General features: G+C 36.3%; 1 protein-coding gene across 3 annotated transcripts; it reads left to right on the top strand.

Annotated features, from left to right (window-relative positions):
* Nucleotides 1–31,940: 31,940 nt before the first annotated feature.
* On the top strand, nt 31,941–111,187 carry CDH9 (cadherin 9). Of its 3 annotated transcripts, none has more exons than XM_074893001.1 (11): nt 31,941–32,198; nt 59,731–60,025; nt 87,071–87,190; nt 89,472–89,639; nt 93,448–93,635; nt 94,942–95,195; nt 96,530–96,666; nt 97,978–98,162; nt 107,390–107,507; nt 107,608–107,859; nt 110,700–111,187. In XM_074893001.1, exons 1-11 carry the CDS (start codon nt 31,968–31,970, stop codon nt 111,185–111,187), a joined length of 2,436 nt encoding a protein of 811 aa, XP_074749102.1. In that variant the 5' UTR covers nt 31,941–31,967. The 3 variants fall into 3 exon arrangements, with proteins under 3 accessions (XP_074749102.1, XP_074749113.1, XP_074749124.1); XM_074893012.1 differs by having other exon boundaries at nt 98,041–98,162; XM_074893023.1 differs by lacking the exon at nt 87,071–87,190 and having other exon boundaries at nt 32,130–32,198; nt 98,041–98,162.
* Nucleotides 111,188–144,179: the final 32,992 nt, after the last annotated feature.

Below are 144,179 nucleotides of genomic sequence, written 5' to 3' on the forward strand. Positions count from 1 at the left end.
GTGATTGTACTCAGAATGATTTAACATGGCAACCAGCCCAACTCCATACACTGCTGAGTGATCTTAACCTCTGTGAAATAAGGAAATTTTCAGAATTTCAACGAAGACTGGTTATGTAATCACTGCTTCCCATGGACACTAGCAGACAAATCTTTAGGAAGGTAAAGAAAGGATGAATAGGGATCAAAAAAGAGGAGACTCGATTCCAAAAAAGACTTCATAGAACATAAAACTGAAGCACAGCTTGTCTTGCAATAAAAACAATCCTGCCTTACCCTTTTGGTGCACTTTCTGCTTTTCCATATCTCTTTCCACTGCCCACTCTTTTTCAGAAGGAGCATTTTGTTTTCCTCCTCTACATGGAGTAGCCTTCTGTGTGTTAGAGCACTGCCTCAGATTTCTACCCATCTCTCCCTATTTGCTGTCACACCTACGCTTTTTCCTTTTTGGCCTACTTTTGATATATATTCCATTTACAGTGTATATTGCAAAACTTTTTACCCCCATCATGCAACACCGTTTACATTAGATGTGCCTCTTATTTGTGAAAGTATAGCATATAATTTCAGTTTTTTCCCCCTGTAGTAGTTACTGTGCCATATTTACACCACCATGAAAAATGTATGTGAGAGAGCAGGCATTATGATCTCTAATATAAATAATGTTGCTTGTTTTACTACAAACTTGAAGATGGCATCAACAGAAATGGCACCATTCTCATTTCTCTGAATATCCTCTGCCTGGTATTGAACAGATCTATGCCTGCCTTTAAAGCAGAGGCCAGTACTCCAGCTGCCACTGAATAATGCTTTCTAAAGATCAAGGAAGTATTGTGCAAAGATGATTTGTACATATTTCCAGTTTCAGGGATTTCTCTGTACCTGGATGGTCTCCTAATATTGATTAGAGTAGCCACAATGTTCCCGAAGAGCAGCCAAAAGAGTGAAAAAAAGCCAATACAGTGAAAAAAGTAGAGCCATTACTCATGTCATTTTATCATCCAGACATCTTCCTATTAAGAAAATATCTTTTAGGATCCCCAAGATTTAAGGCTGCACTGGCACCATAGTGCATCAGAGATATACACTTGTCTGTAGCTAATTTTTACTCTCCCATGTAATTACTGAGACAAAAATTATACTAAATTATTTTTTCCAGTAGTTCCACTGCTAAAGTGGATTGACTGTGGGATGAAAATACTGATTAAAACTTTGCTTTATGCATTTTAGCTGAGGTGCAGTAATTGATTTTGGTTTGGGTCTGGATTTTGCTCTGTGATTTTCAAAATATTAGACCAAATTCTGAACTCTGTTACACATATACAAATATTGTTTTAATGGATGTATAGCATTCTCAGAGAGGACTTAAGTTCATTCAGGGCTCAACTTAACTGTCACTGAAATTAATGGAAAGGGTCTGACTGATGTCTGTACGAATTGCATCAATCTCTTAATAATTTCAAATGGGATCTAACGGTGAAATGGTTCTCATTAGAAACAATGTACTGTGAATATGAGCCTCCGGAGCTCATCAAAGGTAGTATTAAAGCAATAATAAGAGCATAAAGAAAAAGGAATAGTTTACTTAGGTTTCTCAATTGACTATTTGATGTAAACATTCCTTTTGTTACTGTAAAGTTTCTCTGCCAGAATAAACAGATTCCTCCTTTCACCCCAATTGCTGAGCCCACAGCCCTAATGATATTTCATTATTAGAAACTAGCCTCATGATCTATCTTTCTAAGAGGAAATTTTGGTACTAAATTAATTATTCTACAAGCCCAGAGAACTACACTTTGCAGCATTCTATGTTATTGTATTGGTGCCCACAACAGACATCTGATGGAAGCTATCTTCAGGGTTTGTTGGTACAGAAAGTGATTGCAATGTATCAGTTCCTAGAAGTCCCATTGCAAATGTTTATCTTATGTCAGTGGCTGAAATACTCACTAGTGTCCAGAAATGCACAAAAATGAACAAATGGCAGATCCAAACCCAGAACTTACTCCAGTTTTCCCATTTTAATAGGCAACATGTTTCAGTTGAAGATGCTAGTTCAAGCAAACCACAATATTCTGTAATATTGAACATCTGGTGACATAGCAGGGACCAGTGATTACTTGCACCCAAGCAAGCTGCACCAGGAAACAGAAAATTCATTACTGTTGCTGGCAAAAGCACATATTTCTGTGAATGACTTGAACATTATTAGCCACAATTCCTGAAACATCTTTTGCAACTTTGTAATATGTCCACTTTCAGGTAAAAGCTCATCATTATCAATAGCTGTGACACTAGTGCTGTAAATATATTGAGTACAGAAGGATATCTCCCACACCTTGCCTTCTTTCAACTCAAAATCATTTGTCACTGCAGTGTTACAGGATAATTTTGCATCCTCCAATGTGTATGTGCACACAAACAGCACTGTATTGCTATAGATAATTATTTCTCGACATAATTCACAGGTTATGGGCATGCCTTTACCCTTAAAACTGAAAACAGATCAAACTCAGCTGGTAGCATCTCTCTGTATTTAAGCCTCAGTTAAATAGAGGGTCCTTAACAAAGCCCTCCTCTCTGAACCCTCCCACTGCATTCACTTGCAAATCACTGTTTGGCTGGCAAAGCCAGCCTGTCTCCCCCAGCCCCAAACCTTCTCATGTTGAGCACTGCGGCTCCATCAGCAGCAACATCTCTCTCTGCGAGGGACGCTTCTTATTAATCGGGGGCACTGAATGGAAACCAATCAGATAGAGAGTCCCTTTGGCTTCAGCTCCCTGCCTGCCTGACTTAAAAGTGATGCTGGGAGAGAGGGAGCCCTAGTTAGTTGCAAGTACACACAGCGCTGGAGATACAGTAACAGGCAGAAGGGAGGAAGCAGGTAGAGAAGCAGCACTGGAGAGACAGAGCTAGGCTTACACGGTGAGTAGATTAACTTTCTTTAGAATTGAAATTGAAATTGCTGACAGCAAAACAGCAGATGCTTTCTTAAAAAGTGTCTAAAATGTTAAAGATGACTTACAGTTACTTTTTAGGGAGTGAGGGTAGGGGGCAGGTGCAGCAGAGCGCTTTGGGGAGATTTCTTTTATACAATTCAGAAAGAAAATAATTGTACTAAATTGCTGAAATCTAAACTTGTGTTGCTGTATATATAACAACTGCTTGTGCATATTAGAAAGCTAGAAGTGTGTATGCTTTTTGGCAGTACTATTAGACATTATTCAGTTTTTACTGTAATATAGCAGTAACAATATAGCCTAACTTCTGTGCAGGATGCTTTTTCACCTGTCCAGATAGAAGCTATCTTCCTTTTCTTTCTTTCACACTTGTTTTTATTGAAAAAGTCTAAAACAAACCCAGTTAAGGAGGATGAAAAAGGAGGTCTTTTCTGCTACTAATCATGAAGTACCAATGCTTTGTTTTGTTTTTCTTTAGTGTGAGTAGCAAAATTACTTTTCTTTTTTTTTTTTTTTTTTTTTTTTTAAATGTGTGTTACAGGAGGAAGTGGCAGCTCAGGGCTCAGAAAGATTGAGAGCTGAGGGAGATGTCCCCTTGGTTATTCATAGCCATAAGTCAAAGTCAACAGGCTTAAAGTGTAAGGTTGTTTTCCAGAAGTGCTACCAAACAACCTTATCAGCCTAATATGTATAATCAGAGACTAGCACAGAAAGCGAGGCAGAAAGCATAAAAGGTCGAACCAACCACTTGATTTTGAAGTAACCAGCAGAAAACAACTGCCCAGCGAATGACATTTTGCTTTTTCTTTTCACATGCAAGAAACATGCAGTCATATCCATTCAATTTCATTGCATGAGCTTCAAAGAATGATGCATATGAACTATACATAAATTGATATCCCTTGCAGTTGTATACCAATGTGCATACAGTAGCCACTCACCTTCTCACAGATTTAAGTAGTAGGTCAGAAAATAGAATGGTATTTTCTTCTGATAATTTCCATTTTCAGTAGACAAATTTACAACCAATGTATCAGTCTTGCTCTGACGGAAGTCAGTGACAGAACTAATAGTTTACTTAAATCACAGCAAAATTATGCTTCATTGCTGAGTACTACACCAGTAGTATACCTGATAAAAAGGCAAGTGTAATAGTTGTAATAGTTTCGTTAATGGGATCAAAAGCTTTGTTTAATAAATAATATTGGTGGCAATGATAGGAAATGCTAATGACAAACCTTTAAACATCATTGTTTCCAAGTCATTTTCCATATCTAAAATGTTAATTTCTATTCTAAAAAGTGATAAGGGACTAATTAAATTTTTAGAAGTCTTATATTTTTTCTATGATTATTAAGAACTCTATAGAAGAACTGTATTAGTTTTTTAAAAAGCGTACTGTTATCTATACATAAATTTGACAGGTAAAATACATCTTCCTGTCATTTGTCATTCACTATGCAATCATATAAATTTAAGATAGAATTAAATATGTTTAAAGCTAACATGATTTTCTATTAGTAACAATATAAAACTTTTGCAAGGTGATGTTATACAATCAAAAGCCTATGAAAAATAATTCTTTTTTTTTTTTTTTTAAGATAAACAAGAATATTTTTAAATGAGGAAATGTAGCTGTATCAGTACTGCATACTAAACTTGCACCTAAATAGTTGTCCAATCTTTTTAAACTTGACGGAATGATTTCAACACTCAAAGTTTTTCATATATTTATTTGTGTGAGCAAAGTAGAGTATTTCATGTCAGAGACGGTCTTGCAGCCATTATTGTGAAAAATTACATTGCATAAGTAACCAGTATGTCTCACCTAAACACAAAAAGCAGTTTGGAGATGCAGTTTGGAGAGAAACAACTCTGCCATATGCTTTGTACAGCTCCATGGTAAAAGTGCTTCAGGCTTTCAGCATTTTCACACTTGTCTGCAGAAGTGACCATTCCGAAAAGGCTGTCTTCCCCTCCCGACAGCAGCCCATTCCCAGGGATCTGTGCTCTCCCCTCACCTGGCTATTGCTCCACAAAGATGCTGATCTCAGTGGCAGTCGCTTGGCATTGGCAGAGACGCTGTCTCATTATTGGATCAGCCAATGAGGATGATTTCACTCCCCAATTTATGTGCCAAACAAAATATAATAATCTAAATCCACTAGTTTAAATGTTATCACCCACGAAGGTGCAGAAAGAACTGTACAACTTAATTCTGACATTCGCTAATGCCCTGGCATCAGGACATGGTTTCTGAAGCTGCATGACATAGGTTGCAGGGAATCTACTGGCAGAAGCATTGAGAAGTAGAGCTAGAAAGTAATAGGACTGACAATTTTCTCTGAGGATGAGTTTGTTCAGGAGATAAAACAAAGTAGACTGATGTCTCTTGCTGATTGTCCAAAGCCTGACGATAGCATGACACATGAAGAACAATTATTACTTCAGAATTTTCATTTATTGTAGAGTAACACACATGCAGAGAATCTAACACTTATTTTCAGAGATAAACACAGAACTCTTCTTTTCTTCCTCCTCCTCCTTCTTTTCCCAATTTTGCAAACTGTTCTGGAGATACAGCAAGACCTTACTGAAAATCAAAACTCAGTAATGATCACTGTTTAAAAATTGTCCTAATTCCTGCACAAATCTTGTGCTTATAAGGAAACTGGGTAATATAGATCTGGCTATAAGACAATATAGATGCATAATTTTATTTGTTTGTTTCATACAGTCAGTGCTATTTAACTGCAGAAGGCAACTGGTGCAAAAGCCTAGACAAAAATGCATCTCCCACTCATATCAGAATGCCTTCTGAATTTCTAAGGCTTGCAGCAGGTGTTACATGCAAATGCTATCTGCGGAAGCTCAAATATTTGAACATGAATAGGGATGTCTGAGTGAAAGCTAACTGCATTCTGCATGTGAGTGAGTTTATGAAAAGTCATTTGTAGGAATACATCCAAAATTTTGCTAAAAGGGGGTGGGAGGAGAAGGAAAATAAAGCAAAGGGAAATGAACAAAAAGAATCTTTGTAAAAGCAGTTAAGCATCATTTTAATAACTTTCACCTTTTGCCTTTTAAACAAATAGGGAATTGTTGAATGGTAAAAGGCAACTTACCGTCCTGACTTCAGCAACTGATCAAGATTAAAAAAAACCCAGTGTCATTGAGGCCTACTTGCTGAGCATGACTAAACAGGAGAGACATATCATGATGATCAGATCATACTCTGTGTTTGTAGTGCAAAATCCTAGTGAAACTGGGCTTTGGTTGGTTCAAGGAAGATTGTTACTAACTTCAGGGAAAAAGGAAAAATACTGGATGTATACTGCAGCTTACAAGAAATCTCTGAAATGATTATGTTTTAGAAATAAATATTTTTTTAATGCATAGTATGTAATGTAATTATAGAAAAGATAGGAAGTGAAGTATGTTATTTATGATCTTCATTGCGCAATCTCGGAAAGATTACAAAAGGAGATAGGTGGCATTGTCTTCATCCCATACACAGAGATTATTGCACAGAGAGTTGAATTGACTTAGTCTCAGTTATGGAGCAGCGCAGTGTCAGAGCCAGGGGTAGAATGGGGCTTCCATTTTCCCAGTCCCCCAATTTCTCTATATGAATGCACCAATATTCATAAAAATAAATGTACCTTGAATACTTAAGTAACACTGTAAACAGTCACGAACCTTTCTCTGGAAATATATTTCTGAAACTGCAGAATGGAATGCCTCAAGTGATGGCCAGAGTATTTCTTTGTCAGTTAAATGCACATTTCTCTATTTAAATTTCACACCTTTTAGTAGCAAGAGTAGTAGCAACATCAAGATAACATCATATTAAAGTCAGTTTTCCCTGTGTCATACAAACGTAAGTTTCATATTAGAATCTCCTGATACAAAAATGCAAATGTCAGAGGGATTTATGCAAGTAGAAATTTTCTAAGTGTGAAATGGTGGTCAGGTTGCTTCATCCTCACAAACCCTGTTCAAGGGAAATAACCACCAGCTTCATGGAAATTCTGCCTGGAAGAATACTACAGTGTTGGGCCATGCATGTCATTGCTTAGACTACAATTTCCAAAAGATACTGAAAACATTTTCCCATTGTATATAAGTGTGTTGAGAAAGAGCTCCTAAATTACTTGTCCAAATTCAAAATATGCTCTTTCTAAATGATACCCAGGAAGAGATTCTGTGAAATAGAGAAAATTGTGGTTAATTTTTTTATGTTTGGGGATGCAAACAGCAAATCTTACCATCATTTTCAACAGCACACTTATAAGGATATCATCTCAATTTGCATATTTTTAATAGTTCGATTGTAGGTAATTAATAATGTATACAAGCTTATCTAGTAATATATACAGACATTATTGGATTTAGCTATTACTTTTTGAAAATTATGATCAATTACATTGATAATCAGTGGTGCAGAATTTGACATTTATATTTTGGCACCTCTTAAAAAATAATTCAATAAAACATCAGGTTGTATAATACTGTTCAGTAAAGGAAATTTAAAAAGTATAATGATCTAACTTCCTCAGCTCAAGATCTTACTAAAATAATTGTTCTTTATTTCCTCTGTATTCCATCATTCAATATTTGCTCCTGAGGAGATGACCAAGAGGTAAAGTGAAAAAGGTGTGATCTGGGGATAAGGGTGAAGTTAATCCCATTACTTCTGTTTTAAAGGAAAAAGTAGGCATAATACAAATGCAAATTAACATTTTAAAATCCAGCAGTTTATACATATATATGATTAGAAGGTATCAGTAAATTACTCATACATGAAAGTAACAAACCAAAATAACCCCAGTTCATGAACAGAATTCTTCATATATATACATATATATATTCATACATATATATGTATACAGACATAAACCCAAACATAATTCATGCAAATTATAAGATGATACAATATTTTAAAATGGAATAGATTAAACCGGGTTTGCTTAAGTTTGCAGTGCTACTTTCTGGCTGAATTTGTTTGCCTGTTTACTTTGTTGTTTATCACAATACTTTTATGTGAATCGCATTATTCTTTATCATAATACTTTGTACTAATGGATTAAAATATCAAGTTTTGTAGTGGGAAACAATTGTAAACAAGTTCTTTCCTCTGATTTCTAAGGCAGAGGTGCTGGTTGTGGGAAATCTCATGGAAATGATTCTGCTTGTGTAGTAACAGAAAAAATAAATCAGAAAAACATAGTTATTTCAAAAGGAAATTGTTGCAGTTGTTTAAACTATTTGTTGGGATAGCTACTTGTGCTTGTGCCACATGCTGGATGACTAACTTTTTGCAATAAGACTAGTCCCACTGAAGCCAGAGAAATTGCTTTTGTGCATTTCCCTTACGTAGAGTAAAAAATGAGTGCTGAATGTGTGTTTTTATAATTATTCCATCTGATAAAAATATATTTTTTCCTCAGAGTAAAAGTAAAAATATGTTACAGAAAATATTTTTCCATTTCTGGAAAGATTTGCAATAATCCTTACATTTGCTTCCCAAATGTAAAAGGAAATTTCACCTCTAATGAGAATTCAGACCTGTTGAAAAATGGAAATATATTTTAAAATTAATGTAGACTCATCATTCCTTGCTGTTATCTACATCCCATCGATTACCAGCAGTTGAGCCAGATCTTGCTCCTAATGGTTTTAAAATAATATGAAACATGTCCTTTTTCCTAATTAAGACATATTTCTGGATTGTATTTATATTCTTTCAAGGGGTAAGATACTAAGTAAAACCCCTTGTGTTCTAAAGAATATTAATTAATCTCTTTGTTTTCCTTCATGGAGATAGAACTTCTTTATCTATGATACTGAAGATATTGTTCTTTGTTTAGTAGTAGTAGTAGTAGTATGAAGGCTGAGAACTCACATATCACTTCCAGTAAGAGTTTTATAATGTTGTAATAGAATTTGTTACATTTTAATCAAAACCAAGCTTCTGGTGCTGCCTGCTCTTCCAGTCATAGTCCTACTGAAAAATTCTCACTACTCTTGATGGCAAAGCATTCCTACAGGAAACAGCAGGACATTCAAAACAGAAAAGTATGTCATGCATTTAATATACTTCAAACTATTTTTAAAGGCAATTAAAGGCAATTAAAATATTGTTACAGCTGCTCTCAGCTACAAGTGGCCAAAAAAACCTACTGGTTGAGAACCTTTCCCTGAAGCTTTCCTTCAGGAAAAGGGAAAATAATACTAGGGAAGTCAAAAAGGGGAGTAAGTTAGGAATTGGTTAGATGGCACCATAAATTGATTATTTTGGCAAAAAAAGAAACAAAAAGTAAAATAAAAGATGTTTATTCATACTGACATAGATCTGAAAAGGTTGAATCTAATAGATAATGGTTTAGGAAACTACCCAGTATTACACATTCAGAACCATAACTGTTAGCACTGCTGGAAGGAAAGATTTAGCACTCCTGCCAATGGTATTAATTCTAATAATTTAATTTCTGTTTGAATTTACACTCATACAATTCACATTTACATTTTAGAGCAAATTTGTCTAACAGCTCCCAACAATATAGATCCACAAAGAATGAACTTCTCAAATATACAAAGGTCCTCTGTTTTTTTTCTGTCCCAAACATATTTATATTCTTGTTCATAATACTTTCCCAAAACTAAAAGCCTACAAGTAGAATGGATATATTTTTAAACTGCTATAAGTATTATGTTTACTAAGTATTTGTTTGATTAAATAGTGAACTGCACTGCTATACACAGACATAGGACCATAGTTACATTTGATTACTCAAGAGATATACTCAGTAGTGTCAAGCAGTATATAAATGATGATTTCAAAGAAATGATACATTTGAAAATTTACTAACAATTGCATATGAGACCAGATAGTTCTTGTGTAGTTTCTGTACAGATATTTGTGTGCAACAAACTAGGAGTAGCATGTATTCACATCTTGAGTGTTGAACAGAACTAAAATATGTTTTAAGGATTAACCAGCACACAATTAAAGTTCCTGGTCTCATGACATACAGAGGATTTCACCTATTCAAAAATAATTTCCCTATTTTTTATACAAAATTTTGTACAGAAAATTGTATAAACTCAGGATAACTATTTAAGTGATATTTTTCTTACAGTGCAGGTAGTTTGTAACAGTAGCTATGTGCTGTGCAAGTCACTGGGAACTTTCTTAAGACGTACTTATGGGGGTCCTAAACAATACAAAACCAGGGCAGTAACCAAATGTAATTGTTAAACATGCCTAGACACAGTAGAAGAAACCCTGCCAAATTAGTAGAAAGAATCACTAGTTCTCTGGAGGAGGGAGGGAGGGAGGAAGGGAAGGAGGCAGGCTATCTCTCCAAAGCTTCAAGAGCGGATTCACAAAGCTGAAGTCACATAAAGATTTGTGTAAACCAGCATAAGATTCTGGATTAATTGATTTGAGCTCTTTTTAAATGTAGTATTGTGGGCAGCTACCATATAAATGGGACCAAAATGAATGTTGTAGTTTGTCTATATCCTTTCTGTGCAAATAGCATTAGAATCATTAATTTGTACAGAATGAAAGCTGAAATCTGAAAAAAATCATGCTTTTAATGAACATAAACAGAGGGACATTGTTGTAGAATGGAAAATAAATGAGTCACAATAATTTTCTGCTTCCTTCACCTCAAGTTGATTAGCACTAATTAAATTTCATGCTAGTCAGCCTGTGAGTTTAGTAGGCAATAAAAAAAATCCTGACATATCATTGCTTGTGATGAAAACACACACACACACATATATGTAGCTATATATCTGTATTGATATCACTTTAGAGATAGAGATCCAGAGATATTTATGTAAATATATCTCTATAATGATGTCAACATAGATATATGTATATATATTTTCATGTGCATAGCATCAATGTCATGAAAGCCATGCATGTACTTGCATTGTAAGGTCTCCAGTGGTATATGTTTTAACCAATATCAGGTAAGGTAAGAAAGATGCTCTAAGTTGAGGAGAACTATGTAGGCCATTTCAAGTTTCAGTTCTTTAACAGCAGGCCCAGACCAGTAAATATCAGAAGAAAACACAGCAAAACAGCTGCTCTGCCCACACCATCAATACAGAATCATAGAATGGTTTGGGTCAGAAGGGACGTTTAAAAATCATCTAGTTCAACCTCTCTGCCATGGACAGGGACACCTTCCACTAGATCAGGTTGCTCAAAGCCCCATCCAACCTGACTTTGAACAGTTCCAATGATGGAACATCCACAACTTCTCCGGGCAACTTGTTCCAGTGTCTCACCACCTTCACTGTAAAATATTTCTTCCTTATGTCCAATCTAAACCTGCCCTCTTTCAGTTTAAAGTCATTGACTCATGTCCAATTTTTCACCCTGCAGTATCCCCAAGTGCTTCTCTGCAGAGATGCTCTCAATCTCTTCATCCCTCAGTCTGTAGTAATACTACAAACCCATGTGCAGGACCTTGCACTTGGCCTTGTTGAACTTCATGAGATTTACACAAGCCCACTCCTCAAGCCTGTCAAGGTCCCTCTGGATGACATTCCTCAAGCATATCAACTGCACCACTCAGTTTGGTGTCATCTGCAAATTTGCTGGGGGTGCACTCAATCCCACTGTCTATGTCATTAATGAAGACATTAAATAGTACTTGTCCCAGTATAGACCCTTGAGAGATACGACTCGCTACTGGTTTCCAATTGGACATTGAGTCATTGACTGTAACTCTTTGGAAATAACGAACCAGCCAATTCCTTATGCATCTAACAGTCCAACCATAAAACCTATATGTTTCCAATTTAGTAGCAAGAATGTTGTGGGAGATCATATCAAAGGCCTTACAGAAGTCTGGGTGGATAACATCTGCAGGTCCTTGTCCACTGATGCAGTCAGTCCATTGCAGAAGGTCACTAAATTAGTGAGGCAGGATTTGCCCTTGGTGAAGCCATGTTGGCTGCCCCTAGTCACCTCTCTGTCTTCCATTTGTTTTGACATGTCTTCCAGGAGGATCTGTTCCATGATCATACCAGGCATAGAAGTGGAGTTGACTAGCTTGTGGTTCCCACGGTCCACAAACCAGTCAGCCTCAGTTTATTCTTTTAAGATTTTCAGGAAACAATTTCAGCTTCATTCAATAACTATGTATTGAGGCAAGAATTTCCTGAAAGAGGAACTGATTACTAAATCACTGTAATACAATTACATGACATAACTGATTAGTCTCAGTGAAGCATCTGTATTTACTCAATACCCATGCACTTTCTACCTGATTTCATGTATTGACAAAATTCCTACCTTCAGAAAATTTAAGTGACTTTCAAAATGGGGTTTTCAGCTTGTCTCTCTGTTTCTCACCTCAAGGGGCAAAGATTCAGGAAACTTGGAATCTTGTTGCTACAATGCAGTTTTCAAAATATCTTCAGCCTTACTATATTGTCATCTAAATGATCAGCCCTAAGGTAGACAAAGCAATACCTCTGATAACTTTCATTTAAATGTCCTTTCATAGTGCGAATACAAAGTTGACTTCTTATTCCTATTTTACTTAATTACTTCTGAAGTTTAGCTTTATCCTGATAATTGACAGGTCAAGTGGTGTGAGCATGCTCCTTTTAAACAGACATTTCCATCCCAGTGGCCACTATTACGTCTCTGAAGGACAGGAAGGACAAGGAATATATAGACATGTTCTCTCTCCTTTTCAAGTAGTCTGTAGTGGTTAATTCTAAGGCACACTGAATGAAGTACAAGGTTTTAAGGATTGTCACAAAGCGTCTAAAATTTCTTATCCTTTTTACAAAAAAGAGAATTGTAGATATTAAAATTTAAATAAAATGGTAGTCATAAGACAAAGCTACCACCTCCACTTACAAGCAATTGCTTTCTCAGATGCAGGTAAGAAACAATAGCACCTATCCCATTCAAAAAATTAAGAACTGTTACTTGCCTTGAAATATAATGGTGTTCATCTTTGGAGGCAGCATATATTGTAATTTATTTTTTCTTCAAGAAATTGAATGTTACTATAACTGTTGTGTCTGAGAATTGATATATCTTAATACTTTGACAGCCATATTCATTAATGCTAGGAATAGATGTTAAAACTTGCAGTTTATCTCACTGAGAATTTAATAAGAAGTATTTGTCAGTCTTCATTTGGTTTATTGTCCACAGTTCTATCAAATTACACATGAAAGAAATTTAAACATAATGAGAGTAAAAAACCTCAATATTTAGGGGAGGAACATACATATGCTTTACTTATGTATGTATATATATTTATGGGTATAAATAAGTGCAATTAAAAAGTTGGAGTTGACTTACTAGTGAAAGTCAGGTGCATCGTAATTTCACAGAGTTCATCTGCTAGTGAACAGGAATACCTCAAGATCCCAGCAGAATCTTAATTTACATGATGCCAATTACCAAAATTATTATCTGCCAGAATAAGAGTAGTATCATAACATTTCCAACATTTATCTCTTGTCATACTCTGTACATCTCCCTAGGGCCTGGCCTCACTGCCTTGTGGAGCAACTGGCCTTGTTGTGTCCTTGTTGTGGTTTGAACTGGAAGACTTGAATTTTGTGGGGTCAGAGAGACGTGTTAGTTTGAAGAGAGACAGTGAAGGGGACAGAGGTTTCTGAGTGGTCCTCCTTCTGAGAGAAGTGAGGAAAAAGAAGGTGACACCCTCCACCACAGGGTGATGTACCAGTGAAAAAGTCCTTTCCCTTTGCTCTGCAGACCAAACTGATTTAGCAAGTGGAGGAAAAGATACTTCCCCTCATTCCAAGTCTCACTGACCTCTTGTCCAAAAGAATTAATGTCACCATCATGTTCGCCTTTCCTGATTGAAATCCCACTTTCCTGATTAAAAATATTTATAGTGTCTGTAAACCATAGTAATCAAAAAGGAAACAACTTAGAACAATATTCGTCTGTTGCATTTTTAATAGATATGAGGTTTATAAAAAAAGATATGTGGCCCAAATAACCTTGTGTCCATATATGACAAATACTGTAGGCACACAAAGGGAGAGGTTGTGAAAGGACTTGAGAGTGAAGAATTTTTTATTTATACTTTGTTGTGATTTTGATATCACTAATAAATCTGAAGGACAGGAGAATAGGCAGGAAGGCACAGGTGGTGCAGTTTTAAAAATTAGAAGTTTTAACTATTCTAGTTTTAATATGAAGTTATTAACAAGTTCAGAAACTTTCACGGATATAAGTCTGCATTGCTTAAATTCAAGTTTTGCCTTTGACTTCAGCTGAGACAAGAATAACCAAATAATTTTACTACTGAAGCTGAAGTCCTGTTAAATTGCTGGTACAACAGGAGAGTATAAACAGAGTCATAGCTTACTGTTCATTAAAAAAAAATGCACTAACTCGAATAACAGGTTTTCTTATTGAGCATAGAAGAAAAGAGTGAAAGTAAATCTTGAAGAAGAAATACTAGAACCTGAGAAAATTATACAAGTATTATTAGCACATCATATGTAATGTCTTTTCAATGATGTGGTTCTATCTCACTATCACTGGACTGAAGATCAGTGTTTCATCAAAGACCAAGTAAATACGTATTCATGTGATGCCCCTCAGAAATTGCCAATTATTAGTCAGTAATTACAACAAAGTATTTCAAAGTGTTCTATGAAAACAGTTTAGTACAAGCTCCAGGTAAACAACAGAAGTGTACATAGTCCTGATGCAAAGCTCAACATGGTCTACCTGAATATTCCCATGGACATCAGTAAAATTTATGTTCAGTCTTTATAAAGGGAGGAAATACTGTCACGGTCATTAATAAGCAGAGCAGAGGACTTGAGAACTGCACAGGGACAGACGGGCAGAATTTGTTATGCAGCTGAACACCAGTTGTTCAGGAATGCCTGAAGTGCCTGACTCACACCAGAGCCTGAAGTCTGGGCAATAGCAACCAAACTAGGGGGGGAAATGGTCAACTTACGTGTAATCAGGACTAGTGTTAAATGATAAGAATTTTTTCTTTTCAGCATCTTCACACCCTTCCTCCTGCACAGGTGTTGTTGGTATGTGTGCAGAATCCACATAAATTTTTATAATGTGCATGTGAATATAATGTGAATAGAAGTTAATATTAAATGACAAAGCCAGTTTACACACAATATGTGAAAAAAATTATGTGGATAATTATTTTTTAAAAATATATTATCTTCGGCACATATGTCATCAGTATTCAAACAAATACTGGAATTAACTCCATGATCCTTGCAACGCAAATGTCAGAGGAAACAGTATTACAAAATGCCAACAAATACTGATTTCTGATACATCAGTAGATAAAGTTAGAAGATAGTCCAGATAGTGTAAAGAGGATTCATTCTTTATAGGCCGGGAGAGAAAGGGAAATTATAGCTCATTCAGCTATCAAAATGAGCTTGAAATATCATTTCAGTACAGCTTAAAATGGAATAAATAGAATACTGTGAACATATTTCTTATAAAAGTAATAAATTATTTTAATATATAAAATAGTTATACATGACTACTGCATAATTAGAATAATAGATAAACACACAGTACAGACCTTAAAATTATACACAGAGCTAAGAAATCTTTGGTTTAAACAATCAACTGCATACATTAGTAACACATGTTGAAGTCATTGCTTTAAAAAGCATTAAAATGTGTGTATTATTAAAGAATATTTCATTAAAAGGCAGAGACACTAAGTGACTAATGCCAGACAAAAAGTAGAAAAGCTACAGAAATGCAACAAAAACCTAACTGTAAGACACTGAAGTTAGCAGAACCCTTATACCGACATACGTGACTTGGAAGGAAGTTCTAAAATTTCCTGCAGAGATTAGAACAGCAAAAAGTATGAACAATATTATGCACACCTGAGCAGAGAAATTACAGTGCATGTAAGAAAGAGAAAAAAAAAAAAAAACCACACCCCTACAAAGATTAATTGCTTATTGAAATAATGTCCTGTGTAAGTGATGGAGGAAAGAATAATGGAAATAAAGAGTGCCTTACCACACTTAACTTTGAATGCATGCCAAAATAAAGGTGATACTGAAATAAACACATCAGAAAAATCTAGAATATATTGGCTTTCAGAAAGAAGAAGACAATTATAACTGTATGCATCACAGACAAATCACCAGACATTGGGAATTCTAACTATGAAGTAATTACCTAAATTCTTAAGACCACCTGTTTTAGTGTAGGTGCAGATGCAGCCTGCGTTAAAAACAAACAGAAATTAAGTGTTAATAGTAATTCACTGTATGACAGAGGACTTCTATGATTAAAACCAAACAATACATTGAAAGTATGACTGGTTTGGACTTGGTAATGGAGTATTCAAAGTAAGTCTAATGGCACCTAAAAGAACTTCAGTGAACATAATTGGAGAAAACATGATCATATTTTCAAATTCCAACAGGGAAAACAGAAAGTAAAACTATGGCTGGAGTAAGCATTTTTATTTTTAATTACATTCACAAGGCTCACATCCAGACGAGGAAAGTTTCACATGTAGTATATTTTTCAATGCATTGTCTGTTATAATTTCAACACTCACAAGCTGGTGTGAACAAATTTATATTCTTATATATTCATCGAGACCAAAAGGGAAAGCTAAAGTTCAAGAAATAGGTTTAACCTCAAGCTCATAATTTCTTTTATGATGACTTAATGGCAGCTGATAACATTTTTAAAAAATTATTTTATGAAATTAACTTCTGGGTAAAATTACCAACTTTCATTATAACATATGTGGGAGGGGGTTTCAATATGGAAATTAAGAAAAAGTATTTAATTTTGTAATAGCTAAGAAGGCCTTCAATAATTAAAATGTTTTTATCATTTCATATTACCTACTAAAGCATTCCATGTCACAACAGAAGTCGTGACATGGAAAGCTGTTTACATGTTATGAAGCAATATAATAAAAGCTCATGAAATATAGATACTAAAACTGAGAAGCATAAATTTTAAAACATACCAGCCAAAGAAGTTATCTCTTACAGGAAATTTGGAAAAATACTGGTAAAAATTTTGGAAAAATTACTGTAGTAAATTATGAAAAGTGAACAGCTCTTAAACAAATAATAATAACTTGTTGAACATAAATAGCTGTAAACAATCTTCTCTTTTTTCAAGTTTTGAGTTCAAATGTATTGTTGGAGCAAATTATCGGGAGGACAAGTCACAAGCTGTCTCCACAAGGCACATCATAGGTTGGATTGACTTTATCTGATCAAGAGATATGTAATAAGCAAAATCTGTCTAAAGAATTTCAGGGTGAAGAAGAAACTGCCTAAATGCTTTGTTCAGCTAAACTATTTTAAGGTGGAATGCTTATTCTGTCTTGCTTTATTCAGTTGTTTGCTTTTCTCAAAAAAATCTGCAGTCTGACTTGTCTACTTTGCAGTGGAGTCACTTAAAGTTTATCCTAACTCCAATAATACTGAAGTTTTCCTTAAACTTATCTATATATTATATTGCAGTAAAAACTGTTAGGTGACTTCAAATACCACTGTGATAAATACTGATTTCTTGAATGATGCTTATTCCCAGACATGGTTTCACAAAAAGTAGCAGAGGCTCTTAAAAACCATGGAAAAAGTATGACTATTACATATGTTTCCCGTGAGGAAAAGCTAGGGACAGAAAAGTTTAGTGGATCTCAAAATAGCTGAAACAATAGACCCAGTGTAACATAGGCTGTTTAGAGAGTTGGTGAGCATTTGCAAAACTATTTCAATTGCTGGTCCTGCAAATACTCAGCAGCTCGGAAAAAGTCAGATCCATGTTTCTTGAACTGAGTAACTGAAAACAGTGATTCTAATGGACAGCTAAACTTTATCTAACAAATACAGGCTATGAATGGAATGCTCACATTTAGCTTTATACACTTCTCTGAAGAATACTTATTGTCCTTTCCTGCAGCTTTTTTTTCTCAAGTATTTGTATCCTCCCTCTTCCCTTTCCTCTCCTCCTCAGTACACTTGCTCTTTCCCTTCCCTATACTTGCCTTCCTCTTTTCTTATTTGTGAAAAAAAAAAAAAAAAAAAAAAGTGAAAATCATGTAATGGTTTAGATTATATAGCATATGTAGGCTATGATGTTTAATTTTATTTAGGAATAAGAAAGAAAAATACTAGAAGCAATTAAAAAAATGACATTCCATAAAAGGGGTAACATATTTTCACATAAGTTCCATATATAATTTCATATATATTTGAGTATATGTGCTTTCAGCCACAGAATTTGTACTTGGACTTACATCTCTAGGGTTTTAACATGATCTATCTTTTCTCATTTACCAAATAGTTCTATAATATCAACATTAACATTACTTTTGCCAATTACATTGCTACCAAATAATGAGATGGTCATAGTCAAATCAGCAAGAGAGATTTTTGTAAAGCAAGAGGCAAATCAAAGTTAGTTCAAAAATGTTAGAAAGGGATTAAACAACTATCAATGCTTCTCTGATGCCAAAAATACCAAAAGTCCCTTGGCACACAGGCTTACTGGGGTGTGCTGGACTCCCCATGTGGTACACAGAACTATCAGGAAGAGACAAAGAGAATGCTCTAAAGAAACTATGAAAGTAAGGCAAGTGTTATTGATCACTCTGTGCTTTTTTATTCTACTCTTCCAGATCATATTAGTCCACTGATGTTTCAGATATGAAGGCAATCCCGTCCATGTTTTCCAAAATATGGGTAATGCCTGTGTGATTATTATGTTCCTCCAAGCAAAGGTTTCATAGAAATGGACATCTCATCAGTTATTAAGAGTGATATTTTATGCTGATCTCATTTTTTACAGAGACAAATAATCAAAGTATGTTTAGCAAATATTTCAAGCACTCTTCTTTGATAGTTATATATATATTTTCCATTTCATAAGGTGGGAAATGAACACAGAGAGATTAAACTCTTCTCAAAATTGGTAAAAAAGCATGTGGTGGAATCAAGAGCAAGAGAAATTAATCTGACTTTTTTTTTTTTAATGACAGGATGCTTTACTCTTAAGTATATTTGATTTCAGTACAAAAATTTCACTCAGCTCCAATAAGTTTAGTATGTATCATCTAGTTCTGAACTATGTTGCTTATTCATACAAAACCAAAGAAACTCAGAGCAAACATCATCTTTAAGTACAATTAAGAAAGAGGGATAAAAGAATGTATGCAGTTTCACCGTCTCATAAAGTGGAAAGATATAGTATAATGTTACGGCTCCCTCTTTTGGATAGCACGTATCTAGTATTCAATACTAAGAAAACTCATCATGTCCTTAACACCAAAAAAATAACACAAGACTCTCTGTTTCTCCCCCAGATTCTGCTCAACAGTGATAAATGCAGCTAATAAAAACAAGCTTTTTATAAGTTTCTTCCTAAATGGAATTATATTGCAGATCTCTACATTCTATAAAAATAGACATGCATTTCCCAGCTAGGACTGTAGCTAGAATATTTCTGAAATATGTTAAACATTAGTCTATCAAGTACCTATAAATACTGGAACATAAAATTCTCTTATAGATTGCTCTTTATTTTAGCAGTGCTGTTAATACAAATTGAAGGAAAAAGTAAACAGAAGATTGATGGAGAGCATGTAATCTAACTTCCTCTCTGGACAAGTGACCAGTAAGGAACAAATTTTGTTTCCACACTATTATTGCTTCATTAGGAACTGTGAGTGAAAAATAAAATAAGCAGTCATTTGAATTGCTCTTTTAAAATCGCCAGTGTAACTGACTTAGTTGAAAGTCCACAGTCTTATATGCATTGGCTTCAGGAAATTTTTAGTATATCCTTGAAGAATTAAAAGAAATATTTTTAGAAGAAAAAAATCATTCTTGTAAAATAAAATGTGTTTTATTAGATTTAGGGAAAGCTGAGGAAAGAGTAATACTGTTAAAAGGTATCAATCAACACAAAACAGTGAATCCTGAGAGATCCTAGACTCTTATGGTTTAAAATTTTTTCTAATGTAAGATTAGTAATCAAACAATGTTGGCTTTATAGATATAGTTATATTTAATTCTGAATTTGGATTTTGCTTTCCCAAATATTGGAGGCATACCACCATTCTCTATATTAATATCTAGGCATAAATCCGCATTACACAACAGGTTCCATTTTCTCCATGTCTCCATGTGTGCTGCTGTGAAACAAATAGAAATAAAATTTTTGGCAAAAAATGTTCATGAAAAATTCAATAGCACTATTCAATGACTTCAGCTGTGTCAGCTAGAAGAAAGACTTTATTTCACTCAAAAATCCTTCCTATTGCTTTCTTACTACCTTTATATAAAATATTGATGTTAGGCAGGTATATATGAATGAATTGTTCTATAGGCTTTGTTTAGCACTTTCTATTACTAAAAATAGCCATTCCTCCATATTCATTAAGATGTTAGGCTATTTATCCAATTAACTTAAAATTGTTATATCATGATGCCTGTCTTAATTACACCATTGCAGCATGGTTTCCCTTCACAGCATCCAGAATTGCAATAGGACAATTGCATTTGACTATGCTGGTTCATTATTATTTACCCTATTTATTAATAACTTTTACTACAAATGTCTATTTTAAAATCAACACCGTAGTAACAAGATGTAGAGGAAGGTACATTCTTTTCCATGAAGAACTGCCTGTAGATAGTGCATGTAATGACAGTTCTTCAGAGTTAGTAAAAAAAAAAAAGGGCAATTTAGCACGCATTACTGACAGTAGAAATGAAACTGTTTCATTAACTGATACTGTGTAGCCCCATCCATACTACTTAGAAGTGACATCAAAACTTGGCTATAATAATGATTACAGGATCACAAAGATAAAAAGAGGGAGGAAATTCACTTGTAGGAAGTATAAGTTTATTTCATTTCCTACATAAACCAAGAAAAGATCAAAAAAAAGTAACTGACATACATATCCCTATGTACAGATTAACTATGCACTTCCTTCTTTCCTGTTACGTGATTGAGTTAATTTGGTCTATATGTAGCCAGATATTTTATGACTTATCTTAGCAGTATGAAGCCCAAACACAGCTATGGTCCTTCATATATCCTTTTCCCTCTTCTTTTAGGAATGCAATAAGGAAAGGAGAGAGTCACAGGCATTTGAGTTTATGCGAGAAAGTTTTAAAGCTTGACTATGCCCTGCAATTTTGGGCAAAGCTAGACAAAAAATATTAGAGCAGAAAACATAAAACAAATACTTTGCTATATCACTTTTTTTCAGGCATATTTCTACTCCTTTTTCATTCTGAAACTGGAACTATATGCATGGTACATGCAGTTACATCTTTTGCTTCTTAGTTGTAATGAAAAGGGCAGGAAAACATAGGGGGTGTTTCAGGAATGCTATCTGAAAGGTAGTATGTGTGGTTTGAATTAATCCAAATAAATCACATTAAAATCTGCATGCTCTGGGAATTCATACTGAGATACAGAGGGTTTTAAAACTTGACATAATCAAAATTTCAATATGAAATGGAGCATAGAAGCCAAACTCTGAGCTACTGATCAGAGTTCTTGGTGGGCTTCTCTGCAGGACTGTGAAGCGCCAGAGGGAGTTTGACCACATGTGGGCTACTAGCTCTTGGGGAGACCATAAACGCTTAGGAAAAGCATAGCAGAAAGGCGCTCCACTAGAACAGCATACACACTCAGTATCCAGTGCCAAGTATCTGTGTGACACTCTTTCTGTCATTTCATCGGAGTCTTGGGAAACCTTGAATTTAACAAACTGCTATAATTAAAAACTGAAAACTTTTTTGAGAAGCTCCATGAAAACCTTTATGATGGTAAATGCTATGCTTGTGGCTACCCAGTGTTCTGTGGTTCATTTGTCACAGTTTTCAGGAGAAAACAGAAGGGGTTATAAACCCTTAAGGATTAAATACCAGATTGTTTTATTATTTTTGTTATTTATTTAACCAGGGACTCATCAGAAGATCTAATTTCAGTACAGTGGGATTTTGAGTTGTAGTAGATGGCTGTGACTTCACGCATATTATCAGAATCTTAGAAATCTCAGTGACGAAACTGCTGAAATAGTCATTACTTCCTTTAACATATCATTTCAACTTCATTCATTTCAAGGTTTCAAAGTATCAAATCCAACACCAACTTTTAAAAAACAGTTTCAGTTCTACCAGGGACAAGTCACAGGGACAAAGTCTAAGGCCCAAACCAGTGAAACTGTTAGCAAGTCTCATAAAGAATACAATTGTTGGGCACATGACATACTGGGGAAAAGTCAGTATAGTTTTGGAAAGGGAAGTTCTGCCTCACAGACCCATTGGAGTCCTCTGAAAGAGTTATCAAGCATGTGGATAGCTTTGACCTCTTTGATATGATCTAGTTGTGCTTCTAGAAGGCTTTTGACAGGGTCACTCACCAAAGGTTCTTAAGCAGCCATGAGCTAGAAATGAAGGTCCCTGTTATATATCAGTAACTGATTAAATGACAGGAACCAGCGGGAAGAGGTAAATAATGAGTTTTCACATTGCAATAAGGTCTGTTGTAGTGTTCCACAGGGATCAGTACTAGGGCCAGCACTGTTCAACATACTCATAAACCAACTGAAAACAGGTTTGAGTATTAAGGTGAAAAACTTTGCAAGTGACATTCAGCATAATAAAGCCAAGGGGCCTTTGCAAAACCTTACAAAATGATATTATGACTATGATTATACTAATATACTTCACCTGGCAAGGAAACTGTCTTTTATGATGTAATTGCCCATATTGTTTCACTGTTATTACAGTCCCTAACATCAGTTTAGGCTGTACTAACTGGCACTCTGTGGGAGATATGGGCAGTGCAGATTATCAGTGTGATTAAGGAATACCAATTTTATTGTGGTGAATCAAGCCTTTTATAATGAAGGTGAGAATCACATGATACAATCACATGGTATAATTCTTTCTGATTGGACAGTTAGCTTTGCACATGCTCCTTAAGCTCTCTTCTGATTGGATGAGAACTGCCACATTGACATTGTACAAACTCCTCCTCCGCCCAAACCCACACCCTGAAGTTGTTTAACTTCCTGGGTTCTTCCTCATTCTTTCAGGGTCATTTCCTCATCATATCCTTGCCGACGCTGAGGCTTTAGTCTTGCTCATATGCAGGATTGCTCCCATGTCCATTTTCTCGCAGGAACTCCTTCCGAATCCCCACAGCACTCCCCCAGAAAATTTCTGTCAGTGTTTGAGGACCAAGACCAAGGTCATTTCTCATAGATGATATGGACATGGTAACCCTGTTTTGGAGGGAGGCAAGGGAGAGAAGAAGAGAGTTTAACCATATGGATTGGAGCCTTGTCATGCCAACCAGTCTCTACCTTACAGTGGTTTAATAACTATAGTAGTTTGCTCTGTATACATTTGTAGTCTATGCACTACAGTGAATGGACACCAAAATGATGGATGGTGAAATTGTTATGAAATTTTGTAGTCACACACATGGTAAACCTCAGACTTTATGTTTAAAATAATAAAGTCTGACTATAGGGGAATAACACCATAATGTAACAATAGATAATAACAGGAAAACATTAGCCCAGAGCAATGCATCAGTCAAAAAAAGCAAACAATGCCATGTATCATCATGAAATTAAGTAGAGAATGTGAATAAGCTGCTGTCTATATATGCATGAAGCTCCTGCAGCTTGAATACTGCAACAAGTTATGATTGCCAATCTGAAAAGATACACCAAAAAAATACAATACATTCAGAGGAGGGCTTCAGGTGCAATCAGAAGTATGGCACAGTTTTCAGACAAGGAATGATTAAACAGACAGTCCCAGAACTTTTCATCTTGGAAAAGAGACAACTGAAAGAGAAGTTGATTTAAGTCTATGTATTAATCAGTGACAAAGAAAGTGAAGAAGGAATGACTATTTACTGTGGCTTCCAATGGCAGTAGTAGTTGCCTAATGAAGCTGTCAGTTACAATGTTCAAAAACAAAAAGAGTTTGTTCTTTTCATAAGATTGTTAAATTGTGAGTCTCCTTGCAGAATGTTGTGGCTTCTAGAGAAGCTTACATGGTTTCAGAGCAAAAGTGGAGCAAGTCATGACAGAGAATCTATTGGGGATTGCTAAATACTTAGTATTTGGTGACTGAGAAAATATACAGGAGAAAAGTCCTATATTCTTCTCCATGCTTAGACGTTATTATGAATGTGTGCTTGTTGAATACATCCTCATCTGGACTATCAGGTTACTAACAGAATAAGCAATACTTTATTACACTTATTTTGAGTTTGTTCATGTTTTGCATTTGTCTTTCATTAATGAAGTCAAATGAGATGCAAGGAAAAGGTTTTTTTGTTGTTTGGGGGGGGGTGTGTGTGTGTGTTTAAGGAAGAAATTCATACCTAGAAATAAGAAAAGGGAAAGTCATTATACATTATATTTCTGAGAACTGTATTATTCCTGAAAGTGGTGGGATTACCACTTGTAGGTATTTTAGGGTGCTTATTATGGAAATAAAAGCTGAAGCCTCAGCTGCGTCAGACTCTTTTCAGATTAACTGAGACAACAAATGCAAAAAATTATATTAAACCTATGCACTGTTTCTGTGCACAAATTCCTATGCTTACAAGGGGCCTGCTCAGCTCTGAGGATGAGTCTTTTCTTGATTTTGTGATCCCATTGGAGACAGCAGAAGGACATAAAGGGGGTTGAGCTCTGATAAATAACAGCACTCAGTTCCTTCAGGAAGGAGGCAGTGACAACAGGCTGCAATTGCTAGTCTGAATCTGATATCTACCTTTAATTGGTCAGCAACTGAGCTTTTCCAGTTCAGAGAAGTGAATGTATATTCCCTTGCAGACAGTAATTAAAATCTGATTTTCATGACATTTCTCTATAAGAACAAGATATCTAACGACTCAGACATACATGAGCAAAAAAACGCATGGGAGAGATTAATTGTTTTTAAAAATCTGGAAAAAACTAACTTGAAGATGCTTTTATTCTGAGAAATTATGGCATTTAGAACCTCTTGGGGCATTGTACAAGCTGTAGACTCAGAAAGTTTAGCAAGTTTTCATCTCAGGGGATGCTCAGGAGATATGCAGAGGTAGGAGACACCTGACATGGAATCTCAGAATGCTTCGTTAAGACCTAGCTGTGTGACCAGAGTGGACTGCTGCATAATAGAGCATCAAGAAAGAGGTGTTTGGCGAAAACATGTAGTCCCAGTTATCAGGACAACTGGTAAGTATGTCCTGTCGTTAATAGTGCTATCATAGGTGAATCTCATCTGCTTCATGCAGAAAGACTGATGAGAATCAACACATCTGGAAAATAGGGGTCTACATCTTCAGATACTGCTTGGTTTTGTATTGGGCAGATAGAGGGCTATGCTGTTTATGAAAAAAAAAAAACAAACCCAAAACCAAACACCAAACCAACACACCCCTCCCGTCCACAGAAAAAAACCCCCAACCTTTAATATTACAGGGTATCAATATCAAAGTACAGCCAATCAGTCTATGAGTGACAGAACTTGAGGCGGTCTTAAAGGGGAAGCAAAGAGAAAAAATTGACTTTGATGACAGCATTTATTATTCCTCCTGTTTCTAAGAGCTATTAGTTAAAAACCATGAATGTGATGAATGTGTTGCATTTGTAAATAAGGTGTGGTATAAAAACTTATAATGCAGCTTCATTATATGATAAGAGTGAAATGTGTTCCCTGTGGAGAAAAATCGATACTAAAGATCAAAGGAATATCTTCAAAAGACCTTGCGTTAAGGATTTACAAGTGCTGTATTTCCTAGTTCCCCTCATGTTGATGAAAAGCAGATCATGTAAAAAGGTTCATTACTGGAGAAAAAAGATCATCTTTTTTGTTTTTTATGTGAAAATACACATTTCACTTTTGTAATCCAGTGATCTGCTGCCTCAGGAGTAGATATTTAAAAGTCTCTTTTTAGCTTCATTGAATACGATTGTTAACAAGTAAGAGACCCTTATACAGGATGTGTTGGAAGTGCTGCAGGCTTCATTCACTAGCTTATGGAAGGATGGTTGGGGGAGAAAGAGTCCAGAAACAGTTTCATCTGCAGTTTGGAAGAGACTTGCTCCAGAGAAGGGCAGATGGTATTTTCACCGCCCAGGGACAGCTGCTTTAAATCACAGCTGTCTTTCTGCACGAATCTTTGACAGTGGGGATTGTCCAAACATGAATCAACACATTCTCTTGCCAGATCCACCCACCTGGGGGACTGGCATTACTCACTGTGAGTGCTATAGAGAGGGTGACTCAAGACATGTTGAGTTGAATTTGGACCAGTGTCTCCAATGTACATGCCCAAGAGGCTGTCAAAACTCTAAAATAAATGCTAACTCTCTCTTGTCACAGGAAGCTAAATATTTCTTATAATGAACATACAAGCCATAGATTCGTTTGCCTAAAGACATTAATTCAACAGACATTCCAATACAAATTGCTATTAGTTCTCATTCCCTAAAACTTTATTTCTGTTCCTGTGACTCCTTGAGTCATGTAGCTAAGGGAACCTGCACTGGTGTCCTAGACATAAAGAAGTGCCTTCAGCTGTTTCATAGCAAAAATTTCAACAGAGCTTATCTCCACTGTATATATGCTGAACAGATCAGCAACCCAATGGGCAAAAAAAGGTTCTGAAAATCTGTTCTAAAAGGTTTGCATTGGAGCTGATGAGTGGGGATGTGTTTCTTTTTTTGGTGTGGCCCATGTTTCTGTGCCTGAATGGGATCTGAGTACTTCTACTCAAAGAATGAGTGTTCACCAGTTCAAAATCTGTCCCTTAAGTTTTGGGGATCCCTCAAAGGCTACTACAGCTCTCAGAGATAATTGTAAACACCTTTCTTGATTCTCCCAAGTTCAGCACAGGATGTCAGTCAAGATACACCTTGGCTGTTTTCTTTTCATCCTTTCAATGCTACCCCCAACCCCATCTTCACCTATGAAGAGGAGAGAGGAAAGGAAAAAAAAATTGGAAGATGAAAACAAAAAGAGCTTGTTTTTTGAAAGTCAGACATCAATGATACATCCACAGTCTACATTCATGTTTGTAGGATGACTACACTCAGAGAATATTTGAGTGCTGCAGTCAAAAGGAAGCATGCGTATGCATGCCTGGGTTATTTTTAATTAGTTAAGGGACTAACAGAAGTGAACCTACAGTGGCACAGATCCAGCCTCTACCTAAGTCTTGGTATTATCAGTGGCAGTCTGCTGTTTATAGCACAGCCTTTTGCTGCTACAGCTTCACTATTCTTAGTATTCAGGCTAGGTAGATTAAAGCTACATTCAGCTATTTTGATTTCAAAAGAAACACAGCCAAAGTCAATGAGACTGCTTCCATGCATGCAGGCTACACAAGATTTATACTTGCTATATCCTGTAAAAATACATATTTTAGCTTTACAGATTGTTTGGATCATCCTGAACATCAGTGGCATCTTTCCTATTTAAAGATTGGTGAGAGCATTATGAAGCACTGCTGCTGCAGTTAACTCTGCTATTTTTAGCTAAAGTACCACAGCCTTTTTCTTTTAGAACAGAATTTTACTTTACTATTAACAAATGAAACAAATTAATGTGGGATACGTTATCAAGTTGCCGAAGGTTAGCCTTTCTTCGTGTCATGCTTGTGAGTGACTGCGTTGCACTAATTAAAAACATTGCTATGGCAATTGCTATAGAAACATTTAAATTGGCATCATTGCTAACAAATCCCTGCTATTGATCCCAGCAGGTCTTATTTCACACTACACCTGAAGAAACTAAATAGAATATTTTGCATTCCAAAGGACTTTAAAAGATCCATTTTTTTCAGTTGCTAATGTGCTCAGAACTGTGTCTTTCATACAGAGATAATTCATTTACCTGAAACTGTTGTAGGATTCTGATATCAGAGCCCTTACTGAGAGGAAAGACTGTAATGGTTCTAGGCTACCATCACAGATCCCTCAAACCCTAAGAATAAAAAACATTTATTGCTTCCACTCAGATCCTCTGATTTGCAAAGTGGGGAAAGAATGCAGGTTCTCAAAAATTTGGGGCATTAAAATGTTTAATACATGAATATATCATCTTAAAAGAAGTTTGCAATACAACTAGGAAGAAAACCATTTTCCATTGTTTGACAAGTACAGTAAATTGACCATTGTACTGACTAATGGTGGAAGCAGAAGTGAAGCAAGAGAGATTGCATATATAATTTTGACAAGTGGCTTAGAAAAAAAACCCGTTAAAATTATTCTCTCTGGTTTCAGAGTTAGGATCTTTGCTGCCCTTAGAAGAAACCAAATTAGATATTTACCATAATGTTCAGTAGATCCAGACTGATCCAGTCTAATAACTCTCTATACCTAATACGTCCAAATATTGTAAAAATCAAAAGAAGGAAATAATGGGCTTTTTTTTTTTTTTTTTTTTTTTGTCATTCCAAAAACTGAGTCTTATCCCTCTTGACATGAAGGATATTACCTTTCCTCTCAGTAGTAGTACAGTCTGTCTGTTAACTAGCAAGGAAATCAGTAGAGGGCAGCACTACACAGAAAACCACACATTTTAAACAATCTCAGATTAACTTCTGCCCTGGCTAGTACAAAATGAGGGAACCAAGATTCCTCCGAGAAAAAAAAAAAAAAAAAAAACAAAACAAAAAACCTCTGTTAGGTGTTTTCACAGAAATAATTTCTTATAGCAGGCTCAGAGCATCTGTGCACAGGGCATTGTAGTCCCTTGAACAGCTGCTCTTACTTTTCCAGCCTACACCAGAATCCTGTGTTTCAGTATTAAAATACACCTTCTGAGTCTACCAAACACAAATCCTGACCCATTTGAGCAGCTGATTACATGATAAGATGTATAAACCAATGACCACCTTGAAGTATTTCTCTGAGTACAAATAAAAGAGTAGTATAAACATCTTATGCATTTGAATGAGTATGGTAAACTGTTTGGACAGAAAGGGATAAGGGCAATTTCAGGAAATTCAAAATGTATAGTTTTGAAAAAGCAAAAGCAAAGCATTTGAAATTTGAAGTTTGAAATTTTATTTCCATTTCAAATTATTGCAAAACTGAACATGCAATCACACATCTCTAAATGTCTAAACGAAAATATATTAATGTCCCCTATCCTTCCCTGTTTCAAAAAAGAGTAAAAATAAACCAGATTAAATCATCTGAGTGTTAGATTTGTCTAAATTTTGAAATAATGACATTCTAAAGAGAAAATCTAATCTCTCTGACATTTTTGGATAACTTATTTTTCACAGCAGTCTTCCAAGGCTTAGAGGTTTTTTAAAACATATTTTTAGGAATTTTACTAGTTTCGTAGTTTCACTATGTATTAAAATTTTGACAAATATGTGTGTAGTTTTCAGGGCTTTTTGTTTGTTTGTTTTGTGGCTTGTTTTGTGGCTTGTTTTGTTTTAATGCAAAAGAGCTGACATGTTTCAAGACATTAGAGAAAGAAGTCAGTCATGACCTTAACTATATAAAAACATAAAATTTATTGGAATAGTTAAGTAGCAACACATCACTCATATACAAAGCAAAAGCAGTCAAATACAAAATTTGATCAGTATGAATATTTGAATATGTTATCATTCAGAATGTATATAAGATGAATTCTTGAACTACCGTCCAACAAAAAGTACTGTAATGCAGCTGTGAAAGAGCATTATCTGAGAACACATCAAGAAAGAGTATCTCAAGAAGAGGTAAGATACTTCAGAGCCATTGGAAAAACTTGATATTCTGTATTTTGAGTACAGTATTTTCAAAAGTAGTTCCTGTTGCTGTTTGCTCTCATTTTGCAATACTGTAACCAGGATCTACAGGATTTACAAAGTCTGAAGAGGCCCTGCAGGCTGCCTCAGATGGTGCAGTGGGCTGGATTTGAGGATATGGATGATCATGTCTTATGCTCTACATTGATAAATAGTTTTAATCAGTGATAAAAACTACTTCAGTCTATATTATACAGGGAATTAGAATCATCAAATTTAGAAATGGATAAAAGATTGGCTGAGGATTTATTTTTCTTTTGATTTGTATCCAGTAAGTTTCAATCACAAGGCAAGATCATCATGTACACAAAGTTAAAATTTACTGGTATTAAACTACCCACAGGAGAGTTCCTCTTTGCCCCTCTGCATGCAACAGGAACTTACTGAGCATTACAAGGTAGAAAACAAGGTTTTGAGTATACCTACAGAATTCAAAGAAAATACATCCACTATTTTATGCCAAGATATATGTACAATCATGACTTTATGCAAATAAAGTTAGTTTACTTTGTGCTTTGATTCTTCAATTAAATAAATAAAATAAGAGTTTTCCTAAATTATATTCATGATCTTCTACATAAATTTGACACCTATTAAATTGTTGTCTCTTTGTTTTTGAACATGATGTCAGAAAGTGATAAATATTCCAAGCCTTCACTTCTTGCTCAGCTAAAACTCTGTTTGAAGTTGTTAAAATGCTAAGACTTTGATCCTCCTTCAGGATTGCTAGTTAAGATCCTGAAACCATACAGATTATCATCATTTTAAGGAAAACTTCACACAAGGGCACAATTCTATCAATTTAATCATTAAGGCCTTTAGACTATAATTCACTGAATGTTTTCCGTTAAACAGTTTTGGTTCTCAACTTACTAATAATTTGCACAAAAAGCATCTTATTTCCAAAAAATTCTGTCTTTTTATACAGAAAAAGACTGCTTTCCTTTCCCCTAAAAAAAACAAAATGCAGGTAGCTGCTGGTAATGTTGGGTTGTGGGAGAAAGGAAGATAGGTGTGTATGCTTTTTTAAAATTTTAAAATTTAAAAATTTCAGTATTCTAAAACTTCTGGGTGTTGTGGCTTCATGCTGCTATCACTGTTCACAGACTAGGATTCACAAAGTAAACGATATTTTTGCTGCTGAATTGTTTTCTTATGCTTTCTGTAATATATAATGACAGCTTAGCTAAAGATATCCTAAAGCAAGAGCAGATTTGACAGACAATCCAGGTTATGGAAAAGACTGGGACATCAGGTACCTCAGTTGTACTGCCAAATAAAGAGTATGTGTTTAAAAAAACCTCTTTGGTTCTGACAAAATGTTGTTTACAAACTTCTACACAAAACATCAGTGCCAGTTTCAGAAAAATAATAATAAAAATAAGATTCTGTACCATGAAAATCCTCATCCATTCAGGAGGGGAAAAAATAAAAAACATTCTAAATGCAGAATTCTGTCCCAAATCCCCAGTAGGATTCCTGTGAACTGAAACTTATCTAACAAGTATTTTTTCTTTCTTGAATAAGGAATATGTTGAAGGTATCAATAATACTTTAAACTTCATGTTATATTATGAGTTCCTTTGTGCAGAAACAGAATTGGATCCTCTGGACAACTGGAGGCCAGCAAAGGGGATGCAGGAGTTGTATTAGTCATGAAGTAACAGAAATTTCAGGTTTGCAGACAGCTCTGAACAGATAGTAAGAGGGGATAGCATCAGGCTGAGCTGGAAGAGATTAGGTTGGAAGGTTTCTTACTATTTGGGCTGTTCCATTTTGTCAAGATGCTGATGGTAGCTGAAGTTTTCAGTTTAAGAAGTATTTTGCTCAGATTCTGGTTTAAATTAATGTCTATATACAGTATGAGAGTGTGAAATAGAAGAAGATGATAGAGACATTAAAGAACTCGACTTAAAACTCTCTGCATAATTTTTATGTTTATATGTAATTTCCATGGATTATTGTCATGATCACTAGGCTAATGGTATTCCTGTTTCCCTAAGGCCATGGCCTAAAGCAAATAAAGTTATTTCAACTTACTCAAATACTTTTTTCCATCCCCTAGGTCCTACTTACAAGAGGAATATAACATTTGAAAAATCTGTTCTGGTGAATTATTTAGAGGAGTGGAGGCTAACAGAATCTCTGTAAATGATGAGGACTTACTCCTTCTTGACAGTTTTGCTTTGGAGCTCTATGTTTCATGCGATTCATATGATGCCATCCCAAAAAAGGACTAATAAGCACTCACACAGTGAAAGGATAACAACATTGTCAGAGAATGAAGGAAAAACACTGCATCGCACCAAACGTGGTTGGATGTGGAATCAATTTTTCTTGCTGGAGGAGTACACAGGTCCAGATACTCAATATGTGGGAAAGGTAAGCCTTATGTTTGAAGGATTCTTTAGAGGTGATGTACCTGACACCTTTGGTATTTTCCCTTTTCCAGAGTTGTTTTGCTTTTCATACAGCAATGGTCCCAATTTCCCATTTAAGTCAAAAAAACCATGTCATGGACCACCTGAAGCTTCCACGATTGTTCAAAGTATGAGAGAAATGAAGTAGTGACAAAAAATAGGAAATGAAAATGTTCTAATTTCTTATTATATATGCCCATGCAAATTTTATTACTGAATCATTTCCAGTTTTCAACTGTTGAACATAAATATTACTTAAGGGAATATAGAATTTATGCCTTCATTCATCTACCTCATGGCATTTACAAGTATACTGGTGTTTTGCTGATTAAGGATACCAGTTAAACTCGGACACCAGAGTGAAAAGAGTAGGCATATTTTGCTGGTGATAACCAAATAATGTAACAGTGTAATACAGAAAACATGCAGTAAGAAAAGGCAGAATAGTGCACTTAAAGCAACAAACAAGAAAATACAGGGTAATGCATCAAATCATTACTACCTGAGAGAATAGTGATTAAGAAAGATCCATCACCACTTGCATATGTTACCATCATCCAGATCCGCAGTCGCTGGGGAGCCCCGGTTACAGCGAGGATTTGGAGAGCCTGTCCCGGCAAGTGGGAAATCCTACGCGGTGCGTCCACCCATAGGTGAGGCATCCAAAGTCGCTGTGAGCGGGTTCAGCCTTATATACCAGAGATCGACAAGCCAGAATACCTGGCACTTTTGTTTTGAGTGGAAAATTTCTGGTTTCATTCTCCTGTTGGATTCCACCCAAAGCCTGGCCAGGGCTCGGGGGGGGGGGAACCAAAGGAGTTTCTAACAAGGCCAAATACTTGGGTTCTCAGCCTTGAACAAGGCTAAACAAGGAAAGTTGGATACATTCTCTCCTCATTACTGATTATATTTTGTCTAAGCTGCATCTTTCACTAGTGAGTTTACATATTTTATTAATGACTACATGCTAAGTTAGCATGTTCAGCTTGGGGCTATATAACTATAACTAAGTTATAACTTATTAGTACAATACCTACTAGCACAATGGTTATCAGTTATAAAATATACAGGATTCGTCTATAGGTCAACTCTGGCTTGGGCAGTTGTCCAAGCCTTAGCACTTCAACTGGGATGTGTATTTCCTCAGATGAAGAACAGAATTCTATTTATTCATGATAAAACTTGTGTCTATTCATGAATCTAAGTATGGATAAAGTATGAAATCTAGTTTTCATAATTTCTGCAATAAACTGAAATCATTACTTAATGGCTTGACAGACTTTCCATTCTTTGAGACCTATCTACATCAGCTGTTGCTGACAACCACATCTCTGAATTCCATCTGTCTGTAGTTCCACCTTTCCTCATAACGCACAACTCAAAGCTTCCCAGATTTTTAGCCCTTTGTGGTGTGTCATCATCAACAGATCTGCCTTGTGGTCTGGTATAACTAAACAATCTTGGTAGAGACCTCGAATACACACAACAACCACACAGAATGACTTATAAATTAAGAAAATGTTTATCTTAGTATCTTTTAAGTTAATAAATGTCCATTCCAGCTTCTGTCATTCATCCATAATGCTGTTACTAATCAGATCATCAGGTAGCTCTCTCACTTGCTGGTGTCTAACTACCAAATAGATTGAGACATTTTTAATTAAAAGACCCCAAAACGGTTTTGAACATTTGTTAATATCTCTGGTTATGGGAGGCATGATCATCTGTAAAATATGAAGTCATGTCTATTAAGTAATAAATATCAAGGAAGCCAACCGTGGTAACTATGAACTTGATTCTGACCTTGTTTATACCAACACTACACCCATACGATTCTGTTTTCAGTGAAATTAGTTCTGACTTGCAGTAGGGGAAATAAGATGAAAGCCAATAATCCCATTGCTATATCTGTTTATCAGTGAAACAAGGTTTGTTGTAGGCAAAGGGATCTTCAATAAAGAGTGAACTAACTGCATGAAGAGATATCTAAAAAAAATTTGGTTGGAAGTATCTTTTAGTATTGAGTAAACTTGCAAAGAAAACATACAATAACATACACAATAATAGAGATCTCTATAGCTGTAAGTTCTACCTAGACTCACAGAAATATTTCCTTGTAAAAATAGAAAGCTGTCATAGAGGAGAAGTACGTATCAAACATAAGAGCTGATTCTAGTTTCAGTCCCACTGCTGTAGATGAATGGACTCCAAACCATCTATGTCATTCTAAACCTCAATTAAGCTTACATCAAGATTGTTATCACCATATCTGTCTCACACAAGGAATGCCTACATGGTATATTACAACAGATGCAAACTTACACTGTGCTTATTCCAAACTAAAAGCCATTGGACCTTATTACCGTAGAGCTAAGTCCAGGAAAAAAAAAAAAAAAACAAAAAACCAAAAAAAACCCCAAAACCAAAAACCAAAGGACTGTACAGCAGTTGGATTTGAAATGATTCATTTCTTATAACTCAGATAACATGTTGATATTTTTCATATTTCACTGCAAAATATTGTACAGAGGTCCTGAAAGAGAGGTCAGTATTATTGATTCTCTAAACAGATGGATATCACCCCAAATATTATCCCATTTTCCGAAGAGATGGAGTTGTATTGAAGTGATAAACTACATGTGATTGCATTAACTTTAGAACAGTTTATGACAAGACAAAATGATCAAAGTTCTGTCCTCAGTGAACCACAGTAAATACATTTGAATTAGTTCAAATTATCCTAGGTACATGTGACATAAAAAACCAAGAGGGAGCTGCTACAACAAGTCAATTAAGGAATTTTTTTTTTTTTAAAAAAAGCAACAACTTTTTTGAACATTATTATTCCGAGAAAGGCTTAAATCTCAGGTTTAGTATTCTCCTGCTCAAAGTGATGGTAATTAGTAAACTGGTATGTGTGAAGAGAGAGCACTTTTATCCCAACCCATGGGGACTAGTTCATAGCAAGTATTCTTATCCAGTCCCTCTTTAATATGGATATGCACAAGCAGATGGATTACTGGTGTAGAATAATAAATGTACTAAAATTTAAATAAACTGAATTAAGAAACCTTATCAAGAAATAGAATTCCAAGGGATCATAGCCATAATATTAAATAGTTAGTTTTTCCACCCTAGAACAATTTTCAAACAATTTTAATCTCTTAGGTCATTGTTTGTGTTTTCTTAGGAATGCTACTTTCTTGATGCTTTATTTTGTTATGAGTGCATTCTGTTATTGGCAGTGTAGTAGAAACACTTGGTATGACATAAAGGGGCATAATTTTTTTATGAAGAAGGATAGGTACATGGGATGGAGAGCTATTCTGTGACATCCACACACCTCTCACTCCCACTGCTCAGCCCTCCAGACGACTTTAGACCAGCAGCTGGGACACAGGGGAACTGGACACTTGCTTTGACCGCTGGACTGTCCAAGTTCTGGCTGGCAGTCTGGTCCTTGTGAGAACACTTCTGCATTGTGCTCAAGCCCCACTTGCTGTGAGAGGTCCCTAGAGGGAGGAGTTTCTGCCCCATATCTGAGGTGTTACCATCTTAAGTAGTGCTTTTTAAAATTAGATTGTTATCAGCCAATAGCCTCAGTATCCAAGTAGCCCCAGGAAGATCTCTTTCCCCATATCTAAGGCCAAATAGCAGTTGTTACTAGGGTTACTCTCACCTTCTGGTCTCCCTCCAAATATCTTCCAAGAATAGAAAGTGGTTAACAGCTCCATCATTCCTGATTTTTTTTGTTTCTTTTCTGTACATACCAGACTAATCTAAGCAGTTAGAGCTGGCAGATGCAATCACGGTCTCGTTTATCCAAGTGGTGCTTGTGGATAGGCTTCACCCTGTGACAAGAAGTAACTAAAAAATAGGTCTGGTGTACTTGTAAGGCAGATGAAAAACTCAGCTCCACGCAAATCTGGTGCATGGCTCCCAGACTGCTATCAGAGGTAACATGGTGTTAAAGGACACTGAACAGCTAAAACAGAGCTTATGTTCCCAATTATAGTTAGATATCTTTTAGACAAAGGCAATGATAGTGATGATAGGTGACATAAAATGGAGATCAGTAAGTGCATCTAATGCACTTAGCATAAATATAAATTATTGTTTGATAAGCAAAGGATGTTAACATTCAATAGTTGCCAAAAGGCTTGATGGCTAGAACAAATGTAGTAAGGAAATTTCTCAAACAGATCTAAATCACCAACCACCCTTTAAGGACAGGGCATATATGCAGAATAATTGTCTTGTGAATGTGATGGGAGCAAGGTAAATCCAAACAACATACAGCAGATCCAACATCTTTCTTCTCCCAATTCAGATGTCCTATCTGTCTCATGTATTAGTACGTGCATTAAAAGTGCATAGGAAGTCTATAAATTTGTTAGGTCTTATTACTCATACCTGCAACAATGCAAGAACTGCTTATGACATCCTTTGATTTCTTACCCTTTTAAATTATATTCAGGAAATGCTTAGAAAAAGCAGTGGCTCCATCACGTTAGGTGCTGTATAAAAAATACGCAGGGAGATAAACTGCTCTGGAGAGTTTGCAACTGAAATATTCAGTCAAGACACAGGTAAGGTAAGCAGTATCACAGAGTCCTGTTTAAAAATTTGGCCAAGAAAAAAAATTCAAAATTTTGAAAACATAGAAATGAACATATTCTTCCAAGATACCTGTTGCCTACTGTGAATATTGAATATCTCAGTGACATGATCAATGTGAGGAATTTTCAGAGGGTGTAGTGAGGGGAACCATAAAACTCATTCTGCCTACTAAGAATTCACAAAAAAGAAAAGGAAAAAGTGGATTACAATATAACGTTCAGAGTTAAATGTATGAGAGATTTTTCTTTAAAAAAAAAAACCAAAAACCTACTGGCAATATTTTGTGAAATATGAAGGGGTTGAGAAAATAAAACACCTGACTGTTTATCATACTGTGGCATTCCTTCGTTTCTGGATTCTCCTTTTCTTTCGCTAGGTAGGGGCCATAGATCCAACTTCTCAGCCACTACTGACTTTAAGCCTCATGCAGAACTTAAGAAATGAAATCTAAAACACTGACCTGCTATGCGAAAAGCCTATCAAATTTACTCACTTCCTAAACAAACAATCCAAAGAGATAATAATCTAAAAAAAGTACATGCAATTTAGGAAGTATTAAAATGTGGATGGGAATGATGTTCATTAATTAAAGAAAAAGCTAATAAAATGCACAGAAGGTTCTAACCAAGTAGCCAAGGGATAATTAGTTTTATTTTCCAAAGCTAATACTGATTTTATGTGTCTACACATCTAAATAACTTACCTGATACCAACTGAATGGAGATCAGTTGTGCAAAATGCCAAACATCCCATCTCTAACTCCAGTCATGAAATATCCCTAGGGATGAAGAAATAGGTCTAACCAAAATCATCAGCCATTTTGGAAAATGCAGTCCTTTATGCTTTGCAACAATATACTCAAGTGATTTCAAGAGACAAGACATTTTCCCTCCTTTAAGTCACCCAATTACATTTTCTACATGAAAGCTAGTCTCTCCCTATATCAAACAGGCACTTTGTTATTCAAAGGCTGCTAATCTTGGTGCGCAGATAATGTGTGAAGTTCCATGCAATGTATGTTAGACCCAATCATAAAGTATACAGTCAGACACCTGTCATATCCCAGAATTTAAAAACAATAAACAAACAACTACAACAAAAACATTTTTGTGCACCACCTGCAACCTTTATTTTTCATATTAAGGGTGAAAAAAATCAGTAAAAAAGAACTGGCACTGCTCAAAATTAGCTGCTTTATGAATAACTTCCCGTTTAATAACTTCCATAAAAAAAAAAAAAAAAAAAAAAAAAACCAAACTAGGCTTTGCATGTCATAAACATCATTTAAATTGGATGCAAACTGAAGAAAATCTCTGTTCTACATCCAGTTAACCACTGAGTTTGATTCATTACATTTGCCTGTGTGTCTTATTAAGAAGTATAAAGTGAAAAGAAAAATATTCAAAGAGTGGGGGTTTTGGGGGAACAGTTTGTTTTGTTTTGTTTTTAAGGGGGGTGGAGTACAACATTTATTTATATGCAACCATTTGTTTACTGTAGTTTGCACTTACAAATATTCAGACATCTATAAGTGAGGTTGCCTACCATAGCAGTCTGCCTTATAAGAAAACAGAGACAAGATCAAAAGAACTTCATATAACAATCAAGAAATCTCTCTGAATTACCAACCTCACTAGACTTGCTGCTACTTAATATAAAACTTCACTCAATTACCCCATTATACTGCATGGATTTTATTCTTATTTAATGGAGTTGGATAGTATTTCCTTGTAAATATAGACTGAAAATGTACTAATGCCTGGAAATATTATTTCACATTACCTTGCTGACTGCCTTTGGCACACCACAAAATTCCAGAGTAGGGTCCCTCTTAATATGCAAAGCAGCAGAGAAGTCAGAGAATGGGACCAGTGAAGTCCTTAATCCATTAGTTTTATCCCAGTTCATCCATGTCCCCTCAATCTGTTGCTGAGGCCTTGGCCATTCTCAGCTACCACCCTGAGCAATTTTTGAGGAAGAAGCTTATGGCCCAAATGGGTGGCCCACTGAGATGGCTCTTAACACTGCAGTGCCAAACTCTGCAGCAACTTCAGTTTCTCCATCCTGAATCATAATGTTCTCATCCACTGCAAAAATATTTTTTTATTAATTACCTAATATTGGGGGGTTTATGTACTGAATTTTATCTTAATCTTGCCTTTAGAGTATGTGAGAGAACTTACTTTTTCACTTGTGCCTTCAATCAATCCATAAGGATTTCTTTACAACATTAGTTATTTTCCCTCCACAGAGACAGTTTAAGAACCACCTATTCTTAGGATGAGAGAACATACAAGTGCACTATCCTTTCAGTGTTTCAAGTGTGCCCTCCACTTTGTTATAGATCCATCCCACTTGTCTTATTTGAAAAACTGTTGCATTCAGTACAGCACTTAAATGCTGCTAAAACCAGCATGTTTCTTTGACATCTTTTGACTTAGCAGTATGATAAGTTAAAAAAAAAACCCAACAGAATCATAAACAATCATATGTTGTTGATAAATAATAATTTAGAAATGTAATTCAGCTGGGGGAAGATTTCATCACATTCTCAACATGCTCCATCTAGCATGCACTATATCCCAAAGCCATCTTTTAAAACACAGGTTTAGAAGAAGATTTAATAATATATTTTCATTAGGATCTCTGATCTTAAAGAAAAATCAGTATTTTAAGATCAAATAAAAGAAGAAAAATTAGTTTGGACCCCTGGGTCTCCTCCTTTTGTCTTTACTTTCCTCTCTCAGATTCCAAGTTTTTCCCTGTCTTTGAATGAATACTGCAGAGATAATGATGTATCAAAACAAAAGAAAAAAAACCATAAGGACAGAAGAGATCAAAGAAATAAAAAAGAGTCTGACCAGTAGTTTAGAAAACTAGAGATGGAAAATCTATTCTATTCCAAAATTAATAAATTATCTCCACTTACATTGTATTCTTCAGCATATTTTTTCAACGAACATTTTATCTACTTTCAAGCAGCCATATCTCTAGGCAAATGGATCCCCAAAACAAAACTAAAATGGAAACAGGCAAACCATGAAAATAAAGGTTAAAAAAAATGCCACAAGTCCCTGTCTCCAGACACATGCATAACTTAACTACAAATACCACTGCAGAGCCATAGCTTTACTTGTTTAAAAATAACTTCTTTTCTGCAGACTTCCAACGTAAACCTTATTGAAAAATTGATGGAAGTAAAATTTATTTTTCTCAAAAAATAGTAAAAAAGAAGGTTTTCAATAAAATTTTATTGCTACTTTTAAAAAGAAGGCTGGAGGACCAGGGTAAAAAATGGTGAAAGACAAATGTTACATCTTCCAAAAACAATAGGACTCTTTTCTTTTGGACAAAGGAGAGCAGTTCATTTCTGACAACCTAAACACATTTTTAATTGAAGTTTCAAAAATAGTGAAGAGATCTCATCACATCATGCATAACCTAAGTATAAACTGTTTAAATGCAAAATATTTTGAATGTTACATTACAATGATAGGGCTAAGCTAGAATTTTGCAGTCAAATTTGACGTCATATTTCACAAAATAAAGAATAATTTCTGAAGACAACTTCAGTGATCAGAGACTTCAAATACATGAATAACAAGAGTGAGTTGGCATTGTTTGGTACAGATAGAGCAGCTGTCATGAGAGCTGACACCTTCTGTTTCTTCAATTGCATAAAAGACTCCTAAAAATAAATCTGAAATTCTTGTCATGTTCAGGGAAGAAGTTGGGTTCATATTGTCATAAGGTTGATTTGCATTCAACATCAGGAAAAAGTTTTTCATGGTAAATACAGTCAATACAGTGAAGTACTTCTCCCACAAGTACCTTGCTCTTGTGGGAGACTTTAACTTCCCAGACATCTGCTGGAAATACAACACAGCAGAGTGGGACCAGTTCTGGAGATTCCTGGAATGTGTGGGACACGACTTCCTGATGCAACTGGTGAGAGAACCAACCAGAGAAGGTGCCCTGTTGAACCTTCTCTTTGTGAACAGAGAAGGACTGGTGGATGATGTGGCGGTTGGAGGATGACTAGGGCACAGTGATCATGAAATAATAGAGGTCTCTATTCTTAGAGAGGCCAGGAGAGGGCTCAGCAGAACTGACATCCTGGACTTCAAAAGGGCTGACTTTGTCTTGTTTAGGCACCTGCTTGAAAGGATCCCTTGGGAGACAATCCTGAAGGGTATAGGGGTCCAGGAATGCTGGGCACTCTTCAAGAAGGAAGTGTTAATGGCTCAGGAACAGGCAGTCTCCAGGTGCTGTAAGAGAAACCAGCGACAGAGAAGACCACCCTGGCTGAACAGGGAGCTTTGGCTGGAACTCAGGGAGAAAAGGAAAGTTTACAGCCTTTGGAAGAAGGGACTAGCCACTCACAGTGATTACAAAGACGCTGTGAGGCTATGCAGGGCAGCAATCAGGAGGTCGAAAGCCCAGCTGGAAATTAATCTGGCTTCAGCAATCAAGGATAACAAGAAATATTTCTGTAAGTATGTCAGTAACAAAAGAAAGACCAGGGAGAGTATCCATCCCCTGCTAGATGCAGGAGGAAACATGGAAACAAGTGATGAGGAGAAGGCTGAAGTCCTTAATGCCTTCCTTGCCTCAGTCTTTAATAGCAAGACTAGTTGTATTGAGGGAATCCAGCCTCCTCAGCCAGAAGACAGAGACTGGGAGAACGAACCCCCCCACAATCCAGGAGATAGTCAGTGACCTACTGCATCACATAGACATACACAAGTCTATGGGACTGGATGGGATACACCCGAGGGTGCTGAAGGAGCTGGCTGGGGTGCTCGCCAAGCCGCTTTCCATCATTTACCAGCAGTCCTGGCTGACCAGGGAGGTCGCAACAGATTGAAATTGGACAATGTGACACCCATCTATAAGAAGGGTCGGAGAGATGATCCAGGAAATTACAGGCCTGTCAGCTTGACTTCGGTGCCCGGGAAGCTGATGGAGCAGCTCATCCTGAGTACCATCATACAAGACATGCGGGACAACCAGATGATCAGGCCCACTCAGCATGGGTTTATGAAAGGCAGGTCCTGCTTGACAAACCTGATCTCCTTCTACAACAGGGCGACCTGCTTATTGGATGAGGGATAGGCTGTGGATGTAGTTTACCTTGACTTCAGTAAGGCCTTTGACACCATTTCCCACAGCATTCTCCTGGCAAAACTGGCTGCTCGAGGCTTGGATGATCGCACGTTTTGCTGGGTAAAAAACTGGCTGGATGGCCGGGCCCAAAGAGTTGTGGTGAATGGAGTTAAATCCAGTTGGAGGCCAGTCACGAGTGGTGTCCCCCAGGGCTCGGTTTTGGGGCCACTCCTGTTTAACATCTTTACTGATGATCTTGACGAGGGGATTGAGTGCACCCTCAGTAAGTTTGCAGACGACACCAAGTTGGGTGGGAGTGTTGATCTGCTTGAGGGTAGGGAGGCTCTGCAGAGAGACCTGGACAGGCTGGAGCGATGGGCTAAGGCCAACTGTAGGAGTTTCAATAAGGCCAAATGTCAGGTGCTGCACTTGGGCCACAACAACCCCCAGCAGCGCTACAGGCTTGGGGAGGAGTGGCTGGAGAGCTGCCAGTCAGAGAGGGACCTGGGGGTGTTGATTGACAGCCGGCTGAACATGAGCCAGCAGTGTGCCCAGGTGGCCAAGAAGGCCAATGGCATCCTTGCTTGTATCAGAAATAGCGTGGCCAGCAGGGACAGGGAAGTGATCTTATCTCTGTACTCGGCACTGGTGAGGCCGCACCTCGATTACTGTGTTCAGTTTTGGGCCCCTCACTACAAAAAGGACATTGAATTACTCGAGCATGTCCAGAGAAGGGCAACGAAGCTGGTGAAGGGTCTGGAGCACATGTCGTATGAGGAGCGGCTGAGGGAACTGGGGTTGTTTAGTCTGGAGAAGAGGAGGCTGAGGGTAGAACTCATTGCCCTCTACAACTACCTCAAAGGAGGTTGCAGAGAGCTGGGGATGAGTCTCTTTAACCAAGTAACAAGTGATAGGACAAGAGGTAATGGCCTCAATTTCTGCCAGGGAATGTTTAGACTAGACATTAGGAAGTATTTTTTTACAGAACGGGTTGTTAGGCGTTGGAATGGGCTGCCCAGGGAGGTGGTTGAGTCCCCATCCCTGGCGGTGTTTAAGAGTAGGGTCGACATAGCGCTTAAGGATGTGGTGTAGTTGGAAACTGTCAGTGCTAGGTTAACGGTTGGACTAGATGATCTTCAAGGTCTTTTCCAACCTTGATGATTCTGTGATTCTGTGATTCTGTAGTAGGTAAAGATCACTCAGAGAGACAGGATTATCTTGATACTGGAGGTTTTCATACAAAGTAAAAACACAGGTGCCAGAAAGTCCATACTAATCTTACCTGGAGGCAGGGGGATGGCACATATTATCTCTTTTGGTCCCTGTCTGTTCTGTTTTCAAGGAATCTGTTTGTGGTTTTGAAGCTGAAATGTTAAATTAGCTAAATTGCTGTTGAAAAACAAAACTAAACCAAAATAAACCCAAAGACATAAGAAATGAGGAAATCCTCGAACAGTTATTTCCAAACTCTCACCTTCCTCATTTCCTTCCCTTTTCCCTTCCCTTTTCCTCTCTAGACTGAACATCCAGTATGCAATGATTCTCAAGTAAAAAGAAAAAAAAAGCAGAAAGCTACTAACTGTGTGCCTTTATAGACCCTTTCTGTTTAATGGAAAAAGGAGAATTTGCAAGATAATTTTTGATAATTTAGCAGGGCTAAGTGACAGCTTCATCCATAGCATAAATACAGGCATCTGAAAAATTACCCAGTTACTTTTAAAGTCAAAGCCAATACGAGATGATTCAATAAAGGCAAACCAAAACTAATTCCCCAGCTCTTTTCCGTTTTCCCTCTCTCTCTCCATGCTCTTCCTCCCAGGTGTGGAAAAATTATGCTCACCCAGTACCCAGCATAGCAGCAAGGGTACTGTGTAGAGTCTAGTTTATTGTTCACTACAATGCTTGCTCCTTGCTTAGTCACAGTTCCCCTTCCCCAGAGATCTCCAGAATGTGCTCAGACCACCCAGTGGGTGAGTCAGGACAACAGTAACGAGGCTCTAGGGCCTACATGGTGGAGGACTCCCTGTGGAGTTTGCTGGGATTGAGGGTGTTGACAAGCTAACAAAAACCAAGGCTCAGAGTAAAAACTCCTGATTTAGAGACAAAGTGGGCATGGAGAATGGAGATCTCTTCTGTCTCCAGCGGTAACTTCCCTTTGCCATTTAAAAAAACATTTTAATTTTAGTGAAAATTGACTTTTCTGAGCATAAAAACCTTGGTCTTTTCAAGCTCCTTATGCAGAAAGGCCTAAGCAGGTCCGCCTAAAAGATCTGGTTGGCTCAGAAACCTGCCACAATAGGTAATTTTTACTCAGAGAATAACCCTATCTTATTACAACTTCATAGGCTGGTATTTGTCAGCCTTGCAGCCTTAAGCCTGCAGGAAGAGAAGATTGTGGCAATCTGCAGACCTATCATTACCAGGCAATCATTTATTGTGCATGAAAAGGTGGGAGGGTGAGGAAGATGTATTTCACAAGATACTTTTTATTATGTTATATATTTATTGCATTGATTACATTATGGGAGCGATCCTGAATAAGGGAAGTGTTTGACTATATTGTGGTTTACTGGTACCTGCCAGCTTGGTGATAAAAAGAGTGAAAAACCCATCAGAGCAAATCAGTATGTGACTACTGAGAAAGGGCAATTTGACTGCATCAGAAGGTGGTATTGAGCAACAACTTGTCAGTCAGAGAAAGGTTTATGAATAGTCACCTTGAAGACAAACAGAGGAGCTGTCAACAAGTAACTGTCAAGAATAGCAAGTCCTTTCTTCCTGTATATGTCTCATACATCAAACCCTGTACATTGCAGAAATCATCACACATTTCAGCCTTCTAGAAACTGAAAAATATGTTAGTTTAGCCAATGTAATGTCAATTTGACACTATGCTGGATATCAATCAAAGAGGAATCTGTGATCTCTTATCAGTTATAGAAATACAAAACTACAGTCAAATCCTTGCTGTATGTATTTCCGTAGCATCACAAACATACTAGGATAACTTTTGCTTTCTCTTATATCATACTTTGGTCAAGCAAATCTGCTGAAACCTCTCTTTTCTGTTTTCACACAGCAGAGTGTAATAAAAAGAGTGAGAAGGCATTCCGGTCTCCATGAACATTTCAGAAGTTATAAATTCCTCCCTATCTTGCTTCACATTTCAGGGACAAGTATGCCCATTTCAGATGGGAACCATCATACCATTTTTGTCAAATTGTGAGTGTGAGGAAATGACAATCAGGCTGATAATACTAAATGAGTTTTAGCCTTAACTGAGGAGAAATATTTTTTATGTATTCTCCATTTCCATAGAGGGAATCTAAGGAGAATTACATCAATTCCTCTCTATTTAAGCTGTAGAACTCTTAAAAAAAATCTCAAAGAGGTCTTTGGAATGGTTAATTCAGCTACAAGAATAAAGTTCTAGCCCAAACACTGCCCTAAAAATAATTGGTGATGCTGGAAAAAATTATTAATAGAATTTGATTGAATGCTGTTTTATGTACATTTTACTTTATTTTTTCCATCTCTAAAATGTAATTACCAACACTTATCTAATGAAACTTTTCCTCAGAACATGTCTTTGTATAAGGTGCTTCCACAAAACATTACATATAAAGCTCTGGAGTATCATGAAAACAGCCATGAATCAGACATTTGATTAAAGCAGGGCTTGGAAGTACTGGGTTGAGTAAGATATCAGGACATACTATGAAAAGGAGGAAAAAACAGAACTAAATGTTTAATAGCTACCTACCTGGTGAACAGTGCTTGAATGCTTGAATTGTGATATAGATGATTGCTGTAACTTTTCCTAACACATAAAAATGATGAACACAGAAGTATTAAGTCAGATACTGTCATATTTTTACTCAAGCATTCATAAAACGTATTTACCTAACTTAAAATTTGTGATTGTGTTCACCACCTGTAGCCATTTTTGCCCCTGAGCTTTTAGCTGTTGCTACATATTTCTCATTAAGTGCTGAAATATACTTAGTTTCTAAATATTGAGAACAAATTGTGTTCTTTTAAAAAAGTTCTGTTTACAACTTCTATGCAGCTCGAGTGGAATTAACACTACTATATCACACTGTTAAAAATGTTGCAACTACTGATGCAAGCTTTAAAAATGATGCTTTTCTGGTAGTTCAGTCTTATGGGGATTGTGGAAGTAAGCATATTTTTCATTTTAATAAGCATTTATGATGAATAAACACTGTCAAATACCAGGAGGTAACAGAGCATTAAATATTCAAATATAACTGGGCCAGGTAACTGATTGATAGGACTGAATTAACAAATGAAAAATAAAATATAGAAAGTATTTGCTTACCTTGTCTCTCTACCACTGCAGCATTTGGATTTAAAATGCTGAAACTAAAGATCCTTTAAATCAATAATTTTTCTTAAAAAAAGGAACAAGTTACTTTATGTTCTGTGTAACACAAGTGACTAAAAGAAATAACTATATATATTTATCTTTCATTTTAAACCTATATTGATTAGATGTAAATGTTGTGGACAATAACATTAACGTAAAGCGGAATTTGGCATGGAAGCAAATATTTCTGTATATAGTGTTGCTGAAGTAAACAGAAGTGGAGTAGTTGCAAGAAAGCAAAATAAATCATTAAACTTTTTTTTAACTGTCTCTCTAAGTTTCACAGAACACAAAAATATCTGTACAGGTTAGTAATTGTGAAGTGAAAGAGGTCACAGTCTGATTCCCACCCATTCTGTTTGAAAGATTTAGAATCACGTGCAGAAAGGCATGAAGTGAGGGGCACAATATGAATCTATCCCAGAAGAAATTCTTTAGTCCTTCAAAAACACTGTTAATGGAGGGAAACAGGAATGACGCCTTCTGTTTTCATTCTATTAGAGGTATGGATATTAATTGTCTTTGTACTTCAGGTGACTAAATCTGGTCTAATTTCAAAGTGTGCAAAAGAAAAAGAAACAAGAGAAAACCCCACAGTTTAAAATCATTTTATGACTCTAAAAAGATATAAGAATGTATATATTTATATATATCCATAACATTTATTTTTGGTCAGCATAAAGTAAAGATTTATGTTGATCTCTTTGATGAGGTTGAAAGAGAAAAGTATAAATAAAACCATATAATGATGATGCTATGATTATTAATAATTTCCACTTCCATAAGTACCATTCAATAAAATACATCAAAGTATTTTATATTAAACGATCAGTACCTATGGTGAGGAAGGCAATGACATGATATCTGTTCTTCTGAGGAGAAAACTGCAGCAGAGCTGCTGAAACAGTGATTTGCGGTCACAGAGCCAGTCAATGACAACAGCTAGATGCAGAACTGAATAGCCACTGCACAGGGACAAATTCAGCATAATGGCAAGGCTTATCTATTTGAAGAGAAGCAGCAGAAAGGATAGCACACATCAAGAATGAAAACCATTTTAAAAAGAGCACTCCTGATCTCTTATTTTGAATATTAGCAAAATCTCAAGTTCTATCTTAAAAGATATCTTTAAATGGTCAACAAGAACACGGTCAACATTTTACTCCAGATGAAGTCATAGAATAGTTAGAAAACCAATTTTAACTTTGTGTGCTTTGTGTTTCTCCAAAGTACAGAGTAATTCTTTAGACAAAAATGAATTTCAGCAAAGGATGCAGACAATCAGTATTGAAGACTCCATCTCCCCTCTGGAATCTTATTTTTTCATAAAGGTAATACAAAATTAGCATTGATACATTCAGATTTTTATCTGCTTTATCAAGATGTAAACACTTTGACTATCCATGCTGCTAAACTAGCATTAGTTTAATTCATATTTATGTACCTCCTGCTGGGCTTCTTTTTCATTAATATTTGCTCTGAGAATCTAATAAAAAAAAATTTAAGAATCACTCTTAAATAACTCCTGCATTGTCTAATGGCTCCATATTAATGTCATTTCATCTGATCGCTTGCAGATTCAGCTGTTAAATTAAACATACCCTTGATGAAGCAACACTGTTGATCTGCAGGGCTTTACGCTTGGTTTGGGCCTTATGCTTCGGCTTCTCTAGGCACTACTTCTCTTCCATGGAGTTTCCATCTGAAGTCACAGGCAGCCTTATCCTGGCTGTCTAAGCAACAGTCTTCATGCTTAATCAGACAGGTACAACCAGCCTGTGGTTTATACAGAACCCGAAGCCCATCTCAGGCTCCCTCCAAATGAAATTACACTTACCAGGTTCTGTTGTGCTGGGAAAATAATGAAGTTCTTTTGATAACTATTCCAGCCACTGCCTTGTCTTTGTCATCATTACAGTGACGACTTTCCAAAGATGGTAATTTGAAAGAAGATTTAAAAGAACTGTAAAAGTAGGTAATGAAAATTTCAATAAATATAAAATCAGTGACAAATAAGAAAAAAACAAAAAAACCCCACCCTATTTATTTCTTAAGTACTGCTTTGCAGCATACTTTTCCTGAACAATAGCTTCACTTAGGAAGCTACATTATCACAACATAGATCCAAGGCTTGGTGCTTATTATGCCCCATCCTGATTTCAAACTGGATGCTTTGGTATAGCTGCCTTGAGAATCTGCTTCTCAGATTTTACCAAGAGCTGGGAATGCACCTCTGTGTCTTGAGTCAGGCACAGGGCAGGGGAATTGCACTCAGACTGAGGAAGGCATGAGAAGGATAACTCTACAGTATACTTTCACTGATTACCCTTCGGTTGGTATGACAGCTCACATTTCCAATAGTCTGCAAAACAGAGAAACAGTATAATACTTTAAGTCAATTTCAGCCTGCATTTTTCTTTTTTGTTTGGTTAACTGTGCCAATAAATATGCAGTAGCAAAGGGCCTCAGTGATGCTTTAAGTCAGGTAATGATGTTACTTACCTTCCACTACCTTTCATTTGAAAGTTCTGTTTTAGATAAACATTTGAGGTATTTAAAGTGACAGCACTTAACAACCACATTCTGAAATGAGTATTGAGGAATCAACAGATTTCTTCTTATGAGGTGTGTACAGTGTCCACAAAATATTTAGCTTATCAGTTTGCAAAGCAGGATCTTAGGAAAAATACATTTTCTTAAACTGTAATCTGAAGCTTTGTGGTAGAGATCATTGTGAATCAATAAGCATGGAGAACTCAAAATCATTGCTTTTTAGGTCTGAAATGTATTCATGTAAAAGTAAATATGTTTTAAAGATAGTAAATTACTTAAAATATTTTGAATATTTCTGGAAAAAACATATAGTTACACAGTTTAGGAAGAATGCACATTTTGGGATCTGATTCCTTTGAGTCAGCAGGCCTACAGTCTGGTTTTGTTTGTTTGGTGCTGGAAACCTGGATGCTTGTTTACATATTTTGGGCCAAAAAAGACTCTTTGATCATATTGCCTCACATCTCAACAACTTACTCTATTACTCTTGCATTATGTTGTATGACTTTCAGTCCATCTAAAGTATACATACATATATGTATATATACATGTAAAATTGTGCTTAAAACTAATAAAATGCTCCTGTTATTGATGTGTTCTTCAGATCATTGTGCATGACCCACAACTGGAAACAGTATATTGGTGAGTTCAGTGTAACTTCAGTCAAGGCAGTACTTGTCCAAACTTAAGGCAATGAACGAGACAAGTTCAAGAACATCAGATTCATAAACCAAAATAAAACACAAAACCAAACCAAAACAAACCAAAACAAAAAGACCCCAGCACAGGTCCCTTTAACATCCCTATTCTAATCTGATAGTTGTAGATGCTGGGACCAGGGAGGCAGGGAGTGTAAAAGAAGAAAAATTACAGTGGCCAGACTTGCATGCTCTCTCAAACCAGCATCTCTTATTGCTTCTGAGATAAAGTACTTGTCTAGACAAACCATTGGTCTCCCTTACTAAAGTATTTCTTATATGCTTATTAGTGTAAAGCTGAGACCAGATCAGTTAGTTCTGTGGAGGGTAAGAGATAATCCATCCATATGATGAACTCATGTTGCTTCCAGTGCCAGAGCTTTTATTCCTGCCTATCTCTGTGCACATCTTTTGGAACTACAGTGCATTTTGAGTGCCTCTAAAACAGCAAGACATATCACACAGAGAGACAGATTTCACTCAGAAGTTTCTGGTGAGAGAAAAATCTCTGAGAAAAATATCCTTCCTCATTGTGAAGCCTTTAAAATAATGATGGATTTACCACTCTTCCAGGGATTGATTAAAGTGACAGTGCTTGATGTTATGATGTGATAATTTCTGACCTATGGACATAATTGATTACTATAGTCACTTCCTGTAAACTTGTATCTTATGGAACAGCCAAATGACAGGGTATGGCAAACCATAAAAAACAGTTCGGCTCTTTTCATCAGGCTGAAACCCTGCAACCCAGTTGCTGATTTGAAGAATAGAGAGTGGAGAACAAACAAAGAAATTATATGTGCAGAATCTAATTATTTGTGCAGAAGTAAGAATGCAACCACTTTTCCAGATTTGACTACAGCCTGGCATATAGGGCACAGATGTACAAAGTATGACAGGGAAAAAGGCACTTGAGAAAACATCTCTGGTTTCCAGGACTCCCTGCTAGGTATGGGTAGATGTATGTGGAGGGAGTTAATTTCCCCATATTCTGTTTGTATCAGCAGAACCAAAAGACTTCTAAGAATTCTGCTGAAACCTTTGTGAATGAAAACCAGATTTACCCTTACCTACTAAGTAAAAATCAGCACCTGGAGCTGATGTCAGCAGTGGTTTTTACAATATCATTCTCTAGAGAATTTGTAACAATAGACAGCTGAACACAAGAACCAGATGCTGGAAAACAGAAGATAAGAAAAGTAAATGTCATTTACCATGTTTAATATACAGTCACTTAGGTTACCATCACACGCAGAGTTTGTTTAATTAAGAAGTTTGTGCTGATGTCACAAATTCAAGTCAGGTAAATACATTGCCAGTTAGCACATGCATAAAACTTTTGATTAAACCCACATAAATAGAAAATTAAAGCAATGCAGATACTGCTACTGCAATCCACACTGAAGAACTACTACAGTTATTAAGATATCTTTAGAGTTTTTAATTAGTTAAAATGCTAATGAAGGATAATATTGGCTGAGCTGCTGTTGATGCTGTATCATAGCTTCTGTAAATCCCACAAAAGTCTGAAATCATAGAGTGGGAGCACTGGTTAATAACCTACCCATCACTAACACTCAATGTATTTTCTGTGAGATTTTAGGGTTGGCTGAGATGGCACAAGCTCTTATTTCAAGTACATTTCTTGCATTTTTGGTATGAATTAATTTATTTTGGTTTACGTAATACTCATGCAGCCTCCTTTGCAAATACTGTCTTCTTTCCCACCTCTATATGTATAACCTTCTTTACTTGGAGTAAGATTACAATGATAATTGCAGTTAAGTTTCCTGGGGTCAAATCAATTTGTGCTTTAATACATATTGGGCAGACTTGGAAAGCTTAATCTTTATCTGTGCCACAGCTTCAGAATAAATAGTACAATCACCATATATGAATAGAAATTTGATGTAAATAGACACATGGCTTTGTAAAAGTAACATACACATGAGTTTGTGTTTTCCTGTATTTCATGTTTCTTCTCTCAGCCCAGGAGCTTTAGCTAGAAACTGTGATTAAAAGATGTTTAAGGAATCCTAAAAGTACAGAAATTTGCTTTTTTCCTCTCATTTCAGAAAAGCTCACTTTGAACACACCTGAGTAGCTTATGCTTCCTTGTTCCTTCCCACTGCTTACTATTTTTGCTTATTGCTTTCACATTTAAGAAGACATAAGCATATTTGAAAGAGCCATAGTAAATCTGACAGTTAAGGACACTGCCAAGTTGATCGTTTATGCCATGTACAGTCTATTATAGTTTCCCTATACATTTTCCAGAGTCAGTAGGTCCGGATATATTACAGCCAAACTCAACATTTTCTAGATGTCAAACTATTAATATAATGTTTCATTATGTTAATTTTATGGAAAAGTTTTCAAATCTGATGTTATACATGCCTTGAGTCCTCTGCCTTAAGCTGTAAAGAAAGCAATGATATGAAAGCTAATCTCAAGGAAAAGGCTTTTTAGTAAAGGCAAAGTTGGGACTGGGTTGTGGAAAGTACCTTAACTGTACAAGGAACTAAGAGGCTGAATACGCAGAGTTTTGGGAGGGAGGGGGAATGTTTTCCATCTGAAGCATAAATTGCACATGAAATATAAAAAGAACAGAGGTGTGTTTGGACAGCTGCGTTATGGTTTAGCAAAACCTTAAATAGAAATACATTTGGTATAAAAAGACAATACCAGCATAACTCTTGGTTCAGCTTTCATTTTCACAGGGGGGAAAAATAATCTTTTATAACTTCCAATTTTCCCCTGTTGACTTGTGATAGTCTCAAACCAAAATAACTAGCACCATTTACACTTTGTGTCTTTATTGTTATGCCTCCAGCAACTGGAAGGAAAAAAAAAAAACAAAACCAAAAAACAAACAGTAAGCAAACCCTAATGTCCTCCTTTCAGAAAGACCTTTGAATCATACACACTGAAACAAAACCCTATTCCAGCCAAAATGAACAAAGAGCATGCAATAGGCTATTGCTCCAAACATCTAAAATGCATATACAGGCATACACAAATTTACCATGAGACTTTTCAGTGTTTTGTGTAAATATAAATACAATATAACTGTACTAGTGGAGGTGGAAAGAAATAGCAGAGTGCAGTAAACTCCTTAGAAATTGCTTCACACAACTATAATATGAAAGAGGAATTAAGCCCTTCAGATTATTATAGAATATTTACAGAAATTATGAAAATACCTTCACAATTCTACAGGATGAATTTAAAAAATACTGTAAGTACATTAAAATTTTCTAATGTAATTTGTAGGACTTCTGCTTAAAGAACTTCTACTTTTACACAACAATAAATAGCAAGTAAGGATGAACACACCAAGTGCAGTATTTCACAATATACAAGGCAACATTGTTGACAGTGAACACAGGAGGAAAGGTAACACACCTTTATCTAACCTGTGGGACCCAGAACTGCTTCCCCATGCCAAGAAAACACTCAGTTTTGCATCTTCCTCCCATTTCTCCTTGTCCTGGTTTGAGGAGAGAAAATAAAAATAGCTGAGATGGATAGGAGCCTCCTCTCTCTAATGTGTGACCAGGATGTTAGAGAGTTTGGAGTTTTCAGCATTTGGACCTGGGACTGGGCATGCACATGAATTCACTTATCCTCCACGTCAGCTATCAGTCACCTGCCTATCTAGCTAATAAGTTTATGACACATCTGAAAAAAAAGATTTCCGACTTTAAAAGTTTTTGTTTTTTTTTTTTTTTTCCCTCTGACCGTCCCATGTGTATCTGCATTCTAACTGTGATTGCAGGCTCCATGTAATCTTGTATTCTCGACATACCCTTCAAGAGGTTTGCTTGTGTTCTGGTAGCAGTTTCACCACAACAATGTGGAAACCAGTGTGGTCTCCATCTACCACTGAAATATGCAGACATACCAATTTAGTGACACTAAAAAGAGTTAATTTGACTGCAACATATCTTCACTTAAAAAATAAGGAAAGAACATTGATCACACTTTCTAAAAGACACTTACAGGCAAACAGATACTGAGACAGAAGATCATGGATTATCAGGATTCCTCTGGTGGAGACAACTGTGTGGGTGGAGGCAGGGGAGGTAAGAAATCTGTAATAGCCCTTTTTCTATACCGTGGTACAGAGGCACACTGTAAGCCATCTAAGCTGTAAGCATTAGTACAATGCCTACCACAATGTAAACATGGATCTACTCTCTCCTTGATGTGTCTTTGTCCTTCCTTTCTGGTCATCCCTCTCCACAAGAGAGATAATACCTCTTTTCTGAATTTAGGCAACCAAATAAGTGTTTTCACTGTATTTATTCATAACAATCTCACTAGTCACAAGTATCTCATCTTGCTCTTTTTTTTCCCCTTTTCTTCTGCAACAATAGTTGTACAGAAATAAATTGCAAGTAAAATGAAATCTAAATGAAGTCTGGTAATTTCTTGCTTCTAAATGGGGAAAATTCATTCATATCACTATATAATTTGTTAACTGTGTCCATTGATTCTCCCTTCTTCCATTGATTATATGTCTGCCTAACTTGAAAAGAGTTACCCTCTAATACACAGAGCTGTGAAACAGATCAGCTGTACAGTTTACAGGAAATTTAGTAAATTAAAATTACATTAATAAGAAACAGTCAAGTACTTTTAAACATTGTCCTTTAAGGAACTCTTTTCTAAGGCAACATTGTTTCTTTTCTTCTATGTTTTGTTTTGCCATTCCATACTAATTCCTGAACTTGATAATTTATGAGATAGAGATATCTTTTCCCTCCAAAGAATGTTGATATCCTTCTCTACTCTGTATAATAGCAGTTTTTAGAGAAGCTATGGATTAGCCTTGGACATACTAAGAATGCATAGTTAAATAGAATACCTCCTGAAACCAGGCAGATATGTGTTATAACCATCATTTGCTGATAAATATTGAGTGCTACGTGAGAGTGGAGGGTAAGTCAAAAGAACAAGGTACTTAATTTAGGGGAAATAGGATTATGCTACAGACCTCTGAGATAATCTGTTGTTTGACTACTCATTTACTTATTGGAAATTACAGTAACAGGGACACATGTAAACTTATGTCAAGATTTCTTTTGAGAACATCAAATCACAATTATCACATCACATAAAAACTTAGTTTCCCAGAACTGGATAGATAATTTGAGATGCATATTTTTCCTATGTAAATAAAGGAAAAAGATTGAGAGAGCATTTATAAATATGTCCGTATTTATAAGACATACATTGTTACAGAAATAACTAATTGTCACCTCCATAACCATTACCAATGTCTTTGTCTCTGAAGATCCTCAGGAAAAGTTGTGCTGAGAACATGTTTAGCCAGCCACACAGAAGACTATAGAAATGTGTGCCAAAGGATATTAAGACATCAAGATACTCAGCAGTGCATCTTCTAAGTTATGTCTTTACTCCAATATGTTTCATATGAATTGATGCTGGATATTGAATGGAATGGGGATAGCATTTATTATCAGTGGGGTCACTATATACTGAGTAATCTAATATATTATCTGATTTGTTTTTTTTTGTTTGTTTGTTTTCCTTTATCAAAGTATTTCATGGTTCTCCTCTGAGGTGCCAGGTCTTCACAGAAATTGCACAATGAACAATTTATGATATGAGAAAGGATGAATTTGAGACATTTGTTTACCACCCATATAGAATTTTTTTCTTGCTCACCTACCCCACCCCAAATAGAGAAAAAGGATCATGCAGAACAAACCAAAACAAAGTATCTCAACAGGAATGCCTTTCTGCTCATAGTAAACGGTGGACATCCCCAGACCTGCTGAGTCTGTGAAATGTAGAGAGAAACCACAGCAGTCAAAGATTACTTCAGATCAAATGTATGAATACTATTTTTCCAGTTTGAACATCTGAGCCTCCTTCTCACACATAAAGAGTTTACTAACTAAAAAAAAAAAAAAAAAAAAAGCCACAAACTATTTTGTATGTAAAACCATTTACTATATCTGGAAATAGGATTTAGAAAATTTCTCTGTTCTTGTCCCTTTGTTTTAGTGAATAAAGGGCATGACATTGAAAACTTATAACACACCACATTTTTGCATGTGGTTTTCTGTAGGTGATTTTCTGCAGGCTCTCTGTAGAACAATCACAATTTGAAAAGCTGAAATCATATTTTATATTATAAATTCAAAATATTTAAACAGTTTATAGAAGATTACCAGTCATAAAGAAACACAATTGGTTGGTCAAAATTAAATTGCAGTATCTTTTTACAAATGTATATAACCCTATACTTATTTTGCATAAACATCTACAGTCATGTGGAGTTACTCTGTCTCATAAATTTAAAACACATTTTGTAATTATATAACTCCATTATAGTGAGAGAATGGTTTCATTGTTCTGTTTTACACAATTAGTATTTTATTTCTATAAGATGCTGGATAATGTTTTGCTTTATTTATTCTTAAGTAGGAAAATGGTCCCATTTTTTTTCACAAACTATGATGTTGCAAAATTACTTCACAGATCAGTGAAGATTTTTTGGTTTTGCAAAACAAAACATACATAGGTATTAGAAATTGTTCCATGTAGAATAAGTGATAATTTGAAACTGCATTTCAAGTGATCTTACTTATAGTAAATTGGCAATAAGACATGGAACTCTTCATTGCTAAGAAATCACATTCTATTCCCAAATTTATCATGCTTGAAAATTCTGTTTATCATTTGATAAAAACATAAGTAGGAAGCTTGAAATACTCATCAAAGTTTGAGCGACCTGACACCTTTGTAGACAGTTTGAACAGACAGATAAAATAAATTAACCTATTCTCTGAGGATCTATGTATAGTTGAGGAGCAAGTTAAGGGATTGACAATGGACAGATGTGATTTTTTTCGAGAACCACTTGTTAGCACAGAAAAGATCACTGCTCCCACTACTTGCTCATCATCACCCTGTTTCAAGAGGTTGTCGACCCTGGATTGACATCAGAGTTGCTCATATGAACAATCAAAATGGGGTTGGCAAGCTAACACTATTAACATTTACAGCCTGGATCTCTGCTACTCATCTGCATCTGTCTTCTTTTTTAGTATATAGGACCTTTTTTCAGCAGATGACTAGCTCTCCAAGTCTACAAAGAGTTTGTAGGAATAAAAAATTTCAAATAGCAAAATTTGTAATATTAGTAAGTACTAACTTTAAGTCAGTTTATAGTCTCTGAAAGATTCTTTGGGTAGCAGAACTGACTGGAAAAAGCATTTAGCAGGTTTTCAAATATGAACTACATTATTACCACACTTTCATGTAAAATTATATTAAAATAACATTCCAGATATAATGTCCAATAAAATGCATATTATGTACTTATTCTTTCTGATGAAATTGCACATATAAAATATATTCCTATTTAAACTATGAATTTTGTTTTCTTGATTTCTAAATCAAGACAATATAAAAATCTCATTCTACCCCTTACCCCCTTCTTTCTTTTATTTTCCAGTTGATATCTGTGATATTTTGTTTCAGTAATGGCTGCTTGTTTTTAAAGTGGGAAACTTCTAGTGTCTCTGGATATATTCCCATCTTCCCATGCATAGGAGGCCTTTTAATTAAAGACCAGAGCTCCTGTAAGTTAAGTCTCTTTCTTTGCAGTCTGTCAGGCAGGCTGCTATGGAGATAATACCTGTGGGTCAGAGCCTAGCTTAATTCATACAACAATAAGCATGTTAAATAAATTTCTATCAATAACAACGTGTGTTGGAGCATATACATGTGCAGGAAGAAAACCAAAAACCCCAGAGAGATTGATGGAAGTTATTTCGAAAACACAAAAAGTAACTTTGTAAATACAGGACAGAATGTGCAACTACTCAGCTTTTGAGAACTCACATGTCTAACCTAAACAGTTACATGACTAATGTCAGTCCTATAAACAGTTTGACAAATTACTGATTATTCAATGATGTCTTGTGTGAAAATTGAGAAGTACTTCCTTATATTTGGTTTTGAGAAAGGATGTAAGCTTCACACAGGCTCCAACCTCCTTAATGTCTTCTGTTAAGTGATGTCCCTTCTCCTGACCCATGGGATTGATCCATCACCAGTTCCCAGACATGGGTCTTGCTCTGGAGGGTTCCCCAGCTGGCTTGCTGAGGATCTTAAGGGGGCATTGTAACAGGTACCTGGACATTTTAAAGACTCAAAAAGAAGCTGGTCTGTCTTCATAAGAAAACTAGGTTCAGGTGCAAGTCATCAGTCTTGAGATCTGTTTCTTATTTGGCATATTTTAAAAAGTTCTACCTCAAGAAAAAAAGAGAAAGAATAAGAATAAGAAAAATATAAGAAATAAAAATGAATAAGAAAAAATAAGAAAGAAAAAGAGAAAAATATTTATGCCACAAGGTGAGGAATACCTCAACAAGAATGAATGTACACTGTTTCTTATGGACAGGAAGTTGTCCTGTGAGGCACCAGACAGAATCATCTGACTGAAAGACATATGCTATATTTTGTACTTGACATACAAATAAGTCTCTTCTTTTTTTCCTGAAAATAAGAATCAAATATGAAAATAAGAATTAAATATTTTTAATGAACTTTGTATGTTGATAATATAATGCTCCACACTCTGTCAAGATACCCATATAATATTTAAGTTTATTTTCTCTGTATTACCTGTAGAGTTGACAAGTTGACAGGGACATATTTTTGAATGCTGTATGTATGTTGTGTTTAATTCTTCTAACCCATTGTATGCAATCCTTAAGAATTTTCACAGATATTTATTACAGATATACACTGAATATATTGTGTTAAGTATTATTCAGTCTTACCTCTAGAAGACCATTTGGTGACTAGTGTTAGGCTACAGTGTTAAACTAGAGGAAAAAATCAAAGTGAAGAAATTCAACAAAATCTGCCACAATCACCTTTCATACAGGTGGAGTAATTAAAAGATGTAATGGCTGAGCTACAAAAAATGGAGATAAACACTGGAAGGAATACAGAAACAAGGAAACAAGGAAATAAGTGGCATCAAATAACTTATCTGTCTCTAGTGACTATCTAGAGTATATAACTTTACTATTACTGAAAAATATTTTCTCAGGTGGATGATATACCATATTTTTCTTCTCAGAGAAATATAAAAAAATGCTGGGATAAGATTCTATCCACATTTGAAAAATGCTCAGGTCACCAATCTGTGGCCAGATGTGACTGTAAGCATAAAACTGAGGAAAATATACTTCAGATGTTCATAAAAAGGAACTGTGGGTCCTTGTAAAGGAAATAAGAGGAACAGACTTCCAAAAAAGAGTATTATGTGAGAGTTTCTAGTACCTAGGTCAGCTTCAATGGCTTGCTTTGGCTTTGGATGTAGGCATTTTTTCATAATGGTTCTATTTGGCAAACTAATCAGTGCCTATAAGTTCACAGGGATACAGTTTTGAACTCTTATGAAGAGGTAGTAGGAAATGGACTGTTAAACCCCACTCGATGCTTTGAAAATTTACCTCCTAGTGTTCTTGAAAATTATTTCTCCTGAGTGGAGAGGAGTACAAGGAAGGAAGTAATTAACTGAGGTAAGATGTTCCTAAAGGGAAAAAAAAAAAAAAAAAAAATACAACTAGAGTTGTACAAGTTGCTTAAATCAGAACATTTATAGATGATTTGGGGGAGTTCAGAAGCTATAATCCTTAAAACTCATTTCTTCTATGTTGTTACAAGGTAGCTGATTGCCTTACTGGCAATGAACAAATGGGAAGACAAGTGTTACTTTGCAAATAGAAACTTAGGAATTTTACACCCCTTGCCATCTTCAAAAGAAAGGCTTCTGGTAGTTTCTGAAGAGCATATTCAAAGAAATAACATTTTTTGTTTTAAGTTGGTAATTTTAAAAACTACTCCAATATCTTCTATATCCCCTTGTGTCCTTATAGTTTGTTTAGAGCTATTTTTTGTATATGGCTGAGTCTCAAATTTTCAATTTTTCCAACAGTGAAACAGAAGATAACCACTACTGACCCCAATTATAGTCAAGATTGTACAGACTTATTCATATATGCTGAATGATTTGGTCTGTAATAACAATGCATATATTTATAGAATTCTTCTTTTCTACCTCCCTGAAGCTACACACTGACCAAGATAAAGGAGATGGAAATTTAAAATACATATTAACAGGAGATGGGGCTGGCAGTCTGTTCATTATAGATGAAAATACAGGAGATATTCATGCTGCAAAGAAATTGGACAGAGAAGAAAAGTCCCTGTATGTGCTACGTGCCAAGGCTATAGACAGAAAAACTGGAAGACAAGTGGAGCCAGAGTCTGAATTTATCATTAAAATCCACGATATCAATGACAATGAACCAAAATTCACCAAGGACATGTACACCGCCAGTATTCCGGAGATGTCTGGAGTTGGTAGGTAAAAACTTATCCTTATGTAAAATACAAATGAGTTTGAGTTGCTTTGGAACTTAAAAGTAATTTATTATTTGAGGCACTTAATACTAGTTTCTGTGAATATCCATAGAACTGTTTTTGTTGCCAGTAATATATCATAAATTATTGGCTTCTGCTTTTATTTATGTGTTTCATCTTCAACTACTTTTTAATACTTTTTCCACACTATAAGCTACTTCTTACTTTTAAGTCCTACAGAACCGTCAAGGTAGCATATATGGTGTCTTATAAGTTGCTACATAGTTTTGCCACAGTTTGTATAAAATGTATCGTCTTTGTACATGTAGTCTAATTTACCAAATATTTCTGCACCTTTAGTCATAAACAACTTTCAGCATGTAAGTATGTAAAATCATTAATGTATCAAAATGATGCAAAATATGTTCCTACAAATACCTAAAAATTAGTTTTGGGTTTTTTTGCTATGTTTTTTAAACTATTTTTCTCTTTGGTATCAATATTAGTATTTGTTGGTGATGTTATTTTTAATATGGACTTGTTTGTCTGGGGTTTTTTAAGATACCAAACATATGAACCCCTTCCCCAAAGAAATAACTCTTTTTTCTTTTTGTTTTAAATATATTTTTTTCATGGATAAAAACTTACAGCTATTCACAACTGCTGCACTGAAAAAAAAAATGTGGAGCAACAGTAGAAGATGGGTGAGAACTATAGCATCAAAGGAAAATAATACTGTCAGTTTTGTTCAAATACTATAAAGTGATAGATAATATTCACCTACACGCATGCATCAGAAGATATCATGATTGCCTAAGTGCTCCACTCTTTTACAGCAGAGACAGTCTCTCTGAGGAGTAAGCATAAAATACACAGGTTATGGGAAACAACTGACAGGTAAATTGTCAAGAGTTATTTACTTATCATGAATTACTGTAATGGTCTGCAAAATCAGCCCTAGATTATGGCATTGCTAAGAGAGACAATAAGATACCAATCAACATCTGTGACTAATATGTATCTTTGCAAAAAAATTTCCAGAAGCTAATAATTATCTCTCAGGACAGTAGCAGAAGTATAATGGAACAGGACTCTATTTTATAACTCTCTTCTATAATCATGAGAAGGGAATACCTACGCTACTATGTATAATGCAAAGGGTCCAACAATGCTTCACAGAATCACAGAATCATCTAGGTTGGAAAGGACTTTGAAGATCATCTCATCCAACCGTTAACCTAACACTGACAGTTCCCAACTACACCATATCCCTAAGCGCTATGTCGACCCTACTCTTAAACACCTCCAGGGATGGAGAGTCCACCACCTCCCTGGGCAGCCCATTCCAATGCCCAACAACCTGTTCTGTAAAGAAATGCTTCCTAATATCTAGTCTAAACCTTCCCTGGCGCAACTTGAGGCCATTAACTCTTGTCCTATCGCTTATTACTTGGTTAAAGAGACTCATCCCCAGCTCTCTGCAACCTCCTTTGAGGTAGTTGTAGAGGGCAATGAGGTCTCCCCTCAGCCTCCTCTTCTCCAGACTAAACAACCCCAGTTCCCTCAGCCGCTCCTCATACGACATGTGCTCCAGACCCTTCACCAGCTTCGTTGCCCTTCTCTGGACACACTCGAGTAATTCAATGTCCTTTTTGTAGTGAGGGGCCCAAAACTGAACACAGTAATCGAGGTGCGGCCTCACCAGTGCCGAGTACAGAGATAAGATCACTTCCCTGTCCCTGCTGGCCACGCTATTTCTGATACAAGCAAGGATGCCATTGGCCTTCTTGGCCACCTGGGCACACTGCTGGCTCATGTTCAGCCGGCTGTCAATCAACACCCCCAGGTCCCTCTCTGACTGGCAGCTCTCCAGCCACTCCTCCCCAAGCCTGTAGCGCTGTTGGGGGTTGTTGTGGCCCAAGTGCAGCACCCGGCATTTGGCCTTATTGAAACTCCTACAGTTGGCCTTAGCCCATCGTTGCAGCCTGTCCAGATCTCTCTGCAGAGCCTCCCTACCCTCGAGCAGATCAACACTCCCACCCAGCTTGGTGTCATCTGCAAACTTACTGAGGTGCACTTGATCCCCTTTTCTAGATCATCAATAAAGATGTTGAACAGGAGTGGCCCCAAAACCGAGCCCTGGGGGACACCACTCGTGACTGGCCTCCAACTGGATTTAACTCCATTCACCACAACTCTTTGGGCCCGGCCATCCAGCCAGTTTTTTACCCAGCAAAGTGTGTGCCCATCCAAGCCTCGTGCAGCCAGTTTTTCCAGAAGAATGCTGTGGGAAATGGTGTCAAAGGCCTTATTAAAGTCAAGGTAGACAACATCCACAGCCTTTCCCTCATCCAATAAGCAGATTGCCCTGTTGTAGAAGGTGATCAGGTTTGTCAAGCAGGACCTGCCTTTCATAAACCCATGCTGACTGGGCCTGATCATCTGGTTGTCCTGCATGTGTTGTATGATGGTACTCAGGATGAGCTGCTCCATCAGATTCCCAGGCACCGAAGTCAAGCTGACAGGCCTGTAATTTCCTGGATCATCTCTCCGACCCTTCTTATAGATGGGCATCACATTGGCCAATTTCAATCTGTTGCGACCTCCCTGGTCAGCCAGGACTGCTGGTAAATGATGGAAAGCGGCTTGGCGAGCACCCCAGCCAGCTCCTTCAGCACCCTCGGGTGTATCCCATCCAGTCCCATAGACTTGTGTATGTCTATGTGATGCAGTGGGTCACTGACTGTCTCCTCCTGGAATGAGGGGAGATCGTTCTCCCAGTCTCTGTCCTCTGGCTGAGGAGGCTGGATTCCCTCAATACAACTAGTCTTGCTATTAAAGACTGAGGCAAGGAAGGCATTAAGGACTTCAGCCTTCTCCTCATCACTTGTTTCCATGTTTCCTCCTGCATCTAGCAGGGGATGGATACTCTCCCTGGTCTTTCTTTTGCTACTGACATACTTACAGAAACATTTCTTGTTGTCCTTGATTGCTGAAGCCAGGGTAATTTCCAGCTGGGCTTTAGACTTCCTGATTTCTGCCCTGAAATCAGGAGGTTCTTTTAAAGGTACATGGAAACAGAAACAGTATTACCATTCAGAGTTTAATTTCCTTATAATCTGTGAGGAAAAATGTTGGCAGTGCACCTGTCATATTTAGTTTGAAATATATTTGTAAGGAAGGAACTCCATAGGAATAGATAGCATAAAAAGCATGATGTCCATGTTTAACCTTATCACTTAGTCCAACTTCATTAGTGAATGGAGAAGCATGAATAAAAGAGATCAGAATAAGATCCAGTGCTTTGTTACTACCTGTGAAATTTTAAGTCTGTGAAACATCTATTTGATGAGGATGATGATAGTATAAGTACCATTATGTACTTTAAGCTGAAAAAGTGTCCATAAAAGACCAAGTAAAAGTGAATTTTACTGTGAAAAAAGAATTAGAGGAAAAGAATTTAAACAGTAAAAAAAGCCCCTTAGCTTCCAATATCAAGGCAAAAAAAAAAAAGGATCTGAGTTACTCCTTGCTATGTTTAGTTTATATTTGCATTTGGGGATATAAAGTCTATACTGGAATGGATATTTTTAGCATTTGAATTTGAATGAGTAAAAGTAGTTTTGCAATTTCTTAAATAGCAGAGAATAAGAACTCAAATCCCCATCAGTCCATTCAAGAAACAGAAATTCTGTATTTTTGAAGTCAGTCATAAGAATGCTAATTCAACAGTCAGGATGTACATATAGGTAAATAAGGAATACACAAATATATTCCTTCTTGGAGTCCCTCTGTCCTATTCCTCCAGATAAGGGAGCAGATTCCGTAAGTGAAGAAAGTAACTTGGGAGTGAAAATGTGAGATTCTTGTTGTAGGTGGAATACAATTCACAGGTGATCAAGTGGTACTCTTATAAACCTTCCCATAAAGCACACAAGAGAACACATAAAATACATAATGAAGATAATGTAGTTCTTGAAATATCTAGGCAAAAGAAAGCTATATGAATGTAAACTAGCAAATATGCACTGGGCAGCACATACAACAAAATGCAGGGAAAAGAAGAAAAAACTGATACAATGGGCTGTGGAAGTAGCTCCTGGTTCATACTTCCCACAGTGGCTAGGATATCCATTAAAAAATCTCCAATGCATCATGAAAATGGCATTTAAGAAGTTGTAATTATTCTTCATTCAATAGGTATGATTGAATGAGCAACTACTAGCTTTTCTTTTGTCTATATATGCAGTTGAAATAATGCTTTCCTGAACATAGTGTTTATTGCAGAAAATCACAGATTTACAGAATTGTCAATTATGCAGGTAGGTTCATTACATCTCAACACTTAATCTCTTCAGTGGTTTTGTTATATATTGCTGTTCACAGATTAGGCAGTTGTCAAATAGATGTCCAAAAGTCAGATTTTGTAAGAAAGTAGGGCCAAACCTCTTAGTTGATTTTGGACTGTAGAGTTTAAAATGGAATTTGAGGTTGAAGGATTGTGTAAAGTAAGTCATTAAGGAAGAACAAACTGAAAAATTATTGAGTGAGGAATGCATATTAAGGTTATTGCTGCTGTGAAAGTAAGTTCACCTGAAAGAAAAGGACAGAAAATATTCTGAAAAAAAGAAGGAAAGAAGGAAAGAAGGAAGGAAGGAAGGAAGGAAGGAAGGAAGGAAGGAAGGAAGGAAGGAAGGAAGGAAGGAAGGAAGGAAGGAAGGAAGGAAGGAAGGAAGGAAGGAAGGAAGGAAGGAAGGAAGGAAGGAAGGAAGGAAGGAAGGAAGGAAGGAAGGAAGGAAGGAAGGAAAGAAGGAAGGAAAGAAGGAAAGAAGGAAAGAAGGAAAGAAGGAAAGAAAGAAGGAAAGAAGGAAGGAAAGAAGGAAAGAAGGAAAGAAGGAAAGAAGGAAAGAAGGAAAGAAGGAAAGAAGGAAAGAAGGAAAGAAAGAAGGAAAGAAAGAAAGAAAGAAAGAAAGAAAGAAAGAAAGAAAGAAAGAAAGAAAGAAAGAAAGAAAGAAAGAAAGAAAGAAAGAAAGAAAGAAAGAAAGAAAGAAAGAAAGAAAGAAAGAAAGAAAGAAAGAAAGAAAGAAAGAAAGAAAGAAAGAAAGAAAGAAAGAAAGAAAGAAAGAAAGAAAGAAAGAAAGAAAGAAAGAAAGAAAGAAAGAAAGAAAGAAAGAAGACTAAGATCACACAAGATCCCTAGAATAGGACGATCATCTTTACTAAGACTATATGAGATGACAAGTCAGTGTAGTCCTGCATTACCTTCATAGATACTTAAGATGATGAAGGTTATTAGTTATAACCATATATACACAGAATCTTGCACACCTAACCAAATAACTTTTCTGACTGGAAACAACTATACACTATACATTATACACATTTTAAGAAATAGATATACTCATGATAAGCAGGTTAAAAATTTGTGGGGAAATATCAGTTTCTTCCCATCCTCCACTTCCTTCCAATTTTGTGTCTTAAGATATAATTTTGTTCTTAAATATTATATTTATTATGTTTGCCAAGCTCAACAAATATGACAGCACATATTTATGAAAGCTTAGGAAAATGTCATTAAGATTGAGAAATTGAAGAAGAATCATCACTAGCAATGTTTCCAGCTGTGTCTGTATCTGTTATTCAAATGACATATCATACTACATATTTCTCACTGTGTTACTGACTACTTCTTGGAATAACTAGATCTAGAGCACACAAGGGAAAATGATAGTCAACACCTCTGTCAGAATGTGTGATTTTCAGTACCAATAGGCAAGCCTCACTCATGTTTGACTAGTTTGATAGTAAGAACAGTGAAAGTGTAACATTCATTTTCAGCACAACCTATCCAAGCCTAGAGGGAAACATGAATGCTTATTTGTGCACTAGTTTGTGCTAATCCTATGTTGTAATATCTACACTGCAACCATCAAGCTATACATAAATTACCCTTGCTATGACTAAATTGGATCCAGTCATATCACCAAAAGCATTATGGGTATACTTAAAATGCTGTGTAGCAAAGTTAGTACTGGAAGCAATCAAAACCACTGAAGTGAGCTGACTGCAGTGTCATTTCAGATAGCTTTTATGGAAATGATCACGCTAAATGCTCACAGTGATATCAACTTAAAAAATTAAATGAGAAAGTTAGTTTAAGAGATTCTAAAACTCAATAACACAAAATTTCTCATTAAAATCAGCTACTATACTGAAGTACGGGAGGATAATAACTGCTGTAGCTATATTTTTAAAGAGTGCTAGAGTTGACTAGAAGAATCCTGAGATTTATGTCAGACTAGGTAAATTGATTCAATAAAAAATAATTCCAAACAATGAGGAAAAGGTGCTAGACAGACCCATAAAGGTTAATCAAAACATAATATAGCAAGTAAAGGAACAAAAGTTCCCTTCAATATTTTAAATTTATGGAATACCAAAGTTGTAAAATACAGTCTTGATCACAATGAAGAGCAGGTGGATTTGAAACATGACTTATTCTGATTTGGCTTTAATTTAGAAATACTATAAGGAAACTTCAGAAAATCTAAATAGATATTATGCACCTTGAGATAATCTTTTCATTTTCTCTTCATGTAGAGAAAAAGTACAGCCCTGATCATAGTTAAAATCTAGTTTTTTTCATCTTCAAGGCTTACGTGAGTAGAAGCTATTGTCCAAGTATTTTTCCAAGTGAAAGACGATAGTTAAAAAACCAAAATAAAATCAAAACTAGCCTTACACCTCATTGTGAAAACCACTTTTCTCAGGATATAAATAAAGTTAAGAAATCTTTAAAAATGGGAGTTAGCAATGAGATGTCCTGTGGAGTTCAATCTCTTTTGACACCTGGGTAAATATTACTACACCCTCCTGTTGCCTGCCTTGTTAATTTTAACAAGTAAGGCTTACCATTTTTTCTCATTAAACATCTTTAACATGCAGCTGATGAGTATTTTACAACGTGTTTTTAATCTTTGAATTGATCCTATTAAAAGAAGGGATAATGCCTAATTTAACTTGGCACTCATTACTTCATACTTAACTGCTACTTTCTAGATTTTATGGATCTAACCAAAGGCACCTCCTAGTTCAGAATTTGTAGAGGACAAGATGTGTATAATGTATAGAGGGCTACATTTTAAATGGCTAAATTTAAAATTTATAATTTTCCCATTAAATTACTTTTATTGCAAATACAATCAGAATAAAAGAGTTTTTCTGTAGCTGAACAATGAAGTTTGATAGAAGGACTATATATATGAAATACAGATATGGCCATTTTCAACTCAGGCATACAGGATTACAGCATGCCTAAACATGCATTGTATTTAACAGCTACTCTAAATAAAAGACATATACAAAGTACATACATACAAAGAAAAAGAGAGATGAAATTACAGTAAAAAGCAGAGGCTAATATGCATTAATACTACCATTTTTATTACCGTGTTATTGTGTGTGAGTGCAGTAGTATATACAGCAACATCAGTTACACAGTTCTTGTGTTAGAAGTTTCATTATCGTTGTTCACTATTTCTGTAGCATCTCTTGGGAATATATAAGCATCACAACTACTACTGGATTTAACTAAGTCTGCATTCTGATATTTAGTTTTAGTTACGTCATGTTTTCAGCATCTCATAATCATAAACACATATTTCTGAAGAACAGTTTGTCATTTTATATAGGAACCTCTTACAAGAACAAGTAGGCCTTACAATAAAAAAAAAAAAAAAAACAAAACAAAAAAAACCCAAACTGAACCATAACTGTCACGTTTGCTATTTTTGAATTTGCTTATTTCAGTAAGCATTAATCTACATATGTGTATAAACGACAAAATGGAGGCAGCTCTCATCTTTCATATTTCAGCAGGAAATAATTATATTTTCTCCTCTGCATATTTTTCCTGGTTTCAGGGGCTTATAAAACAAAAACTATGCAAGACTGTCTTGACTTTTTCACAATCTTATGAAAACTACTTTGTTAACTTGCAAAATTTCAACTTTATTTTAAACTTTATTTTAAAATTAATTATTGAGTTAGCTTTAAGAGAAAGACGTATTTCTAATAAATATTTTATGCCCAAGTTCGTATTTTACATTCAGTGGTTAAAATACAGTATTAGAATTTCTTTTAGTCAAACTAAGCATGATGGCAGAAATCCTGTAGTTTATACCCCCTATATTTCTGCATAGAATACACTCCTGTATTTCTGCATTTGTCACTATTCTGTAGTAGAATTTCAAAACTTCTGTAACTGTCAGAATCTGCATAGGGTTCTCATTTTTAAATGCAGTATTTTGAACATTTTTTAATTTATCTTCTTTACTATTCTTATACAAGTCTATAATGAAAAAAATCTCAACAAAATAAAGATAAAAATATAAAATAAGAGTTCAATGCATCATAATATTTCTTAAAATAAAACATCAAGGTGGAAAAGGCAAATCCTCTTTTTGTTAAACAGTTAAAAATATAAATCTAGTTTTAGAATAAATTTGGGGTACTTTGGGGTTTTGTCAGTTTTGGACATGCATTCTGTTACATACATGAATAGTATTTTTATTTACAAAGGCTTGCACTACATTTCTATTAAGAAAGCATATAGAATGCTTTATAAATATTTTGTATTTGACATGAGGCAGAACTTTTTCCAAAGAGTATGAGTGGGTGCTTTAAAACTTATTTCTATTTAAAAAAAAAAAAAAAAACAACAAAACAAAAAAAAACACTGGAATGCCAAAGGAAACTTATTTAGATAATGATTTTTTCCCCTTAAATTATTCTATCGTTTGTATAGTTATACATATAATATGGACAGCATTTTCCTAGCACAAAGGAGGCTTACTCTTCAAGGAACTTACTTACTAGAGCTCTGATACTATAAACAGGTTGTTTTGAATTTGTACAGCTCCATTGATTTAAACCTAGATGTAATGTAAGTGTTAGGATCTCCCTGTATGGACTTTATTTCATGATTAATGTATATAAGTTCTGTAAAATTTAAATGTCCATTTACAACTACTGTTTTTTTTTCCTGAGGTTTCTTCTGTTTAGTTAGATAAACAAAATCATATGTAATGTGGATATTTTGGCTCTTCAAGAAAAAAAATGAAACCATCCTCAGAGGAAAATCTGTGAGTTTACAACACTCCTAAATAGTTATGTGATCTCAAGAAACAAATAAACATACACTCTGAAAATGAAAAGCAATAGTTTCTTTTTAGGATCTAAACAAATGATGTAACTAATTTTTTACAATAACATTTTACGATGATTATCATTTTACAACTTTATTCAACATCCAAACATATGAAATTAAAAGTAAACATTTAATTTATATATTATTTTTCTCCTTCAGGGCTTTGTTAACTTTACATAAATAAATTTATCCATTAGTGATACTGCATTATACTTTGTTACCGACTCAAAAGAAACATTACAAAATTAATATAAGAAATCACATAAAAACATAATGTGTATATATTGTGTATATATATATATATATGAAGGTAAAGAGGAAACTTAAATAAATAAATCCTATTTATAAAATTCGGGAAATTTCTCATAAGTCATCAGAAATACCATAGTTCCTTTAAAGTTTATGTAGAATATATAAATACCACAAGTGAAAAAATTGAGACACTGCACATCCAGAAAAACAAGAGACAAAAATTGACTTTAACAAGATTGAAACAGTGCTTCTGAAGAATTCAGATTATTCATAAATTTAAGATTTACAGCACATTTTAACATTACAGATAACCAGATCTCAAGCTACAGACAAAAGGAGTGGTGCTCTTTTTCTTCTTTTTGTCTCTGGTCCTACTTGTGCTGTCTTATGCCTTACCCACTGTCCCTCTAAACCCAAAAGAAGAAAGTTTAAGGGGCTAAATCATCAGAAAAATGGATTGTTCAAGGTCAATATTCTTTTCCTGCTACTTTTGTTCCCTGGGTCAGATCACATGAGGTTAGATGCCAGAGCTGGTGCTAGGGAAGTGACAGGAGCATGCAAAGTATAGTAGGTAAAAGCATGAGAGACATTTTCATCCAGCAGTATCTAACCTCAGCTAAAAAAATCACTTGACATATTCATTTTTCTTCACCTACAAAATCCTCATATCTTCTAAATAGGGCTCCTCACTTTCTTTCTCATCTTTTTGCAGGGGGGAAATCACTCTTGGTGCTAGAAAAAAATGGGGTTTTGTAGAAGTGCTGTCAGCAAGTAAATGTAGCTAGCGCTTGCTGTAAATACAGGAACATATAAATAATTTCCATATTTCTGTCCCATGGGAATTGAGCCACTGTCAATTCATTGTTAGAAGTTTGTGACCTCCTCTGAGCTCCCATAAACCTCTACCTGCTGACCCTTCATGACATGCTGGTCTAAACTATTTCTCATAGGAAGAAATAAGATGACAGCAGTTCAAAGGCAGCAATTAGTAAACAGGATGGGTGACTTTTAAAGTGTTATATGTGACTTTAGGCTTTGTAAGCTGTTTTGCCTAAACTTTGGAGATGCAGTTTTAAGGTGACCATAAATTCATTTAGTCTCTGTATGTCTCAATTTCCCACCAATTAGTGGAAGACTAGAACAGCTCTACTCCATAGATATGTCAAAATGTGTTCAGCTACTGCAGCAACAGACATCACAGCACCCTTGGAGTTACAGTCTTTTTACCAACTGGAATTTTCAGGCCTGAGCTATGTTAAATGTGACTCCCCTTTATATCCCTCTGAAATGATTCAGTGCAATACTATTTGCCTGGCTACTCTATTGCAACAAATTTATTATTCCCCATTTTCTGTGTTCAATGAAAACAAAATGAAATAAAATAAAAACCCCAGAGGCCTTGACCTCTCTAGATTAGAGCTTGAAATTAACATTAAAAGTTCCTATATCATACTTACACTAAAAATTGTTTGATGTATCCATTTTCCTTCTTCTTATTTCAGTAGATTTCCAGCTATAACACTATAATCTCTGAAAAAAAAGCGTAATGGGCCTGAAATCTTTACATCAGCACTTTTGCTCACACTGCAGTGCAGTACAATGGGATACGTTCTGCCTTGTTAGAGATGCTGTCCTTCTGATAGGATGTTAAACCAAGGTCCTTTCATCTTTCATGGCTTCACATCTAAAAAGTAAAAATCCCATTGACATTCTGAAAATATTATTTCAGTCAGTATATATACCTCTTGATATGAACATACACCCTTCATACATTCTTTAATATAAACATGTGTTACAATTCACAACCCTGCGCAAACTGTTTTCAGAGCCACAATAAATACTGAGTTCCTATGCATGATGTCAGTTTACAGGCACCTAATTTATTCCCTTATGACCTCTTGCAGCTATGAAACACCAAATAATTTTGCTTCTTTTAAGACAGGTTACATTATAACAGGTGCAGTGAGCCCCTTCTCACATTTATGTGGCCATATTGGAGCCTGAAGCAATTGAACTGCTGGTACTAAGGACTGGAATAACTGGGACTAATTGACATTACCAATATTAGGAACACTCTGTCTTTATCAGAAGGAACATGTCGAGTATAGGCATAGATGTGTTATAACCTTTATTAAAATTAAAACATGGCAGATATTAAAATAAGCAAGTTAGTGGGGAGGAGGTAATCCCTTGTCTAAGGGCAGATGTTACTCTTAAAGTGCTAATATTAATGTCTCTATTATATCACATTAATGCACAGGGTTCTTTCCTGCCACCATGTAGTTAAGTTACTTGTGTAGTTTTAGGTGTCTGAAAAAACTCCTTTTCTTCATTTAAACGATTTTTGAGAATGAGATTTTTCAAATGTTGGATCTGTAGTAGGCTGGGAAGACTGGACACACAGTTCTAAGTCAGAAATTGTAATTAACTAGATACAAGTTAAATATGTTTGAGAACTGGTTATATGTAGCCATGAAAGAAATTTACAGATTATATTGAGAAGTATTATTTCATCTTTTCATTCTGTTAAATTAAAGCACATCTGGGATGCTTACTTAGTCTAATCTTCCGAAAACAGAAGCTTTTCAGTTGTTTTTAAAAGCAAACACAGCTTTCTGAGTGCTTGAATATACATTTCAGCTGTTAACGATATGCAGCTGAGTGTAAAATGTCAGTTTTATTTTTAAAAATCATGTACTTCCAAGTATTTCCAAAATGTGTAAATAAGATACAATGATAAAACAACTTTTTTTCTAATATAATATAAATTAAAGTAACTAAGCGTCACACACAGTAAAATGCACATAAAGATGCTTTGACATAATTTTCAGTCTTCCAAACACATAACAGTCTCATCAAACAGATCAATCTGTCACAAAATAAAGGTCCAGACTCCTACACCTTTATTTATTCTGTGTACCTCATTTCATGAACTATCCTCCTCCACCCCTAACCCTCAATTTTCATAGAGCTACTGAGAAATGAAAGCTTTATCTCCTATGAATCTGAATCATTAAGAATACTTCTATTACAGATGATTTAGCTGCATCATACCACCAGCCTAAGAGTAACAAGCTCAGCAAAGGAACATTGGTCCCCCAAAAGAAATCCACTATTCTCCCTAAAAGAGACCATTAAATGCCTCTCTACTGACATGGAAGGACTGGGAATGTCTGCCCATAATGGATACAGTACTGTTAAATAAGTAAATTTCTCACTAAAAATGTGCCCATATAAATATATATGTATATATGTACTTATAATAGAGATGTACGTTTATATATATTATAGAAATAAAATGACATTTCTTTCAATTAAATCATGAAAATTGATAATACATTTCTAACAACATAGAAGATGAATTATAGAAATGGTGGTTACTACATGTGGTTTTTTCTTTGTTCAGTTAACAATTCAGCTTGGATTCTATTATACATCACCATTTTTCTTTCTTGCCAATCATACGGTCATTTCAGTAATTTTCTGTTGTCATACATAGCTTTCACAAAGTTAAGAAAATTAAGGTAAGAAAAGTCATCCTGGACTATCTAGTCTAACTCCTATTTATTTGAAAACTAGTCTATATTATTCCCATTGATACTCATCTATTAGTAAGTACTTGGAACAAGATAGGTTACAGCATTTCTCATGGCAATCACCATATTTTTCTTAATGTCTAGCAACATGCACACCTGCAAGTTTTCACAGTGACAGCAATCCTGATGCTCACATTCACTTTATTTTCTATTATCTAACCAGATGCCTCGAAAGCTTTTCCAGAGTAGCTTTTACCTACAACCTCATAGATATGTGCCTGTGAAATTAAGATCAAGCATGATTAAGATCTGTGCAAGTATCAATTTCATTCCTTATGAAAGTTTTTCATGTCTTCATATTCAAAATACATATTGCTCACACCTCATTGGTAATTTAAAAACAAAACAAAGGAAAACAGCCTAACTTGCTGTCCACTGAAATATGTACATGTGTGTGAATATCCTGCATTTAAGAGTTGCTGCCAATAAACCACAAATTCTCACCAAAGCTTCCTGTCAGAAAGCCAACTCAATAGCAGTTACTTCACTCTGCTCTAAGGCAGATGATAAATAGCCCATCATAAATAAGGCTATGCACACAGTATACTAGAATCGTAAACAAAAAATCAAAATATTTATTTCCTCATAAAGTCAAAATATGTGACAGTTGTGAAAAAAACACCTATAAAATAGCCACCTCTGCAGCACATGAGGAGGGTGAGTGAGGGAGAGGACAAAAAAAAAGTCTTATATTTCATGATCTGGAAGACTAATACTTACTGACTTCATAAATAAGATTTTAAAAGATACTTTGGTTATCAGGAATGTGTGTCTACCTGAGGAAGATAAACTATTTAAAAGCATATGGCCAACTAATTTTCACTGACATCTAGACACCCCAGTATCTAAACCTTTGGAAATTAGCTCAGGCATTTCTAAGAGTATTTCCCAAACAAGCAGTTTGGAATCAATATCCTTAATCTTTTTCAACCAGAAGTTTTCAAATCTATGAGATTTGTCCAAACAAGATCATCCTCATAAATGTGTGTCATCTACTGTGACTGTAATCTTGCCATCAGTAGCCAATGCACTTGTGATCAATTTGAAAACATAGTGAAAACTCAACAGTCTTTAGCAGAACAATTCTGCATGTGTATCATTTGACAGATTATACTCAAGACATTTGAACACTTTTGAAGATAAATGAAATGTCTAGAAATAATAACAGAAAAGTCCCTAGAGTGGTTCTACTTAATATTCTAGGACAGGGGTTCTCAACCTTTCCTTCACCATGGACCCTCTTTAAATACCTTTTGTGGCCATGGACCACCACAACTTAATTCAAGATTTAAAGCACTAGACTGCATCAAATGTTTATTTCAATTTTCTCAAGAAGGGTCTTCAAATTTGGAGAGAAGGGGAAATAAGTTAATCTGTTAATGCACACACTCTTATTATAATATCTTTAATGCAATGTTTCCATATGAATTTGAAATAATAGCATCAGCACTCTCAAATGGCCAATTTTATGGTATTTTAACGTGTTAATTCTAAATTTGATGCCAAATTTACATTAAAATTTGCTGAAAATTTTTTACAATCCTTCTTACCTCCCTTCTTGTTTGTCTGTGTTCAGTCACCATATATGTTTGTTTAGGGGTCCAGGCCCACCACTTGCAGGAACAGACTTCAGCCCCATTGTGGTCCTAAAGAGGGCCATTGGGTTAAGAAAATGTCTTTAAGAGAAAAACTGCCTAGTTAAAGTGGGTCCCACCAACCATAGTAGCACTGAATATACTAACACATCTGGGCAGGCATGGGGGAGGGGGGTGGGGCTTGAGTATGAGAGGAGCATTGGAGGGAGGGGGCTGAGGGAAAAGGAGGCACAGTGCTTGCCGTGGGCCACACCAAATGTTTCCGGGCTGGACATTCCCCACCCCTGCTTTAAACCTTCATGGATCCCCTGTGATGACATCACAGCCCCCCAGGGGTCCATGAACCACAGTTTGAGAACCACTGTTCTAGGAGGTTATCAACGTGTATGTACACATACACACATATACATACTTACATCTATATTTACTTATATATACCCATGCAAGCCCTAGAAATGTTTAGTTTTTGTCTAAAAATAGTACTCTAACTGATGTAATTTTTAAAAAGCCCGTGACTAAGATAACCCTGGAATTTGTTTCATTTTCTCTGCTTTAGACTCCATTTCTCTTCCAAATTACAGGTCTTTATTGTCATTTCCACAGACAACATCCACAGTATCTAAACACAACAGAAGCAAGAGGCTTTCAAAATCACATATTATAAACTAATGTAAATTTGAGTTTGCCAATAAAATCTTCATATTTTCAACAGCTATATTAATGTTTAAAGAGACAGACCCAAACAGGATTTTCCACAGATGATGAAAATGCTCTCAAATAAAATAAATATGAAGTCAGCCTGTTGTCTTAATAATAATGTATTAGATTCTCATGATCATAATATAGATACACGTAGGGTTTCAAATTGCACCTGTTTACAGAGCTGGCAAAGGTAGAAACTCTGTAAAGATTTCCATTTTCTTCTATTGCCGGTGAATTTTGAAGATGCAAATGAAAGTGAGGTTCTAGTTCCCAGTCGTAGATAGCCATCCATAGTAAAGAGACTCCAAAATCTAATAAAGAGATACAAAAGCCGAGCTCAAAAAAAAGAGAACAAATTACAAACAGGTGCAGAAAGCTGACTTGTTCCTTGCCAAAAAATTCATAAACCTGTCTGGGTTGCATTGTAAAATACAGAACTATACATACATGTACATCAGAAACTCAAATTTTAGTCCTTAAAAGTGGTAATAATTGAAAACTTTATTTTAACCTTGCTCTCTTACTCTTAAGTGAAACCTTTAGAGATTGTATGGAGGACCTCAGGTAATGTCTTCTGAGAAAAGAAAAGGGCAAAGCAGAAAGCTTCTTAAAGATGTGCTACATGAACAAAGGGCTCTGAGAGTAGTGAAGAAATAACTTCCCTATGATTTCTTCATTATTTTATAAATTAAAAATTATAAATAAAACTAAAAACTTGGTTCAAACTGTTGGGTAGGAATTGGGATTTTTAATCAGTAAGTGACAACATTGCAGTAGGATCAATGGGGACAAGCTCTTCATAAGTTTGTCATAAAAACAGCTGAAAGCTGTTTCTCTCTTTTGGAGTATTCTAGAAATTAAGATGGGGTAAATAGCCAAGATTACTAGCTCTCCTCTTTAAAAAGGAAACAAGTGGTGGAGTTCATGTGACTGACCTGCCAGGGATGGCAGCTCTCAGTCCATAAAGCTGGCCTGTTTCCATATACTCCGTAAAAGCACCGTGGTCAGAGAAAGAGTAACCAAGGTAATTCACTGCCATATTATGGCATTAATTGTTTCTCCTTCAACATACTGGTTTCATTAGCAAGTACTTCTAGTTAGAACAACCTAACATATGCATAGCAGATCCAGGCCCAGAAATATGTTACTGGTGAGTTTCATCATTATTTTAAATAGAAATTTTTAGGATAATTTAGTGATTCATTCTTTTCATTTTTGGTTTTAATTTCTTTTGAACATAGAATGCATATACTATCTCTGTCTAAAAAAAGTGTGTTTTCTAATTGTAAGTATGTACGGAACGTTGAACAAAATGAAAAAGACTTCTAAATTGTAGTTCATTTATTATGGATGGCAGATAACTTTATACTGTACCTCTTTAGTCATTACGAAATGCAATGTTAAAGCTAGTCAACATTAATACTTGAAAGAGTCTCACTATTCTTTTCTCTATCTTATCACTGACATTTAATGGCACCAGTATTGCTTTTTCTTTATGGTGAGAATGGGAAAAAGAAGCTTCCTGAAAGAATAAACATACACTGAATTGTTCATTCACCAATACTTCAAATTGCTTCTCATTCTTTATATTGTTTCCCACTTGTTATTGTATCCATAATACTTTTCAAATTCTCATGCAGGGCATCTGATGCACTTCACAGTTACTGCCAAAGGAAAACTAAATTTACTACATCAAGGTATTGAACAGCGGGAGGGTGAGGGTTAGCGGCTTTGTTCAGCTTTAGTCATTCTTTTCCCAGTTCAATTTCAGACATTATGTTACAGTGGTATATGTATTGTATTCACTGGCAAAAGCCTCTAGCCCACACAGCATTTCAGGCAGATTAAAGACAGAGTAGTTTAGTCACAATGCATCTTTCTATGTGGTGAGACAATCGTTAGCACGTACTTCTTTAATGCAAGTTCTGATAACACACTCTAAAATGTGACTTAATTTTGTCATAGAAAAGGAAGCATTGAACAAAACCCCTAAACATCAAAACACAACACACACAAGAAATTATGATAATTATTTCACCCTTATATTTATAAAATACAAGGGTCTGTTTCTGGAGTAAAACTGCATTAAAATATCCTGTATTTCCAGAATGGGTGGTAAGGTCCATCTGTTTTTATGGGTATGGAATGAAGTGAAGAGGAAAAGGTAGTTCTGAGGGAAGAAGTAAGGCTATGCCACACAGCATAACTTAGTTCTCTTACATCTCTCATAAATTACTTTTAGTCACGTTAGCAGGGATTACAGTGAATGTTTATGTACACTACAGTGGTGCAAATACTGTGATTCCCGGATGGGAGATCAGTGGGCAACCAAAACAAAGGTAGAGTACTCATCTATAGAAGCTAGAACATCAACTGACTTCTCAGTCAGCCATTATGTGAGACTACATACACAAAAATAAGAGACAACATGTTTTCAAGTTAAATTAAATTTCACCTTATACCTATACAGTGGACTATTAAAAATCATCAACTTGATAAAATGTAACATATGAACTGTTGCATCTCCTGTTTTAAGCCACCTTTTTGCCTCCTCTCTTTTTTCTTTTATATAAATTTCTGCTCAATATATATGGCTGAACTATATTTTAAGTTTCTTCTTAATTTCCCAGTGTCATGCTATTTCTCCTTTGAGTCTGGTTCCTCAAGTTCCTTATTTGTTCTAAGTTGCCTTTATTTGTTTTTCTCAGTCATGCCCATTTATTGCTCTTCTAGCTTGAATCATTTATCTTTTTACCTGTTGATACTTGCTCCTTTTCTGCTTTTATTCTTCCTTTTCCTTTACAAATCTTTCATGCTACCAACCATGCATCAAAGAAAAAGCAGTCTAGTGAAATCTCCACTAAATTGTGGTCATGTACAAAAGAGCAAAGTTTACTTTGCAGTTCCCTATTCCTTCAGCTTTCTAGATAGGGATGTCTTCCAGTCAAAGCATAAGAGTTATATCTTAACCTTATTTAGCCCTGCTCTTCTTATAGAAAGTAGTCTGAAGTGATGTGGTCCAACTGATGCGGTAATGACATCCTTGGTTCTGAATTCTACGTGTTCCTAAATTTTTCAGGCTTGGGTAGTGCCATATGACTGCTCCTAGTTCATAATTTCTCCAGTTCATTGCCTAATCACCGACTCCTATCCGGAGAGAACAACCTGCTCTCAAAACCAAAAGTGGTTTATTACCTCTCAATATTTCTGTAGTTCACTTAAAATTTCACTCATGTCTTCAGCAGAGACATCCCTATAGTAAGTCTGCATGCAAATAATCCTTGGAGCCATGCTGTCTGAACAAACTATCTGTCCACTTATCTTCTTAAGGTTTTTAGCCAAATAAAATTTCTAATTTTGCCTCCAGAGGTTTTCCAGAGCTCTCCCAAATCTTTTCAGCTTGTAAAAGTAATCCACTATTAAAATCTTCCCTCCATGAATAAACTTGATGAACAGCAGATTGGCACTGCGCTTGAAAACAGGAAGCAAGCGCAAGAGCTTCTCCTTTAGGGAGTTAAAGTCCTTCCTGCCTCTCCACTTACCCCAGCTGGTCGTCTATTTCTGAAAATGAAACAGCCTTTCTGCTTTGAGTGGAGTTCTCTCTTAAACAGAGATAGATACACACACACTCAAAACTTCTCTGTAAAAATCAGAAATTTTCAATAATTGCCAATTTTGACAGAAGTTGACTTGAGAAAAAATAGAAAGGAAGTTGTCCGATAATGTAAAAAACATCCTGTTTCAGTATTTTCAGATTTTTTTATTTCCAAATTTCTTTTTGAAAACTATATTAGAAGGCTAAAGTCTAAACCAAACACCTTATTATTTCTTAAAATCAAAACTTTGAACAGATCTGAAATCCTACTTTTATAAAAAAAATGTCTGAATCCAACTCAAAATGCATTTTGAAGTTACAGAATTCCCTTTGGAAAAGAAATGTCATGGTTCTGAATGTTATGTAAATCACTATCTGTCATTTTTTGATCCAATGTTCATGGTAGAATCTTGAAAAATTCTATGCTAACAACATAATCTGCTCATTTTCTTCACTCAAGCTGGAGATTACTGTTCAAAATGAAGGTTACAGGAAAAGTTATCAGTAAAAATAGCATTTTCAAATAGACACAGATATATTCTTCTGACTGGCAGAAGCTGTTTCAATTCTTGTCAACCAAAGGAGAAAAGTAGGAGTTGCATGCTGAAGAGTATGACTTTACATGAAAAGGCAACAAAATGTGTGCCTATCTCATCTTGTGGAAGACCACTCTTGAAGTATAGCAATCCTCTGCAGGCTATTTACTTTGGCTTTGCTATGCACTCTGGTATCATGCTAGGAGACCTAATTATACCAGAGGGATTCTTTCAAAGACTGAATAGCACAAAAAAATAGAAAGCATTTTAAATATAATTCAGAAAAGCATTCTCATTTCAAATACTTTTTCAAATTTATGTCTCACTCCTCATGAATTCTGGAAATCTGTATTAGTGGAACTCAGTTCTGACACTGAGTTATACTGTCCTAGATATACAGTGATGTTCTCTCTAATTCAGTTTTCCTTTTGGACTCTACATTCTTACACGCACTTACATGTATACGTATGCACACACAAACACATGCACACAAAGACACTACTTACACAGGTTTACCCTAATTTTGCCTTCTCTGCGGTTATCATCACAATTATCCTTCTGCGTTTTCCTACCCTTACATTAGGACCCCATCCATCACAGATCTGTTGTCAAAGTGTTTAAGCTTCCAGATTCAGACGTACGTCTAAGCAAAGAAGAAAAGGGAAAAAAAAAATACTGCTGATACTATAGCATTCATAAACCTTAGCAAATTCAAAACATTCAGCAAACTGCTATTCTTTGGTCATATTATGCAGACATAGAGAGAATCTTTGAGAGACAAAGCCATCAAAACAATCTGCAAACTGTGTGACAGAAGTATTGAGAAATCATCAAAACAAACAAAACAAATAAGAAAGGGGAAAAAAAGAAAAATAAAGAAACAAAATAAGACATAACTCTTGAGAACTCAGAGTTCCCATCCTGAGATGGGATAGGCTTGCTGGGTAGTATTGGGTTGAAGTTCACTATGTTTTGCAGAAAAGTGATGTTATCACTCCTTAGACTGCTATTGTACTCATTCTCACATTTTCTTTGTCATCTTTCACACCAGTTTGCTCTTGTGGTGTGTTTGATCTTGGCTGGCTGCCAGAGGCCTACCCAGCTGCCTTCTCACTACTCCTCCTCCTCAACAGTACAAGGGGAGAAAATAAGATGGAGAAGCTCACGGGTTGAAATAAAGACATGGAGATCATTTATGAATTACCATCGGGGCAAAACAGACTTGACTTGGGAAAATTAATTTAATTTATTGCCCATTAAAAATAGAGTTGGATGGTGAGAAACAAAGACAAAAACTAAAATGCTTTCTTCCCACCCCCAATTCTTTCCAGGCTCTACTTCACTCCTTCATTCCTGCACATGTTGGCAGCTGTGGAAGTATCTCAGACAGTTTCTAATTTCTAACATAGTGGCATGATTCATATTTTAAATCATGCTGACTTCTGCTGAAAAAATGTGTGTAAAAGGCTGTTTGTGAAGTAATCTAGACTACAGATAAACAAATTAATAAATATATCAGTGTTCTGTGGGCACCATTCTGGTGGGGCTGAGGATAGGGCATAGCTGTCTTTAATTAAAAATATCTAAACTGTTTTTGCCTCATTACCAATTACTTTGTAATTAGTGCTGAGTTCCTTTATTTCACTGCCTTTCCTGGTTTAATTTCGGACCCCAAAAGCTAGGTGGTTTCTTTCCTCATAAGAAAACGTTGCACAAACATTGCCTATCATCTGTGAGGATCCTCCTCTATGACACAGCAGATTGTTGGCAGAGACAAGAGTGAACTGCATGATGACAGTAAATTTTCTGAGAATATACTTTTATTAATAATTTTTCATGATTGTATTATTAGTTTACTAGGAAACAATAGCTGTTATAACACTATTGTTTCACCACTCTGCAAAATTTGACAAATGAAAGAAAACATTAATATTTTGCAAACTATAATGAGATCTCATTCTATATAAGATTCACTTGAATTATCTGGTAGTGACCTTCAATGTTTCTGTACAGTTGCCCCTTCTGTATTCTCCTCAGCAACAATAATTATATGGTACTTGAGCCTCAGGAAACAAAGATATACATTCCAATGAGAGAAAGACAGAAATTTCTCAAAGACTGCCCTGAGCTCTGTAATGCTTTTCTTAAAAAAATAAATAATTTAAAAAAAGTTCTCAAAGCAGGATTCAGCATTCTTTTTTTTCATCAAAACAATATACTAGGAAGAGAAAGTTAATGTGCATTCTGTTCTTATGACTATACTCAAATGTCTTTGTCAGTCCCAGGAGGGTGCCTAGATCAGGAGGCCACAGCAATAAGTTTTCCTGATTTTGGGTTTTTGGGGTGAAAGGATGGGATAGACGTATATATTTCCCTTGATTCTTAACTTCTAAATGCTACAGTGGCACACACTATAAACATGTGATTCTGCTGATGACTTTTACATTTTTCATAGGCTAGCAAGTGATACTGCCTCTCCTTTCTCTGTTAGTCTTGAGGAGGTATGGGATTTAACTTATTTGTTTTTTTGAAAGCAGATAGGACTCATGGAACTTCACTTTTCTCAAAAAACTCTTTTCATTTTTGTCCAGATGAGCGGTTATGCTGGACACTGTTAGTGATAAAATTGTCCTTAAATGTTCACTTCTTCAGGATTATTTTACAGCTCAGCTTAGCACACAGATGACCTCTAACTGTTTAACCAGGCAAAAAGTAATCTAGATTGTTGATGGCAAAAATCTTCTGCAGGGTCTGATGAATTGTGACAAAGCATTTTTACAACTTTTTTCTGCTGTTTTGTTGCTGAGAAATAAGTATTTCTGCCCTTTTGTCATCCTGTTCAGATAACCTGAAATAGTGGGGATTCTTACTATTATGTAGGTAAAACTATTATGTGTAAAGCAGTATTACACACTAGGAAAAAATAAATGCATCTAACAGGACCTAATAATAATATTGTACAGGAGGGGGTGTTACCCTCTACATCAATGACCATCTGGAGTGCATGGACCTCTGCCTGGGGATGAATGAGGAGCTAACAAAGAGTTTATGGGATTAAAGGGAGGGCAGGGACAGGAGACGTTATAGTGGGGGTCCGCTACAGGTCACCCTATCAGGAAGGCTGAGAGAATGAGGTCCTTTATAGACAGATAGGAGCAGCCTCACATTCACAAGCCCTGGTCCTCATGGGGGACTTCAACCACCCCAATATCTGTTTGAGGGACAACACAGTGGGGCATAAGCAATCCAGGAGGTTCCTGGAATGTGTTGATGACAACTTCCTTCTGCAAGTGATAAAGGAGCCAACGAGGAGAGGCGATATGCTGGATCTTGTTCTCACCAGCAAGGAGGGGCTGGTGGGGAGTGTGAAGCTCAAGGGCAGCCTTGGCTGCAGTGGCCATGAAATAGTGGAGTTCAAGATCCCTAGGGCAATGAGGAGGGCCCACAGCAAGCTCACTACTCTGGACTCAGGAGAGCAGACTTTGGCCTCTCCAGGGATCTGCTTGGCAGAGTAGCATGGGATAAAGCCCTGAAGGCAAGAGGGACCCAAGAAAACTGGTTGATATTCAAGAATGACCTCCTCCAAGCTCAGGATTGATGTGTCCCAACAAAGAGGAAGTCAGGTAAGAACACCAGGAGGCCTGCATGGATGAACAAGTGAGCTCCTGGACAACCTCAAACACAAAATGGAAGCCTACAGAGGCTGGAAGCAAGGACAGGTAGCTGGGAAGAATACAGAGAAACTGTCTGAGAAGTCAGGGATCAGGTTAGGAAGACCAAAGCCCTGATATAATTAAATCTGGCCAGGCATGTCAAGGGCAAAAAGAAACGCTTCTATAGGTACATCGGTGATAAAAGGAAGACTACAGAAAATGTGGGTCCTCCCCAGAAGGGAACAAGAGACCTGATTACCCAGGATATGGAGAAGGCTGAGGTACTCAATGACTTCTTTGCCTCAGTATTCACCAGCAAGTGCTCCATCCACACCGCCCAAGATACAGAACACAAAGGCAGGGTCTAGGAGAATGAAGAAGTGCCCACCTTAGGAGAAGATTAGGTTTGAGAAAATCTAATGAATCTGAAGGTGCACAAGTCCATGTGACCTGAGGGAACTGGCAGATGAAATGGCTAAGCCACTATTCATTATATATGAGAAGTTGCGGCAGTCCAGCAAAGTTCCCACTGCCTGGAAAAGGAGAAACATAACTCCATTTTAAAAAGGGAAAAAGGAAGACCTGGGGAACTACAGGACAGTCAGTTTCACCTCTGTGGCCAGCAAGATCAGGTAGGGCACATGGTAAATAAGGAGGTGGTTGGTGATAGCCAACATGGCTTCACTAAAGGCAAAATCATGCCTAGCAAATTTGAGGCCTTCTATGATGGGGTTACAGCGTTGGTGGATAAGGGAAGACCAACTGACGTTATCTACCTGGACTTGTGTAAAGCTTTTGACACTGTCCCACATGACATCCTTGTCTATAAATTGGAGAGACATGGATTTGATGGTGTGAGAGACTGAAATGTCCTTTGACTGTCTCCAAGCTTGCTTGTGTCTGTGCAAACCTCCAAGACAAGCTGCTGCGGCCTGTGAACTGGTCTGGGCGATGTCGCCAAGAGAAGCGGGAGTGTATTGAAGGATGCACCCCCCCACTTCTTTGTGGTTGCATTGTCGGACTCCTTAGAAAAGCCTCAAAGGGGCAGACATGTACTGAGCTGGCCCTATCGTGTAGCCATTTGTGACTCTGTTGTGTAGGCCAGACACCATGCCTGCATTGCTAATGAACTGATAAGAGGCAAGCATTTCTGCCCCAGAAGCCAGATGCAGCAAAACCTGTGGGACCAAAGAAAAAAAAAAAATCTAAAGGTGAGCAGATATGCTAATCAGCGGATATGATGAACTTAAAAAGGCAGTAGAAAACTTTGCTCAGTGTGCACCCACCATCGAAGCCAGATCTGTGTGCACCCACCACCGAAGAACTAAAGACTGAGGACCAACGGGACGCCGCTGGATCCATGGTGGTGAATATTCTTGCAGCCCTATCCCGCATCCTTGCTTTATTTCTGTCTTTTCCTTCCATTCTGTCCTATCGCCACCCCTCTTTTTAGTAATAAAAACCTGTTTTGGGTATACGGCATTTGACCTCATTTGTGTCTTAATCTTGCTCTTGGGATCATATTGAAACCTCCCCCAACATTGGATTGGGACAGATGGATGCATCACTTGGTGATTAAGCAATTGTCTGGATGGTTGCACTCAAAGAGTTGCAGTCAACAGTTCGATGACCCAGTGGAAAGCAGTGACGAGTGGCATTCCTCAGGGGTCAGTATTGGGACCAGTGTTGTTTAACATCTTTGTAGACAACACAGACAGTGGGATTGAGTGCACCTTCAGCATGTTTGTTGACAACACCAAGCTACGTGGTGCGGTCAACACACTGGAGGGAAGGGATGCCATTCAGCAGGGCCTTGACAGGCTTGAGTGAAAACCTCCTGAAGTTCAAGAAGGCCAAGTGCAAGATTCTGTACATGGGTCAGGTAATCCCAAGCACATATACAGGCTGGGTGATGAGTGGATTGAGAGAAGCCCCTCAGAGAAGGACTTGGGGGTGCTACTTGATGAGAAGCTCAACATGACCCAGCAACACATGTTTGCAGCCCATAAAGCCAACCATATCCTGGGCAGCATCAAGAGAATTGTGGTCAGCATGTCAAAGGAGGGGATTCTACCCCAATACTCCACTCTTGTGAGACCCCACATGGAGTACTGTGTTCAGCTCTGGGGCCCCCAACATAAGAAGGACATGGACCTGCTCGAGCAGGTCCAGAGGAGGGTCACGAAGATGAGCAGGGAGAATGGAGCACTTCCCTGATGAGGACAAGCTGAGAGAGTTGGGATTGCTTAGCCTGAAGAAGAGAAGGCTCCAGGGACACCTTATAGCGGCCTTCCAGTATGTAAAGGGGGCCTACAGGAATGATGGGGAGGGACTCTATCAGGGAGTGTAGTGATAGGAAGAAGGGTAACGTTTTTAAACTGAAAGAGGGTAGATTTAGATTAGATACAAGAAAGAAGGTCTTCACTGTGAGAGTGAGACACTGGAACAGGTTGCCCAGAGAAGTTGTAGATGTCCCCTCCCTGGAAGTGTTCAAGGCCAGGTTGGAGAGGGCTTTGAGCAACCTGGTCTAGTGGAAGGTGGTCCTGCCCATGGCAGGGGGGTTCAAACTAGATGATCTTTAAGGTGCCTTCCAACCCAAACCATTCTATGATTCTATGAGTCTAAGAATCTATTTTGATTAGTCTGGATTTCTACATTCCCCAATCCCTCGGATACACTGAAGTGCGACATTAGATATGATTCACTTCAATTCCATTAGTCACAGGTAAATGAGCATCTTCTAAATTTATAGTCTAGGGAGGTACTTGACTGCAAGTTTTCTAGGTGAACTTCAATCTGGAAAAGCTGAAGGTGAAAAAAAAAGGAATAGAATCCTATATCACTTAAGTGAACAGTGGTCACTAGACGTTTTTCTTATAAGGGAAGTGTGATACATAAAAAATATCCATCCAAAAATACAGTAAAGAGCTTCTTCTCAGTCAGTCTTCTGCCCTTGGCACAGAGTTAAGGACCTTTACACTTCTAGATATTGGACTGACTGCATTTATCCAGACATTTGTCAGCTCTAGTTTGTGTTAGCAGAATGTACCCTGACATCTTGAAAATTGCTTAGAAATAAAAGCTTGTGAAGAACAGTTTTGTCCTTTTTATATATTTTAGAAGATTTACAGAAGCTTTCATTTGTAATCCATAAACTACACCAAAGATATTGGCTCACAGGACTCTTAATCCCATATATCCTATATTCTCTTCATTGTGATCACAAGCCATCACAAGCCGTTTTCATGCAAAATAAGCGAATGCTGAAAAAAGGTAGTTATTGTTTAATGGCGATTATTTGCCAAATAGGTGCATAATTTTGATCAAGAGAGAAAAGAAATCCAGAATTTCTTATTGCAAAACCAAGCTAATTTTTTAAGAGCATCTTAAAAATTAGTTAGGATAAGACAAAATTTTTTATTCAGTCTGACTTCAGATATTTGGAGGTTGTCATCTAAGCAGAAAATTAGTATAAGGAAATTAATTTAGGTTAATTTATTGATTAAGCTGAAGTTAAGAATCATAATGGTACTTTTCACACAGCAGCTATGTACCTTTTGAGTGAATACTTTCAACTGAGGTCATGTTATTACCAGCGAACAATCTTCAAACCTGTTTCATCACCAAAAAAACCTAATGCTGTGTTGAGTTTCAAAGACGTGTGTCAATCCCTATGCAGTTACACTTGTTTAACTGAAGCATCAATCTTATGTGATAATGAATTTAGATTCAGTCACAAGGAAGATGAGGCTTTATTTTACTGTTTGCTTAGGTAGGATAACACTGGATTTGTCCACTAGATTCTGTCCAGTTTTTTACTGAATTCAATACTGAAACAACTGTATGTGGTTTACAAGAAGTAGATGCCTTCTTAAAATCTGCTGATTCCTTATTTGGTACCCATTTAGGTACATCTGTTATTCAAGTGACAGCCACAGATGCTGATGATGCCAACTATGGAAACAGTGCCAAAGTGGTGTACAGCATTCTCCAGGGACAGCCATATTTCTCAGTGGATCCAGAAACAGGTTAGCAATTCATTCAGTCTTACTTTTTGCAATGACAGAGACAGGATACAGGGATCAAGTCACTTTTCAATTGCATTTAAATATTGGAACAGGCGTATGGTATCATATGACTTGACACAAAGCTGATATACTTTTTTTATCACAATAAAAGTGTGTCTTTTTTTGTGAAAATAATATTATTGCAGAAGAAGAACTGCTTTACTTGGTATGAATAAAACTTCTGGAAGATGACTGTTAACTCTAAAGGTCAACAGTTGAAAGGGTATAGAATATTGTAAAGGGTCTGAGGAATCATGAAAATATTAAAGCTTACTTTACACCAATTTCTAGGGATTTCATCTGTTTGTCTTTAAGGGGGGAAAAAAAAAAAAAAAAAAAAAAAAGTAGCTGGACAATTTCAGACTATAAGGTAAAAAAAAAAATCCCCAAAGGTCAATTAATTATTTCTAAAACTTTGTGATGGATTCTTGACCACTGACAATTTTTAACTCAAGATGAGTTTTGAAACTGTACTCTGATTCCAACAGCTATTAGAATTGAAGTAAGAAGTATTAATGTTTTTAAGTTGTAATGCATGAATGGAAGCCCTTTTCACTATTATGAAGGAAATCAGATATGAGACAGACAGAAGAAAATCTTGGGTAAACTTTGGTTATCTATAATGCAAAATTGGGGTTCAAAAAAGAAACAAACACCCTCCCTGCCTCTAGCTACCTAATCTTAATGCATGTAAGATTTAGCAGGCATTGCATTAGCTTGATCCTGCATGTTATCAAAGTTGTTCTGGTTTGGGAATCCAGAGTTTAAGTGCAATTGTGACCAGAATTCCTGAAGTTCCTAATCCATTGAGCATGCTCAGTTGATAGCTAATTTCCTTTAGAAACAATGTATTTTTTTAAATCCAGCAAGGGCATTATACCAAAAAGATAATGAGAGTCACATACCTACACTTTTAAAAGGTGGCATAATGATTTTGTTTAGGATTAAAGTGTTTGGGTTTTTTCCACCTTTTCCTACCTCTCTCCTTTTTATCTTTTTTCCAATTCCTTACTCAAAACATCTTTACCAGGCGTGGGCAGGGAAACAGTTCCACATGGCCATTAGCTGATGGCAGAAGGTGGTTAGGCATGCAGAGGGTTTGGGGAAGACCTGTTCTCATCTTTGGTTCTGGGATTATCTTTCATTTTAATCCCATTTGTTTTTTAATGTTACATATATAAACAAGTCTAGGTATGGTAATAAAAACCTGGTAATCCTGGAACAGACGTAAATGCCACAACCACTAGACTACAGAGGGGTTTTTTCTTTGTTTCATTCTCTTTCTAGGAGTAGGAGTTTTCCAGGCTTACCTTTTTTGCATAATAAAACAGCTTCCATATCAAGTTTGTAATCAGACCCTTCTTCTGAGAGAGGAAAGGCAGGGGTGTGAATCCTCCAAGCAAAAAAGGATGCTGTATTTAAATCCTCCCACTTCACAAGAAAAAGCTGTCATCACTTCAACCTTGCAAAGCCACCACCCTTCTAAAAAAAAAAAAAAAAAAAAAAAAAAAGCTTGGTTTTCTAAAAGAAAGCATGTGTGTGTCTACTTTCATGAAAGGTCTTTTGGACTTTGGATCCCAGGAGGACTGAGGTCACTTCTCTGTTCAGCCTATGGGATTTTTGGTTTTCTCACCTGAGGTTCCTACTCTTTTTCTGTGCTGTACAAGGGTCTGAGACATTTAAATTACATTTATGAAATTCTTGAGATTGGACACCCAAAAAAGATTTTCCAACACTAATTTTACAGTCTTGTCTAATTCTTTCATTATCTATAGTCCTAGCTGACTTACAGGGGCAACCATTGGGCATTAAAATCTATGATTTATTACAGTCCGAAAGAATGAATGCAGGGCATGTTAGAGTTCAGCCTTGTGTTATAGTATCAAAACCTCACAAGGGCCAGAGATTACATAACCCATTAAAATAATATCTGGGGATAGTAGCTGAAAAATTTCATTAAATCAACAAATATATTTATATTTTTTAATTGAAAGAATAATTAGATTGATTTAGCACATCACAGAAAATGAACAATATCTCTGTTACATTTATTTCTCCTTTTTTCTTAAAATCACATTAAATCAACCATAGATTGAAAGATTTATTGTAGTATGCCTTTTGATTGCTACAGATTAACATCTGCACAGTATATTTTACACGAATCCATTTAAAAACCCTGAGATTAATGTGGGTGGTGCTTCTTCTTTACCTCTCTGTCTCTCCTTTTTCTCTCTTCTCCAAGGCATAATCAAGACTGCTTTACCAGACATGAGCAGAGAAAACAGGGAACAGTATCAAGTGGTCATCCAGGCCAAAGACATGGGAGGCCAGATGGGAGGACTATCAGGGACGACCACCGTGAACATCACTCTGACTGATGTCAATGACAACCCGCCTCGTTTCCCCCAGAGTATGAAGCATCTAATAGTTCTGTTGTTTTCCAGAGAATCTCTCTAAAATCAGCTGTTTCACTGTCACCATCTGGGACCTTTTTTTCTCCCTTTTTTTTAGTATAAATTCTGGCCCACTGCTGTGTCTGTTTATGCTGCAGCATTATTAAGGCAAATGTGAATGTCTGCCTCAATTTTTTTAATAACAAAATATTTCTTGGAATGATACTTACTTCTCATTATTACTCTGCTTAAAGGAATGTGAGCTGTTAACAGTAACTTAGATGTCTAACTGCAGGGACTTGAAAGCCTTTAGAGTTATTTAATTACTAAATACAAGTTTCAGGTTTTGGAGACACTTTTAGTTCCACATGTTTAGGCAAGCAAATAGGTCAGCAAATTTTCTAATGTACCACCCTGCACAGGCAGAGTTGGTCAGTTGGTATGCTCTGCTGGAAGTCTACGCATTTGGTTTAGGTACCTGTAACTTGTGTTCAGCTCTTGATGTTGAATGATTTTGATAATCTAGACCAGTATAACACAATTAAGCTTTCTGAAAATAGCTCTGTAGAATAAAAAATAGCAAACAGAAAGCTGCACAATGCAGAAAGCTTCACAGTAGCATACTACAGATCCTTTCATACTAGGCCACTGGTTTAAATCCAATCCCAGATTGTTATAATCAGTGTCTGATAACTGTTGGATAGGCTGCAGATAGAAGAAATTTATAGCCTCAGTTCAAGTGCCTGCTGGAAAAATGTCCACATTATAAAATTAGAATTGCTTGTTGCTGATTAGGGACCTGACTGTTTCTCTTTACAGATTCACCAAGGACTGAACAGAGCTGATTTAGAAAACACTCTCCTGGACTTAAGAAACTTGAAAGGCACTTCAGTACCATGGCAATAAATGCACTCAGAATACTATAAACAGGTCAACCTAGAACAGATTTTTAAAAATGTTAGAAAACTCTGACAGTGTGGGAGAAAGGATTCTTGAAATTGCATATAACTTTTTTTCTCTATATTCATGATAACAGTTTGCTTTTTAAAAGAAAGGGGAGGGGAAGTACTGCAGTCCTTATGAGGAAATATAATTTGAATTCATACTTGGAGTTTACATTCTGAGAATTGCCTTCACATGGCAAACTCAAACAGCAATTTTTAACCAACCTTCCTGTTTGACTTCAGCAGGGAATACTGCTTAAACATGTATAGCATGAGATAGCCCATAATATTTTGGCATATAGGAATTCTTGAACCTAAATTAGAATAGTCTAGCACATTGAATTGTAAGCTTTGTTGCTGAATTAAATTAAATTAAATCAAATTAAATTAAAAAATAAAGAATGAAGAATTCATAGAACTGCAAAATAAATTGTCAGTCTCCACCTTTGTTCCTCATGATGCTCTTCTTTCAAGGTTTGCTGAAGTCTGAAGTCTATGGAAGTTCTTCTGATTATTTCAATAATATTTGGGCTTGGTACTTAATTATAGGGAAATTTACACAATTTGATGCCTCATACAATCTTCTCTGTAACATTCTACATCACTGAACATCACTGAAACACATTGGATGGGCTATAGAAGACCTGCTGTGGGATCTATTAAATGGTTTAATTTTAATTTTGTTGATGACCTTTCCCTCTCATTTTCTTTCTCCTCAGCAGGGTGGTTTTCAACACTTAATAACCCAGAGGGAAACATCTGGAGAATGTGATTTCTTCTTAGATAGTTCTGAAGAGGGACATACCTTCAAAGAGCTATCTAGTTCTGGAAATCTATCCTTCCAAAACCAATTATTTTACATTTTCTCTTATATGAGGCAACAAGTGAAAATGTGGCCCAAAGCAGAGAGTGAATTGCAAATGCAAGCAACAGGAGTTAATATCAAGGTATTGAAGAACTAAAGATTGATTTCTTAGAGGGACAGAAGAAAGGAAAATGGCAGAGTGCACTGTGAAGTACCGGTTGGTTAGACTTCATTAAGAAGGAACAGATTTTCCGTTTCAATTTGCTTACTGAAAGAAATCCTGGACAGTTAAAAGACGCAGGCCTAAACTAAATTTAAATGGTACCATAATGAAAATCTTAGACATTCTGAATTACATTGTACTCTAAACAAGATTAGCCATCTTGCATTCCAAAAATGCGTAGAACAGACACAGCACCACAAAAATAAGGAATGCTTTCAGATGTAAAAGCACTCAAGGGAGTTATTTATTCTGGAAGAAGTCATAAGTAACATGATTAAATCTATTCCTACAGTATTTCTGATTCACCTGCCAAAACCTTGAATTTGAACAAGCCTTCACACTTATGGTTTAGCTGCCAGGAATCCCAGCTTTCATTCCATTTTCATCCTGGTTTAAGGGAATAATATGCATTTTAGTCTCTGTGGATTGCAGCCAGACAGTCTACTACTGAGTTTTCACTTACAACCTCGAATTTGTAACAGCAAATAAAATTTAGCATCAAGTATTATCTTCCATTTTGTTACACATTTATACAACTATAAGGTATTTGCAGTGACAGTCTTCTGTTCTTCGTCTGTACCATTGGGGATGGAAACTCATGCAGCACTCAGAAGTTTGGTATATTCCTTGTACTTAAAAAGAACCTTCATGACCCTTTAAGTGTCTTAAAAGAAAGCAAAGTACATGTAAATACAGGAAATAAGCTAGTTGCAAGAAAGATACTTAACTGTACTTCACTGCAAGTCAAAATAATTTGTACAATTTAAATCTTGTAAGGTATTTTTTCCAATGCTACTATTTCACTCAGTAAATTAATATTAATTTACATGAGAAAACAGATTAAAATAAATACCAGATTCTGGAATGTCACATGTAAAATGATGAATATATCAGATTTTTTTACATTTTCTTAGTAGCATATAACTGAAAATACTGATTTAAAACCATTTATGTCTTGCTAGTGATGAAAGGTCTTCATTGTCTTGTTCTGACTGGTCAAGAAAACCATCTGATTATTACTTTTTCTGCAAGAGTATGTCTTTATAATTAGATCTTTATTGCAAGTGTTGTCAACAAATACATCTAAATTCACTTTTCATACATGTAGGCAAGATTAATGTGCAATCAGAATTCTTTCTAGCAAACCTTGATTATAAAAACATTAAATGAAACCAACCATTAAAAGAGCATAAAAAGTATATGCAGAGTAAAGAAAATCTGAATGTATCTGCATTTCAATTAACTATAGCAATTAAAATGAACCTGTATCCAATGCTCTTTACCATGACTCTTTAGTATGTATTACCAATAATGGATGAATGGATTACTTTCACACAGAACACCTACAAATCTTGAATACATCTTTTAAAAGCATAAAATAAAAATGTCTATTCTATTTTAGTCACTTTCTAAAATACAGACTGGTTTCTACAACTCTTGTGCCTTGAGAAAACAAAACAAAATCCCCTGCTACTTCTAAATATATCTGAGAACATTTATAGAAAACTGGGAGAAAAAAAAAAAGATATATACACTGTTAAATTATCAAGGTTAGAACTGGTGCCTTATTGTCGAGCTTCTCTGTTCCTTATAGCTGAAGAACACCAAAAAAAAAGTAAAAAACATTAACAGCACAATCCTAAATGGCTTTGAAGAATCACTTGAAATTTTTGTGACAGTTTGTCAATCAATTCCAAAACCTGTTTTAAAGTTTAGTATGATGACTAACATCATTTTCCTTACAGCGTTTCAAACTTCAAGTTATTTAAAAGATCCAGGTGAAATTGAAGATGTTTATTATTCAGAAGAACAAAGCTTCTCAGAACAGTAAATGCTTGATTTTGCTCTTCCAGGCACCTACCAGTTCAGCTCTCCTGAGTCTGCACCACCTGGGACTCCTCTTGGCAGAATTAAAGCCAATGACCCCGATGTGGGTGAAAATGCAGAGATTGAGTATAGCATCTCCAATGGGGATGGATCAGACATGTTTGATATCGTCACTGACAAGGACACACAAGAAGGGATTATAACTGTCAAAAAGGTTTATTTTTTTCTCCCTCTCTTTTATATGTACTTAGTTCTCCAGGTGTTACAGTTATTTTTCTTTTCCAGGGAAGGGAAGGGTAGATCTCACAAGGGGTCAGGCTGCCAAGAAGTTGTATTAGTTTTGTTCTTCGCTTTCTTCAGCAGATACCTGTTATTTTCAAGTCTTGAGGGAAATTTACTGGCATGCCACTTCACATAAAGCAATATTTCAGTGGCTGCTGTCTGTTCGATACATATACTCTCACACACAGTACTTTCAAATTAGGGCTGTGAAAACCTGGAGGGTTCAGTTCACAGCGGGATTTGTCAGCTGAATGATGCAGTAAGGCTCACAGGGTTGGAGGCTCACCTGAAGTTTGATGAACTTACATCTCCAAGGCTAAATTGTCCCTCTCTAATCTGTCCAAAATTCAGGTATCTCCAGTACCTAAAACCTGTCTTGGTTTAAGTCCAACCTTGGTGAAACTTAAGTTGTTACACATTATGTCAATGGCAGTTCAAAGAGCAAAGACATCAGCAGATATTCAATTCAAAATACCACCTCTGACATCTATTGGTTACTTTTTAGTGTTCAGACTGTTAAACTCTGAACATTATTTTTGGTTCTATTCTGACTGAACATATCAGGAACAATTAATAGATATCTACATATATATAATATAGATCTATACACACATATTTGGAAACATGTATATTTATGTATGTGCATGCTTATATATGTGTGCACGTATGAATGTACATATATGCATATATGGATATGCATAATATAAATGTCACATAGATTGGAAATCAGACTTCATGGGGTTTTTTTTCACTCTGGAACAAGGAGGCCAGGGACAGGTCTGAGTTGCTCCTGATGCAAAATATTCAAGGGTAGATGGTAATGGGGGAGGAGTAAGGAAAAGGATATAGGACAGAGAACATTTAAGAGATGGGATAATTGCTCTTGTTCCTACCAATGAGATGAGACAAATAAGAACTTTAGCAACTCCTACTTGTGGATTGACTCCAACTTCCCTGTTTCTTTCTCTCTATTTTTCTATAGATTGACCCCTCCTGGTTTTCCAGGAATCTGAACAAGTAGTAGGTAGAGGGATCATAATTACCTTGCTGCTCTGTAATACTCTTTATTTTTCTTAAACCTAGAACAAACCCTAATATACTCCATCTTCTCCAAGATGTATTAAATTTTAGAGCTTTTACTCATAAAAATGCCTACACTTCTAATTCAGCATTATAAAACTGACTTACATTTATTGTAAAATGACAAAATTTCTTTTTTATTATTATTTACTCCCCAGCATCTGGATTTTGAAAACAAGATGTTATACACCTTAAGAGTGGAAGCAACCAACACTCATCTTGATCCTCGTTTTCTTCAGCTGGGGCCATTCAAAGACATGGCTTTGGTCAAAATTTCTGTGGAAGACATAGATGAGCCTCCAGTGTTCAGCAGACCCTGGTATTTAATAGACGTAGATGAAGATGTCAAGGAAGGAAGCGTTATTGGGCAGGTTGTAGCCCAAGATCCAGATATAACAAAGAATGCAATAAAGTAAGCCACAATATAAAATGCTTTAGATGTGGGTAAAGTCTCATGCACAGAGTGATGAGAGTGCAATGTAATAGGGGGCCACTTGAGTAATCTGAAAAGTGTCAAGCAGAGAAATATTTATGGGAGCTTGTGTATGTAACAGTATAGTTATATAATTATTTTGTAGTTAACAGTGCAGAGTATGCTTCTGAATGACAGCCTATAGGCACCAGGTAAAAAGAAAGGAGAGATCAGCATTTAACTGGCATCATGTTCTAGTACTTTCACCAAACTCTTCATAACATTATGCTTTTATACCATGTTTCCATCGTCAAACTTATGTAAAAATGATGTATTTCAAAAAACTTACTTAAAATGCTGTATTTCAATTCTCTTTGCTGGTTGACAGCAGTCAGCCTTCTGTACCTTCATAATTCCCTAAACATTACATTGTCTACCATGTTCCATAGTTTAACTATTTTATGATCACATTATATTAAATAAGAAATGATTGTGAGAAAGTCATAGCAATTATAAGTAAGAGTTCAATGCTGTGAAACTGCTGTAATTGTTAGCCATCTGCTATTATTATCTGCAGTAACAAACACAGCACTGAAATCTGTGTATTTATCATGCAACAGATTAGGAAACTTGATTTCTGCATTTCTGAACAAGCCTATCATGCCCCGCAGCAGTACAGTTTGAGGTAGGAGGTGTGAGAGGAGGAAGAAAATAAAATATTTTTAAGTAATCTATGTATTATAAAATCTCAATTTATACATTGTGACTGGTAACTACTAGATTAATTAAAAAACACCTGTAAAATGAATTTTTCCTTGCTGGAAAACAACCAATAGCAAGTGTCATAAAATAAGATTTTAAGAACTTTCATCTTAAACAGCAACTAATCCAAAGATTTTTATGGTGATTTTGATGGTCCTTGTGACATCTCAAAAATATCTTGTTATAAACTGATACTTAATTATATCTGCAATGTGTGTCCTTTGATGACTGAGTTCTCCAAGAAACAATTAATTTGCAAAAAAATTATTTAAGAATGTTCACTTCTAGTTGTTATTCCAGCATTCACTTTATAAGCTAAAATGTAATTTCAAATGTTAGTCTAACAAACTGCCCACATAGTTTGCTCTTCATCCAACTCACTAGTCTTAAAAAATTGTTTCTCAGTATTTGTAACATGCCACACTCCTCAGGCAGCTACAGGAAAGCTTAGCTAAACTGTAAAGGAAACATTCTTGATTAACCACATTTAAAATTAGAAAACTTTTAGAGATGGCTGTGAGCTAAACTAGAAACTGTAACAGGAGATGCTCAGTTGTACTGTACCTTGACAGATATTCTGTGGATCGACACACTGACCTTGACAGAATATTCAACATCTATTCAGGAAATGGATCCTTATTCATCTCAAAGCCACTTGACCGGGAAGAAACTCCCTGGCACAACATCACTGTCATAGCAACTGAAATCAGTAAGTTCGAGATCATTTATCTCACAAGAACATTAGAACTGAGAAAAGACTAAAATTCTACAGTATCTATTATTTACCTTGTTTCATTGGTTTTGACCTTCTTCAGATATTATCAATAGACAGAGTATCTTTAAATGCACATCTAAAAATTTAATTTACTACTTTAGGATTATCTTGTCCATTTATGAAAAGTTAATATGGAATTCTCAGGCTCAACAAAACCAGGTACAGTATATGTTAGACAAGTTAACTGGTTCCTTGAGAATTCTCAAGAAATAATTTGGTGCAGGGGTGATGCACTCAGGCTTTATCCTAAGCTAAGTCTTTGGGAAAATCCTTGGAAAAAAAGACGGCCATGACAGACAAATAACACATTGTCAGAATGACCACTGTAAACAGGGGAAGAAATAATGCTTTACATCAACTGCTTTAACTTATCTCAGGAAATTGTTTCATTTGTAGCCAATACTAGAGGAAATTCTTTCCCCTCCATGTCTGAAGCAAATGCTAGCCCTAAGACTTTCACCTGGATTCTTCACATTCTGTTGGATCCTTTTAGATCTGAATGTCTCTTGTCTGCCTTTTCTTTCCAGCCAACAGAGTGAGAGGGGAAACAGAGACACTGGTTTTAGGGAACAACTTTCCTCCCTTCCTTCATTCTCCCTATAGATTCCCCAGGAGTCTATGTGCTTAACAGTCTGGGAATCGGGTAATATGAAGAGATTATATATATCCCCGTAAAGACTGATACCTTTTCCTCATAAATGCTTTTTCATTGTTTAGTCAAATATGGTCCCCATTTTCAATACATGTACTGCAAAATTCATCTCCACTGATAGATTAACCTTGGTGGTCAAATTTGTGAACACCAGTTGATGATAGCATCCTTTTTTTGTTTTGGTTTCTACATTTTGGAGAGAAAGGAAAACTTTGGGTTGGTTGTGGGGGATTTTTTGTGTTGTTGTTGACTGATGCTGTTTAACTGTTTTACTGATTTGAACAAGTAAATGCTATTGACAGCTCAACCTCAAGAAACAGCTTTTGTAATGAATCATTTACTGCACTAATGTATAGAAGACAATAATAACTGAGTGATCTGGTTTTAATGCAAATAAATTTAAGTATATTTTATATTATTTCAAAATACATATACTATAATAGATTAACTTGTTTCAAATATAAATAGGGCTTTTGGGCTTTTATGTGTATGGAATATATGTCAGTAGGAAATGAAATATAATTGCTTTAGTATAATCAAGAAAAATTAACATTTCTTATGTATATTGGAAAAAAAAGATTAGATATTTTCAGGTCTTTTCATAGACATAGACTGTAAATGCTTGTATTGTAATATTAAAAATTTTCTTGTTTCAGATAATCCTAAACAAAGTAGCCAGATACCTGTCTTCATCCGGATTTTAGACATAAATGATCATGCACCAGAATTTGACAAATACTATGAAACATTTGTTTGTGAAAATGCAAAAGCAGGACAGGTAAACAAATACTTATGTCACTGAAGAACTTGTAATGAAACTATCCTGGAATAAAATAATGAAGACTTCAACATATATTAATTTGAACAACTGCAAAGCAACTCAGCCTCTTTATTTCCTACCTTCTACAAAAACTAACAACTGATTCAAAAAAGGAGGAGATAAAAGATGCAGGATTTTACCCTAGTATAATAATATAGCATATAATACAAATCATACTTTAAGGTGTTTTTTCATTCCTACTGTCAGAAAATGTTTTTCAGAACTAGTTATACATAATGCTATAAAACCCTTTATACTGTTTGATAATTCCATTTTTTTCCACATTTTTTTCAAAGCCTTAGTTAATGTAACCACATCTTCAAGTACACAAAGCAAGAAAATCTTTTGTTATGCTTCGGTAAAGGAGATATGAAAAATAAACTTTTGCAAGTTAAACTTCAGTTTGGAATTGAGTTGAATTTGGTCAAAGCTCTTGTATATACCTTTCTAAATTATCTCAGCAATTCTGTAATAATCTAAAAAGACAATAACAAGATTTCTAGAGAAAATAAAGTGATAACTGGGATCTGAGAAAGGAGACAGACTAATGGAACTCAGAGCCAGGATTTTATAGAAATCTTTTAATATTACTGCGGCTATAACCAACATCTATTTATGCTAATGCCAGACAGCCTTTCAGTTTCAAATCCTGTGAAGAAAGATGTATGATTTGCTGGCTTTTAGTTCTCAAATTATTTACCAAAGAACTGGATTTAATAACAGATTTTGTACCTTGAGATTGTCTTTCAAGTATGGGCCTAAGTCCATGCATGAGCCTCTTCTCTAGACTAATGTATTTCTGAGTGGAAGAAAAAGCTTGAGATCATTATTTTTGTTAGCACAAATCTGAGTGTGTTCCTACTCTAGTGGAGAGAGGCCAGGACGGAACCTTAAACTCAGCTTAGTTCTGTCCTTGTGTCTCACTAGTTTTATGCTGACATCATCCAACAAGGCTGATTTTCTTCATAGAAAGTATGTGGAAAGGATCTGAATGTAGGCTATTTTGTTTGTTCTTAGAGCACAGTGATCATACAACACTCAAAGGCTTTACAGGGCTGGGGTATATGGATATGCATCAGGAAGCATGCTCATGTTTTCACTTGGTTGCTGCCCAGTGTTGTATTTAACATAGTCATGGGAGTTGCCCTGAAAGTAGCATAGATGTTCCCTGATATGAGTCTAGAATTTCAGGTCCTGCAGAACTCTAGACAGAGCAAGAACATGCAATTTACAAGTTGTAATTCAAATGATGTTTTATGAATGGTTTAACAGATTAAAAAAAAAAAAAAAAAAAAAAAGGAGAGAACAAAAAAGGGAGAAAAAGTGGATTGGTGGGTTTTACATTCAATTCTACTTATTTTTCATTCATTGCACCTGATACTGGAATTTTTGTAAGTGGGTTAGAAAGACAGAGGATACTTTGAGTGAAATCACTTGGCTTTGAAGAGGTACTTGACCATTATTTTAATTCTTTTTCAAGAAAGTCTTAATATTTTTGATGCAAATTATATAAATAGAGGAATATGCATATAAAAGGCAGTGATTAATTAAATTAAAACAATGAAGAAATATCAGAAAAATTAACAAGGAACACCTTCCAAAACAACTGAGGTTTATGATCACAACATTGTGTCTTAACCAGTGACATAAACTGTCACACAAGAATACAGTTCAAACCTTATAAAATGAGAAAAAAGTCCCTAAACTTCTGGTTATTTTACACTCATAGTTTTGTTTTATCTTTATCTAACATCTTTATCTTTATCTATCTATCATGTTTTTACACATAGAATAAATTCAGATAATCCTAGTCATTAATTTCAAACACTGGCATATGACCTAAATTCTGTCTGTGCAACAAAATCTCTTTGCACAATATGAAATTGAGACAAATAAAGCTTAAAATCTCAGTATAATGACTGATAGCGAAGTGAGTGATGTACTCTGATTGTATAACACAAAGGTTCCAAAGCTTACAAATTAAGATTTCATTGAAATTAATCATGTGCAATTTTATCAACCGGCAAGCACAGGTTTTGTCATATATTTGAACCAAGTTCAATCCAGGCATACTGCTTGTCAGTTTTCTTAAATTTCCATCTAGTCTAGCATACTTGATGAAATATCCATTAATGTATAAAATTTCATTCACCTTTCTGGTAAATTCTGTGTTTTCCTAACAACAGAGATGACAGAGGCCCATTAGATAGGCATATGGTTTTTCAGACCTCCCTTACATGTGGCATACCAATTTAATTTCAGAGATTATTTTCCCTCACTGGAAAAATAAAAAAAAAATACTAGAAGGACAGTGTGCATTAAGTGTAGCTGCAGAAGAATGAGAGATCCAGATTGTTCTTCTATTTGTTAACAATTGGGTTCCTCTAGACAGGCATCTGAGTTCACATCAGGACATTTACATATAGTTGACTTAGTATTTCAGAAAACAAGTTACCTTTATCACATGAGACTACTTTTATTTTGGTGCCTAAAAAGTAGCAATGACTACAGAGATACAAACTTGAATATTTTGGCCAAGGATGCTAAATTCCAGATAACCCATATTTTTCATGTTTAGCAGTCCCCCTATAGTACAATAAAGATATAGAATCATGTTGTGTTCATTTAGGACTACACCTTATTTTAGAGATCACCTAAAGCAGCTGTCTTATTAGGATCATTATTGCTTCTTAACAGATCACAGCAGTGCTTCTACTGCTTCTACATCTGGTGCCCATAGCAGGAGAGCCAGATTGAGAAGATAAATACATTTAGTTAATTTCTAATTCTTTTTTTTTTTTTTTTAATCGGGCCCAGCTATTAATCACACTGCTCTCTAAATCTCAGGTGCATCAGGAAGCAGTCAGAATAATCAAATATTGCTCTCTGTCGCCAAGCGACATTACTCATTCTCAACATCAGCAGATATTAGAGGCTGCATTCATTGTGTTTTTCAGATAGCCTTAGGAGGGTCAGAGGAAAGAAAATCCTACAGTTTCTCCTCCTCCCCTGCTACTCTTTTGTCTCCAAACAACAACGGTATGGCTGTGGAGAAACATTATCACTAGAAGTGCATAAACAACTATGTTCATTAGTCTGGAACAGATTTGTTACCATGCAGTCCCATTCCACTGGCTAATACACAGGCTAAAGAGGAGTATGACACAGCTTTCCTCTCGCACAATTTAGAAATCTCTAATCCTTTGATGGCGCTCTAGAGCCCCAGGGACTGTTGTGGGGAAGGCTCTGGTACAAGTTCTCTTATGCCCTTGTCACAGGAATTAATTGGGTCTTTTTAGCTGGATTAGAGGATGAGTCTTCTCCATGGAAACCAGGAAGATTTACTTGAAAAGGAGACTGATTTAACTGAACAATTTGCTAGTAACAATTTAGCTAATTTCAACAGCCATCAATAATAATATTTAAGAAAATAACCCGGGTAGCTTTTTTTGCAGTGATGCTGTGTTCTTTCCTGCCATTCAGGGGCTCTCAGGCATCAGAACAGAGAAAGAATTTGTCTCTTCCATCAAAAAGCTGGCAGATTTTTCTTTTCATTAGCCTCCATACTCCCCCTCCTTTTTTCAGATGAAGCACACAGAGATTACATTTTTCATGTAGCCATTGTTTATACATTGTAGCTGCCTTCTCTAGGTAGACACCTATTGTCTTGATTTAGGGAGACCCATGCTAGCAATCTGTCTCTGTTTTGAAGTAGGAATTGGAGATCAAGGGAGAATTTTCCAACTTCTGATAAGCTTTCAGTCCTGCTTTAAAACTGTCAACGCATTTGTGGAACAGAGCCAGGACTTCAAAACCAAAGTGGTTTGCATTACCAAACATGAAGCTTTGTTAAGCAGTAGTAATTTTAGAACATTTCTTTGGACTTAAGGAATCAAGATCAAAGGTCTATTCAAGTTTATACACATATGATGGAGGCTGCTTTCTGCAGCTAGCACCATACATGTGTATAGGCTAGATCTGTGCCTGAACATGTGTGATCACTCAAGCTGCAAAATGACAATATGGGCATCCACTAAGAGCTGGACTGATTTTGAAACACTTCTATGTGGGGACACTTAAACTATATTATTATTTCACTCCTGAAGAAATGTAGCCACTTTGAAATCTTCTACAAAATCTTCATCCCACCCACTTACACTGTGCTGTGTTATTAATGCATTCAAGATTAGTTAGTGATTGTCCCTACCAGATATCATAGAGGAAGGAAAAGGGGCAAGAGAAAGAAAGGACAGGAGAAACACAAAGTTGCTCTTCCTACATTCCCCCACAGCATTTGCACACTACTACTTCCTGTTGATTGTCAAAAGCTCCGCCTCTCTCACAATATGTTTTTTCATGGTTTATTGCAAAGTGGTGACAGCTTTCCAGATTCCTTGGGAAATATTTGCAGCAAAAAACAAGTTTAGTAATTTTCAAGAATCAGAAAAACAGTGCTCCAAGATCCAGTATTTGTTCTGCTCTCTCCTATATGACTTCTGAAAAAAAAGTGTCATACAAAAACAAGCAGCAAAATGTCCCAAATTTTCCTTTCTCAAATGCCTAGTGAAATTTTTTAAGTCTTATCTCAGAAACAGCTGAAAGTAGATAAAGGACATTTGACAAATTTCTCTGTTGTACAATATCCAGGTTTAACTAGGAGCATAACATAACAAAAATGAAAGCCCAAATGATTCAAGTGGATTGAAGGCCTACTCCACTGCATATGTATAATCATATACAAGGAACAGCAAAATTCAGCAGCTGCTACTGTATCTGTAGCTTAACAGTGTCTGTCTCCAGTGGTCTTACTTCTCTGAGACTAGAAGTACAATTTTCATGCTATATGACAATTACATTCTTTTAAATCTTCAGAAAAGCACTGTCTACAACAGCAGACCATCTTTAAATTCCTGTGAAGGTGACATTATTTTTCACTGTCTTATTTACAGTGTATTTTAAAAGGAGAAATTTTGAAAAAAAGTTTTAAAAATACGATAGCAACCACAGATATGCTGCTGTTTTGAAAAGAAGCAGCAGACGATTACATTGAGGACCTTCTATTTGTCTCAAATTTTGTTTTATTAGTAGAAGTTTTAACCTGAAAATATATTGCATCTGTCCATTCATAGATCTCATTTTGTTCAGCTTTCTTCAATGAACCTTGCAAGAATCTATCTGAAGCATGTTGCTGCATTTTTAAAGTGTGTACCCTGGAGCCAATGTGAAACTGTGGTTTATTCGCATGACATGACAAGCCAGCACAGGCTGAAAAGCTGATCTAAAAAGTGGCTGGCTGGTGCTGACCTCTATACAGTTAAAGATGCCCTACTAGCTTAATGTTTGCTTTAATGGTTCTTATATTCCTTTTAGAGGCGGTCCCAAGGCTGAGCCCAGGACCCAAGTCTCCTACTTGTGAAGTTCTCCGTGTCCACAAATGCAGCCTCAGGAACAGTAAGGGCATGCTCTGAAGTGCACAGGGACCCTTGTTAATTCATAATGCCCCCACCTAGCTTTTACTCACTTTCTATCTTTAAAACAGGTTGAAGAAAATGGGAGAGCAGTCTATGTCTAGGAATATACCAGATAAAAGTAAGGAATCTGTTACTAGACAGTCTATTAATCCCCAATCACTTTTTCAGAGATGAGTATGAACAGCTATAAAGTAGACTGAATGCAAACTATAATCCCAGTTTTGACCGTGGTGTAAGTCATGGCCTTAAAAACACAGTATTCAGGAGAGAAAACAACCAACCAACCAAACAAAAAAAACCCACAACAAAACAAGTGCAAAACAGTATTATAATCAAAACATTTCCACATTTGAAAAAATTATGCCAATGGGAAATAGGTCCAAACCCTTTAAAAGGTTTCATCATGAAAGAAATTCTACAAGAAATATTTCCAGTGGGAATAATTCCTCATTCACAACTCATCTTACGCTGTTAAGCTGCTATAGCCACTTTGCCCTGAGTGTAGAAGAGCAAACTTTATGTCAATGCTTGTTTACATTTTCAGTATCATCAAAGACAAGTGTTCCTTAAAAACTTGAATTTATCCAATAGGTTCCACTTAAGAGTATGAGACTGTTTCTTTAAACACACAGAAGTACACATGAACATGCACACGCAACCTTCAAAATAATGGCTATAATGTTGTATTCTACAAATTGTGCTCATTCTCATGGGTAACTATGGAAGAAATAAAAAAAGGGGAATGTTTTTATCTTCTTTAAGACTGATATGATTGAAATATATTTGAGTAAAAGTAATTTTCTTGAAATAACTCTTCCTTCATAAATCTTACAGTGTCAGAGATCTTTTTCTGAACTCCTGGTGAAGAGTGATCATAACTCAATGTCCATAACTCCTTCAACGTGGAAGAATACATTTCCTACATGAAATTACAAAATGTACATGAAACAGTACTAAACTTTTACATGTAACTGTGATACTTAAAATAAAAATAGCCACATATCTTTCTAGTGATTATCATTAATATCATTCTCTTTTATTTACAGCTGTATAACTGAAAAAATAATCCTTAATTAGATAACATTTCTGATTTCCTTTCACCCATTAATCATTTGGACAAAATCACCTTCAATCATCCTTTCTCATTTTTCTTTTATTCTCCCATCTTTCCTGGTGGAAGAACAGCTGGTTCTCAATTTATGCAGCCATTAGTTAGAGCAGGCAATAAGTTTGGGGTTTTTTCCTACTTCAGCCTTACCCTCAACAATAAGTTTTCAATGTAATTAAGTCCCTCTATGCCTGGCACAATTGTCCTCCTCCATGTGATTTGGACATGAAGGGAATCAAATCCAGATCCTACAAACATCCCACTGATTACATGTCAAAAACCCCCAAGATACTCAACTGAAATTTCTGGTAGCTAGTATATGAGGATATTTTTTCCCTGAGATTTTCAGCAAGAAATTGCACAAATATTATTACTTATTCTAATGATATCTCTTTACTCTGGCACTTTTACACATTTTCTGTCTTTTCAAACGTGTAAAAATGTGAGAGGAAAAATTCCTCATTGCAGTGTATATGGTATTTTAGTCCTATCAGAAAGAATTATTTTTTAGTAGCAATATTACATTTTTGCATTAAACAATGGAAAACTAAAATTGAGCACCATCCTGGTCTTGTTTTCTGTATTGCCACTGTCAGAAGCATATTACAGCAAAGAGAAAAGCAATGGGACACTAGAAAAATGTTGGCATAATTTCTCAAATGAGACTCAGCAGCATAGTGAACAGGCTACTTTGCCATAAACAGGGATTTGGCTAATTTTGGGAAATAGGTAAAACTTTAAAAAAAAAAAAAAATCTAATGATCATCAAATGATTTAAAAATAAAGAGATCTTATTATGTAGTTATTATTCTAATCACACTTAGAAAAACTGCATAATCCTGCCTTCACCATAGTCACGTCTTCTTGTAAAAGGCTGATGTTCACAAATTACCTTTCAAGTTCCTCAATATGCCTCAAAAATCAAAAGAAAATTATAAAGAAAAATAAATCTTGTGGTTGTTTTAGAAGGCGCTGCTAGGAAATGAGTGAGACAAACTCAGATCTCTCTACTGTTTTGGTTGGGGTTTTTTTTAATAACTTAATATTTTAGCTGTAATAAATGTATCCCAAAATTAACTAGAAAGAATGGTCCAAAAACTCGTTGTGCAATACAGCACTAGCAACAGCAGGTTTCTGAATGTTGCAGTGAGAAAAACACTTTAGTATTTTTGGTAGCCCTATAATTATGTTTGTCTAATACAGTGTTCTATCCTGAGAGATGCTAAATACCCTCCAAAATTTAACTGTATCCTCAAGTCTCAATCAAGCTGATGTTCAGAGAAAGTACATAAGAAAAAGGCATTCCTTACTTGATTGCTCCAAAACTTAAGAATTGTATCAGTGTTGCTTGTCAATTACTGTATTTCTTGAAGAAGTCACGCTGTACTTTCCCTGGAAAGAGTAGAAAAACAAGCCGTGAAGTGTCTTTGATAACAAGTGGCTTTGATGTCTGTGGGATTTCAAGACACCTTACACACTGGAAACACTTGAAAACCTCAAGACAGGCATTTGTTCCCTCATGGCTTTGAAAGAAACAAGTCTGACTACTGAGCCCTTTTTGCCTTTAAGTTTAGGTGCCATAGAAACTCACCTGTACTAAGTTGCAGCATCCTCAGTTGAAGCTTACTCCCATTCTCATGCCACCAAGCTTTGTCATCTTGTGATTGAACTCAAACACGTCCTTGCAAGCCAAGACGGAGTATGGGTCACTCTCCAGTGCGATACCCACTAGGGAGTGCAAAGGACACAGCAGTCATTCATACGGCTCACTGGAGTCACTACGACTCATGAAACCTGGCATGGTGTTAACTGTTGCAAGTCTTTTCACAAACCACAGCTATTCCCAGGTAGCTTTTCCTTCCTCATTCCTGCAGCTGTTTTTCTTAGCCTTTATCTATCTGTCTAACAGCACATAGGAAAAGACTCAGATTGCTTGCATGTATGTGTGTCTCTATATACATGAGTACATATATTGGCACGTGTTTTGATGCAACAGGAAAGCCAGAAGTACTGCTGAAGCCTCTCTTTTTTAGTCTACTCTACTCTGACCCTGTACTAGCACTATTATCACTCCTTCCCAGCTGAGCTTGAATGACCTTGTTAGGGCAGCTATAAAGCTCCACAGCCAGAGGTTTCAATTTAGGAGGGAGTAAAGCATCTCTTTTTATTACCTCAGGAGAACCGAGCCAGTGCAGTACTCCAATTTATCGCCAGGAGCAGATGAGGTGGACTGGGAATTAGACCCACTTAACAACTGGTTTACACACTACTCTGTGTCATTCCTGCATGAGGCCACAGGAGGTTTATGGCTTATTCAGAAGAGCAATTGTTTCTGTATCACAGCAAAATATAGAATACAAATCAAAGCACATGGCTGTCTTGCAGTGAGGACTCCCCTTTTTCATCCTCTGTTATGTGTTTAAACAATAAAACAACAATTTGCTTACTGTAACCTTTCCTGTGGTTATGTGGAGAACATTTGGCTTAGGACATCAGTTTGTGCCTTCAGATAGAGATTCATTGGATTTTTACTAGACATGAAAGGCAGAGACCTTATTTTAAACACAAGATTTCTAAAATAGCATGAAATACTGTTTTCTTTATAGCTGATACAGACTGTGAGTGCCATTGACAAAGATGACCCTCCTCGAGGACACAAATTTTTCTTTGAGTTGGTGCCAGAATTTGCTGTTCATCCAAACTTCTCCATTGTAGACAACAAAGGTAATTACTGACCAGTGCTATCCCCTTCCTTGCCTCCCAGCCCCAATACCACATAAAACTTCACTCAGCAACATGTATTTATTCTGCTTTTCCATTCTAGATAACACAGCAGGAATTATGACTAGAAGAAATGGATACAGCCGTAGTAAGATGAGTACCTATCTCCTGCCAATCATAATATTTGACAATGACTACCCGATCCAGAGCAGCACTGGCACACTGACCATTCGAGTGTGTGCCTGCGACAGCCGGGGGAACATGCAGTCCTGCAGCGCTGAGGCCTTGCTCCTCCCTGCTGGCCTCAGCACAGGAGCACTCATTGCCATTCTCCTCTGCATCATTATCCTGCTAGGCAAGTACCTGTGATGAGACATTGAATTGACTAGGCAAAGGTCTGGTCAATTCTAGACCCCTGATATTCTTCAACCCCTCATTCACGTGACCCTGCAGAACAATATTTCATACCTGAAGTGTTGGGGGTTTTTGCTGTTGTTTTGGGTTTTTTTTAATCAGCTGTTTTCTAAGATGAAAGAGGAGCTGGGACAGTGGGAAAAGGAGATACTATGGGCTGGTTTTCATCATTACTATTCAGAAGAGTGTACAAGAAGAATGAGATGATCAATGTTATTTAGATGAAATACATTTTAAAGTCTAGGGCCAGTTTTAGATGATGCTCGCTCATTTGATCTTCATTTAGATCCAGGACTTTAAAATCATATTCCTGAAGGTGAGTGATAAGTTTCTCAGTGATTAAAAAATTATCACTTACACTATCTATTTAATCATGAATGATTTGTAATTTTTATACTCAGGAAATATTTAGCTCAAAAGCATAGAAGAGAACTGTTCAATTGCTTGCAAGTGGTAGTGAGAACAACTGATTAAATAAAGTGTGAGTGCAGAAGTTACATGGGTGGTTGGAGAGCAGAAGCATTAGAAAGATGAAGTAACAAATTAAGAGACTAGAATAAATGCTAGCTCATAACCTGGTGGAAAGAATTTTGAAATTGCAACTTGCATGTTTTGCTTACCAGAGAAGTGTCTCCTTAAAAGTGCCATCATCTCTACTTTCTGGTCAAACTCTGTGGAAAACTTCCTTCCCTTTCCAGCTGTCCTAGCCAACACAACTTGCCAAGGGAGCAGTGATAAATTTATGGGTGTCAGTTTACATAATTCTAAGGAGATCACTTTTTTTTTTTTTTTTCATTTTTTAGACTGGATTCAAGCTACCTCCAGTAAATAGTCAAAGGACCACAGAGACTGTTAGGAGAGGGACAATATGTAGGAACTATATCTGTACTGTTGGGCATAGGGAAGGAAGGATACTTGAACTCTGGCAAACTGTCCATACTGCTTAGGTTCAATCTTCATTGCTGACCTGGTTTCAGCATGAGCCAGCTTGGATTCCCCAGGGCGTTACCCAGGCATAGTCTGAGCATCAGAACTTTCAGGGCACCACTTCCAACAGACAATTACGGTTCAAACTTTGACAGATCTCAGTCTCCACCTTGCATAGTTCTTAAAACCATGTCAGCAGGTTCTGGGTTTTCAAAGCCACCCTTCATGCCCCAACACAGAGCATGAAATGTGTACCATGAAACACATACCCTTACTGGCTCACTATGAAAGCATCACTCAGATTGGCTACAATGCTTTAGTACAGAAATATTGAACTAAAACCAAAAATCAAAATGTGCCTTTAAAACCACAACGATAGCACACGAGACTCAGAATAGGCTCAGGTACCAGTGTTGTGCAAAACAACTGTGACTTTGTGTCTCTTGGCCCCAGCGTCAGAGACCCTGCTCTATTTAACGCTACAGACATAGCTGAAGCCAGAGTAGCATAAGGCTGAAGAGCAGCTAAACAGAATTGTTAGTCTACAGTTGGTGTGATTCTCAGCATCTTATTTATTTGTTCAACAAGACGTGGTGTGTTAGGATAGTAGAATGGTGTCATCATGCCCAAGGTAGGAGAGACATAATAAGTACCTGGCTGTGAAAGACACTTCTTCATAATAACCTTTTGCTGATCTGCCCTACTCTTGTACATGAAGTTCTTAAACTTTCTTAAGTGGGCTATTACTTGTCTAGCATTAGGAAAACTTGAAAAGAATGACTCCTGTACAAATACAAAAATCACAAACAAACAGAACAGAACAGAACAGCCTTTACTTTCACAACATTGTACCATGGCATGTGGAAGATATTTGGTCCCCTCTTCCTACCTGCATTATGTCCAATCTTCCCTTTTATTCACCAGTATTCAAGTCATTCAGAGTAAAAACTTTGCTCCTAAGACTCAACAAAAGTACTCAGCACAGCTGTAATGTGCAGTTCAGCAACCACTGTTATGCCTTATTGACAGATGATCTCGCTGACTCTCCTATTTACTCCAGCTACTGGAGCTAGGGTCAGATTTTTAAATGCTTTTAAGCATTGAACTCTTACTGAAATCAATAGCATTTAGACACCAGAATGTATTTGCAAATCTAACTTCAGTATTACATCTCCCTCTGCAGAGGTTCATTTTTGTGTCAAGCCTTACCTCTCCAAAGAGAAGAGTTATTCAACTAACATTAAACTAGGGGGATCATGTTTTTAAAAAGAAACGTTTCATAGCAAAGATTAGATTTCAATTCTTGCAGTTATTGAAGCCAAAAATAGTTTTGTCAATAATATTGATAGCTGAAGGTGTTAGGTTTTTATTTTCAGAAGGACCTATAGATCCCATTTTCAAAAGTGAATTAGGCACTTAGAAATACCTAAATCACTAGCTTTCAAGAGTGTGAATTACTTTTGCCAGGGAGATTCAACTACGTTTGATGAAATCAACCTTAGTGACTGCCAGGAAGGTGGTACTTCACAAAACTAAAATCAAAGTCAAACCCTGGTAGGATGATATATTTTACATTGTCTGCTTTTCAACTTCAGCTTAATTCTATATCTGTTTCAAATATATAATATTTTAATCATTGCTCTCATAAGTTTAAAAAAGCATAAGTTTTGAGTGCTATAAAATCATTATCATTTTTCCTTATTAACTTCAAATTGGACTTAGCTTTTATCACTATTTTCCTACTGAAAATCCCACCCTAACCTTAAAACTTTTCCAGTCCGACATGTACTGCAAAATGATTATTTATTTAATTTCTAACTCGCGTTTCTTCATCCATCTTTTGTTTCCTTTCAGTATTAGTTGTCTTGTTTATGGCTCTCAAGAGACAGAGAAAGAAAGAGCCCTTGATAATCTCAAAGGATGATGTTCGGGATAACATTGTGACCTACAATGATGAAGGAGGTGGGGAAGAAGACACCCAGGCTTTTGACATTGGCACACTGAGAAATCCAGAAGCAAGGGAGGAAAGTAAGATGAGAAGAGATGTTATCCCAGAAACTATATTTCAGATAAGAAGGACTGCACCTCTTTGGGAAAACATTGATGTCCAAGATTTTATTCATAGAAGGTTAAAGGAAAATGATTTAGACCCAGCTGCGCCTCCTTATGATTCATTAGCAACATATGCCTACGAAGGAAATGATTCCATAGCAAATTCACTCAGCTCCCTGGAATCACTTACCACGGAGGGCAACCAAGACTATGATTACCTCAGTGACTGGGGGCCTCGGTTTAAAAAACTAGCAGATATGTATGGTGGAGAAGACAGTGATCGAGACTGAGAAAGTAATCTGTGACCTGGTCAGTGTTAGTGGAATTCATGTCTATGTTACTAGATAAAGTGGCCTACTCTCTCTTACTTGGGAATAAAAAATTTACAAAAAATAGATGTTGTCTTAGTAAGGGTTTGCTTAATCAATAAGTCAACGTGAATGAATATGAATGATTTAGATTTTAAAAAGTCTATAATTCACCCTCTCTGCCTAGAAACCTCCGATGAAAGGTTTTTTATTGACAATGAAATTACAATAAAAGGCTTTTTGTGCCTTTAATGTTGAGATGGAAACTTAATTTTTTTTTAATTGCTTTGCATTACCTTTCCTACTAGCTGGGACAGTGTGCACCTGCATTGTAACATAATCTTAAAAATATACTTTAAAGAAGATTAATATTACTGCCATATTTATTGAGTTAAAGAATGTCTGTGTGTTTATGCATCATGATATTTTTATATATGTATATTTATATTTTTGTATTTTTATTAAATAAATCAGTATTTATAAAAACACTACTTACTCACGTACTTTGTTAATCGTAAGGAACTGTCCAGACTTTCTGAACAAAGGAAACGGCATATTGTGCAATATTTAATTTCTGAACGCATCTTCTTATGTTGGATTAGTGGTTGAAATGTACTGTGCAAGAACAATATGGAGAGAGTGCTCTGTAATGGGAATATAGTGTAGAAAAAAGAAAAATTATTTTGAAAAAATTATTATAAATAAATGTAGTCTGACTTGCAATGTGTATTACTATATGGCATTATAATATAGTTCCATTGTGAAACTCACTCCCACATACCTTCTTATATGAACAGGTAACCGGTGATAGGATTTAACAGATATATGCCTGGGGATTTAAGGAACCATGAAGGTTTATTCTGGTAGATATGAAAACAATTTTATAATATGCCTTTTAAAAAAATGGAATAATTAAGCAAACATCAACAATGAAAGGAAGGCTTTTGTATTCTAATCTTATTTTTCGGTTTTGAGGCAATTAGGCAAATCAGACACGCCACTAATAGCTTCTTTTTAAATCAAAGTCAGCCAAGCAATAAAAACAAAGTCCAACTAATATTTTATTAAAGATGTCAGTGTTCTTTTCCTTCACAGAAGTGCATACATTTGCATATTTTCTAAAGCATTAATGACAATCTTCAAGTATATATTTATGTTTAAAATATATTTGCTGGATCAGCTTTCATGCAATGCACATTTTTTCCACAACACAGGACAGGAGAAATTTACCTGGATCGCATGTGATCTGACTGAGAGTTGCAAGCTTCATCCATATTTGTTTTTAAAAAAAAGAAAAATAAAAGACCTCAAATGGATGAAAAAAAGTCAAAGTTTTCAACAATGTAGGATATACAGTATCCATAGCATTTCCATTTTTAATATCAACTTTAGGGAAAACCTAGTGCATACAGATGTCCAAAATAATCATGTTTAAAGGTTTTATCTAGATTACTTAGTTGTTTTTCAAATCTTTTCAGAAAGAAACTTAAGATACACATTGGCAATGTAATGTGGATTACTGAGGCACTCATCTCTTACCAAAAAGACAATAAAGAGGCTACATGTCGCTTCACCCAGATATAGGAACACACACCTGCCTAATATTTTCCTCTCTACTATGCTGACTTTCAGATTATTTCTCACAAATATCTCTTCACTATTATTTATTTTATCCCTTGACCATATTATTCTGACAGCCCCAAGGATGCATCTCAAGTTTTCTGACACTGAACTCCTTTTTTTTGGGAGGGTGTGTGTGTGGGTGTGTGTGTGTGGGGACTGGGCTTCCAAACAAGCACCTGAACAGCTCACTGTGAGCTGCATGTCAGGTCTGCAATACTATACTGCAAACAAAAAACTTCAGTGACACAAAACAGTCAAAATAATCTGCTGTCATGTGTCAGCCATGTACATGGATGACATGCAGTAACAAGGCATCAGTGTGTAGCTTGATGGCACAAGAATGCGTACTTCTTTTTTGTGTCTTGCCAGAGAAAACAAAAGACTTATGGAATGTATGTTCTCAAAAGTGTTGCTGGCAAATTGAAAGTACACAGGAATGTCTTTCAATGCAATTTTCATAACTTTAAGGCACTGCCTTAACATAGGATAAGAGGAAAAAAATGGACAATAAAACAACTATGTCCCTGAAAATAAATGACTGGGCAGGGGGGTGGGGGGTGTGTGGGGAGAAAAATCAAAAACCAAAACAAAACAAGAATATAGCAAAAACTTCCTTGACTTACAGAAGCTGTACACCCAAACCTCATCTTCAGTGACAAACACAGTAGATTGGACTAAGGGGAGAGCTTTTAGCAATCTTGTAAATTGTCATCAGAAATCTGAATATCATACAGTGATGTAGAATGGCAGGAGAGGGGAAAATGAAATACATGTATCCCTAAGCAAGGACAGATACAGACAAGGTATATGTCAGTGGGGTTAAATAAGTTTTTAAGATGTTAAGAGTTGGCAGAGGACAAATCAAAGGGTACTAGTTTGATTTCAGAGAGGCTACTGGTAAAGGCAGGATGAAGGAAAACAGGGTGTGAGGAATTCTTCTTCCTTGAAGACATACACATTTAATTTAGAATTTATATTTTTCACATAGAAATAATCTTATTTTTGTATTGTGGTGGTTTTGTTTGTTTGTTTTCAGAAAGGAGTGACAGAAAGGAAAAAGAAGTATTGTAGAAGTAACTTCACAGAATGATCTGGGAGAGACATGTCCTCAGTATCATTATGTCATGGTACCTATGTGGTATTTTGAGAAGAGCAGAAACTCCAGAAGATCATCAAAGAAAGGTACCCCTCTTCTTTCACTCTAAGTTTTCTCATCCCATGAGTCGTTGCCACTAAAGCAAAGAGAGGTAACTGTAGCCTGTGTAAAGGCAATACCCCACGTGTGTCTTTGTCGACCCACCACCTACAGACAAGCTCACTAATCTGTGACAATGTGGGATCCAAGGGTAGTGATTCCCCTTTTCCTATCCCCTCCTCTCTCTTTTTCTCTTTCCTCTTTCTGGTGTCTCTCTTTCTTACATATATTCATGTATATAACTTTTGTAGGAATTGAACTACAATTGGTTGATTGTTAATGGGTTATTAGGAAAATAGTCTCATCATCAAAGTGCCTTTATTCATTCTCCGGAGGGTTATCAGTTGATTGCTGCCAACTTGTCTCCATTCATTCATTAAAGTGGTCACCTAATAAAGTCACCAGCACAATTATTCCTCTGAGTCACTGTGGTGACTCCGCCCTGCTGCAGCTCTGCCGAGCAGAGACCAGACGGGCTCTTCCACAGACACGCAGGCTCTCAGGGAATTCAAAAGATTCACCCCCTCATAACCCTCCACATGGGATGAGACAAAGCCCAAGAACCCTGTATCACTTAAAGCAATATATGTTTAAAGGAAGACCTACATGGGTTTACAGCTCAGAGAAATTCACATAGTTGATACAACAAAACAAGTAATTTCCCAAAATTGCTAAAAATTTCAAGTATTCTTAAAATGACTAAAACTAGCTGGCAAGTTTATCACCTGACATGCCTAACTGGTAGTTATGTGGGATTCTTCATTCAAATGGGATGCAGAAACTATTTTTTCTATTACAATTCTTTTTTAAAAAATGGATCTGTTTTTACTCTTACATCTGAAACAACACAGTAAATAGCACATCACAGATGAGGAATTTGTATTCACAGGGGAAACTACTGTGATATGTCAGTTTCACTCTGTCCCATTTTTACCTGTTTATATTCACTGAGATTTTGGAGACAGGCTTTTTGATTACGTTTTATACAATAGAACTAATGAGTGACAACCATATGTGATTGGATGAGCTGCTGCTTCTGGTGTCATAAGCCAGACTGATTCCCAGGGTATTTCCTAAGGAGGAGTGCCTTTGCACAGCAATAGCCATATCCCTCAAGGGTAACACTGCCACCTTTTTCTATGACAGAGGCATGCACTTTTGCTGTGATGGGTGTTCAGCAGGGTGGTTGCACTGCCTCTGAGTTTGCTCACCCAAAATGCTAGAGGGTTATGCCTGCAAAACCCACCCTGTATCACCTTCCAGTGCTGAGGACATTCTGAACAGGTGCAGCTTCTGGTCAGTGACTTGCTGAGGCTGCTGGGTGGCCAGATACCCTGGATGCTGTAGTGGGTATTGTAGCTAATTAAATCTCAGGTTTTCTATGCCTCTGAACAGCCAAAGGGAGATATCTAGGAACCAACAGTAACTTGCATAACATTGATAGATATAGAAATCTACCTCATCGGGTTACAAAGGTGGCAGAAAAACTTCAGATCACCCTTTGATTGACTCCTATTTTCCAGTAACAGGTTCAGACTGATCAAGTTAAGTACATCAATTTTTTGATCATTTAAACAATCTTTTTGTGAAATAAATATTAAGACAGTTCATCATTCAATTAATCAACAAGAATTCTGAGGGAGAAGAAAAGGAGATTGAATAATAAATGTGTATGTGGACAACTCATTTTGAAGGCCAGTTACTGGTAAGTCATCTCCTTTTAATCATCAGTGAAACAACGGCTATATGATTTCTATAAATCCTAAAGGGAGCATCACACATAGATCCCACTATTACATTGTATTTGGATTTCCAAAGATACAGGGAAAGAAAAGAAAGTCATGAGAGGCGTCTTAGAGTTTGATGGCTATTTTTACATTCAGAGGTCCGTATTTAGAGGAATTTGGTGAGGTCCAGTATAGATACCACTACCCTAGCATGGTTGAAGTTGCTGACTGCTATAGAAAATGTCTTTGAGTTGTCCAATACAAACTGGTAGTGATGAAGTTATTAGCTTCCTTTAGCATTTTAAGATTAGTGACATTGATGGGTACAACTGACAAAAAGTCCAACAAAAAAGAGCAAGCTTCAGATGAATAGGCAAATAATATTGGTCCAATACTGGGCAGAAGTGTTGATTGACACAGTGGGATATGTAATACTGGTTAAGCAGCAGGAAACAGAGGGATGATAGGTAGAAGCACCTTCCAGTCATGCTTCTGCAGACGTTCTTCTCTCTGTGAGAGAACTGAGGCACAGAAGTGTTGGGCATTTCATGCTCATGCACATCTTCATCTTCTGTGAAATCAGCTGTGCTTAACAAAGTTCCAGATCCATGGGATCGCCTCAAACCTATGACATATCTCACTGGGAAGTTCAAGGCCTTAGGCCTTTAGAAGAGGCTCAAGAGGAAGGAGAAAGGTAATTTCTTCTGATGTTAATCTCACCAAGGAACTACTCTTCTGTCACTCAGATCTGCTGTGGTTCACTCCAAAGGAGAAGTAGCTGAAAACACTTAAGATGTACAAGACTGATTTGTGATCTCTTCCAAAAAAATTACTTGTGATTGCTAAGCGCCGAGATAAATTTACTAACTCCTGAGGAAATACTGTGGGATTTAGTCATCATTCTGAACAGTCTCAAATTGATTTTGAGTGGGCTTTCCCCATGATTAAGTGAAAATGAGAAAAAGGAGTGAAAAGGAGTTAAAATGAACACAGAAAAATTCCAAGTGAATGTTCCAAGAAAAAAAAATAGTAAATCCATTCCATCTTGAAAGCAGAAAAAGAAAAGAAGAACATATGATAAAGTCTTGTTTTATAATATTTATGTATTTTCTATTTCTTTTCACTTTAACTGAATTTTGTAACACCTTCATAGAATATAATCTTATCCTGATAAACAGTCTTATCAGTAAAAAATAATGCTGGAGACAATTTCCCACAGAAGGATGCATCTTTCAGTGAAATGCTGAAACAGACTCTTCATTATGCCATGTTAAGCCATCTAACTGCAACCATCACCATACATAAACATGCCTCAAATTATTAGTCATTTCATGAAATGGCTGTTTCAGAATAGAATAGTCACACACACAATGAATATATGAAACTTTCTCTTAGTACATTTTTTTATGCATTAATGATAACAGGCATTAACAGCTTCAGTTCTACCAAAGGCACTTCAACTGGTAATGGTTTAATTTACACTGAAAGTTGTATTTTAAAGTCACATTTACAATTCACTCCTCACTTATGCTAAGCAGACAGATAGAACACACAACTGGTGGGTCATTGCATATTGAAGTATTGTTATATTTTATGTTTACAATTGAATTTGTAGATGAATTTGAGCACTTCCAGAAAGAAAAAAAAAAAAAAAAAAAAAAAAAAAAATGGGGAAATCCAACATGTTTGCCCTTGTTATAGGCAGATTGTCCATGTTTCAGCTGGGATAGATTTAATTTTTCTTCTTAGTAGCTAGAACAGTGCTATGTTTTGGATTTCATGTGGGATTTTGTATGAGAACAATGCTGATAATACACTGATGTTTATGGCTGTTGTTAAGAGATGAATGTCTCACCAACTCTCCATGTCCTGCCCATGCGCAGGTGTACAAGAAGCTGGGAGGGGGCAGAGCCAGGCCACCGGACCCAAATTAGCCAGTGGAATGTTCCATACCATGTAATGTCATGCTCAGTATATAAAGGAGGGGTGGCCAGGAAGGAGGGTGTTCTCTCTCACTTCTGGGATTGCAACTGTGGGATCTTGGTATTTTGGGATTGCTAGCTGGGAACGGGCTGGGTATTAGTTGGGGGGTGGTGACCAATCGCATTGTGCATTACCCATTTGTACTTTATATTATTGTTATTGTTTTATTTTATTACAATTACTAAACTGCTTTTATCTCAACCTATAAGTCTCCCTTTATCCCTCCAAATCTTTCTCCCATCCCTCAGATGGGGAGAGGGTGAGTGAGCAGCTACGTGGTGTTTGGCTACCAGCCAAGTTCAAACCAGGACAAAAAGGAATGGGGGAGAGATTAATTCTAGAAGAATTTTACAGGAACATAACATGGATATTACTTTGTATGCATATGATTGTCTATATGTATGGGTGAGTGCATATATATGCATATACATGAAAAATCCTCTCTATGATCTATAAGGTTAACAAACGGAAACACTTATGTACCACTTCTATTCAAACAGAGATGCCCATCTAATAGGAAAAAAACAATGCCAGGGTACAAGACTTATTCAACTCTATGCAAACCAAAGCACATAAAACAATATGATTTTACAGATTGTTTTATGTTGCTCTAGCATCCTGGTGTTAGAGGGTATATTTTTACACTTCAGTTCCATTTCAGTTCATGAATCAATATTCAAACTAGGAGGTATATGGCCTGAACTCTACTTAAAAATCACTTCCAAATCTGGGATTTTGCATCTTTGTTAAAATCTCATAGAAATGGAAATGCAGAAAAGAGTGTTGTGAATATCACTGTTCTTGTGGTCCAAAGAAATCATGTTGACGTTATTTCTGCAGGGGAAACAAGTGCCTCTGCGCAGAATCTGCCAAATGGCTGTCACAGGGCACCATGCAACAGAGGAAATGCAGGAACATCTACTTCTTTCCTTTTGCTCCCCACCCCCCCACCACCCTCATTCAAAGCAAAGTACTCTGCAACACCCTTCACCCACTCCAGGAAAATTCATTAGAACACTTTTTAGCAAATTTCAGATCACCAGTAAAAGCCGAAGAAGTGACAGCATTTTGTCACAACTTCAATGTCTTTTTCCTCTTGCTGGTGTGCAGTTTTAGAAGGAAATACATTTTCATAGCAGTCCTGTGACTTAAAATATGAGCATATTCCTGATTTTGTTCATTTTACCACAGAATTTGACACAGCTCCTGTCATAACACATATTAATATACCTTCATCAAGCTTGAAATGAACTCCATAATTTTAAAAAGCATTTGCTTTTAGAGTCAGTGTGCCAAGCATTTCTACCATCACTTCTCACAGGGGAATGACAGGCTGTACAAAGTAAGCCTGAACAAACACAGATTTTGATTTTTGGTGGGAGTAAAATGATAATAATGTTGTTCACCGCTTATAGTTCTGTCCTTCAATTTACCTTTTGAGTTACTGGTAGGCATTTAGACCATATTAGAAACTGTTTATAATCTGTTAGATTAGTGCAAGAATATCCTTGGAGCAGCACAGGATCCAAAAACCAGTCTGGGATCCTTACAGCCTTCCTTTCCCTCCAGCAGCAGGAGGCAGAATGACCCTCCCAGACACTGCATCACATAAGTACATATCTGGCACTTACTGCTGGAAGAAGAGGTGAAAGCTAGAGTTTCACAAGTAAAAATTGTGAGAAGGAAATTAAGACTGGGATTTTTGTCACTTGAGAATTGCTCTTGCAGCTGTCAGGAAGCAGGCTGCTAGTTGCCAGGAGCAACGATAATAATACTTACTTCTTACATAATGCTTTTCATCCATAGTTTTTAAAGCTTTTTACAAAGAAGGTCAGTGTCATTATCACGATTTTACAGGTAGGAAAAGCACTTATTTGTGCACCAGTTTCCCCAAGGACACCCAGCAGGACAGGCCACACTATGTTGAGGACAGATAACCATTTAGGAGGCATTAATTTATGTACCTTCACTGCTTAAATTGATCAGAAAATTTGTTTTTAATTAGCTTTTACTGACCCACAAATTTCGGACATCTTAAAGGATGCCCTCCCATGGGACACCATGAGTCAAAGATCCTTTCCAAATTAAGGTTGTGCTTTGGACATGTGTTTCTGACAGAGGACCAAGGTAGTTGCAAGAGAAGTTGAGATGCATTCCCGGGCTTGCTTCTTGCAAGATAGTGAACAAAAGAGGCTTTTAATTCCAGGTATGAAGTGAAAAGAAGAGACAAAGAAATGTGGAGTAAGCCCTAAAAACTGCACACATATGCCCAGATTTGGCAAAGAAGTAGCTTAAACCTAAAAGTTAATATTTCATTTAAATTAGATGACAGTGAGACAGAGGGGTGGACAGTGGAAGAATATTAGGTTGTAGTATCCAACACCAGCTGGTCTCTACTCCTCCATAATTTATTATTTTTTATTTCTGAAGACTCCTTCAATGCCTTTCCATTTGATTTCTTGATGAGACATTAGCTTTTGATTGCTGAAAGAAATTGCTTTTTCCCCTGAAGTTCCAGATTGGTAATTTAATGATAAATCTTTAGGAACAAGCCTGACTAGCACTCATCAGAGATGCAGAAAGAAAACAAGACATGAAGAGGCTTTTCAACCCTATCCCTTGTGTAAGTGAAGGGCTTCGTTTCAAATAATGCTCAAATTAGGATACAGAATGGACACCAGGCAGCGCAGCACCATCCAACAGGATCCTGAGTGAGAGCCAAAGGGTGTAAACAGCTTCCCCACCTGCTAGTACATATGCTGCCATCTGCAACTTACTGACCAAAGGAGAAGCTTGATCTTTTCCAAAGCAATGGCAGTGTGTTTTCCTCTGTGCCATGGCTGAGTGCCTTCACCCATCCTGTACAATAGTGCCAGAATATTTGTTGTCACTGATGTTCAGCCAACCCTGCAGTGTTTTACGGCCAGCTTTTGCACAGCACTACCATTAAGGGCCAGATTTCACCCACTGCATTTTATTTCTAAAGTCAATGACATGACGCTGTACTTCACAATACCAAACTCATTGCAAAGTACTATGAGAAATCACAGACCGTAATTTTTTAGAGGAAACAAAACCCTCATATTAATGGTCTTTCCCTTGATTTTATTAAAAACCTTTAAAAATTAAATGTTTTGCACTACATCATTAATACAAACAGATGTCTGTACAAGTGATGTAATCTGACGTAATTTACATATGTATTTGAGTGATGTAGAGGAAATATCTTTCGATGTTTTAAACCAGATAGTTCAATGTATACTAAAATCTTGATTCTAAAAATCCTCTAAAGCAGTTTTAAATAATATTAGATGGTTATATAGTATTGTGTATATATAATTTGCAGAAAGATTCTTTGTACAGATTTTTAAATAATCTTACAAAAACTATGAATCTATACTGCCTTACATAAAGTAGAAGAAAAAAAAAAGAAAGGTGATACATTTCTACCTATCAAATGTGGACTTTCCTACAGAAAAGATTCACAGACTTGTAATAGAAGGAAAGTCTGAGGAGAGAGGTAGTATCTTTTATCCAACCATATTAGTTGCTTTAATAAAACCAGACAAGTTTTTAGGCTTATGGATCCCTTCTCATCAGGACTGACAAAGATTAGAAAAATCTTCAGTGACACTCTGCAATATAAGCTTTTAAAGTCCAAATGCCAAATTAATTTAAAAATTGTTTTTTAACAGAAGTTCTCATTTTTAAATTACAAATTTTGAGTATTTTGGTAATGCAACATTGTAAGGTAGATGTGCTGACATCCCCATTTAGGGACATTTGCCAATTAATACTTTTTTCAATTCACTTTTGTCATATGTGCATAAATATGGCAAATCAGTTCATGAGAAAACATTCTTCTAATCTGATTTTTCAGCCAGTAGGGCAACACACTGCCTGAATTTTGTAGGATAGGACTGTCAGCATACCCAGAGAGGCAGAAGAGCAGAATTTCAAAGCAGCTAGTTCAAAATTATTAGATAAACCAGTTGGCAACAAAGTAGTTCACAATTCAGATGCATAATACATACATATTCTCAATCATTTTTACTATGCAATTAAATAACAGTTTATCCTGTGTTTCTTGTAATATATCCAGTTCTTTAAAGTATTGCACACAACTTCTGTAAAGCCAGTGGTTCACAACAGCCAGGCATTGGATTTTAAGAAAATTCCTGACATGTTGTCCTGGTTTAGCTAGGATAAGGTTAAGTTTCCCCAGCAGTGGGGGGAAGCTCTAGCCGGGTTATTCATATATCATGCTGACGTCACATCCTGGCGCGAGCGCGGGAAGAATTGGTGATCGCGTGGGTTGGCGCAGCCGGTTCTCTCTTTGCTGTATTGGTATATACTTTGCTCTGTTCATTGGTATCACTGTTATTCTTATTGTTATTGTTTGTTGTGTTGCTTTCCTTATCTCAGCCTCGGGGCTTTATATTTCACTCCCTTTGTGGGGGAGGGGCAGCGGCCACATGGTCTCAGACCCCAGCAGGGGGCTACACCACCACACACGTCATGGTTATCATATCAAAGATGGGAACTCTGAACTGTCAGGTTGCAGCTCTGGATGGCAAAAATCAAGAGCAAGAACATAACATTTGACTCCAAACTTTTATTGTTTCAAAATCAGTTACATTTCTGATTCAATGAAGGTCTCATTTAAGTCCAAGTCTTGCTGGATGTGGAGCACTGTTAGAGGCAACTCTCTGAAGTTGCAACATCATCATGGAATCAGGCCTGAATGATTTTGTGGATGCCTGCAGTTCCATTTAGTGACGGTATTGTTCTAAATATCCTGGTGAACTGGGACATTGCAGACATGGGTGAATATAGCTATGAAAGTTCATTGATACAGCTTCAGTGATTTCTAGATTTCAGATGAACATGGTAAAGTGATTACTGCATTATATTTAGCAGCTCCAGATTTACTTTTCTGTTCCCTCCAGAGCAAATTATTTTGGATTTGGATAACCATCTGTCCCATAGCATCACAGCCTTTCCTTATGGAGTGCTATGTAACTGAATGATGTCATGATGAACCTGTACTAAGTTCCTTTAATAGAGAGTATACACTGTTTAAAAGTATAAATCTAGGCAGCATAAATCTACATAACGCATAAATCATTGAACCTATATAGTGCCTAACAACAGGTCTGAACAACACTGTCATGTTCTACCAGGTTCGAGAACAAATCAATTTTTCCGAGTTTCTTTTTCTCCATTGTCCTCTCTCCATCATTTGCAGTTAACCCCAGGACTTTCACCTGCAGTCTCAGAGTATATAGGAAATTATTTATTGTTATATAATATCTTGCCCATCCACATACATCAGTGTAGTGCTGCCTTCTAATTTTGTAGTATTAATTTTCTCACTGAATAAAACTGCAAAAGCAACTGTGGATGTGGTTCTGCTCTCCTCAATATTACTGATGATGATTTGTTGCTGATCTTTTGTTCATGCAAGCAGCAAAACCTACAGACTGTAAATAAAACACACTGAGAAAACTAATGTTCTTTCCCTCTTCCTCCTGACACACAAAGAGATTCCTCTGGTAGTTCAGCTCTTTCAGGCTGGTTTAGATATTGTAGCACTATTATTTTTCATAAGAGATGCTTTGTAGAACAATAATTGGATTATCTTAAATGTTTCCATTTTTCTGCATTCATTTATGAAAGACTGATTCATTCTCATTTCAGGAGTAGAAAAGATCTACTACACTTTTTTTTTTTTTTTTTTTTAAAAAAAAAAAAAAAAAAGAAAAAAGGACATGTGTTCTTTCCTCTGTATAACAGTAATACCAGTAAGCTCTGACAAGCAGCCTCTAGAAATGAAAGAGGAGACCTTGGTTCAATATTGATCCTGACCTGTTCTGGACTATCATTTTAATAGCCAATAATAGGTCTATCTTCCATGAAGCTTTTAAAATCTCTTTTGATTCCATTTATGCTTTGAATACCTTCAATTTAATTATGATCTGAGCTTGCACTTGCTTTAAGCCTGCTACCTAATTTTCTCAAAAAAAAAAAAAATGAGATCAAGTTTTAGTTTTTTAGATTCATTTTTTAAAGTTAGTTAACTATCTTTTCATGCATAAATAGGTTTTGAATTGTTAATTTAAAAAAAACCCCAACAACCTGGAGATTAAATGGCATTGGTAATGCACTGTAGTTGAGGAGGATATAATTTCATTTGCAGATGATTAATATTGTTTCAGTTTCCTGAAAAACTAAGTATGTTCATTAGAGGCTATAAAGCATCCTTGTGGCACCTAATTGCTTAGGGATGAAAAATAAATAGAACATGGATTTTTTTTACTTTCATACAATAAACAGATATTTGGAGAAAGAGCAGGACAAAAGAATATTTATACAAAAGGTCTTTATAATTAATATAGATCACAGATCTCGGATTACAGTTTGGGAAACATCAAAATATATCATAAAAGAAAGATACACAGATATCAGAATGATAATATGAAAAAGAACAGATGTGTGGGAGGATGAAAGATAATGGCAGTTTGGGAGCAAAAAACAAAATAAAATATTTTAAAGCAGACAAGGGTCACAGAATGCATTCAGATTCATCAAAGGACAGACAGTGGACTGTTAGAGATGTGACCAGTGACCAAGAACAGAAATTGGCAAACCAGAAGCCTAGTTATGTGTCTACATTATGCTATTGGTTTTAGTAGTGGGGAGAATCACAAAACTAGAAAAGGTGAAAATTGTAAATCGGTTTTGTTGATGGTCATATCAACAGTAATCACTTTTAAACCTCTTTCAGCCACCAATCCTATAAATATTTTATTATCATAGAATACCAGGTTGGAAGGGACCTCAAGGATCATCTGGTCCAACCTTTCTTGGCAAAAGCACAGGCTAGAAAAGATGTCCCAGCATCCTGTCCAGATGAATTTTAAAAGTGCCCAATTTTGGGGAATCCACCACTTGTGAATCCCCACATAATGTTGGGGAATCACCCTGGGGAGATTATTCCAGTGGCTGATTGTTCTTATTGCAAAAATTTTTCCTCTTGTGTCCAGGTGGAATCTCCCCAGGAGTAACTTGTACCCATTACCCCTCATCTTTTCCATGTGACTCCTTGTAAAATGGGAATCTCCATCTTCTTTGTAGCCACCCTTTAAATACTGGAACATGGTGGTAAGGTCTCCACTAAGCCTTCTCTTCTCAAGGCTGAACAAACCCAATTCTCTCATCCTTTCCTCACAGGGCAGGCTTCTCAGTCCTTTGATCATCTTTGTGGTTGTTCTCTGGACCCTCCCCAGCCTCTCCACGTCTTATTTGCATAGTGGGGACCAAAACTGAACACAGTATTGCAGGTGTGGCCTGACAAGCACTGAATAGAGTGGGGTAATGACTTCTTTGTCTCTGCTAGTGATGCCTTCATTGATGCAACCCATCATCCTGTTGGCTTTCTTTGCTGCTGCAGCACACTGTTCCCTCATATTGAACTTGCTGTCCACCAGGACCCCCAGGTCCCTTTCCAGAGAGCTGCTCCCCAGCCAGGTAGATTCCAGCCTGTGCTGCACTCCTGGATTATGTTCTCCCAGGTGCAAGACCTTACACTTGACCTTGTTGAACTTCATAAGGTTCTTGTGAGACCACTCTTACAGCCTATCCAGGTCTTCCTACAGGGTGGCTCTCCCTTCCAAAGTGTCCATTTCCTCACTCAGTTTGGTATCATCAGCAAACTTCATCAGGGTACACTTGATCCCATCATCCAGATCATTTATGAAGATACTAAACAGCATCGGGCCCAATACCGATCCCTGGGGGACCCCACTTGTGACAGGTTTCCAGTTTGAAAAAGAGCTATTTACCACCAACTTCTGGGTGTGGCCTGTCAGCCAGTTCCCCATCCACCACACAGATCACTTGTCTAGACCATAATGCTTCAGTTTCTGTAGGACAAGTCTGTGGGGAACTGTATTGAAAGCCTTGGAAAAATCCAGGTAGACAATGTCCACCACTTGCCCCACATCAACCAAGCAGGTGACTTTGTGGTAGAAGGTGATCAGGTTTGTCAAGCACAATTTGCCATTGGTGAATCCATGCTGGCTTTTCCCAATCACGTGCTTCATTTAACTTGTGATAGCCCCCAGGAGGATTAGTTCCATAACTTTCCCAGGCATTGAAGTAAGACTGATAGGCCTATGATTTCCTGGATCCTCCTTTAAGCCCTTCTTGTAGATGGAGATAACATTAGCCTTCTTCCAGTCATAGAATCACAGAATCACAGAATCATTCAGGTTGGAAAAGACCCTTGGGATCATCGAATCCAACCATCAGCCCTACTCTACAAAGTTGTCCCCTACACCATATCCCCCAGCATCTCATCTAAATGACCCTTAAACACATCCAGGGATGGTGACTCCACCACCTCCCTGGGCAGCCTATTCCACTGTCTGACCACTCTTTCTGTGAAAATTTTTTTCCTAATATCCAGTCTAAACCTCCCCTGTTGGAGTTTAAAGCCATTCCTTCTTGTTCTATCACTAATTACCTGTGAGAAGAGACCAGCACCAACCTCTCTACAATGTCCTTTCAGGTAGCTGTAGAGAGTGATGAGGTCTCCCCTTACCCTTCTCTTCCTCAAACTAAACAGTCCCAGCTCCTTCAATGGCTCCTCATAGGATTTGTTCTCCAGGCCCTTCACCAGCTTCGTTGCCCTCCTCTGCACCCGCTCCAGCACCTCGATATCTCTCTCATATTGAGGTGCCCAAAACTGAACACAATACTCCAGGTGTGGCCTCACCAGTGCAGAGTACAGGGGGACTATCACCTCCCTACTTCTGCTGGTCACACTGTTTCTAATACAAGCCAGGATGCTGTTGGCTTTCTTGGCCACCTGGGCACACTGCCGGCTCATGTTCAGCTGTTTGTCAATTAGAACCCCCAGATCCTTCTCTTCCAGACAGCTCTCCAGCCACACCTCCCCAAGCCTGTAGCGATGCATGGGGTTGTTGTGGCCCAAGTGCAGGAGCTGGCACTTGACCTTGTTGAAGCTCATCCTGTTAATGTTGGCCCACTGATCCAATCTAGCCAAGTCCCTCTGTAGTGCCTCCCTATCTTCATACAGATCGACATTCCCGCTTAACTTGGTGTCATCTGCGAATTTACTGATAATACCCTCTATGTCCTTATCAAGATCATCAATAAAGATGTTGAACAGAAATGGTCCCCACACCGAGCCCTGAGGAACACCACTTGTGATGGGCCGCCAGCTGGATTTAGCTCCATTGACCACCACTCTCTGGGACTGTCCATCCAGCCAGTGCTTGATCCAGCAGACCGTTCGCTCATCCAGGCCATGGGCAGCCAGTTTTTCTACGAGAATATTATGGGGAACTGTGTCAAATGCTTTTTGAAAATCCAGGTAGACAATATCCACAGCTTTTCCCTCGTCCAATACTCGGGTCATTGGTCTCATTTCCCTCATTCAATAGTCTGGGACATCCCCAAATCTCCACAACTTCTCAAAGATTATGGAGAGCGGTCTCACAACAATGTCAGCCAGATCTCTTAACACCCTTAGGTGGATAATATCACAGCTCATTGATTTGTAGGGGTCAAGCTTCTGTAATAGTTCACATATCAACTCTTCCTTCACTGACAGTGGGTCTGTGTTTGCATTGACCTGGATTCTTGTTCCCAAGGCCTGAGGCCCAACAGTGCTGGTAAAGACAGAGGTGAAGAAAGTGCTGAGAACCTGTGCCTTTTCAGCATTTCTGGTGACTAATTCACCTCTCCTGTTTAAAAATGGGCCAATATTTTCCTTCTGTTTCTGCTTGTTGTTTACATACCTGAAGAACTCTTTCTTATAGTTTTTCACATCTTTGGCCAATTTCAATTTGAGCTGAGCTTTTGCTTTTCTAAGAGCGTCTCTGCATGCCCTGGAGATGTCCTGGTAGTTCTCAATGGTAATTTGTCCACTTTTTCATCTCTGGTATGCTCCTCTTTTGATTTTGAGCAGACTCAGAATCTCACAGTTAAGCCAAGGGGGTCTGTTACTTGGCCTAATTCCCTTACCTTTAAAGGTGATGAACTCATTTTTTTTCTTCCAGGAGAGTGTTCTTGAACTACTCCCAGCACTTGCTAACTCCTTTATCCTCCATGGAATCCCTCCCAAGAGAGCTCTGAGCGAGCTGAAGTTTGTTCTTCTAAAATCTAAAACCTTTGTCTTAATACTAATCTTCTGTGTGTTCAGCAGGATCCCAAACTCCACAATACTGAGATCACTGCAGCCAAGGTTATCACTAACTGGGATATTACAAAGCAGATTTTCTTGGTTTGTAAGTAGCAAGTCCAGCAGTGCCTCATTCCTGGTTGGCACATCTAACATTTGTATGAGGAAGTAGTCCTCTGCTGTGACAGTCTGATGAAACCATAGTTAATGTCTCAAATATTCAGTAAAGAACTTTGGTAAAAGAAATAATTTCTATGGAAATACCGGGGCTGTACAGGTAATGTCAGGGAGGCACGGTGAAAGGAGGGGGTCCCATGGAGATGGGACCACATTTCCTTGAGTCTGAACTTCCCTATCTTGATGACTTCATATAGAGCCAATAGAGAAGCCATTTTCATGACATATGCATCAAGAAGAAAGGTCAGACAATAGTCATATCTGCAGGGAGGGGGGAGCAACTTCCTAACAACCCCCAAACCCACTGACCCATTTCCAGAAGAATCTAAAGGTACAAACTACACATGCACCAAAGTAAAAAGAATTTGAGGAGCATAGACTGCACATGATGCCTAATTATCCCAATGAGTCTATGTGCCCACCTGGAGGAGGGACAAGGAATTATAAAAGGACACAAGTCAAAGCCCTAAGTGGTGGTGCCCCTCTGGAATTGGGCTCCTGGGCTGGCTGGACCAACAATGGAATGAGGACTGGTGAAATCTTCCTTTCTGTCTGTCTTGCTCTCTTTTTCTTTCTCTCTTTTTCCTCCCATCCTCATTCTGTATCCCTGCATATAAGGCAAGACTTGTCAGGGCATGTTATAAGATCTGCCACTAGTTGGTGTATGTTATGAAGTTTACTGTTTGTTGCAGAAGTTGCAAAGCTTACTGATAAAGTTTCATGCCAATATCTGTTGTGAGCAAATAAAAATTGAGTTCTGTGAATTGAATAATCCTTGGTGTTCTTTCACCTTAATCCTGACCTGGGAATCAGCAAATGAGTCATCGTCCCAAGAAACTGGGATGTGATATCTATGCATTCAAGGATCTTGATGAATGTTGTGTGAGCTGCTGTATTGTTCTTCTCACAAATGTCTGGGTAGCTGAAGTCACCCATAAGAACCAGGTTCTGTTGAACTGAAGCTTTCTTAAGTGACCCAGGTATTGGTTTTTTCGTCTTATCGTCTTGGTTTGGAGGTCAGTAGCAGATGCCTACTGTAAGATCCCCCTTGGAGAAAACCCCTCTGGTCTTGATCCAGAAGTATTCAATAGGGCTTGTATAATTGCCATAGTTGAATTTGATACATTCAAGATTCTCCTTAACAGAGAGATTATTCAAAAGATGAGTAATTCCCAAACCAGACTTTTCTTTTTCAAACTAGCTTGTTCTTAAGAACTTTGTGTAGTAACCTCAAAATAATTTGAAGTACAGTTTCTCCTTCTAAGATGTGAACTAACATATATGTTGTGATTGCTAAAAGACAATACAGTCCTAGCCTAGTAAACAGGTCAACAAAAATAGGGATTCCAAATTTATTAACTGTCAGTGACTTCAAGATCATATTTGCTCAGTTTCCTAGTAGAAATTTGTTTTCGTTCTTAGTCATGCCTCAAACTCAGCATGGAAGCAGGAAGTCAAGCTGTGTCCCTTTACTGCTCATGCATCACCCACAGTTCTGCAATTAGAACTTATGGAGTGAAGAGGGAAATAGAAGGAAGGAGAAGGTTTTGTTGTATTAAAGAATAGTCAAAAGGTAAAGCTTCTGCTACTGTATTGGTTAAGAAATAATCCAGCCAATGGCCTGTTTGTGAACTACAAAATGTTTAAAAAAATTAAAATAAATAAAACCTAGCAGCTTTTCACAGTAGACATGCACTATTCAAATTTGAGAAGAACAAATTTGGGTTGACATAGTGCTTAGGGATATGGTGTAGTTGAGAATGGTCAGTGTTAGGTTAATGGTTGGACTAGATGATCTTCAAGGTCTTTTCTAACCTAGATGATTCTGTGAATGGAAAAAAAGTCTAAATACCAGGTGTGGTCTACAAGACATTTCTCTTCAAAAAAATAGGGGATTCCATTTAAAATTAGGAATAGGGATGTACAGAGTGACTATGAGAACGTTCAATATCAAAGCACTGATATTTGTTAAACTGGAGAATTATCTCCCCAGGAAAAATGTAGAAGCTCGTTTATTTGTTACAATTTAAATTAAGTAAGAGAAGAACAAATAATAATGCAGTAGAGAACCATTCTGCTAAGGAATAAGGGATGGAAACAGAACGAAGGGGTAATTACTAAGACAATATTACTCTCTTACAGCAGTAGCATCTGCAATATTAAATAATTGTACATAGATTCCTTTTTTCATTACATAGTATTGAGATGCAGAACCTGGTCCTGCAGAGCTTCTCCACTGGTGAACCTGTGTATACCTGCAAAATACCCCTATCAAATTGTCTTTATAGGGTAAAATTCTATTTTTTGGAAGAACGGTCTCATTTCCTAGCACTGCTACATAAGCATAAGCCCTTTGGGGTATGGTAATGCCAAGTTTACAATCCTGTGCTTTTTATAGCATGTTTTCAAAAAGAAATCTTTATGCTAATACAGCAAAGTACTTCAATCAACCTAGTATGTGTCATTTATATGTTCTCTTGCGTTCTTAAGGAATATTAAAAAAAATATGGTGTTTCATTGACCTTAATTTCAGCATTATACAGAAGAATCCACAGGAAAATATTAAATATTTTTATTATATTTGAAAAATATTAAACATGACATCAAATGCATCAGCTGTTAACAGCATGCATTTCCTGTGCTGTTTCTCATGATATAATCAAAGAAAAACAAATCACCATTATGTCAGATATGGAAATTTAAATCTCAGTAGCATACACACATTTTGTACAGTACATTCATATATAAATATTATCATTCCCATGTGGACCTTTTCTTTATTCTTTCCCATTTTTTTTGAATAATACAGTGCTGAAGTGTATTTGATTATCATACTGGGATATATAGAGAATAAAACAATATATATAAAAAAAAAAAAAAAAAAAAGAGGAAGAAAGCTTCGCTGTTTTCTGTAGGAAAATGCTAACAGGTGTAGGGTTCTCTGACTGGCTTCTATTGTTTCTGTCCCACTTCCTCTGCCACCCAGAAGGCTACCAAAAATAACACCCACAGGCAAAACTGCTAACCCTCACAACAAGAAAGGATGAGCTTCTGCATGCAGAGAAAGAGCCAGGGCCCTCTAGGTGGCCTGAATCACAGTCTGCACCACTGGCAAGGAGGGTGAAAATAAAGCAGAACTTAAAGGGCACACTCAAGTGTCTCAAGAACATGGATTAGTTCTTCACTATGGAGCTTCCCACATTGAAAGCTGGTGTGCACGTCATTATCTCAGTACTTAGCCAGAAAAAAGCTGTGAAACTGATCTCAGTCACAATTTTATTGCTGTTGTCTTATATTGACACATGGATATTTGAGGCCAAATTCTTGATTTTCAAGCCTCTTTCATGGATTTTTAAAATGTTTTTTAGCCTCAAATAAGAACTTTACCATTTGAGCAGACAGAACACATTAATTTTCATTAAATTCTATTCTGTGTAGAAAAAGGTTCAATGAAACCAACATACCAAACATATAAAATTAAGTTAATTTATCAAAGTTTTACTTAATACATATATGTTTTTAATTATTCCCATTTTTTTTCTTATGAAATTTTCAAAGGTACTTTTTATTATTATTTTCTTACATAAAGAAATATCAGAATATCTTCTGGAACATAAAAATACTGCTTGATGACTATGTCATATTTGTATAACAAGTTGGAAACCTATTCTATAGGAAAGGTTACAAAATTGTGTTAAAACACATTTCTTTAAAAGTTTATTTTAGTAAAGAACAGAAAAAATATTACTATAGAAAAATATTTTTAGGTTTTTATTGTCAGCTCCTACTTCTTTTTTAATAATTTTAAAATTACAATAAAGAAGATAAGGTTTTCTTAATACTATTCTTTGTTAACATGGCCCTGCAGAAAGCTCTTCAGGCAAGCAACAAAATTAGTTTAACAGCGATATGTATTTCTAAACATAAGCCTCACCAGTATAGGTTTTTTAATACTAGTTAGATGGTCACAAGGAGAACTCCAGATCAGTTATTTGCCATAGGACATCACTGAATAACAGTATGCTTTCCAGGACACTTATGTTTAATTGTGAAAAAAAGTGTTGAACTGTGCACTGCATGCTTGCAAACTTGTTATTGTAAAACACATCAATTAAACCGCCATGCAGAAAAACACAAAGTCTCAAAGACCAGCTTCAAGCTGTATTGAATACATTTAGATTATTTCAATAACTTGCTGTGTTCTAACCTAGTCTCAAGTTAAGACTGTTACTTTCCCTACCCTTCTGCATTATTTCTGTAAATTTTTTTTCAACACAGGCTTCTTACCAGAATCCATACTGTATCCTAATACAGCTGTAATACTGTATCCCAATACAGCTTTCCAGTTGAATGAATATTTAGATAAGCAGGCATCCTCAGAAAAACACTGCAGAACCCACTGTGCCTGCTGTGCTCCTCAGAGACATTTGGCAGGATATGACTTTCCACTCTGCCAGCTCCGCAGCTTGGTAGAGAAGGATATAGTTGTCCTTGGCAGGGCTGTACTGCCCACCTGGAGCAGTTTGTGTGAAAATGAGAATACAAGCCAAAGAGACTGCTAGATAACACCATGCAACTTAGGCAAACAGAATATACATGGCAAATTTACAGTGTGGTTATATCATGGTCAGAAGTTACACTTCTCAAAACACAAACAGTCCTTCAGCAGTCTTTTCAGACTGTTAATTCAATCCTGTTCCCTATCTCTGTGATCCTCAGGTCAGTTCAAGACAAGATTTTAAAGCTAAATAACTAGAGGAATCCTGGCATGAGTGGGATACACAAACTCTTTCTACCCATAGTCTACAAGACATCAGAATTTTCCAGTATACAGACAGGACAGAGGTTATTTTGACTCCACTATATGAAATGATTATCACACCTAAACATTCATGAATTACTTAGATGCAGAGAACTGAACTCTTCACAATACACTATGTATGATAAATTATTTTGCAGCAAATATATTAAAAAAGTAAATCATAGTTTATTCTGCATTCATCTGAATTGTAGGTTTTAGCATCTTTCTTTGAGTGGACTTTTTCACTCCAGACAGTAACAATATGTCAGAAAACATGTTTTGTTTACATCAGCATTGGCAATCTGAAACTAGTCTTTTTTCCTCTTTTCTTCTTTTGATCAAAGATCAACTGTGTCCATGTTTCCAATGAAAGATGATACTTTTCAATTTTCATTGTTAATCAAACCTTCTATTTCCTATCTCTGTATTAAAATATGCTTAGTCTTGTCATTAGAAGTCCATCTAACTAATCAGTTATGCTCACAGAATAGCTAATAATTTAGAAACGATGTCAAAGGATATTGGGATGCAAATATACATATGTCAAAAGTAGTCATGCTCTGAATCTTTACTAAACCATAGTTAAGATTTTGATAAAATTCAGCCATAATTAGTTGTGCTATATAACTTGTCAGTTCTTCTGAAAAAGAAGTCTGAATTTCTTCAGTGAAGGCTGATACTAGGTTCTGTTTTCCTGTGAAATCTTTCTGCAGTCCTTCTGCATATTCATCATGTGGACAAACACCCCCCCCCCCAATATTTATTCAATATAGGTTTAGATTAACTTTACTATTACAGAAAATTGAATTTTATTCTCTACTGAAAAGGATAACATCTCCCTGTACATCAGGAAAAGATTGTAGATGTAAGGGTGCACTAATAATTTTGTTAGTTCTTATTGGTTCAGCAATAATTCCTTCAGCCTCCCTGCTGATTTTCTACCACTGCTAGGATTTGTTCATTCAACCACTAAAATTACTAACTCTATGCTATCATAAATGTTGCTGCCAGAGAATTTATTCTAAAGAGCAGTATAACCAATAATTATAACCCCTCATAACAAATCAATGCACCTAGATAAAAATAGAAAGCACAGTTTGCAACCATTGTTTAAACAGAGATATGTTAAAATCATTGTTTTTCTTTCAATTTGTTAAAAAAATAAGTAACAGCCTTTTATATAGCTGTTTTATATTATCTGTATATTCTTTCACAAATATGCCAAACTTTTTGTGAAATCATGTCTTAGTAATAATTCTAATTCTAGCAACTAAATTTGTAACCTGGTATTTCTCTCCTTAGAACATGTAACAACCCATTTAGAATTTATTAATGTAAAACATTACTGGGAACCTACTAAATGTAGACAAATAAACAGAGGAAGATTGTACAGCTGAACACAGAAAATGGAAGATCATGAGTCTAACCTTGTTATGGTATAAGCAGAAGGTTTATCAACACAAAGAAGTAGCCCAGATTTGAAGGACAATAATGGGTTAGATTGGTAGGATAACTACGATTGCTATGGAGATAGTTCAGGAAGATGGGATTATCAACAGTGTCAAGTACTGAAACGAGGTAGAGTACTCTTCATTAGCAGAGAATAAGAGGACACTAACTACTCAGGAAGAGTGGTTTCTATGGAAGCCACAGCAGAACACCTTCTGAATTTGGATAAATAAATTGTTTCAGTGTGAGAAAACACTTCTAAGAGATGTGATAAACAATAATATATTTCATAACCCTGTAAAAAAAAATAGAGTTCAACATTAGAGAGATTCATGGTACTATAACACACAAAGCACCCAGAGCACCATGATGCAAGAGTGAGAGAGGATAACAGAGAGTTTAATTCCATGTTAGGTTATTTTCTTCTTGACCTTTATATCTTATCCAGAATCAAGAGTATATGCAAGATATTGTTAAGTTAAATAAATTTATAAAAAGGAAAGTAAGAAAAAAAGAGGTAAGGTGCGGGGAAGTAAAAGGATGAAAGCTCTTTGCATCTTCCTGGAAGATGTAGCTATGGAGGAAAGGCGGGGAAGAAATCAGTCACAGGAAGACAGGTTATTTCATTTCTTTGTCTTATTCAAAAACTTGTGAACTAGATTTTGTAGTTCACAGGATTTACCTATAGGAGATTCTGATTTAAAAAATCTCACTCTCCAAAGCCAGTCATTTCATGGCAGTATCAAAAACTAAAGGTCACGAAACCATACACATTAAACACATTAAATGTTTATTACCCATTTTTGAAGCACTATACAGAATATAAGGAAAATAATTGCCACCTGAGCACATAAGTACAGTGAAATTACACAATTTTTATATATAGTTAAATATTTAATTTTAAAAGGCTGGGAAAATTTGTATGTCAAAAAATGCCTTTGGTTTCACGCTCAAGCAAGTTCTTTTGTGCACTAAGCAAGGAAGTAGCATACAGGAAATTCTGGTTTATTGGTAAAGCACCATAGGAATATTCTCAAATATTGTGAAAACTTAAATTACTTTTTACAGTTGAAGGGCACAGTCTGTTTTTACTGAGATCAATCACAATACAAAGTTTTGTTTCATTATCATTAATATTATTATCAGCTAGAAGAAGAAAAACAGTAAAAAGATGAAAGAAAATCTGCTACACTACTGAATCCATGGATAAAAGACTTACTGTGTTGTTGCTTCCTCTGTTAAGTAACACATTAAAAGAGACTAACACAAACATACACTACAAAACAGGATCTAATTTTCTGGGCTACTTAACTAAGTGGCAGCAACTTTACTGATATTTTGATTAAACTATGACCAGTATTGTTGACAGCTGTATAACTAGATAAAGACTTTAATGTCACACTTTATTTTTAGGTGGTTCTAATGGATTAAACTGTTCTGCTTTAACAATAAAGGAAAAAAAGTGCAAATAGCAGCACAGTTTTATCTGAATTTTCATATTTGTGTTAAGATGTATTCCACCATTATACTGAACAGAGTCAGTAGGTTCAGATTTCACACAATTTTAAATCTAAAGATTTTTAGAAATCTATCATTATCTGGGAGCAATTTTGTCATAATCAATATACAGATTTGATTGTCTCTGTGACTATTAAGTCCTCTCAGGTTTTGTATAAAACCATTAATCCAGTAGAAATTTGTTGCTGACATTTAACCAAATTAATGGTTTTGCTAAACAGCAGTCATCAATAACATATTTCTGAGAAAGTAGTGCTCTCTTTTCCATTACATACATGCTATAATACGAACAAATGTAGATGGATTTTTCTGGCTTTTAGCAAAAGACATTTTAAGGTGATTCTCAAACTATTCTAAAAAAAGAGATGAACATACAAACATCCATACTAGCCTTACACATTACATACTAAAAATAAAAAAACAATTAACAGCACTTTATTTTCACTTTAGAGGCAACTGCTGCTAATGCAAAGACAACAGATATTACTATTTTTTAATTGGAAAAAGTTTATTCTACCTTCTTTAATAAAATGTAGGTAAATATTAATGTGAAAAAGAACACTATTACAGATTGCTCTATAACATATAATATTCTGTACTTATACATTGACAGACAGCTCTGTAAACTGATAAATACCCTGTAGGCAGTATTGCCTGTAATCTCATTAAATAAATAATAACAGCGTATAGATAATAATCTACATATTTATGTATATTTTGGTTTTGGTATCATCACCTACAGTTTATTAATTCTGTAATTCATTCCATGTGTCTTAACATTTCAATTTTTTTTGTTTTGTGGGGCTTGTTTTTTTAAGCAATTTCTATATTATTTTATTGCCTCTGACTCTTTAGGTATGGAACAAAAGTGGTTTCCCTGTTTCCCAGACAGTGAACTGTGGATGGAAAAAGAAAATGAGTACTTAAATAATCTGTTGTAATTGTGAAGAGCTTTGACATTCTATATTCTAGGACTTTCTTCCAACCACAGTTCTATCACAATTTCTGCATTCAGTTCTCTTAAGATAGACTATTAGTTATATGGAAGTTTCAACATCCTACTTCCATTAATTGCTCAATTCAAAAGGTAAGTTTTAAAAGCTGCTCACCAATCAGCTCACCAAATGCTTATACAATCATACAGACAACCAAATAATTTGCAACATCTAACTCTACTGAGCACCCTTCAACAAAACCCAATTTCTGAAAATATTTACAGTATTTGTAGACATTCAGAAAGGATGAAGTTTATCCCTTTGAAACACAAGGACTCTGAATATTAGGGGATCTCATAATCAGCAGCTTAAACAAACACATTCTGCCTGCAGGTCATCATTGTACATTTGCTTTGGTTTTTCATCAGTTCTATGTGTTTTGTTTTCAAATTTACATTTCATTTTCTCTCTTTTGATGAACAAAAGAGAACAGAGCACCGGAAGAGAGCATGGGAGCCATTAACTATGTCCAATTTGTAATCACAACCAATTTACGTCTGACTCAAAGGGCCCACAGAATATTTTGCCTACATTCCACCCTACACCATGGCTCACAAATTGATTTCCAGATCCTTGTGACAAATCTAAGTCAGGACACTAATCACCACTACTACAGTGTGTTGTAAGAAGAGACAAGACATTGAGGGCACAGTCAAAGTCTTGCATTCATCCAATAACAACAAAATTGGATTTAGTACTGTTCCTGGTTGTTGACTGAATACAGATTTCTGAAACAGAAAATAATAAACGTGCAACACCAAATGATGTTTTAGGCATTTATGTAAGACTTTTATTGAAGTACAGGTGATCAAAATAGGTATTCTGAGTAATATTTAGCTAAAACTCTTCTTGTGCAAGTGAAAACAGGGAGAAAGGTTCATGAATGTGCCTGAACTGGGAACCACTCAAAGTCCAGTTGAATATTCAGCTTGCAGTGTTTTATTAGCTCTAGTCACGGAACACACAAAAATAAATATACTTTTACTTATTTCTTCTTGTTTAAAAATATTAAAAGCATAATGTTAACAGAGATGTGCATAGGAACCCTTTCTTTATAACCATGATATGAAGCTGAAATACAAATCACACTGGTAGATTACAGAAATTGCTAATTAGTCTGGTAGAAAGTCAGGCTCATGAAGAGCTAAGGGATGCTACAAAGAAGTATGCCTGCAGAACCCATATCTTATCCTCCGTGTATATGCATTACAACGCAGTATTTAATTGCTATATATGTAGTCTTTCTCCAGAGGACCCTCTCTACCCTTCCATTTCATATACAGCATAGCTGGTTTCATAAAGGGGTACTTCACATTTTCCTATACTGTCATTATTTAATGTCTGTCACATAAATTATTTACTGCACACTCTGCAGATAAAGCACTGAACACAGAGTTATCAATTTTCTTCCTATAAGTCTATTCACTGTATGAGATAAATCTGGCATATCTATCAGATACTTTTATTCAATAATTCTTCCAGAGTAGAAACCAATTCTTTAGGTTACAGTACACAAATGATATATTGTGCATATTGCACAATTTGCTATCTATAGCTTACTAATTACAGTCTACCTCAGGTGTAGAAATTATTTTCAAGAAACTTTGCATAAGCACTGGAAAATATAGGAAAGAATATGCATGACTACAGGACACTGCTCTGAATTTGTGTGGTGTGGCAGGTAGTCACTAGATACTCTCTTAGTCATTCAGGGGTATAAAATCAAGTGCCTTGCACAGGAAAAGAAAAAAAAAAAAAAAAAAAAAGAAGCTTAAGGCCATATTAGGCATTGCCACCTAATTTGTGAGGCATCCTGACTACAAAAGTATTAAAGCCTATAATCATGAAGTGCATGCCTCAATCCAAGGATTTTTTTGTGACTGACTTGAAACACTATTGGGAAAAAAAAAAAAAAAAAAAGAAATGGTTCTGAGAGCAGGGATAGGAATCTGAGCTTGCCTTTTTTCAGATAGGTGTTCTAAAAAAATAGGTTGTTCAAACATTCTCTTCATCTCAGGAAACTTAGTTTTGTTTTGGTTTTTTTTTGACTGGTACTGGTAGGGCTTCAAAGATAATAATGAAATGTTCTCATTCAACTTACTGTCTCCAAATCCTCTCACCTCCCCTCCCCACCCCTGCAATAGTTTTTTGGTTAGAGCAGGAGGTAAAAGGTACAGATACGGTTCACTACAGGCAATTCTCAGAAATGGAGACATGACCTGACCTTGCAGCCTGGAAAACTCTCTATTAGTTTTTATTTTTTTATATATATATATATATATACACGTATATACATACACACATCTTTTAAGAGAGAACTGGGATCTCTGTTCAGTTCTGTAAAAGAGCATTTAACAGGTGCCTTCCCAGCAGAGGTGGAGGAAGCTGAGGCCTCTCAAATACGTATTTCCTGGAGCTGTTCATTCCAGTGCTGTGAAAGGCCTTCATGCTCTGTTCATCAGTTTCAGAGTGAGTCAAAGTGTCTATATGTGCACTGCACAGTTAATCAATACACACATGACAAGCCCCATACCTCCAACACATGTCAAATTCTGTATGCCCATGCAGATCATAGGCACATAGTTAATAAGCAATGTGGGCTTCACAATAATCCATCAGAATGCTCAACATGGCTGATTCAATGTGTTATCTATTTAGCAAGAATCATCTACTTTTCTTCTCCCCTCTATCTCTAGAAAAAATTTCTGAACAGAAAATGGGACATGCCCAAAACAAAATAAAGAAGGTGACAGTGTCTCAGTTGAAGTCTGGTATAATAATATGAATGTCAGACCCCTAAAAGTTACAACATTTAACTGGAAAGTGTCCAAGTCCCTTGACAGATGTAGTCCCAGAGTACTTATCATTAATTTCTAATGCAAAGGTTTCAAACACTGGAGACACAGGACAATGGTCCCAGATATTAAAAAGTTTCTTACTCTTTGTAAAGGCTATTAAGTAGACATTATTTTTATTCAAAACATACAATATTGGTTTTCAATTTTTTTTCATGAGGACATACTAATATACCAGTTGTCACTACTGATTGATTCTTTTCCTTAGGTGTGGTTGGGAAAAAAAAAAAAAAAAAAAAAAAAGAAAAAAATTTCAACGTTAGATGACAGTTTCAGATAAGGCAAGAAATTAATTGTTCACTAAAACAAAGACTAATCACTGGGTACTTCTTTCCCTCTGGTCAGTGGATATGAAGTCAGAAGGCCAAAAAGTGTAAAATGTGGAAACACAAGTGTAAATCAACAGCAAAACCGTATAATTAAAATAGAATTCTCATTTGGAATGATTGAAATCATCAAGACAGGATTCTGTCTGTAAAACTACAGTGGTTTTCTTACATTTTTATGGGATCACACTACATCAAATAAGTATTTAAGATTTCTTAGAGTTTCAGGAAGAGTTTAGAACACAACTGAAAAGCTTATAGGAATAGTGCTTTGGATTTGCCCTATTTTCTAACTCATTTAGTAAGATTGCTAAGATACATCCTCCATAATATTGGAGGGTAATGGGTTTTGTCAACATTATTCAATACATTTAACATAGTGAACACTTAGGCTTTTGTTACTTTTTCCTTAAAATCAAAGAGAAAGCTATTTGATAGCAAAGCATTCCCTCATAAGTTTCTGAGATTAATGTGTTGGATCTGGGGGGAGGGTTTTTGGGGGGACATGTTTTTAAAAAACTGATTAGATTTTAAAAAATTATTAGCATCAATTGGTGTCATATTAACACCAGCTAGTGTTATACAACTGCAAAATATCATGCAGTTTACTGTGCTAATAGAGTTTAGACATTCTCCATTATCTTTCTCCATATGCAGTTAAAAGATATTGTTTACAGGAATTTGGCTTGATGTTTCATAAGCAAAAGTCAACGTCTCCTTACCTTTCCTAACCACCAGACTACCTTTCACTGAACTATACTTTGTTATTCTGTCTGTTACTTGTGGGAAGACTGCTAATCTGCTTTCCCTCAGAGTGAGCTGGAAAAGAAAATAAAGCCATTCAGGCTGTCTTCTTGCTTCAACAAAGTTATGAACCTTTTGATTTGCCATATGCCAAGAGGAAAAGCTTAGAGCAGCTATTCAATACTTACAAATTATTGTAATGATGTTTAATTCCCCCCTGCATTATGTTGTTCCTATGGCAACTAACCATTCTGTTCTGGTGAAGCCAAAATTGTTTTTAACTTTTAAAATATTTCAACAGTTTTTGTTTCAGTAATGCACTTTGACTATTTAAGCCAGAACACTGTGTGGACACAGTAAACAGGCAAATGGTAACTTGGGACAGAAAGATCTTGACTTTGATCAGAGTCTGTTGGTAATCAGGACATTCAACAAGGAAAAGCATTTGCCTAAACCAAACACAGGTAAGCACAATTAGCATATCAGCTTTGTAAGGAAGAGTGGTCAAACTAAGGAGTTGAAGCCACACCTTGAAACAGGGAGTAGGTTATTTTGCTTCCTTTGTTCTGCCTATTTATTTAGAAAAATCATCTCATTTTTGTGCCAGACATCATCATCTTGTATTCTGTTTAATGAGAAGTGAATTGGCTTGTTTACGCAGAGACATGCTACTTTATCGTTCATTGCACACCCTTACTCTTCTCCTGTAACACTATTGCTTGGAGACTCAAAACTTTTAAACTTTTAAAGGCAACTCTAAGTATTCCCTCAGCATTCCCTGGCTTGGTCTATAACAAAAAATATTCACTTTGAGTAGGAGTCTACATTCCTTGTAAAAGTAACTTGCTTGATGGCTTCAGTGGGAGTCTTAGTTGCAGAAAGAATTCAAAATAGAGCTTATAAATATGATGTGCAGCACTTCTGTGTGCTTCACAGGGCAGACAGAAATATAGAACTCTACATGCACATACCTATTTTCAGAGGCTACTTAATAGGATTATACTGAGTTTAAATAAATTCAAAATATTCAGTTTGTAAAATATATTGGGATTATTCTTGGGGAAAAATACTGTAGTTTTATATAAGAAAACATTAAACACAAAGAGAGAGGAAATCTAAAAGAGAGAGGAAATAAATGGTTTATCATCATAAGGACTCTTGAAAAAGTTCAGTAGACCATGGAAGGCCTCCTGGACATGTTAAGTATATAACGCACATAAAGACCTTTAGAAAGCATAGCTACTTATTTCCATGCTCTGATAATGTTAAAATCTCAAAATATGGTTCTTAAAGGTAAATTAATTTTGACATATAGAAGTTTCAAAGAGACAGTGGAAGCAACCAGATTCTGTTCCATATGTGTTTACTGACAATTTCACATAAATAATAATAAAAAAAAAAAATTAGTCAAGCAGCCCTTTAGCTCACACAGTTATTGTCTAAAAAGCTCAAAAAGCTTTTTAGGCTGTTCCTGGCTCCTCATTGCAGGCCATCGAAGGAGCCTGGCTCAAAAGCAGCTACCACAGCCAAATTAGAAGATCTGTCATCCTCATAGTGCAGTACAGTGTAACAGCTATTATGTAGCTTCAGGTGCAGAAGAGAGTGGAAGAAAAGGCACCCCACTGATGGCCCCTGTATGTTTTTCAGGAAGACTCCAGACCTGACAAGACAAAAAACAGTAAGCAGGTACAGAGGAGTTCAGAGTGTCAACGTGGAAAAAACTAAGAAGCAGTAATTGTAATAGTTTCTGTGGCAACAATTATTTTAGCAGAATAGAGTAACAACAATTCACACTGATTGTGAGTGTTTGAGATAAATTTAATTCTGAACCAGCAAAATTAATTCTCTCTCTGCAGAAGATAATCTGGAGAGAAAATAATTGTGACTTATCTGAGCACATACCACCAATGGTTATGGAAAAATCCATGAAGAGCAACAAAAAAAAAAAAAAGTGAAACAGTACACAGAAGTGAGTTACATGAGAAACTGTGATTTTTGGGGAGGGTTACTTATATCCACCTGCTTGGACAATGAATGTGGATTATTTATTTTTTTTTAACTTTTGTTAATATTCTTTCCAACACTAAACCAACAGTGTAATATTTGAGTTGCAAACACACAAAAACTTCAGCTATAACTGTAAGGTTATTGTTTTGTTTCACATTACTTGGGGGTGGGAGTTGTGTGGGGGTTTTTGGGGTTTTTTTTAAGAAAAGCTTCATAAACTTAGAATTTGAACTAAATTTAACTGGACATCACCTCTTAATGGGTAGGGGAGGAAGAAAGAAGACAGAAAAAGGGAGAGAAAGATGTAAGCTTAATGTATAGGTCCTTGAATATCCTGGAAGACGTAATTGCTTAGGAAGGACAGTACTGGAATCTCAAGTTGGGAAGTACACTCACCACAGTAAAACCAAAGAAACTCTTTGAACTGTCAAGTGCCACTGTATAAGCCTCTTGAAATGTACTGCATGCAACATTTATAAAGGGCCCTTTAGAAAGACCTAAATTTCACATATGGTTTTAGCCTAAAGGCAACGGGTGTTCTGTTGTTGCTTTTAATGTCACACTATATCATGTGCAAGTTATAGGTACATATCAACATCTTGCATTGTATAATCCCACCATACTTCACTGAAATGTTAAGCTTTCAGCACTCTCGCCCACAATATGATAATTACAGCCATTCAAGCACTAAAACTGGCATATTTCTTTGCACAGAATATCATGGGTTATTCAGACATTTCACACCCCAACTCCCTCTACAATTTTCTAAGTAGCACTAAGATAGATATAAAAAGTGAAGATGGCAAACAGTGTGTGCCAGATAAGACTGTGAAAAGCAGACCTTTATCCTCAGTTCTGTTCTTCACCTGCAACACCAAACTCCAGACACTTGTTCTCTCTCCTCCCTCCCTTTTCCTTCCCCCAACATATGATAATGTAAGATATTCCTCTTTGATCTTTCCAAACATATTTCAAGCTCTTTTGAAGACTGTGTATATGTAGTTTTTATAAATCCTTTTAAATTTTTTATAGTTTTAAAGGCTTCCTGAAGTATAAGAGGCTTTTAAAATTTAATATTCATACGGCCCATCCTCTCATGTCTATCTTCAAGAATGCTGTGAAAACCATGCTGAGTGCCCTTGTTCTTTATGTTACCCTCCTTGAATTTTATGGCTCCCTGCATGAACAGTCATACAAATTTAGTTAGTAAGGAACACCTTGAATATCTTCTGCTAGGAACTATGCCTCTGTAATGGATCATCACTCTGATTTTAGGAGGCATCAAGAAATGGTTGTGTTGTTTCTATTTTTATGATAGAAATTTCATGATTTTGTGAGAATAATTTTTTTTTTTTTTACCCTTT

Source organism: Strix uralensis, chromosome 1 (genome assembly GCF_047716275.1).
Source record: "Strix uralensis isolate ZFMK-TIS-50842 chromosome 1, bStrUra1, whole genome shotgun sequence".
Lineage (NCBI taxonomy): Eukaryota > Metazoa > Chordata > Aves > Strigiformes > Strigidae > Strix > Strix uralensis.

Excerpts from the sequence above, each read along its gene's own strand:
- CDH9 (XM_074893001.1), top strand. The coding sequence starts at position 31,968 with ATGATGAGGACTTACTCCTTCTTGACAGTTTTGCTTTGGAGCTCTATG. Across the intron at positions 32,199-59,730 it reads ATACTCAATATGTGGGAAAG|CTACACACTGACCAAGATAA; the intron begins GTAAGCCTTATG and ends ACCTCCCTGAAG. Across the intron at positions 87,191-89,471 it reads CTCAGTGGATCCAGAAACAG|GCATAATCAAGACTGCTTTA; the intron begins GTTAGCAATTCA and ends CTCTTCTCCAAG.